This window comes from Pinus tabuliformis, chromosome 5_2, assembly GCF_031772625.1.
Source record: "Pinus tabuliformis cultivar Carrire ecotype Pingquan chromosome 5_2, CPIR1, whole genome shotgun sequence".
NCBI classification, from domain to species: Eukaryota; Viridiplantae; Streptophyta; class Pinopsida; order Pinales; family Pinaceae; genus Pinus; species Pinus tabuliformis.
Window position 1 is genome coordinate 503,696,735 of NC_142306.1, and position 129,152 is coordinate 503,825,886.

Below are 129,152 nucleotides of genomic sequence, written 5' to 3' on the forward strand. Positions count from 1 at the left end.
CCAACCGCCTAAAGGACAGCACAACAGTTGTACAGATCAGATTTGCACAGTGAAGCAAGCAACCTCGTTCAGAGACTCCATCAGGCAGTTAAATGAAGTTGGTGGTCAATTATGACCCCTCCATACCTAAACGACCAGGTGTCATTGCGATGCAAATTTATAAATATCCAGAAGAGAGATGTAATCAGGGTTGGCATTTGATGTAAGTTTCAACTTCTGGAGACTGTAGACATTTTTTCACTTGCAGCATCTCATCTTCATTTTCAGTAAATACAACCTTCTTTTGCTATGAACTACTCACTGCCCATTTTCCTCTGTTCTAAGCTTGTACCTGATATGTTGTGTTCGTGATCTCTTGATGTTTAGCACTAGATAACTGTCATCTTATCTCTATGTTAAAATCTTGAATACATCACTGAATAGGTTGCTCAAGTTTCTTTCTATCTAATGCAGGAGAGCTGTCATCCTGTCTTTGCATTAATATATTCGATTTGCAGGTTTCTGTACTAGTTGCAGCCGGCCATCACATGGTCTTGTGTATCTACTGGTGTGGTTATTATTCTCCATATTCACCTCATATCTAACACTGTGAGCATTGGTGGTCTAAAGCCTTGTAGTCTGAGGGTGTTCATGCATGTTTGGAGTGAAACAAAGTAGAAGTGGTTATCTAGCTTGAACCAAACCATCATTCCTTCCATTAAACCTTGCTACAATCGTTGAATTTATATGTTACCAGGCATCTCTAAGCTACAACCTAGGAGAGTTTCTTGGAATCCTAACAGGCCCTTCTCTACAGCCTCCACCGCTAAACAAAGGTACTATGTTATTTTTATTGATGATTTTTCTCATGGATGTTGGATCTAATTTATGAAAAAGAAGGATTAGACCTTCTTGAGGTTTTGTGAGTTTAAAGCCTTGGTAGAGAAAGAATCTAGAAAGAAAATAAAGGCCTTGCGTAGCGACAATGGTGAAGAGTATGTCTCCCAACTGTTTAAAGACTTATGCGTTGTAGAAGGTATTAAACGGAAATTGAAGGAACCCCATAACCCACAGCAGAATGGGGTGGCCGAAAGGAAGAACATATCGATTGTGGGAGCAGCTCGAGCAATGTTTCATGACCAAAGACTACAACTGCATTTGTGGGCTGAGGCATGCAATACAGTAGTATACTTGCAGAACATAAGCCCGCGCCGTATATTGGAAATGAAGACACTTATTGAGGCATATTCTAAGAAGCGACGTGATGTAAGTCACTTCCGAATCTTTGGATCATCAGTTTACTGTCATGTGACCAAAGATGCCAGGAAGAAGCTAGACCCAACAGCTGAGTTGCGAATACTTGTGGGTTACACGGATACACCCCACAACTATCGGATTTCCCTGCCTTCCACTCAGAGGATAGTGGTACACAGGGATCTAAAGTTTGATGAATAGAAAGCCATGCACTTTTCACTTGAGAGGGAGCTCGAGTTGCATGCAAATGAGGAACTTTCAGTTCCTAAGGAGGAGGAACTTTAGATTGATGAGGAGCGGCCGCATGTAAAGGATTTGGGAGTGGAGACATCCACTCATGCTGATACTTCCAGAGATGGGCGGAAACACTCAAGGGAAGCTGACAGGTTGATGCTGGATACGTGGGAGAATGTGGGACAACCATCTTCTTAGCGCAAACAGAGGAGGTCACCCGAGCGGTACACTGCGTACATGGCCCTGGTTGGGGAGTGTGTAGATACCGAACCTTATTCATTCAAGGAGGCAATGCAGCAACCAGTCTGGGTTGATGCAATGGTAGAGGATTACGACTCTATCATTTAGAACAGTGTGTGGGATGTTGTCCCAAGGCCTCAGGGAAAGTCAGTGGTGAGTTCCAGATGGCTTTACAAGATAAAGCAAGCAGCTGATGGCAGTGTTGAGAAACATAAGGCAAGGTTTGTTGCCCGGGGTTTCTCACAGGTCGAGGGGATCGACTACGATGAGAATTTTGCTCCTGTAGCAAGGTACTCATCGATGGGGTGGAAGATCCACCAGATGGATGTGAAGACAACATTCCTTAATGGGAAGATTGAGGAGGAGGTGTACATTGAGCAACCAGAAGGTTTTGAAACCTTTGATCGTGAGTCACATGTGTGTAGACTCAAGAGGGCTCTGTATGGGTTGAAGCAAGCACCCCGTGCTTAGTACAGCAGGATCGACGGCTATTTCACCAGTTTGAGCTTCACCAAGAGTGAAGCAGATGCGAACCTTTACCACATCATGGTAGAAGATAAACCATTGATCATTGTTCTTAATGTCAATGATCTGATTTTGACAGGTGATGATCAACTGATACAATCTTGCAAGGAGGACCTTGCAAGAGAGTTCAAGATGAAGGACATGGGCCTTATGCACTACTTTCTAGGCATGGAGGTGTGGCAGAAAGATGGGGAAGTATTTGTGTCTCAAGGCAAGTATGCCATTGAGATACTCAGGTGCTTTCACATGCAGAAGTGCAAGCCCATGCAGACTCCTCTAGCTGGGAACTGGAGGAATGAGGATGCTACTTCAGTTGAGGTAGTAGCTGCTATTGTTTATCGGCAGCTAGTGGGTTCACTTATGTATCTGGTGAACACACGACCCGACTTATGCTTTGCGGTAAACCAGCTAAGTCAAGCTATGGTTCAACCTACCAAGCTGTTTTGGAAGGCAGCGAAGCATGCGCTGAGATACCTCAGAGGCACATCTCAGTTTGGATTGTGGTACAGACGGACAGAGGGAGTGAAGCTTCAAGACTTCATAGATGCGGATTGGGCATGGAGTCCATCAGACCGGAAGAGCACTTCTGGAGGAATCTTCAACCTTGGTTCAGTTGCAGTTTCCTGGTACAGCAGGAAACAGAGATCAGTTGCACTTAGCTCAACAAAGGTTGAATACATGGCTGCTATTCAGGCTGCATGTGAGGCCATTTGGATGCGGAAGATTCTAGTGGGATTGTTTGGTCAGACGGTGTGTCCTACAGTGATCTACTGCGATAACCAGAGTTGTATCAAACTCTCTGAGAATCCAGTTTTTCATGACAGGTCCAAGCACATTGATATCCGGTATCACCATCTTCAAGACTGTGTGGTCAAGAGGATCATGTTGTTGCTGTATGCTTCGACTGACGAACAAGATGCAGATATTTTGATGAAGGCATTGTCAAAATCCAAGTTCGAGTTCCACAGAGACAAGATTGGCGTTACTGATAATCCCTTTCTTGTTGAGAGGGAGTGTCGAAAATAGCAACAAGAAATGCTAAAAATAGAATTTCTAAAAATAGCACTACTGTAAATAGCAGTTCAGCCAATGTTGATCTTAGCAACAATGGATGGAAAAATGGAAGTGCTAAAAATAACATTCTATAAATATAATTTCGGGATACCTTCCTATTTTAGTCAGTCCCTAAACTAAAATAGTGAAGTAAAATTCGAATTTGATCTTAGGAATTGTTTGTAAAATAATTAATTAATTCATCTTGAGTTAATTAGTTAAGGAAAATCAAACATGAAGTCTATGTGGGGACATGCAACAACTTCTCCATTAATTGAGGAATTTATCCATCAGTTAAAGAGATAAGGATGAGTTGTAATATTGAGTTGTAATTAGTTGGCTTAGTTAACTGAGTCAAGTCCAGTTGGATTAATTCAAACAGTTTGTTGAATTAATGTAAGTTCAATTAGTTAATGCTTTCATGCATGTAACTACTGAACTTCAGATAACTGAGTATTCTCTCATAAATAACTCATGCATGTCAGTTCAAACAGAGACCCAGTTGAGATCATATGGAGGGGCAGTGTACTATCTGTTGCTAGAATATTCCATTGTGAATATTCCTTGCATGCAGAATGAATTCTTTCCTTGAGGATTGCGTGGTTACTTCTTTGGGTTTAGTGAGTGTGATGAGGCCAATTCACACATGTGACATCATTGGACCCCAAGAAAAACTACACAAGGAAATATGAGGGTTGGAATGCTTGAGGAGGACATATACTATGTCTATTCAGTCTGTGAGTTGTATTGTTTTTTATTGCAGAGAGAGCAAGATAGCCTGAGAGCTGATTCTTTTTGTAACTTGAACAAGATTTCCACTTGTATGATAATACAGAGATTGGGGTTTTAGGCTAAGGCTTTCCATTCTTGGTTATATGTGTTCTCTTGATCTTGCTCAATTCGATTAAGCTTCTGCAAAGTGTTGTAGAAGTAGATCTTGTATTGTGTTTTAGTATATTGCATAATCTATTGATCTATAGTGGGAATTTCTACACATACAAGCAAGGAGAAATATGTGAAAGCAACATCAAGCGAACCAACGACCATCGAAGACTTCTCACACTTTGCCATGCAGAGGTGAAGCCGTGACACACCATGAGGACATCCATCACCCAGCAGCACTGTAGCTCGACATGCATACCACCAGCATCACAAATGTACCATCACTGTCATGTCGATTCATGTCATGGGTCATGTCATCCACATCTCTATTGTGGGCCATACTATCAATCAATGTAATGTAACATGGAAGTCCAAGAGACCCACTTGTTGTATGAAGAGTTATGTAAAGTCGAAAAGTCATGGAAATCAAACAGTCATGAGGGTAGTCGAATAGCCACAAGGGTCAGTTTCACCCTTGGTTATAAATACCCCCTCATTTGTACATGGAAAGGAATTTTTCACCTCTACTCCTCCCACATAGCCTTGAGAGTTTGTAATCTTTTCTTTGAGGAGAAAGTAGTGGCTCCAACGCCCCGCCCATGGGGTTAGTGATGTATGGTGTATTGATGTGTCTTGGAACTTTCTCTTAGTTCAGAAGCTTGTTAACAGTCTAGCACGTTTTCCCACATGTATTGTAACTATTGTAAGACTAATCTTGAACACTTGTAATGCATGTTGCTTTAACCTGTGTTTAACATTTGAACTCATTCACTTGTTGTAATACATATATATTAATGAAAATGTGTTGTATATGTTGTTAACGTTGTCTCGCTCGTGTTGGTTACCCTCCATGGACATCAGACAGACCTTTCACATAAAACTTGCTATAAAAACTATTGCACTCGCGCGGACTCATCCGCTGAGTGTTGTACATGTTATCTTCCCTTGTGTGTTGTGATTGTTGTGTTATAAAAATATTTAAGACAGAGAAATGCAAATCATATAATATGTGGAAAAACACAAACACATAAAACCAGAGAGACACAGATATACGTGGTTCACCCAGTTTGGGCTACGTCCACCTCGAACAGCCAGTCCTTCCTTTCTATTATCCAACAAAATAAAGAGACACAACCTACAGCAGATCCACTCTAATATCCTCTGTTTTCTCTCATAGTCTCACCTCTCTGTTTCGCGCTCAGAGAATAGACATCTATTACACAGCCTCAATACAATGCCCTCATACAAAGAGAGGGGTTGCCTTCTAGGGAAAAAAACCCTAAACTAAACATAAGTTCTACCATTAGATCATCCGCCTAATAAACGGCCGAGATTGACTAGAAATTACTATACTTTTACAAGGCAATTTTACATCTATTTTTAGCTTCGGGGGCGTTGCCCCTGAAACCCCCGACGAGGGACCACTAGCCCCCGGACCCCCCAGGCGAGGGGCATGGGCCCCCTCGAACCCCTTGGGGGGGCAAGTCCACCCCGCACCACCCCTGGGGGGTTGTACAATCTTCCTGGGGTATACATCCGGCTGAAACAAAGACTTCTAAATAAGGATGATAATCATGCTCCACACCCAACAATCTTGCACTTGGAGAATGATTGTAGCAACTCCACCGCTGCTTCATTTGTTGGACAATGACTCTTCTTTGGACCTGGTTGTTTCTCATCTTCATCGTCATCCTTGAAGACCAATTGAAACTAAGCATATTCTCAGTTTCTCCCTGGTTACAACTTTTGTTAAGATATCTGCAGGATTCTGGCTAGTGTGTATCTTTTCCAGCTTCAACTCTCCATCTTCCAACACTGATCGTATGAAATGGTACTTGAGCTGTATGTGTTTAGTCCTGGAATGAAATGTTGAGTTCTTTGCAAGATGAATGACACTTTGGCTATCACTGTATAACGTGCCCATATCATGCTTCTTACCCAATTCATCCATAAACCTTTGTAACCAAATCATTTCTTTACTAGCCTCTATAGCAACAACATACTCTGCTTCTGTTGTTGAAAGTGAAACAACACTTTGGATTTTTGAAACCCAACTGACAGTTGTTCCACCTACACTGAATACATATCCTATTGTGCTCCTCCTGTTATCTTTGTCACCTGCCATATCTGCATCAACATATCCCTGTAGAGAAATGTTTGAACCACCAAAGCATAATACTTGATTTGTGGTACCTATCAAATATCTGAAAATCCATTTCACTGCCATCCAATGTTCTATTCCTGGATTGTTCATGTACCTGCTTACAACTCCCACTGCATGTGCGATATCAGGCCTTGTGCAGACCATTGCATACATTAAGCTTTCAACTACTTATCCATATGGAACTTTAGACATATAATTCATGTCTTCTTGGGTCTTCGGGCACATCTTCTTACTAAGTTTGAAATGGCTAGCAAAAGGTGTACTAACTGGTTTTGCATTGTGCATATTAAATCTTTTCAACACCTTTTGTATGTACTCATTCTGAGACAATGTTAATTTGTGATTTTTCCTATCTCTAGTTATTCTCATACCAAGGATTTGTTTTGCAGCTCCCAAATCCTTCATTGCAAATGAATTTGCCAATTTTCCTTTGAGCACATTTATTTCCTGCATGTTAGACCCTGCAACAAGCATATCATCTACATATAATAACAATACAGTATAGCTACCATCATTTTGCTTTTTCATATAAACACAATGATCAGAGTGACATCTAGTATAACCTTGTTCAGACATAAACTTGTCAAATTTTAGATACCACTGCCTTGGAGCCTGTTTTAATCCATACAAGCTCTTCTTCAACCTGCACACTAGTTTCTCCTTCCCTTTTACCTCATATCCTTGTCGTTGCTGCATATATATCTCTTCCTCCAAATCCCCGTGAAGAAAGGTTGTCTTTACATCTAACTGCTCAAGATGCAAATTTTCAACTGCTACTAGACTTAAAATAGTTCTGATTGAAGTCATTTTAACAACAAGAGATAATATTTCATCAAAATCGATACCTTTCTTCTGTGCAAACCCCTTCACCGCAAGTCTAGCTTTGTACCTCTGTTTTCGTCCATCTTCTTCCTTCAGCCTGTAAACCCATTTATTCTGCAATGTAGTTTTACCTGCAGGCAACCTGACTAGGTCCCATGTCTGATTATGCACTAAGGAGTCCATCTCTTCTTCCATGGCTAGCTCCCACTTCTTCCTCCTTTCAACCTGCATTGCTTCTTCATAACATTCTGGTTCACCAGAATCAGTCAACAATAAATAATATAATGAAGGAGAGTATCGTTCAGGGGGTATACTTATCCTGGTAGATCTTTTAACACCACTTTCAGGTGTTTGGGGTGCCTATTGTTGTTGTGGTGGTTGTTGTTGTTGTGGTTGTCGATTATTATTATTGCAGGCACCTTTACTTTTTCAGTGATCTCATCAAGAACTGTGTATTCCTTGTTTTCTTTTTCATGTTTCTTTTCCTACAACTGATTCTTATACAAGACCTTTTCATTGAATATTACATCTCTGCTCCTAATGATTTTGTGATTTTCATAATCATATAAGCGATAACCAAAATCATTAACACCATATCCAATAAAGGTACATTTCTTTGATTTTGCCTCAAGCTTTGTTCTATTTTCTTTATTAATATGGACAAAGGCCTCACAAACAAAAGGCTTTAAAAAAGAGTAGTTTACCTTTTTACCTGTCCATGCTTCCTCTGGAACACCACCATCCAATGAACTTGAAGGCCCTTTGTTTATTAGATAAACAGCAGTATCTACATCATCTGCCCAAAATTGTATAGGCAATCCTGCGTGCAATCTCATGCACATTGCACACTCCATGATTGTTCTGTTCATCCTTTCTGACACGCCATTTTCTTGTGGTGTTCTTGGAACTGTCTTCTCTTTGCGAATTCCATGCTCTAAACAGTACCTATCAAACTCTTTGTTGCAATATTCACCTCCATTGTCTGATCTGAGACACTTCAATTTCTTTCCTGTCTCAATCTCAACCAAAGCTTTCCATTTCTTGAAAGTATCAAATACATCAGATTTATTCTAAATACAATAAATCCAACTTTTTCTAGTTGCATCATCAATAAAAGTAACATAATAATGAGAGCCACCAAGAGATGATACCTGAGCAGGTCCCCATACATCTGTATGCACAAGCTCTAATTTTTTGCTCTTCTTTTCTTTCCCAACTCAGAGAAATCTGACTCTCTTCTGTTTTCCATAAATGCAATTCTCACAGAAGTCCAAATCAATATTCTTCAAACCCGACAACAAATTCCTTGAGTGAAGAATCTTCATCCCCTTCTCACTCATGTGTCTGAGCCTATGATGCCATAATGTTGCATCTGCTCCTTTGGAAGTTAAAGCATTAACAGAGTTAGAAATACCATTGCATAAATACAATGTACAAACCTTTTTGCCTTTTGCTATTACCAGGGCTCCTTTGCTGACCTTCCAAGCTTTATCTGTGAAAGTTGTCACCCAACCTTCACCGCCTAATTGCCCTGTTGAAATCAATTTTTTCTTCAGATTTGGAACACGCCTTACCTCCTTTAGTAGCCATTGGTTTCCATTCTGCTGTTTTACAAGAACCTTACCCATTCCAACAATTTTATAGGGTTTATCATCACCCAAATGGACTTGTCCAAAATCTTCTTGAACATAGTCATGAAAATATTTCTTATCAGGTGTGGCATGGAATGAGGCCCGTGAATCTACCACCCAAGAATCAGTAATATTTTCGAAAGAAAGAATCAAAGAATCTTGTAACACCTCACCTGTCACATTTGCTTCATGATTGTTTTCTTGTTGTGCATTTTCTTCTTTTCCCTTCCGAGATCTATAGTCTTTCTTTAGGTGTCATTTCTTTCCACATTTCCAACACACTATCCTTGATCTGGACTTGGATCTGCCTTTCCTTGATTTACTGCGATATCCTGAGCTCTTTCCTCTTTCCATTCTTCTTTCCCTAGACTTTGCACTCAGAGCATTACCCAATGTCTCACCGGATCTTTTCCGTCGCATTTCCTCACTATGGATAGCACTAACAACATCATCAAACTTTAAAGTACTAGATCCAGAAACAGAGTTACTAATGGCCATTACTAAACCATTCCAACTTTCTGGCAATGAGCACAAGAATAACAAAGCTCTAACTTCATCATCAAAGTTTACCCCTACAAAACTTAACTAACTTGTAACTGTATTAAAATCATTTAAATGGTCTACAACAGATCCACCTTCAGGCATCTTCATATTAAATAATCGTTTCATAAGAAATACCTTGTTTGAGGCCGAGGGTTTTTCATATAGTTTCGCCAACGCCTGAATCAAACCCTCTGTCATTGTTTCCTTCGAAATGTTAAAGGCGACTGACATTGCGAGGCATAACCGTACTATTCCGAGTGCCTTTCTATCGAGAATGTTCCATTCTACATCTGTCATAGCCGTCGGTTTCTTTTCTTTTCCGCTCAATGGTAGGTAAAGATATTTCTGATACAGATAATCTTCCATCTGCATCTTCCACAACGGGAAGTTTTGGCCGTTAAATTTCTCGACCCTGAACTTACCATCTTCCGCCATTTCTCCCACTCGAACGAGGAACCCTACTTTCCTATGAATTTATAAGCCAAATAGACCTTTAACTCTGATACCAGGTGTTAGAAAAATATTTATGACAGAGAAATGCAAGACATATAATATGCAGAAAATCAAAAACACATAAAACCAGAGAGACACAGATATATGTGGTTCGCCCAGTTTGGGATACGTCCACCTCGAACAGCCAGTCCTTCCTCTCTATTATCCAACAAAATGAAGAGACACAACCTACAACATATCCATTGTAATATCTGTTGAAAATGCAATAAGATGATGGAGCTTAGTGAAAAGAAGTTGCCTTCACTAAGTGGGCCCGCAGGCTATTTTTGGCGCAAAGTCTATTTTTAGACATATGGATCATGGTCTATCAGTTGCAGGATGCTATTTATGGATGATTGGCCATGTTGGTAAAAATAGATAGACCTCTATTTTTAGGCATATGGGCGGAGTCTATTTTTAGACTGCCAGTCAAAAAATAGAACAGTCGAATATTATTAGCTCTTAATAATATTTGGACTATAAACATTATCTTATCCTCTTGCAGCACTTCAGTTCGAGCTACGAATGTGGCACATGCAACTGCCAGAAGGAAATACACTTTTCCTATGGGTTAGTTGAGCTATTGCATGATGGACTTCAGTTAGAACTCAAGTGATTGAGTTTGGTGGAGCTGATTGAAGAGTTGATGGAGTTGTGTTCAGTTTGACTTAGTTGAACTAGTTGTATTTAGTCTAACTGCCAAATACACTAGTGATGAGTGATGTGAATTAATTATTAATTAATTCACTAATTATTAACTAATTCACTAATTATTAACTCATAAATCAACTAAAGAATACATCAGTTAACTCAGTTCATGGACAGTTTAGTGGAGACAAGTGTTAGAGGTGGGTGAAAGGGTGAGACTACTATCAGTTGTGACTATAGCTGTGCATGAGATTTGCACAATCATTTATTGAGATTGCCAATGAGGATTGCGCAGTACAAGCCAAGGAAATTTGAACTTGGATCTGATCTATTCTCAACTTGGATTGCGCGGTAGAGGCAGGCAAACAGTGGAGGAGATTTGAACCCATGACTTGTTCAGATCTGAGCTAGTTTGTGTGTAGCATGTGGAGATAGTACTGAGTACTTGTGAGGATTATTGTACTATGTATTGTTACATGTTCTCTATCATTATAATATACAGATAGTTTGGGGTTTTTAGCTGTATGCTTTCCCCATTACATACTATGTTAATATGTGTGATTGATGTTTCAATGTGCGCATGCGATTGTTTTTTTTAATTCCGCAAATTGATGTTCAATGGTAGTGGAGGTTATGTGTTATGCATGCATTCCGCAAATAGTGTATAATCAGGATAATCTATGTGAATAAGTGTTATATTATTCAAATTCCTACAATATCCTCTGTTTTCTCTCACTGTCTCACCTCTCTGTTTCTCGCTCGGAGAATACACATCTATTACACAGCCTCAATACAATGCCCTCATACAAAGAGAGGGGTTGCCTTCTAGGGAAAAAAACCCTAAACTAAACATAAGTTCTACTGTCAGATCATCCGCCTAATGAACGTCCCAGATTGACTAGAAATTACTATACTTTTACGAGGCAATTTTACATATGTTTTTAGCTTCATGGGCGCTACCCCCGAAATCCCCGCCGGGGAACCGCTGGCCCCTAGATCCCCCAACCGGGGGGGATGGGCCCTCCTAAACCCCCGCGGGGGGGACAAGTCCACCCCGCACCCCCCCCCCCCCCCCCCCCCCCCGCGTGGAGAGGTGTACAATCTTCCTGGGGTATACATCCAGCTGGAAAAAAAGACCTCTAAATAAGGATGATAATCATGCTTCACACCCAATAATCTCCCACTTGGAGAATGAATGTAGCAACTCCACCACTGCTTCATTTGCTGGACAATGACTTCTCTTTGGACCTGGCTATTTCTCATCTTCATCGTCATCCTTGAAGACCAATTGAAACTGAGCATATTGTCAATTTCTCCCTGGTTACAATTTTTGTTAGCATATTTGTAGGATTCTACCTTGTGTGTATCTTTTCCAGCTTCAACTCTCCATCTTCCAACACTGATTGTATGAAATGGTACTTGAGCTGTATGTGTTTAGTCCTAGAATGAAATGTTGAGTTCTTTGCAAGATGAATGGCACTTTGGCTATCACTGTATAACGTGCCCATATCATGCTTCTTACCCAATTCATCCATAAGCCTTTGTAACCAAATCATTTCTTTACTAGCCTCTGTAGCAACAACATACTCTACTTCTGTTGTTGAAATTGCAACAAAATTTTGGATTTTTGAAACCCAACTTGCAGCTGTTTCACCTATAGTAAATACATATCCTGAAGTGCTCCCCCTATTATCTCTGTCACCTGCCATATCTGCATCAACATATCCCTGTAGAGAAATGTTTGAACCACCAAAGCATAATGCTTGATTTGTGTTACCTCTCAAATATCTGAGAATCCATTTTACTGCCATCTAATGTTCTATTCCTAGATTGTTCATGTACCTGCTTACAACTCCCACTACATGTGCAATATCAGGCCTTATGCAGACCATTACATACATTAAGCTTCCAACTGTTGATGCATATGGAACATTAGACATATAATCCATGTCTTCTTGGATCTTTGGGCACATCTCCTTACTAAGTTTGAAATGGTTAGCAAAAGGTGTACTAACTGGTTTTGCATTGTGCATATTAAATCTATTTAACACCTTTTGTATGTACTCATTCTGAGACAATGTTAATTTGTGATTTTACCTGTCTCTAGTTATTCTCATACCAAGGATTTGTTTTGTAACTCCCAAATCCTTCATTGAAAATGAATTTGCCAACTTTCTTTTGAGCACATTTATTTCCTGCATGTTAGACCCTGCAACAAGCATGCCATCTACACATAATAACAATATAATATAATTTCCATCTTTTTTCTTTTTCAGATAAACACAATGATCAGAGCGACATCGAGTATAACCTTGTTCAGACATAAACTTGTCAAATTTTAGATACCACTACCTTGGAGCCTATTTTAAGCCATACAAGCTCTTCTTCAACCTGCACACTAGTTTCTCCTTCCCTTTTACCTCATATCCTTGTGGTTGCTGCATATATATCTCTTCCTCCAAATCCCCATGGAGAAAGGTTGTCTTTACATCTAATTGCTCAAGATGTAAATCTTTAATTGCTACTAGATTTAAAATAGTTCTGATTGAAGTCATTTTAACAACAGGAGAAAATATTTCATCAAAATCGATGCCTTTCTTCTATGCAAAACCCTTCACCACAAGTCTAGCTTTGTACCTCTATTTTCCTCCATCTTCTTCCTTCATCCTGTAAACCCATTTATTCTGCAATGTAGTTTTACTTGCAGGCAACCTGACTAAGTCCCAAGTCTAGTTATGCATTAAGGAGTCCATCTCTTCTTCCGTGGATAACTCCCACTTCTTCATGCTTTCAACCTGCATTGCTTCTTCATAACATTCGGATTCACCAGAATCAGTCAACAATAAATAATATAATGAAGAAGAGTATCGTTTAGAGGGTATACTTATCTTGGTAGATCTTCTTACACTACTTTTAGGTGTTTGGGGTGCCTGTTGCTGTTTTGGTGGTTGCTGTTGTTGTGGTTGTTTATTATTATTATTTTCAGGCACCTTTACTTTTTCGGTGATCTCATCAAGAATTGTGTATTCCTTGTTTTCTTTTTCATGTTTCTTTTCCTGCAACTGATTCTTATACAAGACCTTTTCATTGAATATTACATCTCTGCTCCTAATGATTTTGTGATTTTCATAATCATATAAGCGATAACCAAAATCATTAACACCATATCCAATAAAGGTACATTTCTTTGATTTTGCCTCAAGTTTTGTTCTATTTTCTTTATTAATATGGACAAAGGCCTCACAACCAAAAGGCTCTAAAAAAGAGTAGTTTACCTTTTTACCTGTCCATGCTTCCTCTGGAACACCACCATCCAAGGAACTTGAAGGCCCTCTGTTTATTAGATAAACAACAATATCTACAGCATCTACCCAAAATTGTAAAGGCAATTTTGCATGCAATATCATGCACCTTGCACGCTCCATGATTGTTCTATTCATCCTTTCTGACACACCAATTTCTTGTGGTGTTCTTGGAACTGTCTTCTCTCTACGAATTCCATGCTCTGAACAGTGCCTATCAAACTCTTTGCTGCAATATTCACCTCCATTGTCTAATCTAAGACACTTCAATTTCTTTCCTGTCTCAATCTCAACCAAAGCTTTCCATTTCTTGAAAGTATCAAATACATCAGATTTATTCTAAATACAATAAATCCAACTTTTTCTAGTTGCATCATCAATAAAAGTAACATAATAACAAGAGCCATCGAGAGATGATACCTGAGCAGGTCCCCATACATCTGTATGCACAAGCTCTAATTTATCGCTCTTCTTTTCTTTCCCAACTCTGAGAAATCTGACTGTCTTTTGTTTTCCATAAATGCAATTCTCACAGAAATCTAAATCAACATTCTTCAAACCTGGCAACAAATTCCTTGAGTGAAGAATCTTCATCCCCTTCTCACTCATGTGTCCGAGCCTATGATGCCATAATGTTGCATCTGCTCCTTTGGAAGTTAAAGCATTAACAGAGTTAGAAATACCATTGCATAAATACAATGTACCAACCCTTTCGCCTTTTGCTATTACCAGGGCTCCTTTGCTGACCTTCCAAGCTTTATTTGTGAAAGTTGTCACATAACCTTCACCGCCTAATTGCCCTGTTGAAATCAGATTTTTCTTCAGATCTAGAACATGCCTTACCTCCTTTAGTAGCTATTGGTTTCCATTCTACTGTTTTACAAGAACCTTACCCATTCCAACAATTTTATAGGGTTTATCATCACCCAAACAGACTTGTCCAAAATCTCCTTGAACATAGTCATGAAAATATTTCTTATCAGGTGTGGCATGGAATGAGGCCCCGGAATCTACCACCCAGGAATCAGTGACATTTTCGAAAGAAAGAATCAAAGCATCTTGTAACACCTCACCTGTCACATTTGCTTCATGATTGTTTTCTTGTTGTGCATCTCCTTCTTTTCCCTTCTGAGATCTACAGTCTTTCTCTAGGCGTCCTTTCTTTCCACATTTCTAGCACACTATCCCCGATCTGGACTTGGATCTGCCTTTCCTTGATTTACTGCGATATCCTGAGATCTTTCCTCTTTCCATTCTTCTTCCCCTAGACTATGCACTCAAAGCATTATCTGATTTCTCACCAGATCTTTTTCGTCGCATTTTCTCGCTAAGGATAGCATCGACAACATCATCAAACTTTAAAGTACTAGATCCAGAAATAGAGTTACTAATGGTCATTACTAAACCATTCCAACTTTCTGGCAATGAGCACAAGAATAACAGAGCTCTAACTTCATTATCAAAGTTTACCCCTACAGAACTTAACTAACTTGTAACTGTATTAAAATCATTCAAGTGGTCTGCAACAGATCCACCTTCTGACATCTTCATATTAAATAATCGTTTCATAAGAAATACCTTGTTTGAGGCCGAGGGTTTTTCATATAGTTTAGCCAACGCCTGAATCAAACCCTCTGTAGTTGTTTTCTTCGAAATGTTGAAGGTGACTAACACTGCAAGGCACAACCATACTGTTCTGAGTGCCTTTCTATCAAGAATGTTCCACTCTGCATCTATCATAGCTATCGGCTTCTTTTCTTTTTCGCTCAATGGTAGGTATAGATATTTCTAATACAGATAATCTTCCATCTGCATCTTCCACAGCATGAAGTTTTGGTCGTTAAATTTCTCGACCCTAAACTTACCATCTTCCTCCATTTCTCCCATTTGAACGAGGAACCCTTCTTTCCTGCGAGTTTATCAGCCAAATAGACCTTTGGCTCTAATACCAGTTGTTAGAAAAATATTTATGACAGAGAAATGCAAAACATATAATATGCGGAAAAACACAAACACATAAAACCAGAGAGACACAGATATATGTGGTTCACTCAGTTTGAGCTACATCCACCTCGAACAGCCAATCCTTCCTCTCTATTATCCAACAAAATGAAGAGACACAACCTACAGTAGATTTGCTGTAATATCCTCTGTTTTCTCTCACAGTCTCACCTCTCTGTTTCTCACTCGGAGAATACACATCTATTACACAGCCTCAATACAATGCCCTCATACAGAGAGAGGGGTTGCCTTCTAGGGCAAAAAACCCTAAACTAAACATAAGTTTTACCGTCAGATCATTCGCTTAATGAACAGCCCAGATTGACTAGAAATTACTATACTTTTACAAGGCAATTTTACATCTGTTTTTAGCTTCGTGGTCGCTGCCCCCGAAACCCCCACCAGGGGACCGCTGGTCCCCGGATCCCCCAGCCAGGGGGGATGGGCCCCCCCGAACCCCCCTAGGGGGGACAAGTCCACCCCGCACCACCCCTAGGGGGTTGTACAATCTTCCTGGGTTATACATCCGGCTAAAACAAAGACTTCTAAATAAGGATGATAATCATGCTCCACACCCAACAATCTCCCACTTGGAGAATGATTGTAGCAACTCCACCGCTGCTTCATTTGCTGGACAATGACTCCTCTTTGGACCTGGCTGTTTATCATCTTCATCATCATCCTTGAAGACCAATTGAAACTGAGCATCTTCTTAGTTTCTCCATAGTTACAACTTTTGTTAGCATATCTGCAATATTCTGGCTAGTGTGTAGCTTTTCCAGCTTCAACTCTCCATCTTCCAACACTGATCGTATGAAATGGTACTTGAGCTGTATGTGTTTAGTCCTGGAATGAAATGCTGAGTTCTTTGCAAGATGAATGGCACTTTGGCTATTACTGTATAACGTGCCCATATCATGCTTCTTACCCAATTCATCCATAAGCCTTTGTAACCAAATCATTTCTTTACTAGCCTCTATTGCAGCAACATACTTTGCTTCTATTGTTGAAAGTGCAACAACACTTTGGATTTTTGAAACCCAACTTGCATTTGTTCCACCTAAAGTAAATACATATCATGTAGTGCTCCTCCTGTTATCTCTGTCACCTGCCATATCTGCATCAACATATCCCTGTAGAGAAATGTTTGAACCACCAAAGCTTGATGCTTGATTTTTGGTACCTCTCAAATATCTGAGAATTCATTTCGCTGCCATCCAATGTTCTATTCATCGATTGTTCATGTACCTACTTACAACTCCCACTACATGTGTGATATCAGGCCTTGTGCAGACCATTGCATACATTAAGCTTCCAACTGTTGATACATATGGATCTTTAGACATATAATCCATTTCTTCTTGGGTTTTTGGGCACATATCCTTACTAAGTTTGAAATGGCTAGCAAAAGGTGTACTAACTGGTTTTGCATTGTGCATATTAAATCTTTTCAACACCTTTTGTATATACTCATTCTGAGACAATGTTAATTTGCGATTTTTCCTGTCTCTAATTATTCTCATACCAAGGATTTGTTTTAAAGCTCCCAAATCCTTCATTACAAATGAATTTGCCAAATTTTTTTTTGAGCATATTTATTTCTTGCATGTTAGACCCTGCAACAAGCATGTCATCTACAAACAATAAAAATATAATATAGCTGCCATCATTTTTATTTTTCATATAAACACAATGATCAGAGTGACATCTAGTATAAACTTGTTCAGACATAAACTTGTCAAATTTTAGATACCACTGCCTTGGAGCCTGTTTTAAGCCATACAAGCTCTTCTTCAACCTGCACACTAGTTTATCCTTCCCTTTTACCTCATATCCTTGTGGTTGCTGCATATATATCTCTTCCTCCAAATCCCCATGGAGAAAGGTTGTCTTTACATCTAACTGCTCAAGATGCAAATCTTCAACTGCTACTAGACTTAAAATAGTTCTGATTGAAGTCATTTTAACAATAGGAGAAAATATTTCATCAAAATCGATACCTTTCTTCTGTGCAAACCTCTTCACCACAAGTCTAGCTTTGTACCTCTATTTTCGTCCATCTTCTTCCTTCAGCCTGTAAACCCATTTATTCTGCAATGTATTTTTACCTATAGGAAACCTAACTAAGTCCCAAGTCTGGTTATTCATTAAGGAGTCCATCTCTTCTTCCATGGCTAGCTCCCACTTCTTCCTGCTTTCAACCTGCATTGCTTCTTCATAACATTCGAGTTCACCAGAATCAGTCAACAATAAATAATATAATGAAGGAGAGTATTGTTCAGGGGGTATACTTATCCTGGTAGATCTTCTAACACCACTTTCAGGTGTTTGGGCTGCATGTTGCTGTTGTGGTGGTTGTTGTTGATTATTATTATTATTTTCAGGCACCTTTACTTTTTAAGTGATCTCATCAAGAACTGTGTATTCCTTGTTTTCTTTTTCCTATTTCTTTTCCTGCAACTGGTCCTTATACAAGACCTTTTCATTGAATATTACATCTCTGCTCCTAATGATTTTGTGATTTTCATAATCATATAAGCGATAACCAAAATCATTAACACCATATCCAATAAAGGTACATTTCTTTGATTTTGCCTCAAGCTTTGTTCTATTTTCTTTATTAATATGGACAAAGGCCTCACAACCAAAAGGCTCTAAAAAAGAGTAGTTTACCTTTTTACCTGTCCATGCTTCCTCTGGAACACCACCATCCAAGGAACTTGAAGGCCCTCTGTTTATTAGATAAACAACAGTATCTACAGCATCTGCCCAAAATTGTAAAGGCAATCCTGCATGCAATATCATGCACGTTGCACGCTCCATGATTGTTCTGTTCATCCTTTCTGACACACCATTTTCTTGTGGTGTTCTTGGAACTATCTTCTCTTTGCGAATTCCATGCTCTGAACAGTACCTATCAAACTCTTTGCTGCAATATTCACCTCCATTATTTGATCTGAGACACTTCAATTTCTTTCCGGTCTCAATCTCAACCAAAGCTTTCCATTTCTTGAAAGTGTCAAATACATCATATTTATTCTGCATACAATAAATCCAAGTTTTTCTAGTTGCATCATCAATAATAGTAACATAATAACGAGAGCCACCAAGAGATGATACCTGAGTAGGTCCCCATACATCTGTATGCACAAGCTCTAATTTATCGCTCTTCTTTTCTTTCCCAACTCTGAGAATTCTGACTCTCTTCTGTTTTCCATAAATGCAATTCTCACAGAAGTCCAAATCAACATTCTTCAAACCCGGCAAAAAATTCCTTGAGTGAAGAATCTTCATCCCCTTCTCACTCATGTATCCAAGCCTATGATGCCATAATGCTACATCTGCTCCTTTGGAAGTGAAAGCATTAACAGAGTTATAAATACCATTGCATAAATACAATGTACCAACCTTTTCGCCTTTTGCTATTACCAGGGCTCCTTTGCTGACCTTCCAAGCTTTATTTGTGAAAGTTGTCACACAACCTTCGCTGCCTAACTGCCCTGTTGAAATCAGATTTTTCTTCAAATCTAGAACATGCCTTACCTCCTTTAGTAGCCATTGGTTTCCATTCTGTTGTTGTACAAGAACCTTACCCATTCCAACAATTTTACAGGGTTTATCATCACCCAAACGGACTTGTCCAAAATCTCCTTGAACATAGTCATGAAAATATTTCTTATCAGGTGTGGCATGGAATGAGGCCCCTGAATTTACCACCCGGGAATCAATAATATTTTTGAAAAAGAGAATCAAAGCATCTTGTAACACCTCACCTGTCACATTTGCTTCATGATTGTTTTCTTGCTATGCATCTCCTTCTTTTCCCTTCCGAGATCTACAGTCTTTCATTAGGTGTCCTTTCTTTCCACATTTCCAGCACACTATCCCCGATCTGGACTTGGATCTGCCTTTCCTTGATTTACTGCGATATCCTGAGCTCTTTCCTCTTTCCATTCTTCTTTCCCTAGACTCTGCACTCAGAGCATTACCCAATGTCTCACCAGAGCTTTTCCGTCGCATTTCCTCACTAAGGATAGCACCGACAACATCATCAAACTTTAAAGTACTAGATCCAGAAACAGAGTTAGTAATGGCCATTACTAAACCATTCCAACTTTCTGGCAATGAGCACAAGAATAAAAGAGCTCTAACTTCATCATCAAAGTTTACCCCTACAGAACTTAACTAACTTGTAACTGTATTAAAATCATTTAAAAGGTCTGCAACAGATCCACCTTCCGGCATCTTCATATTAAATAAGCGTTTCATAAGAAATGCCTTGTTTGAGGCCGAGGGTTCTTCATATAGTTTCGTCAATGCCTTAATCAAACCCTCTGTCATTGTTTCCTTCGAAATGTTAAAGGCGACCGAGGCTGTGTGGCACAACCGTACTGTTTCGAGTGCCTTTCTATCAAGAATGTTCATTCTGCATCTGTCATAGCCGTTGGCTTCTTTTCTTTTCCGCTCAATGGTACGTACATATCTTTCTGATACAGACAATCTTCCATCTACATCTTCCACAGCGGGAAGTTTTGGCCGTTAAATTTCATGACCCTGAACTTACCATCTTCTGCCATTTCTCCCACTCGAACAAGGAACCCTTCTTTCCTGCGAGTTTACCAGCCAAATAGACCTTCGGCTCTGATACCAGTTGTTAGAAAAATATTTATGATAGAGAAACGCAAGACATATAATATGCGGAAAAACACAAACACATAAAACCAGAGAGACACAGATATACGTGGTTCATCTAGTTTGGGCTACGTCCACCTCGAACAGCAGTCCTTCCTTTCTATTATCCAACAAAATGAAGAGACCCAACCTACAGCAGATCCGTTGTAATAATCTATGTTTTCTCTCACAGTCTCACCTCTCTGTTTCTCGCTCGAAGAATACAGATCTATTACACATCCTTAATACAATGCCCTCGTACAAAGAGAGGGGTTTCCTTCTAGGGGACAGTTGGCCCCGGGACCCCCTAGTTGGGGGGGATGGGCCCCCTCGAACCCCATGGGTGGGACAAGTCCACCCCACACCCCCCCGCGTGGAGGGGTGTACAATCTTCCTGGGGTATACATCTGGTTGAAAAGACCTCTAAATAAGGATGATAATCATGCTCCACACCCAACATGCCGCATCCATGTGGATTGTTCTTTCGGAAGTTGTGCACGTCCTGTTGTGTTGTGTGTTCCTAACAGAGTTGGGGCTTCCTCCCGACTGACTTGGGACTCACTCTCACCCTCTCCCTCTACATTGAAAGAACCATTTACACAAGTAACACTAGCAATCACGAGGCACGCGAACCTCACTTCTCGAAGACAAAGCGGACCACTCTCCTATGCTGACAAGCAAGAGTTGAGGCAAATATTTAAGATAATTGCAACCGGGCGATCATACCAGATGGGACTCCCACACCAAACGGTGTGAGGTCTAGTTGGGACTTCATACCAGGGTGATCCCCTGAATGTTGGCAGGTCCAACACTGTCAACATATATATATATATATATATATATATATATATATATATATATATGAGTTCTAGTTTTAGATTTAATGTCTCACTGATGTAGGAGCATTAAAGATCCCCAAAGCCATTGAGATTTTTGAAGAAAAGCTCAAATATGGGTTTTAACATTGCAAAAGAATCTTAATTCCTTATTTGTAAATATTCTTAGTTTCTTTTAATCATTATATAATAGTTTTACAAAAGCTATGGATAGGAAAAAAATTATCCACGAGGCAAAAGAAAATCTTCTTTAAAAACATGGGAGCTTTAGGAAATAAATCAATGGAGTGATTTATGGTCTAGGAAAATCTACTTTTCTTCTGAAGTTATATTTAATTATTGTAAGCCTAAGGACAAAGATAATGATCAAATGAATGTGAAATGAGGCCATAGTTACAAAGAAGAAGAGAAATTTTTGTACAGAGTTTTCATGAATGAAACTAAATGGAAGCACCCCTATGCTTATAATTGTGTTTGTGTGTACATGTGAATAAATAATTCCAGCATATTTTTGTAAACTGGAATTAAGGAGAGTTTCAGTTATGTGTGAACATTGAAGCTAATGATAGATTTATGTGTAAATTTTTCATACGAATGATATTATTCCTATGTTAAGGGGAAGATATAATATCAAATACAATGATCTAAGAAGAATTTTGTGAAAGTATAATTAATCTTTGTTGTGTGAGAGGAGGAGAACGAAAGGGGTGTGATTTCGTTAAGGAAAAATTGGGTAGAATATATGAATATCTGATTCTTCATATTTTATTTGCAAAAATCATAAGGGACTTAGAAGTCTCCAGAAATTTGTGTAGACTTAGAGTGAATATGTGAAGTCACTATCTGACGAGAAGACAAAGGGTTGAAACCTTCGTGGATCTATGTAAAGATCATAGTTGTATGAGTATCTTAAGAAAAGAACCACCAATCAATTTAAGTGTTTGATGTCAATTTAAGCATCAAACGTTGGCGTTCATCCTTGGAGTTCTGGAAACCATTTTGTAAAATTTATGTAGATGGGATAGAATGTAGAGACTTATGTAACCACAACTGAGCAATGAAGTAGTAGCATTATGCAATAGATTAAATAAAGGTGAAGACACGGGAAAATTTCATTTGGATTTTCCTGCATAAAGTGTTATTAGAGCTACAAAGCTCTTTGGTGGGAAGATCAGAGGATAGAAACTCTTTGTAGAAATAAAAGCATGATAATTCTTTTGGAAGAGTTCAAACAGAGCAAATAATGGCAAAGCTTGGAAAACTTGTAGAGGATTAGATTTAGTGAAATCTGACAGGTGAAGCTTTAATGTTTTAATCAACTTTAGCAGGTGATGATATTTGCAGGTTAAGCTCTTGGAGAAGAAGAAGAAGAACACTGATGTTCTTTAAAATTTTAAAGAGAAAGGAAATTTTCTACTTTGGGAGTAGAAACTTGTGAAAGATAGTAAATTTTGCAACAGGAAATTTGTAGACAAACAAGAAACAGTGATCACAATGAAGTTGGAAAAACTGTAAGAATTGTATATCAAATATAGTCTCATAATGGAATATTTACGTGTTTTTAAATTGACATTGCTAATTTTAATTTGCAGGTAGCAACAAGTAAGAGGATATTTGTGGCATAAGAACCTTACAATAGAGAGTTGTAATAATTCTCGTTGAGGTTGGAAAGAGAAAGAACGAGAAAATTTCTCAAGAGAAGTGTAGAATCATATAGCAGAGGAAGCTCAGAGAGAGGACCTTAAAGTTTCCAAAATTCCAGGTTCAAAGGAGGAAACTTGGTGAGGTACTTGTAGCAGGGTGAAATAGACTTTCTATTGTAGAGGCTTAGTGGACAAGGAGAAGTTCATAGAAGACAAGAGAAAGAGAAGATGACTATCAAAGGTCATAATGAAGGTTCAAGTGAAAGCCACAACAGAAGGAAAGAAGATGTAAAGTTTAAAGACTTCAAGAGAAAGACAAGTGATAAAGAGTTTAATAAGAAACTCATTGAGATGAAGGCATGGTTGAATGTGCTCATGGATTTGCTACAACAAGATGTTGAAGACTAGAGATGTGGATGGGTGATACGGAAAAAGGTGAAGTGGCACAAGTTGCAGGTAAAGTTGAAACATAGGTGGAGTATTCAACAGAGGAGTGATGAGCTCAAGACAACTGAGATGAATGTGTGCATTTGTTGTTAATTTTCCATTATTCAATTCTTAGTTCAATCACTTAGCCCAATTATTTCTTCAATTAGAACTTTTAAACAAAATTAGTCTTCCAATGACAAATAACAACTATAGATATAAGAATACTTCAAATGAAATAGAAGACAACGAAGAACATGAAATAGGAGAGACACAAGATTTGGTCAAAGACAAGGGAAAAATCCCACAAGGGGGAAACCCTTTCCAATTTTTTTTCTATTAGATTGTCATCAAATGTTTAACAAGATATAACAATCCAATCCAATCATGAGTCAAAGGGAAATAACTTTGACCAACCAATTCAACTGACCAATATCCAATGAGATATGAGCCCCACAGTCAAATCTCATCCAAAGTCAAAGTCTGCAATTTTTTTTTATCAAAGTCAACAACACTCAATAGCAATCAAAGTTTCCCTAACTATTGATTTGGGATAGAGTCAGATGCACTCTAGCCACAAAAATTGGTGGAGAGGCTAAATCACATGAGATCTCCAATACCCAGAAATGGTTTGGGCAGATTCTAAACAGTTTGGGAGATATTAAAGTAATTAATATTTTTAATGGAGTCCCCAAGTCTAAACTTAGGGAAAATAAAATATTAATGTGAATTAATATAAAATTGTGTTAGAAGAGTCCAAAATTCATGGATCAAGCTAGAGTCAATCTTATCCATTGATTAGGGACTTAATCTCAGCCGTTGAATTGTCAACGAGAAAAGTATAAGAGGAGGCTTGAGGGTCACTTGGAGAACACACTAAGTTGATTAAGAATTCGATTTTCTACGGTAGGTCTTGCTAATGAAATCGAAGGAGTGATCTGAGTTGCAGTTGAGGGGCATTGAATACAGAAGTAGAGAGGCAGAGAGGGTATCGGGAGCATCATCGCAAAATCCGGGAAAGGGTTGATGCAGAGCCAGCTAGAGGCCACGCAGAGACAACTAGGAGCTACGCAATGCCAGAAAGAGCCAACGTGGGAGACACAAAGGTTCCAGAGGTTGACAAAAAACCTCCAAAGGCTAACGCTAGGCTAGTTGGGCTAATGCTAGGCAAACGTTGGGCCAGAGAGACTGACGCAGACCCTAAAGGTTGACGCTGTGAGATTTCGTGGGGCAGATTAGGGTTGATATCTGTCTCCGACTGAGAGGTACTACTACCGAGGAAATTCTCTGTTGGGTGAGCCATTTCTGGCACCCAGATTGTACTCTGAAACTGCTTAATAATAAAACCCTCAAATAGCTACACTAGTTTTCCCGTGTTGGGTTTTTCTGGGGACATTAGACCAAAAATAACTGTGTCACTTGTGTGCTTATTTTTCCTTCAGTTGATGATCTGTATGTGTTGAGACTGTACTTGTATTTATTTGCAGTATTTACAGAGTAAATAACTTGTTAATTAGCAGAACAAGTAGGAAGAAATAAATCAGAAAGTATAGGAAGCATTTCTAACGGTTAGACTTAGAAATTCCAACACTGACCAGTCAATGTTCAACAGCCAAATCAGCTCCAAGTTAGCTCAGTCAAAGGCCAAAATATTCAGCCTTTTTTGCTGGTCAAACTTCAGTCAAAACAGTGCTAAAAAGTATCTATCAAAGGAGAGAGAAAGTTGTGGTTAAAATTTATATTCCTACTGTCAAACTTTAGTCAACCCTAGTCAAGTTGCCTAGAAAAGTTTGGTATCTCCACATAAAAATTTGGCCTCCAAAAAACAAAATTTTACAAGTCAAAGTGAGTGAAAATGCCAAGTCAAACTTGGTCAACAACTGGTAAAACTCTCCAAGTAGAAAAGCCAACATAGAAATTTCAAATTACCTCCTTCCCTTTGCATGTGAGAGCTCAGCTACCTTGATTGTAGACATGTACGAACCAATCGCAATAGGATAGAGAAGAGAAGATGTGTTAATGTATGACCAAATGTGGTTGCCTTGACGTGTATCTATATGCTTCTTTGGAGACTCGATTATGACTTTAGGCAAACCTGTACTTTTTGTACTTGTGGGTTTTCCATTAAAAATAATATTTTTCCTTGACCAAACTAAATTATTCCAAGGGAAAAGATGGTCTTCTTTAGATGAGGAAGGTTGTCCAATGGATGGAATTTGTCCCCAAGCTGCCAAACTAACATTTATGAACCAAAACAAGGGCCATTATTTGGTGAGGATGAGGATGATGTTGAGAAGAGACCTGTTGAAAGTCTCACAAATTGTTTGGAAGATCAACATAAAGATTTGAAGGCAGAAACATCTATTGAGTCTAAAGAGCATATTGATTTTAAATCCGATAATTGTTGTGTGGATGTAGGATTTGTTGCATATGATGGGCAAAACACTAACTCTGTTCCATGTAGGGATGAAGAACAACATTTAGATGTCATGCTCGAGAAAGGTGAAGAACATTCATTGGGCGCTGCCATAAAGTTGGAAGAAGAATCGAATCTAAATTTTGTTGAGAGAGCAAGGAAGATAAAATTATCTTGTAAAGGCAATCAAAGTGGACATTATGCACAATGGGAAAAATGTAGCCATGGAAGAACCATTTGAAAACCCTGTTGTTGTTATGGACGAGTACATGTTGGCTTCTGAAGACAACCATGAAGAAGATTAAAGAGATGAGAAGCAACATTCAGACATAATGTTGATGAAGTACGAGGAAGAAATCAAGTTGTTGTAAGAGATGCTAAGAGAACCTGAGAATGGAATTTTATTCCATTCAACACAAAAGGGTGAGGAGGATTGCTATCCAAGTCAAGATTGTTTTGTTGATTTGGATGAAGAGATGGCTTATTTGGAAAAAAGGTTATTGGATTCTAAGGAGCATACTTGACGTGCACAACTAAAACCAATATGGGTGATGTTGCAAGGTATGATCACCAAGAGGTATTTGAAGAGGAAATTAATAAGAATTTTGATATTCTCATTCACAGGAGTATAAAACAAAGGAAGGTCAACAACATAAATTTTCAACAACCAAGAATAAGTTGGATGATGAAATTGATAGGTTGTGGATGTTGATGAAGAGGATATCCAAGAAAAGGTACAACAAAAAGAAAAGGACAACCAACAACAGAGAACAACTAACTATAAGGATTTGCATCAGTAAAGCAAATGGACAATGACATCATAAAATTTAGAAACTTAGAGAATTGAAGGTACTATCATCAGCAGGAAGGCAACACAAAGAGATGAATGGACAACTAAAAAACAAGGTTTGGGAACATGGAGGATTCGAGAATTAATGACACGGGACTAGGAGGTCATGAACTTTTTCTACTTTGGGAGTCTGATGTGGGAGCATTGAAGATTCCCAAATCCATCGAGCTTTTTGAAGAAAATCTCAAAATTGGGTTTCAATATTGAAAAAGGAATTCTAATTCCTTATCTTTAAACATTCCTAGTTTCTTTTAATTATCATAGAATTTTTTTGTAAAAGTTATGGATAGGAAATATTTTATCTATAAGGCAAAAGCAAATTTGCCTTGAAAAATAGGAGAGCTTTAGGGAATAAATCATGAGAGATTTAGGGGATAAGTCAGGGAGTGATTTATGGATCTAGGAAAACATACTTTTATTCTAAAGTTATATTTGATCAATGTAAGCCTAGGGACAAATCTAATGACCAAATGAATGTGAAATGAGGCCATAGTTACAAAGAAGAAAAGAAATTTCTGTATAGAGTTTTGATGAATGAAACTAAATGGAAACATCCCTATGCTTATAATTGTATTTGTATGTATGTGTTAATAAACAATTTCACCATCTATGTGTAATATGGAATTAAACAGGGTTTCAATTATGTGTGAATATTAAATATAATGATAGATTTATGTGTAAATTGGTCACACAAATGATATTATTCTTGTGTTAAGGGCAAGATATAATATCAAATACAATGATATGAGAAGAACTTTGTGCAGGTATAATTAATCTTTTTTGTGTGAGAGAAGGAGAATGAAAGGGATGATATTTCGTTAAAGAAAAATTGGGCAAAATCTATGAATATTTGACTCTTCATATTTCAGTTGCAGAACTCGGATGGGAATTAGAGGAAGTATGCATAAATATGGGTAGACTTAGAGTGAATATGTAAATTTACTATATGACAAGAAGACGAAGGGTTGAAATCTTCATGGAATCTATGTAAATGTCGTAGCCATATGAGAATCTCGAGGAACGAACCACTAGTCAATTTAAGTGTTTGATTTCAAGTTAAGCATCAAATTCAACCTTGGAGTTCTGGTAACCATTGTGTAAAAGTTATGCAGATGGGATACAATGTAAAGACTCATGTAACCATAACTAACCAATGAAGCAGCAACATTCCAAAATAGATTAAATAAAGGTGAAGATGTAGGAAATTTTTGGATTCTCTTGCACATAGTGGTAACAAAAATAGAAAGCTCTTTAGTGGGAAGATCATAGGATATAAAGTTACTTGGAGAAATAAAAGCAAGATAATTGTTTTAGAAGAGTTCAAACAAAGCATCACACAAATTGACACTCTTTTCTCAGGAAACCCAATAGGGAAAACATGTTGTCTTGATGTGGCTGTTTTATTGATTGTCCTTGGACACTTGGATCTATTATAAAGCAATTTGTCTCTCTTGAGAAAGCATTCCGCTTCTCACACAAATCTCAACTGATAAAATTGATCTTGGTTGGCCTAGATCTTGCTTGATCTCAGTCCTCTAGCACACAATTGTTCCTTTGTTTCCTCCTTGACTTGCTTTGCAAAACCCACTTTATTTTGCTTGATCTTGCACACTTGTGACTTCCTAATCCTTAGGACACAAGCTTTGTGCATAATAAATATCCTATTTCCTAATGCTCTTGTTTCTCCTATTTCTTAGGACACAATTCCTGCGCTCTCCACAATCAAGTCTCCTCTCACAAGCTTGTGAGTTGTCTTGTCACAATCCTCCGTGCACAAAACAATTGAATAACTTGTGCCTTTCACCCTTCCTTTATAGATTTTGTCCGCGCTATAATGGGCAAGTTCAAATATAAAATTCGAGCTCTGATAACAAGTTAATTGAGAGTGTTACTCACTCTCCTTCCAATCATCACTAGAGTTGTTAACTCGTGCTCTCTCTAATCAACATTGGAGATCTATCTCGCTCTTCCTTCAATGATGACTAAATACCCAACTCTTTCTAATTGAACTCGATTTGCCAACCAATCCTGTAGTCAAATTGATGAATACTTCCACTTAACTGAAGCTCCAACTCTATGCATGAACTCGTGATGATTATTCCCATAACTAGAAATTAACTCACCACAACTAAAGTCTATCTCCTGAGGATAACTCGAGGTCTTCATTGGCTAAGGCACAATCTAGAAGACCTTGCTCACTACATTTTCAGCAGATTTAAAACAATATCTAAATAGGACTATAAATTAGACCTCAACAACTCTTTCTTCTCATACTTCAATCTAGAAGTTCAGTTACTACAATAGTTCCCAAAGAGAAAGCTAGAAAAACCCAATGACTAACATTGGGTGACTAATGTCCTTATGATCTCAATCAAACAAGTAGATCGTTGAATTTAATTAATGATGAAATTAAATTTCAGATGATAGCATCAATGAGACAATCTAGAAATTAAATTGTAGGAGCATGAAAAATAGTTTTTTACCTACATAGTAATTACTCCTTCAAATCAACGTTTCATTCCTCTGAAAAAACTTACATAGAAAATTCAGCATGCTACTCAAGAAAACAACCCTACACAATTACCAAAAACATCTTGAACTGAACTTCTATGGTTTGCTTGAGAAAGTACAATCTGTTGGAAATATTAGAAAAATAGAAAATTGATGTACAACCTGTTGGATAGCTTGCATGGCCTCTTTGTACAACTGAAGGGATCCATACATACAAATATATGGATTACTATAGGTTTGTTTGTATGGCTTTACGGACTTCCATACAATTGTATGGAACTGTATTCGATTTTGTCTCGAATTGCATGTTGCCCGAGAACATCTTTTACCTGGTTGCCTTCTCTCTCTCTCCCTCACACACACACACACATAACCACTCAACTGCTCAATTTCTCAAATGAATGTTAAAAGCATCTACTTTGCCCTGTCTTTATACATTTAACGAAGAGTCTTTTTTTAAGATTACTCGAATTCTAAGTCATGCATGAGATACAATTTTATACTCAACTGCTAAATATAAGACTTTCACCTATTTTACTAAAGTGAATTACAAAATATAATTACTTTTCAAAAATATTTGTTTCTTGCATGTTCATATTAGACATGTATATAAGTTCTTATCCGAGCTATATTTCTCAACAAAAAATCCAACCGTAGACCCATTGAGATTCCATTACTACACTAGTGCTGGACTTGTAATAATCAATGTTGCAAAAATTGGCACCTGGATAATATTGGCGAGAGTCCGAAAAATGAAAAGATTGTAAAAATAGGAAAAATACAAAAAGTAAAAATATTCATGTTTTCCACTTTTTGAGCATCTAAAGCATCTACAACATCAAATAAATGCATTAAAACAGAAATATGAAAAGAAAACTAATATATAAGATGTATGAGATGTCTAGTGCTACATAACACATAATAATGAATCATGTCCTCAATATTGAGTCCTAACTTAGCCTCAAACATGAGAGAGAGAGACAGAACATGTGGTTGATGATGTGACAACCATGAGGGACAAAAGAACTCTTGATGCATTATGAAACTTCAACCTTCTAAAGTTCTTTAGGACTCAAAGTATGAAGGTGCAACTTATGCTATTGGTAAGGATCATCGAATGATGGGATCCTATGAAAGAATGTATTGAAGTGTAGAATCTAGTGGTGAACATAGATGTAGAGGACATTTGCTTCCTCCCGTGATTTTAGAGGCTCAGGGCCCTGAGAGTGGTATTAGGAGGAAGATTGGTTAGAGACAGATCGACAAATAATTTTATGGTCGAGCCATGTGTTCCTACTGAATGAGAAAACTAGTAGGAAGATCCCTATCAAGGATATAGTTGATCTACCTCTTTGCATTATCTTGTTCATGATGACTCGAGTGGTAGATTGCATTAGTCCATGCTTGGCTTCCAAAAGCAAAGTTGATGTCATAGTGTGGTGCATGGCCCCTATAGTGTTCAACTAGTGTGAGGGTCTCTTAACAAAGCTAGAGGAAAAACTAACCAAAATGTTGAACAATTAAGCATAAATAGTTTGGATGTGGAAACATCATTGTGTCATTCTGAGTGAGTGCTAGTACTATGACCACAAATCGCATAAATTGTTGAGAAATCAATAGGGAATCCATTAGGGTGATTTATCTTTACTTGATAATTGCTTGTGAAGATATGTTCTTTTCATAAAACAATTACCAAAACCATAAACCATGAAGATCACAAAAAGACAATGAACATAAGATGTAGGCTCCAAGCCAAGGCAAAACCCCTTCCAAAGGTAAAACCCAATATGCATTGCACCCTAACAGTGGAGCTTTCAATATGGTCCAGTTCAGGCCAGTTCTAGATGGTTTTTTAGGTGGAACTTTTGGGGAATAATGTAATCAATTGACTATGATCTTTTAGGGTATGAAACAACACTTTTAGGGGTTAAAGAGCCCTAGTTTATCCCTAGTGGTTCACCGAGCATAGTTTCCATAAGGTTCAAGCTCACTAAAAAATAAACTCGCATCCACCACCGAGCATAGTTTCTGCAAGGTTCAAGCTCACTAAAAAACAAACTCGCACCCACTGAGCATAGTTTTCGCAAGGTTCAAGCTCGTTAAAAAATGAACCCGCACCCACACAGAGCATATGTTCCCCCAGAGTTCAAGCTTGTTAAAAAAATTGAACCTACCTTCAGAGCATATGTTCCCCCAGAGTTCAAGCTTGGTAAAAAATGAACCTACCTTCAGAGCATATGTTCCCCCAGAGTTCAAGCTCATTAAAAAATGAACCTACCTCCGAGCATAGTTTCCACAAGGTTCAAGCTCGCTAAAAAATAAACCGCATCCACCATTGAGCAAAGTTTTCGTAAGGTTCAAGCTCATTAAAAAATGAACCCGCACCCACAAAGAGCATATGTTCCCCCAGAGTTCAAGCTCGTTAAAAAATGAACCTACCCTTGGTAAATAACCTTTGTGATTGCCATTACATCAACCTTTTGAGCCTTGGTTGTGTTCCTACCATCACCTCCATTCTTTTGGCCGATCATACGCTTCCACTTGATTGTTTACCTTTTTGAGGAACAGCTGCGATGAGTGGTCCTATTAGCCACCCTCTTCACATCACCATGTTTTGAGAAGTTCCAAGCTTACCCGGAACCAGTTGCTACCCTAGACACCACTCATTCCTCAAAAATGAGTCCTCTTTAAACCCTTTTCAGACTCGGTAAATATGAAAAGATTGTCGAGCTATTGGCCTTTCCAGCTCGCTAAAGTAATTGAAAGTGTCATCCCTTATGTAGATTTTAATTTTTTTGGACCTGAGGGATTATCTCACGAAAAAATTTCGAGCGTTTATCTTTTTCGGCTCGCTAAAGTGATCAAAAAGTCATCCCTCATGTAGATTTTAATATTTTTCGGACTTGAGGGATTATCTCACAAAAAAGTTCGAGCGTTTGTCTTTTTCGGCTCGCTAAAGTGATAAAAAATTCATCCATTTTGTATTATTTTAATCTTTTTCGGACCGAAGGGATTATGCTACGAAAAAGAACTACTGGAGTTTCCTTTTCATCCCTTTTTCAGACTCTCTAAACATGAAAAGGACCGAGTTGTCTTTGTCGTTAAACTCGTTAAAACAATAGCGACAAACTTGTCCACCCAGACAAGAACGAGTTTCACTGTCGTTAGACTCGCTTTCAATGATCATTTTGTAAACTTGTGCTATGATCCGGAAAGGTACATAAGAAGGAAGGCGGGATCTCGCTAGTCGATTCCAATCAAAGGAAGTGATTAGACTGCTCGGAGGGGGTATCGAATAAATGGTTGAATTAACCCCTTGAGTGGCGGGAACTGGGGGATTCTCTTCATGTTGTGAAGGAACAGGAAGATTGCCCCCAAGTTCATTGGACTCTGAAGTAACAAAAAGAATTTGAACAGTATCATTCTCACTCTCTTCGGGAAGGATATGATCTTCTGAAGGTAAAACTAAGTCGACTGCCATCTCGACCTGTTGACTTTGGTCAAGTATGGACTCAGAAGATTCGCTTTCAGTGATAGGTGTTTCGACCGACGGTTGAGTTATGTCAGTCAGATTTTCAACTAGTAAAGGACTTGGGGAGAGTTTCTTTTATTTAGATGGAAGTCGCTGCAGTGAAGTAGGATGGTTATGCAAGACCCTTTTGGCTTCACCCAAAAAAGGACAACAGTGAAGGGTATTGTTCCCTTCACATAACCTACATGGAACTTTGACCTTTCCTTTCTGTCCATAAACTTCATTATCACTAGTTGATGGTGTGCTGTCAACATTATCACCAGAGGTTGATGACACTAGTTGGTGCGAACGGGGGGGACCATTCTCTCAAGATTCGAAGAATGCACGGACAATCTCAATGAAAATGCAGATTATGCATGGAAATCTGGGTTTAGGAGCTTTAATGTGCAGGTTTTCACCAGCTGATGCATCCAAATCTATGGTTGCTTGATTGTCCCCTTGCTGAATTAGCTTCTTATTCTTCTCCTTACCTCTCTTCTTCTTCTTAGCCACTTATTTATTAGCATCACTACTTTCACCAAGCGAAGAGGAAGAAGGGGAGGGAGAAACAAACGAAGAAGAAGGCGAAGGGTCAACTTTAGTATCAACTAGATGTTGATTCATTGTTGAGGAATCATGTTATTTTGAACCACAGAGGTTGAGAATAGCCATACTGGCAGGCCAATAGTAAGTCCTGGAAGGGACAATGTGGCCATATGAGGAGGACCAATATTTCCCTAAGAAGTAAAAGGACTAGGATTCCCCTCCAAAGGGATTCCTTGATTGGTGGACTCCATTATCTCAACCTAAGATCAACGAAGGAAACATGGATGTTATTCTGAATTTAATAAATTTTAATGACGCTTTGACACAACTTTTCTTTTTTAATTTTTAAGAGTTGAGAAAAAGCTAAAGATGACTCTAGTCCCCTTCAATTTTAATGAGCCTGAAGTGACAAGTGCTCAGATGGACCTTTTCTTTTAAAGAGTCGAAAAGGAACGAAAGTGACTACTCTAGAAATCTAGACAAAGTGATTACCAAACCAATCGCAAAACTGCAAAATACACCTTGGTGATAAACTAAAGAGAAATTACCAAGGACTTATGTACGGTAGTCAATCTTCCCGAATGTTGTGTTCAGTGCATTGCGATCGATAGGGTGGCACTTCAAATAAACTCGCACCCACACAGAGCATATGTTCCCCCAGAGTTCAAGCTCATTAAAAAATGAACCTACCACTGAGCATATGTTCCCCCAGAATTCAAGCTCATTAAAAAATGAACCTACCTCTGAGCATATGTTCCCCCAGATTTCAAGCTCAATAAAAAATAAACCTACCCCCAGCATAGTTTCCGCAAGGTTCAAGCTCACTAAAAAATAAACCCGCACCCAAACTGAGCATATGTTATCGCATGGTTCAAGCTCGTTAAAAAATAAACCTACCACAGAGCATATGTTCCCCCAGAGTTCAAGCTCGTTAAAAAATGAACCTACCTTCGGTAAATAACCTTTGTGATTGCCATTACATTAGCCTTTTGAGCCATGGTTGTGTTCCTGCCATCACCTCCATTCTTTTCGCTGATCATACGCTCCCACTTGATTGTTTACCTTTTTGAGGAACAGCTGCGATGAGTGGTCCTATTAGCCACCCTCTTCACATCACCATGTTTTGAGAAGTTCCAAGCTTACCCGGAACCAGTTGCTACCCTAGACACCACTCGTTCCTCAAAAACGAGTCCTCTTTAAACCCTTTTCAGACTCGTTAAATATGAAAAGATTATCGAGCTATTGGCCTTTCCAGCTCGCTCAAGTAATTGAAAGTGCCATCTCTCATGTAGATTTTAATATTTTTCGGACTTGAGGGATTATCTCACGAAAAAGTTTGAGCGTTTGTCTTTTTCGGCTCGCTAAAGTGATCGAAAAGTCATCCCTTTTGTATTATTTTAATCTTTTTCAGACCTAAGGGATTATGCTACGAAAAAGAACTTCTGGAGTTTCCTTTTCGTCCCTTTTCAAACTCTCTAAACATGAAAAGGACCGAGTTATCTTTGTCGTTAAACTCGTTAAAACAATAGCAACAAACTGGTCCACCCAGACAAGAACGAGTTTCACTGTCGTTAGACTCGCTAAAACATAGCAACAGGTTTGCCCGGAGGGCAAATTATAGAACAAGTATATGTTATCCCCTCAAGCTTGACAAAAATAAAGAGGTAATGGTCAGCAATGACTAGGGAAAAAGGGAAGAAAACTTGAAGAATTTTATGGTAGTAGGTCGCTCTTGAACATGATACTTTCACTCCATCACCATGATTGAGTCGGGTTGGCTTATTTCATTCATTGGTCATTTCACCATTGGTCTTTCACACCATCCATTTTTGGGGTTAATGCTACCAATCCATCCCAGTGTTGTTGATATGTTCAAGAGAAGTCATTCAGTCGAGAATTCACCATCCAGTTAATGTCTCATCCACTGTAATACTTTCAACCTCCATTTTTCATGACCACCACTCCTGAACCTTATATCGTCGATCGTTTTCACCTCCAGAAAATCATTTGCTTGGTTTCATTTCGTAGATGTAGGATACATTAAGGCCCTCCTACAACGGGTCACTTCTTGTCGACATCAGCTCATTATCCAAGAAGTTGACTTAGAAATAACACTTTCAGTAATTTGAAGCTTGCATGCCTTAATGGCAAGTTTCTCACTTCTGCCAACAGGATGGCATCAATGGCCTTCGACCGAAAGATTTTGCGTGGTGTTCGACATCAGATCATATATTCACACCACGTGAATTGTAATGTAGTACCTTGGGGGTCATTATCATTATCGGTGATTCCTCTCATGTCTGTTAACAACTCACATCATTGGCTGGTAATCAGGCGATGTCTTTCCATGTTTGACTTTAGAACATCTTTTCAAATGGATCGACTTGTACATCGGGCGAAGATTGAATGAGTTTGAAGACCCTGGACCTAGTTTCATCCATCCGGGCTGTGATATATTCAGGGATATAAATACATCAAATGTACACAGAAGTTGCAGATGGTCATCCAAGCCAAGGAGGATGACTCTACATATGAAGAATCACCAGTCTGCAACTGTAGATGATTATTTGTTCTATGTACATGAAATGAATTTATAAAGCTGATCATGGGAATGTCCGCCTCAGCTAGATCATGAAAAATATATGATGATGATGTATTGTATTGTATCTTATACAGTTCACCTTCTAGTGTCGAAACCTCGGATCCTCATGTTAAAGCATTTCACCCGACATCAAAGATTTACGACTTCATGCTTTAGGGGGCAACTGTTATAGACATATTTGGGCACTTCAACCCCAATCTTATATGTCGATAAACTAGGGCTCTTTAACCCCTAAAAGTGTTGTTTCATACCCTAAAAGATCATGGTCAATTGATTACATCATTCCCCAAAAGTTCCACCTGAAAAACCATCCAGAACTGGCCTAAACTGGACCATACTGAAAGCTCCACTATCAGGGTGCAATGCATACTGACTTCTACACTAGCCAGGTGCAATGCATACTGAAGAGGCCTTTTGTGGGGTGCGATGAGCGAGAATGGACAAATGTCCGAGACAGTTTGCTAAGTGGATGCTCATGGAATCTTCTAGAAACTTCTCCTATGACACTTGCCTCTCTGAATTCGCCGAGGGATGAGTAAGAGATCCAAGAAATCTCCAAGTGGAACCAAAAACAACAAGTGGAATGACACTAATAAAAAACCCATAGATGACTCAAACCATTGCATACATCTATAAATGGATCCCTCATCTGAGAGATATAGAGACTGGAATTTTGTAATTTGTAAGGAAGTGTTGATAGTTTGTATCTGAGAAAGAGTATTGGGTGATCTTGCTTTTTCATGAGGTGAAGAGGGCTTTGATGCTGGTTCAGACAGCTGGGCTGTAATTCTTCCTTCTATTTTAATAAAGTTCTTTGAGTTTCCTCCATACAATTGTGTATTTGTGAATGTTGTTATTTGTGAATGTTATTGTATGTTCATTGTATTTCTGATTCTGCAATTCGTATGATATAATAGATCAAGATGCTTTGATGGTGTTTTGTTACTTTGTTTCTACAGGTATTCTCTAAGCGGGATAAGTAGGAGAAGAGGTGCAAGCTCTGTCAAGGGGGAGAGAGATCAAGCAAGGAGTTAAGCGGAAGATCCAGGTTGGTTACTTTGCCTCTCTCTTATCTATCATACATAGAGGAAACTTGCCATTGAGGCATGCAAGCTTCAAAGTACTGAAACGGTTATTTCTAAGTCAACTTCTTGGATAATGAGCTGATGTCGACAAGAAGTGACCTGTCGTAGGAGGGCCTTAATGTATCCCACATCTACGACACGAAAAGAAGCAAATGATTTTCTGGAGACAAAAATGATCGACGACACAAGGTTTAGGAATGGCAGTCATGAAAAATGGAGGTTGAAGGTATTGTGGTGGATGAGACATTAACTGGATGGTGAATTCTCGACTGAATGACTTCTCTTGAATTCTTGACTTTCCTTTTTAAAATTAGATCAATGTGAGAAATCTAGGACCCAAACACAAAGATAAAGACCTCCCACAAGATCCAAGTCAACCCTCCTTCTAAGATCTTCTGACAAGTTAAAGTCAACTGAAGTCAAAGCCTTCCAAATTTGGTCAAATATATGATTTTTGGCCCTTGCAACAAAATTTCGGTCCTTGCAACTAGGTTTGCAACTTTGGTCCTGTTGAAGGCTCGAAAATCGTTGTCTCAACAAGGGGGATAACCACCTGGTTTGGACCTTATGACAACTCCTTTTCCATTTGGAATAGTGGCTCCGACTGGGGATGATGGGACCAGTTTCCCCATCTATTTTTATGCTTGTGCTAACAGGATGATGTTTATGAGTTTTTTTGGAGTAATACTTAACCTCAAACTAATCTAATCTAACTAATAATCACGTGCAATTTGTCTTAATCAAAAATATTTATCTAACTATAACTATCATGGGAGTAACATTATATATGCGATCTAAAATGATATCTGAAAGTAATTGATAATAAAGATCATTAAATTACGATAATAAGTGAATCTGTTTAACAATGATTGTTTCATATAAAAAGTTATTCGAAACGATATGAGAGATATATAGCATAAAAATCATTCATTTATTTAGTATAAACTATAAAATCATCATCATACAATAGTGCAATAATGGCAATCTAAAATTCAAACTTTCATACATAAATAACTTGAAGATTATGTATTACTTGACGCATAAGTAAAAGGAATTAAGAGATAAAAGTATCATTTATAATACATTCTACTCATGTGCTCCAACAATATTGATCTACTTTCAAATCATCCAACATCGTCTAAGAGTACAGAAGTGCAATTTTAGTAGAAGATGTCAAATTCAAGTAGAAAATAAATCTTGTTCCATTAATTTCACCAGAACTTCCTCAAAGGGAGCAGAAGTGCATGTTCTGAAGAATGTTTTTGATAAAATTTCTGGACCCCTCTCTAAATGCATGAGAGGGGTTTAAATACTAACTTATGAAACTAAAAATAGATTATTACAAAAAACACTAAGGAGGTTTAAACGACCTACCTCAATTTAAGCAAAAAAAAAAAAAAATAGAAATGTGCATAATGACTAAACCTACATTCGATCTTTCAAATCACAAATATCTAGCATGGTCTTGTGGAGTGTAGGTTGGTCGGCTGCAGCTTTCAATTCTCTTGTAAACATGACATTGATGAGCCCTGGCACCATTTTCTTGGTAGAAACAATTAGGCATTTCAGGGTCATACATTCGCTGTGCGGTTTTACAAAATATTGCCAATATGTCTCCCAGTTTAACCTGATCACTTGCCTAATTGCTTATGTTCTTTCTTCTGCTACTTGTTTCCACTGTAATTCAAGTTGTTTTTGCATTTGGAAGGAAACCAGGAGTGGTTTCTGCCACAATATTAGCACTATGCAAATTTTCATTTACACTTTCAATGATGCTTTTTATCGCTGCTGCCGCATCCTCTGTTGCCTGTTCTACCTCTTTGAGCCGAGAACCCCAACTTGCGAATAAGATCTCCTCATGTGATTCATCCGGTTTGGGCATGTCGGCTCTTCTCCCATTCTCAAAATTTTGCCAAGTTATGAAATCTGAAACCTTTTTAAGAATTTCATCATATTCTAGTCGTAATTCCACAACTTGGCTCGTTAACTTGTTGCTTATTTCACAGTGAGAGTTCCACTGCGATATTTTTTGGCATAGCAATTATTTTTGTTGTATGAGCTGGGATTGAGGCTGAGTGCTTCTGTGACAAACTGATCGATCTTTGGGTCGTCCTTATGTAGATCTGTTATGATTTGTATCTGTGCCTCCTTACTTGCCAAGCTGCTTTGATGTTCTATTTGCATTTGTTGGAACTCCTGTTGTAACTTAGCCAATTGTATTTCTGCTTGTTGGTTGGTTTTGGCTTGCTGTAACTGTTGTTCTAGTGACAAAATTTTGTTTTCTTTTTCTTTAAGCAACAGTTGTACTTATGTTGCTTTGTCAATAGTTGTCGTAGCGTATGCACCTGCGAACTGCGAGAGCTTGGTGAGGTTGGCCGATGGGTCGGTGGATGAGTCTTTCCAGAGGACATCCATCGGCTCATTGTCTAGAGTGGTAGTAGTTGTGGATTCCAATTTTCTTTTCTTTCTCTGTCTCTTAACAACGACCTTGTGCTGTGGGCTGTAAAATACATCAAGAGGGGGAATTTCTTCTATTCTTAAAACAATCTCAGAGGTGGGGGTAACAGGAATGTGTTCTATTTCTTGAGTATTCACAGTTCCCCCTGTTATAATTTTTGGAGTTGTTTCTTGATGTGTCATTTGTGTCTCCGGTGCTTGTTCCTATGTGTTGAGTTTTTTGTTGAAATTATCCCACTCCTCTTCCAAATCAATTACCAGAGGCTTTATTAGCTATATAGGGGGAGTATGGGTTTCAGTCTGCTTGATGGTCGAAGTCTGTTCATCTATCTTTGCTATAGAGTGGGTTGTATCCTGGATTGATTCCCTACTCCTGCTTTTCTTATTTTCTGAAGACTTCTCGGATGCCTTTCCAAAATTGGTTTTAGATTTTTTCTTAGAGTCACCATCTATGCTTATGCTGGGAGTGGGCTCCCTTACTAGTTCAATTAACAATTGGTCCAATGGGGCCTTTGATACTCTTTTCTATATAGCTATAAAATGTTTCAAGACCCTCTCGATCAAAAAGTATCTACGCCATATACTTCACTTCTCTGAAGGCAATCTTCTGTAAGAAAACATCATCAAATGGGTCCTTCTCATGGCTGAATATTTTTACTTTGACCATAGTGGTAAAATCCTTAACAATACCGAATGGGTCATATTGTCTTCCGGGGAGCTTAGGTAATCGTAGAGACAAAATATTATCTACTTCCCTGAACGCATGTCCAAGGTCATGTAATGCAAACACTCCACATGACACAGGAAATTGAGGCCAAATGGCCTTCTTTGACTCCTTCAATGCTTTGCTCATCCCTCCTTCACTACATGTCTGATAGGCTATCTCTCTAGCCATTAATTTATCCAAGACATAAAAAGGGAGAACATGGGGAGAGGCGATGCTGCCAAACACTCTGATATATGTAAATGTCTCTTCCTCAAACCATCGGGCTATTGGGAGGATGTCTATCTCGGCTTCTTGGGAGAATCTGGGGGCATCTCGGTTATAAATTCGTTTATGGATGAGAAGCATAACCCCGTGACAAATCTTGAAAAAATGTGGTTCAAAATTGGATTCCCACATGTTTTTGTGGTAGATGTGAATAGGAAGTGGGTCTTGAATAGTCCACTTCCATCCCATAAGAGGGAATTTAGAACCAAAACAAATAGCGTCCATAACATAAGCACACATGAAAAATGGAGGGTAAACCCTCGAAGCAATACTCCTTTCCCTTCTATATTCTATAATTTCTTTAGCTAAATTATCAGACAGGATTTGTGCCCAATCTATTATTGTTGCATTAACGGCTGCATCTATTAAGGGCAGCCATTATGAGGAGAATTTGTTACTGTCAGGTTTGCCAAATAGTCTACAGAGCATAGTCACAGCAAAACAGAAAGGGGAACAATAGATGCGATGGCGTACATACCGTTTTTGTCTTTCTTGATTCTTTCTTCATTATTTGACCAATTCTTTGTGCAATCCACCGGGTCTTCATTTTCTTTGACAAATTTCTCAACAAATTGCCTGTTGTAGGTAACTTGTGGCTCTAGCAGGTGGTACATAAGCCTTAGGTTATTTGGAGTGAAAGATCCTATAACTTCCTGGCCTCCTGTTTTGAATTCTCTGTCAGATATATCAGCGTCGTCAATGATCCACTTAACCATGTCAGTATAGGGGATTATTTTCAATCGCGCGGCTATTCGGTGCAAAAATGAGCACGCAAGTTCATTTATGGAAGCATCAAAGGAATCACGCCCATCAACTATAATCGTTGTCTCAAGAATCCTTGGTTGTTCTTCCTCCAGTAACTGATACATAGCCTCCCATGTAGACGTCCCTGCTTCCTTATTACATGTGGTATCCGTGAACAGAGGAGTCATTTCCGACCTCTCAGAGGCGACTGCTTTCCCTTTCTTCACCATTGCTTTTGGCTCTCTGTTCCACGGCTTTTCCCTTAAAGTTTCAAGAGGAGCAGTTTATCGGATAAAAATGATACTGAACGCAGGAATGAATCGATGAAGAAAACCAGTAAAGGTGATAAAGGTGTTTTATTTGAAATCACGTAAGAAGATATCAAATCACTCTAAATGGACTTTCACACATAAATGCAATTAATTCTTCATAAATGCCTAGTAATGATCTGTTATCTTTTAACTTGAATGTCCATAATATTCACATCGTAAATCGGGAAACAATCTCCTAGGGTGGTGAGCCTTTAAACTGCGATAATATCAATTTTGCGATTTGCAAAGCAATATCGTAGATCGTTATATCGCATAATTTGTTTTCGTTTAACTTACCACTTTTTTTAGTTTGTGCGAGATGCGAGAAACAAACATCATTACTTATCAGGCCTCTTTTTAACGAATAATGGACCTCCACATGTGTTGATGGAAAGATTGAGAGGTGGGTCCAAGGCGAGATCACATTTCGCAATATCGGCATATAATAGGTTGAGGCTTGTGTCGTATGATTGAAATGTGATACAAGAAGGCTATTATACCATCGAAATCTCGCAAATGGCAATACTTCAGGGTAACCTCTTAAGAGAAGTATTTTATAAACAACGATGTTGCGATGCGAGACTTTAGCTTTTTAAAGAAGCTTTAAGGACTTTCTAACATTACGACTACTTTTTTATTATAGATTTACTTTTTTTATTGTTTCATTGTAGATCGTGGTGGGTTAGCAAGGTATCGTTTGTGATGCATTTCATGCTAAATAAGAAAAAGTAGCATTTAGATGGTTTTATAGGTTTTGTTTGATATCTTGATTTATTCTAAAAATAAAAGAAATATCTACATGCTAGGATTGATTTTTTGGGTATATGCATTTTTTGAAAGGGTCCCCATTTATTAAAGTAATATTTTACTACTAGCTTTAGTAAATGGGGGGTTGTTGACAAGCACAACACGTCCATGCAACTTTACACGTGTGAGAGATTTAGGGCAAAAAACCAATCTTTTAGACCCCACCCCCCCCCCCCCCCCCCCACCCTTCTCTTGTCTTCCTTAGACCTTTGCTCTTCTTTCTAGGCTTCTTTTTTGGTATTTTTCTTTCTTCTTGGCACAAGAATCAAACTTGCTTGCTTGTCTCTAAATGAGGTTAAAATTTCCTCTATTTATACACATCTAGGAGGTTGAATGGGTCCCTTCCAGGGCTGACTTGTCCAGGTAGGGTCGACTTGGTCCCGTGGGGACAAAATCAAAATTTTGACTCAAAGAAAATTCTTTTTCCACTTTCTTTTCAAAGTCCAAATGAGACTTGACTCTAGTACAATAATTTGACTCATGACAAATATTATTTTGACTCAAAGAACCCTAGAAGCATGAAGAACATGCTTGACCTAATTAACAAATTGACTTGAGCATGAAACCCATGCTTGAAAAATAATATTTATTTTTCTTCTTTTGCTTTTTACATGAAATACATAATGATACAAATGATTAAGCCCGAACCTAGTTACATTTTCCAATATTAACCACATCCCGGGAGGTACAAGCCATGGATGAATTTGGACTGGCCAGATGGTGAGGTTGGGAGGTGGAGCTCAAACCCAAGCCTATGAATTAGACTACTTCAATTGGTTCAATGAGCAACTGATTGTGATAAATGATTTTTGCTATGATCCCAAGCTAGTCTTGCCCCCCAACGAGCAAATGCTAATTTTTGTGAGTGTATGATGTTGTAATTTATGTTTTTATGTTTGTTGATTTTTATGTATTTTTAAAATTTTAGATGTTTTTGGTGGTACAATGTAATAATCATGAACTTGTTTCTTGTCACAAATGTTATGCCTCAGATATTAGAAGGAGAGTCTCCTTATGTTCATCAGGGAGCTACTAGAGATGTGGAGCCTGCAACAGAGTGTTAGGAGGAGGATTTAGGTGAGGAGGATGACCATATTGAGCTCAGGCAGGTGCAACGAAACCTTGAGAAACTCACTATGAGTGTCCCATTTACTAGATTAGAGGAGGTTCTGAGGTACATGCAACATCACACAATATGTATGTCTCGTCTTCTTCATTGTATGACCATGTTTTATCAGGCTCATTAAGACTCATTTGAGGATTAGTCTTTAGCCTTCTAGTGTTAGTGTACTCCTTTTGGGGAATTTTTTGGACATTAGTGTTTAGTTATGGGCCTTTGTGCCCAATTTTGACACCATATCATATTTATGTGTTTATCTTGATGTATGCAGACTTATATTTTCTATATATATACATATGTGTTTCCACTGTTACTTATGGTTGTTTACAATGATGATGCAAACATGTCCATGCATTTATGTACATGCATGTTTGCTTCCTTGTGTTTATAAATGTGATAGATGCCATTTTAACACATAGTTAGCTAAAGTATTAGAACTCCTAGGGATATGTTCATATATATTGTATTGAAATGAACGCTCAAGAAGATGTACCCAGAGATAGTGATAAAATAACACATGATGCTTAACATGGTAAACACGATTCAATTCAGATACCATGAGTTGCGAGTCTAGATTAACCATCAACTAACATATGCCTAGAGCTATGTCCTTGGTTAAGAGTTCAATGATTGAATTGTACTCCAACATTATTGGTAGTAGGGTCTAAAAAGATGCCCCTTGAACTTGTGAGTTCGTCAATAGGTGAAATTATCACCCAAGCAGTGTAAGCAACATTTTGGGAACCATAATTGGTGCCATTGGCATATTAATGTAGATAGAAGAGGGTACAAACATTTACAAACCAAGTACCAAACATGATACGTAGCGAACCGAAATGTATCACACATGCTGAAAATAAAACAACATCACGCACTATATACATATGAATAAAGCACAATGCCCAGGGATCTAGGTATAATAATTTTGCAAATAGAGCCCATTATGGGGCTAAGAGAGAGGATTGCCATCATAGTCTGCCAACACATATAGCCCCTTCTTCAACACATGTTTAACGATGTGGAGGCTAGATGTGAAGATTAGATATCTATCCTTTTTGCTTTCAAAAACAAAAATATAAAATCCTTTTCTATAGTACAAAATAACAATTGGCTCATGATATACCTAATTTTTAGAAATCCAATCTAGAAGAGAGTTAGGATTGGGCCAAAGGCTTGTAAACTTACCAGCTAAACCTCTTTCCTCAAGGATATTGATGTTCTTTTTTGCCACAAAGGGCTCCAAGTCAAGATTAGGGATCATTTCCTCCCTTTTTTGAAATCTACATTTCTCATGGCAATTCTGACCAACTAAACAAGAACCTTTGGACAGAGAAGCACTATCTACTTCATCAGGATTAGGAGAACCACCCATTGAGAAGTTGACGAATATAAATCACCAAAGAAAGCTAAGAAACCAACCAATCTTCATGTGAGAATAAAGATTCCTATAACTAAATACATATCTCTTCACATAAAAGGCACCCAACATCAAACTTGCAAAAGGAACAACATGTGGGTGGGTTGAGGAGATCAACTTTCCATAGATCTCGACTTCTACAGAAAGTGGCGACGCAACGGGTTCTTTTCATATCTCGAATTAATGTTGTTTATGTTATGAATTGAAATGGTTTCCAATTTGTTTAATTATGTTATATGTAACTTGCATCTATAAATATGATGATATTTCCATTGATTGGTTAATTGTGCTTACAAAATTAGGCATTGCCATGTTTGCATGCATTAATTAGTTAATAGTAGGACAATGAAGAAAGCTATTATAGGAAGAAGAGTGGTAATTGGTGGTTTTAAGAAGTACCTAGTACCCTCAACAAAATACAAAGGGTGTTGAGTATGTTACATTAGGCATATGTGGTTGAGCTGTTGTGGTTTAGTGAATTATAAATAAATAATTAGATTATCGAAGTCTTCATCACATATAGTTGATTGAGAAATAATCCAACTCTCCACCATGTATATCTTTTGTTATTTTTAAGTTTATTATTATTATATTATGATCTTGTCATTATGTGCAATATCAGACAATTAGATGGAGATAGACCGAGGAAATAAATAACCATATCCATAAAAAATTATAGTAAGTTAATTTTTTCTCCCAAGGAAAAATCTTAGTTTTATTAATGAAAACAAAATTACATGTTCTAGATGCTCATCTCAGCATTCAGCGAAACCATTCGAAACTCGTGTTCACAAGACAGTACATAAAAAACTACTCCAAAAAGGAAGAAATTTGGTTACCCTTTTCTCCCTTTCTTCTTTTCTACCTTCCACCATCCTCCATGATTTGGAGTGGTCATACAACTGCTAGTTGTTTCTCTTCAATTATCCTTGTATATTCCTTATCAGAATCTGAACTTTCAGAAACGTGGTGTCGTTTGAAATGGGATAGTTAGAAATGATTTGCCGCTTCATGATTTGCATCCCCATTTGTCCCATTTTCTTGTGGATTCTGGGTTACATCATTGGTAGGAGGGATATTTTCCTCCTCATCCTCTTCGTCTTCAGACTGCTGTTCTGGAAATTGCCATCCCTTGGGTTTCTTCCTTGGTTTCTTTTTTCCTTCTTGGCTCTTTCTTGGCCACAGGACATGTATTCTGAAGATGTCCTGTTTGTCTACATATACGACACCTGAAAGCCGTGTTTTCAAAATCTAAAAATTGAGTCCAACACTGTTTGTTATGTGTCAAGAGGATGCGGTCCGACAAACCTTTGCTGAGATCCACCTCCACACAAATTCTGGGAAACATGTAGATTCACTCTTCGACTCTTTGTGTATCTGTCTTTATGTAATGCCCAATGAGATTCCTGATTCCTTCTAGCACTTTATGATGCCAGAAATGAAGTGGTAGATTGTGCAATCTAACCCAAACCAACATTCTTGATACCACCATTGTATTGGCATCAAAATCTGGAAACCATGGGGTGACAAAATGTCCCACATTTCCCCAGAACTAGGGGCCCTCTTGTAAAATATACTCTCGTGTCTTCGATGATTCAAACTTTACTATAAAGAAACCCCTGGAACATAGGTGAATCTCACAATTTGTTGTCCAAGTTGTGAAAATCCACTGAAATAGATCCATTGGTTTGGGCCAGAAGCCATTGAATCTGCATATGACTGCCTGGGATTCAAAAGTTGTGCATAGATCATTTGTTTCTGAGATATCTACAGCCAAAGTTGGGACTTGATTTAGCTGCTCCACAATATAGGGGTTGGGCATATTGAGAGGTTGTTCTGTTTTGGTTGATGCAACGAATTTCCCTTGGAGGACGTCTTTGAATGATGTACCTTCATTTACTAGTCCTTTATTCGACTCTGATCCTTTGGAACTAGATTCGGGCAGTCTCCCTGTTATGAAACCAGCTCAAGAAAAGATAGAAAAGATAGATCAACGTCTTAGAATTCAGCCTCTTCGAGGGGGAAACCTCATTTACATTACATAAATGAACAATTCTTGGATGATACAAATGAAAAGACCTCCTTTCTATATATAGGAGTCTAAGGGGTTATAACATAATCAAAGCCGGCATAACAATAATAATGTAAGGGCACAATAATAACAATAGTGGGCTTCTATGGGGCACAATAGTAACAATATGGGCACTACATGGGTACATCAATATAATAAGTGGGTTATACTAATAACAATAAGGGGTTACACTAGTAGTATAGGGGCCTAACATGCCCCTCTCCTTCAAAAAGCGTTGTCCTCAATGCTTGAGTAGTTCTTGATGCTTCTGTATAAAATTCTTGTCCTCCCATGTGGAATATTCAGCGGGTAAGTTCTTCCACTTGATGAGATACTTTGAAATTGATCGATTTCGTAGCTGTCGGGTTCTTGTTTTCGTGACTGCTTTAGGTTCCAATATGATTTTTCCTTCCTCTTCAATTTCTGGCAATATTGCTTGAATTGGGATCTTTTGCAACTTTTGAATAAGTGGCCATACTTCTTTGTCCTTGTTCCATTCATCCCTTGCTTTGTTTATCCAATCTGGTTGGATAATATAAATAGCACAAAACAATGCTTCCACATCCTCATCCTTGAAGAGTCTTCCCATTCGGTAAGGTCGCCATTTTTTAAGTGCATGTAGTATTGCCAACGTTTCCTTCTCATAAATAGCTTGCTTGAGATGTAGCAGGAAAAATACCCAATCACCTACATCAAAACATTTTTCACTATGGTGCTGATCTACCTATTGTTTCCTTTTATTTTGCACCGAAGTGGCGTTATCCTTTAAAAGTTGGAGAACTTGCTGTTGATGCTCGATGTGATCTTTCTCTGCTTGAACCTTTTTCTTCTTGATATGTCCTTCTATCTTTTGAGGAGTGGTAATTTCTTCCAGTCCTTTACAAGATATGGTCGGATTCATTTCTTGATGCCCGATGTGATCTTTCACTTCTTGAACATTTTTCTTCTTGATATGTCCTTCTATCTTGAGAGTTTGAGGAGTGGTAATTCTTGCCAATGCTTTACAAGATATGGTTTGATTCATTTCTTCTTTCTCTGGGGTGGTGTCCTGGCGTATATCCTCTTCTTTTGATGTTTCTTGATCCTTTTCTTTCTCCTCTTCATATTCTATGTAAAATAATTTCTTCTCAACACACCTATGACCTTTAGTGCATTTGTTATCACAATTGTAACAAAGCCCTTTTTCTCTTTTTTCTTCCAATTGTTGTGGTGTAACCCTTGTAAGTTGTGGAAGGCTGGGAGAAACAACACTTCCATCTTTATAGTTGTGAGGGGTATGCTTCCTGGTTTCCATAATTTTGCTTTCCATTATGTCACAAAGCCCTTTTACTCTTTCCAATTGTTGTGGTGTTGCTATAAAGAAGGTGTTTCTCTTTGTATCCTCATAATGTGCTACCATTTCCTCCGTGAAAATTGACCATGTAACAAGTTTTTTACGAGAACAAAGCCCTTCATACCATAAAAATTGATCTGGTTCTAAATATGAAGATGCAATACATACCTTTTGTAACAGTTGTACACCATGTAGATCAAAATATTGCTCCATCTGAAGTATCCAATTTACCGGATCCTTGCCATCAAACTTCCTCATCTTGCTTTTTCTTGATTTTAGGAGCTCGACCTTGAAACGACTGTAACTCTGTATTTTCAGATCTTTAAGTTCTGAAATTGTGAACTATAGTAGCCCTCTGTGTCCTCTTTCCAATGCCACCAATCTGATCCAAATTGGATTCTCTAAGAAATAGTTATGCACAATCTCCCAAGATGACCTGATTATAGACCTTTCCAGAAGAGCGAAATTGTATGAAGTGTCACGTGTCCTTGTTTCAACCTTTGGATCTAAAAAATGCACACAAGAAACTACAGTCCATCCTCTTTCTGTACCTTCTTACGAAATTTAAATCCGATCCCCAAAGAGAAAGTTATGACGATTTTCCCCAGGTCACCTGTTTTGAATGTAATTCAGGAGTTTGCAAAAAGACCAACTTCCTCAGATCATATCCCGCAAATGTCGCGTGAAAAGCTATGAAATTCGGACCCAAGGTTCAGCGCGATTTCTTCTCAAATGGGTTTTTTTTGCGACTTCTGAAACATCACAGGAAAAAAGTTATAGCGAAAATGCCACGATGACCTTTTTGGAGCAGCGAAACCCTAGAATCCAAAGCTCTGATACCAAATGTTATGAAACCAGCTCAAGAAAAGATAGAAAAGATAGATCAACGCCTTAGAATTCAGCCTCTTCAAGGAGGCAACCTCCTTTACATTACATAAATGAACAATTCTTGGATGATACAAATGAAAAGACCTCCTTTCTATATATAGGAGTCTAAGGGGTTATAACATAATCAAAGCCAACATAACAATAATAATGTAAGGGCACAATAATAACAATAGTGGGCTTCTATGGGGCACAATAGTAACAATATGGGCACTACATGGGTACATGAATATAATAAGTGGGTTATACTAATAACAATAAGGGGTTACACTAGTAGTATAGGGGCCTAACATCCCCCCTCAACCTTAGATTGATAGAAATTGAGGAATTTCGATCTATGCCTTGACTTAGGAGCAATTTTCCTTTTGAGGAGATCTACTTGCACAAATGAGACTTTGCATTTCCAGCGTGATATTTGTTCTTTTATAGATCTCTCATTTCAGATCCATTACCAAGAAATCCTTTCGAACCCCGATAAGAAGAGTTCTTCCATCTGGAATCTTTGCACAAATTTGATAGGAGTCCTCTGCTTCCAGATCTAGTATATGATTATTATTTGAACACCTCGCTGTCAGATCTGAGCTTATATGAGGTAGATCTGCATTTATTGGAGCTTCAGCAGTTCGACGCATATCCTGACCTGTGTATAATAAAGGTGCTATCCATGCAGGGATTAGGTTGAGGTCTCCAATTCTAATAACATTTGAGAACCATTGTTTCAAATATAGATCTACAAGCCAATATACTTGTCTGTGAACCCCATGTTCCTGATCTGGAGCAATTGGGTCAGATCTCCAGAGATTAGCCACACCATGTTCTCGATATGGAGGAATTAGGCCAGACTTCCAAAGATTAGCCACCGCATGAGGGAGGAGATCTGGTTTGATAATGTAGCAACCTGTCTCTCGGAGCTTATCTCTCCTGTCAGGCAGCGTTGCAAGCCTATATCTATTGACAATGGTCCTAATAGAATCCACGCCACCGGTTATGCTCGTCCAATACCTCGTTTCAAGAGATCCCCTAGATCCCACCAACTCCCTCCCAAAGCCAATCCTTCCTTTAACACCCGTTGAGTCGCCCGATCCATAAGACACTCTGCTCGCTTGAGGTAAGCACACATGCCATCACAAACGAGATTTGAAACCCTATTGATTGTTCCGGCCATCACTTCGCTCTCCGATATATCTTGTATTTTCATATGAATGAAAATATTATTTATAATAAATTAATCTTATAGCAAAGAGATCCTCTTTCCCATTAAAAAAAATTAAGAAAAATTCTAAAAATTTGAGATATAAATAAAGTTTTATTGCGATCCAAAAACCATATACGAAGGCTAAATTTTTTTGCCCAATTATAAATCAACCTAAATTATAAAAGTTTTAATAAAAAATAACTATATATCTCTAAATTTAAAAAATCATATATAACATTAAAAAAAATAATAATTGAATCCCTATCACAAATTTACCTTGCTTTAATTAAATTTCCACCCTATTTTTGAAATTATATCTTATTTAATAATTAAATATAATAAAATATTTGTTCCCTCAAAATGTATGTTCCCATATAATCTCTGAAAACTTTTCAAAACCTATATATATATGTGTAATTTGATTCAAACGTCTCATCTATATATATATCACACCTATTTTCCGGTGATTTTATTTTATTCTACTAATTGAGAAGACCAAGCAAATATATTGCTGACAAGGCCGAGACCCGCAGAAAACCAGTCCCAACCCTTCCCTTCGTCAGCTGGCCATGGCGTCCGACTATGACGGCCTTCGGGATTTTAAAGGATTCAGACATTCTCCCAAGCCTAATGGACCGACACTGCAACTGAAACCACTAACAATATTTGATAATTTCGCGGACTCTATGTCGGGCTTTATGGATTCTGTTGTTCACAATTTCTTAGCTCCTTTTACAGAATTTCCAAGCAAAATGGGGCAGGATGGGCAGGGCCTCACCGGGACGTATGGGGTTCAATCACCGCTGCCGTTCAGTAGCATGTTGGTTTCCAACTTTTGGTGGCCACTGCTGCGTTCATCACTGTCACCGGGCGATGGTATTAATAATATTAATATTGATAATAAGGATAATAATAATAATATAGAGCGAGGCAAGCCGTTCAGGAGGAGGAATTCAGTAGCACCAAGGCTTCCCTCAGATGGAATTGAGTGGGGAAGTGAGAGAGGACCGGCATTTCTAGGTCAAGTTTTTAGCGTGGTTAATCCCTCCGGCACGGGTCTTCTGCCTGTTAACCGTGCTGTCGATCCACCATTCCTGCGGAGGTACACTAATGTTTGCAGTTCTTGGTTTAATGTAATAAATTTTCTATATACGTTTAGTCCGTTTTTCATTTTCTCCTATTGATGAATTTTACTTATGGTACAAAAACCAAGCCCTTAATTTCACCTTTCAATACTTTTTGCTAGCCAATTTCTACTGACTTATCAAATTCACCGAAACTAGATCACCATTTGGTCATATCTTATGTTGTTATCGATAATGTCGCAGCGAGACTTTTAGAATTTACATTGATATCCTCACAGGGTTTTAGATATCTTAGGAAAACTGACTTCGTGAATACAACGACAGAAATGCATAAACATAAAATACCCTGTGGACCCGTTGATTTGATGGCCGCGGCGGATTGCTTACACCTCCCTGATTACCACTCGTCCTGTGACTGAGAGAGGCTTACAAACCAATCCGACCGTAGTGGTGCCCTTCCAACTCGATAATCAGTAACACTCTCAGTTGACCTATGTCCTCACATTTCTTAAATATAAAACTTTCTACACCACTGACATATCCCTTGAAAAATTTCAAGTAATTGTTTTGGAGAGGTAGAAACAATGGTCAAGGGTTCTCATTACTAAGCATTTCGTGTCAGCATTGATCTAAGCAGATGTTTTATGTATCACGAATCATGTTCTAGGATAACCGAGCAGCCCATTCTCTGATACCACATTCACATTCTTAACACTAGGCCAGTGTTACCAGAATTAAGAAACGCAAAGCGAACATGAAAATTTACAGGTTTCACAAAAGTAAAGTTTTCTGGGTATTTTTTTGTAATATATATGTTAAATATTATTTTTTTTGAAAATTTTACAAACCATTCAATTTATATAGAGAAGGAGTTATCATATTTATATTCATCCACAAAGATTAAGAAAACTCTAGCCATTTTGCTTATACGGGACATATTCATATTTATAACTAATTGACCAGATAGACGTACAAATTTACAATAGAACCGTGCCCAAGTGGTCATTGATGTCCGACAAGCACAAACTGAGTCAAACTGAGACTAATTTTTAATTGGACAAATCGAGCTTTCAACTTTGGCCCTTCAGAATTCAAGGGCCTGTTCCTATTTCATGAGTTGTTGAACCGTTCGCCCAAAATTTCTTATTAAACTGTACAAGCGATTGTTTCATTGACCAATGCCCAAAGCGAGTTTTGACTAAACTATATGGTGCTGGGCATTGCTAGATTGAAGGAAATGAATGTCGATGAGACCGGATGGACTTGTTCCAATAGGATCACAGATGCCAAGTCTAGTAAGACACATAATTCTAGTAGAGTTCATTCTCTCCCCTGAACAACCAGATAATGACTCTGACCCACAAGACCAATCCCTCCAGAGTCCACCTGTAGTAACTAGTAACCCTTGCTCTCCCTTGCTGCAACGGCTTTATTGGGTAGTCTTGATACCTTCACGGTTTATGCCTATATTAAAAAACAAAACTATTTGTTCTGGTTGATCCTAGAAGTACACTCTACATTCTTGATAAGAAACATGTTAAATGATTGGGCTTCCTTCATGATGCTTCTGAATGTTTCAGTATCAGCTTCTCAGGCCACAAACATATTCGTTGTGAAGGTGTGGTGCACAATATGGAGTTTATAGCGGATGATCATACTTAAGGATGACTTATGTCACAAACATTGGAGGGTTGGATGTTGTTTTGGGTATTCAGTGGCCTAAAACCAGGGACCCACTTCCATCACCATTTCGAGAACCCACTTCAATCACCATTTCGAGAAGTTCCTTCCCTTTCACCAAGATGGTTGTGAATACATTATTGAAGGTCTTACACCTAAAGTATCCTAACTATTGACCCCTAAAACATATCCAAACTCTTGGAGGGTCATTTTGGCTTCATGGATCTCTTGTACTGTATGGAGGCAGTTGCTTGTTAACAAACCCATTTTCCAGGCCTATCTACGATTCTACCCCTCTCCAGATATGTAAAGTGGGTTTTCAGCGGATGTCCATAGAACTTCCACATGATAGTGTAGAAATTTTTTGACCTAAAGCAATTAATGCAACTTCAGAAATTTCACCTCTTTCCTAGAGGTTTCTTGGATCTTGACCCTGTGAGTTTTCAGCCTTAGGGCTGTTATGAAATATGAAAAAACAAAAGCAACAGAAGACAATATTTCACCTCTTAACAGCCCCAATCAATGAGTTTCAGCTCTGTAGGGCAATCTTATCATGCAAAAATAAGATTTGAAAATCACCTTATAACAGCAATAATTACAGAAGTACATCTGCTCCGTCTTCTTCAAATTAATGTTAAATCACTTATCAATTTCAGCCTTAATTTATGTCAAATCAGCAAGACGTACTCATGCTGGAAATTACCAAACCATGAATAAATAGATAGCTGAAAATCAAATATTCAGTAAGACAATTGTTGGAGAGTTGAAAACTTCATATGTATATTTAAAGATGAAATTCATGTAGCCTCGTACCAAGACTAGTACAATCCTCTAGCTCTCCAAAACCCTAGATAGGGAAAACCAAGAAAAACCCTAGCCAACACCAAAGATTCTCCACAAACTAGCATCAACACTAGCGAGCCTCCTCAGCAAGAGGTCTTGTTTTCTTCTCCACTTGAACAAGTACAATCTAGGGTTTATCCCAAGCCTCAACTTCTTGCCTCATTAGGGTAGAAACCCTAACCCTAGAAATCTCCAAGAAACCCTAGTTCCTTAAACAAGAGAGGTAAAATACAAATGAAGATGAACAAGAGAGAGTGAGATACTAGTGCTCCTCTGATTACATATCTAACACGATAGTGCCCAAGAATGATAATAAGTTATGAAAGGACTCTCTTCTTCCTCTATATATATGAGAGGTAAGTGAGGCCAACAATACATATGTGGGCCTAAACCCTTGCAAGCAACCTACAAAGTCACAAGTAGGTTCACGCATTTGGAGTGCTACACTCCAAGGTATGCAAGTTTGTTATTTTTCAAATGCCAGTTTTAGATTAAATGTCTCATGTAGTTATTTTAACTTCAGAAATTATTTTACTCAGTAAATAATTTTTTCCTCAGTAAAACTACAAACATAAAATTCTCTAACACTTTAACTCAGCAAACAATGGTAAAAAATATTGTAGAAAATAACCTAGAAAAATCAGACAAGAAGAACAATTATTTTAACTCTCCAGTCTCTCTTCATTAATTTTTCTCAGAGAAATTATAGGCTCCCTTACCAGGGAAAATGACCCTTTGAAAATTCATAGAAGATACAGCTAATGGAACCTGGCAAAATTGGCCCCCAAAAATTCATCCCGCACTTGTGTGGCTTCAACCCTCTCGGCCTCTCCAAGTTTTCCGCACACCTTGGCCTCACTCTCAATCAAATCTCAGCTCTCCTCTTGTGTGGCTTCAACCCTCTCGGCCCCTCCTAGTTTGCCGCACACCTCGGCCTCACTCTCAATCAAATCTCAGCCCTCCTCTTGTCTGCTCCACTTGCAAAATTGTGCTGACTCAAACCCCTAGCTGTACACTTTTCTGATTTCTTCAACCTGTGAATTTCGCTTACCAAATCTGCACTGTGACTCATGCAAATATTTTAGAAAATCTCTATCTGAATTTTTCTCGTGTGTCTCCATCCTCTCCCATAGGTTCTCTTTATAATTTTTCCATAGGACAAATTCCTAATCTCCAAAGTGATAAGGGCTAGGATTAAATCTTAGCCTTTGTAGATTAATGATGGAGATTAGATCTAAGTCACTTAAATAATTTAATATTTATCCCTAGGTAAACATTACCCCAAAGTCAACATTAATAAAATAATTAATCAATGTACTTTTCGTAAGTTAAAAACTTAGGAAGGAGATTCCAGGCTCGACCCAAGGTGTGGACGAGGGAAGGGAGAGGCTAACCCTATGTGGACCCTGTTACCCATCACTTTGTGGGTGATATCCCCAGGAGAATTTTTTTCTCTATGATGAGCCTCAACTGGCAGAAAGCAACCCCTTGATGCCTCCTACTAGCTCGTTGTGCCATTTCTCTGCCACCTGAGCCAACGATGTGGTCCTTCACCCACCTGTATTGATCGTATGTTTGAAGGTGGGCCTTCTGAAGCTAAAGGTATGTCTTGTCATTTCGTAATTGAGTATTGGGTTTAATTATCATGGATACGTATGGGTATGGATTGATGGGGGGAATTGGTGGAAAGAGTGGGCTTAGTTTGTACTCTTGTCTCTTGATCTCTTTTGGTTGTTACCCTTGGATGTTAGCCCCGTGGGATCTCCTTTATTGACCATTTGGTTTTAGGGTGGTACTACTTGGGAAACTTGACTTTGGGTTCGTTGTCGCACAAAGTGTCTAGGCACTGCGACAACTCTCAGAGTAAGCGCTGTCACTCTTAATCCTTATACTCCGTTTAGACTCTCTCCTAGACAAGTCAAGGGGGTAGTCCCCAAGGTAAATGGGTAAGGATAGCCTGTGAAACACAGACTCTAGGAGATTTTAATGATGGACAACTTGATGAATCTATAGCAAGTCTCGGTCAATTAAGATAGATAAATCAAAATAAGACACAATCACAAGATATAAATGACTATAGACTAGTGCCTTTTATATTTGAATTAACCATCCACTAAATAAAACAAGTTATCCAAAACAATTTTCCAATATGTGACGAATAATGACAATCATGAATAATCAATATAAACGCCCAAAACTGTATCATGCAAGAGATTACAGAAGAATGATTTTCGTTAGGAATCCAGATCTAGAACAATTAACTTTCTCCAATAGTCAATATAATTTAAAACATTTATCGCACCTTGACCATAGAAAAATTACTTACCATGAAAAGAAACCAAGGAACTTTAGATAAACAATTTAATTATTCCTTAGACGAATTGCTTTAATGTGAAAAATAAAGAAGTAAAACAAATCAACGGGTTAATAAATCGAATTTTTAATGGGCCGAAGGCCACATTATTATTTTTTAATGTTTAAGCACAAATCCCTTAATTTATTTTATTCTTTAGTCACCATAATTTTTTTTTTTAGGTTTTTTTTTTAAATATTTTTTTTAATGTTTTAGATTTTTTAATGAAAATCATAATACAATCAAAACCATAAATAAAAAAAAAGAAAAAAAAGAAAATCAAAATCAAATAAAAAAAATTAAGAAAATCAAAATCAATTCAAAATGTTAAAAAATAAAAGTCAAAACAGCAAATCGAAAATAAAACAAAATGAAAAAATAAAATCGAATTTAAAAAATAAAAGGGGCCTAACCTAAGTCGAAAATCAAATGAAACTAAAAAAAATGTGCATACACTAACCCTAACTATATACAAACGAAATAATAATAATAAAAAAATTGAATGAAAAATAAATCGGGTAAAAAGAAACTAACCCTGAGTATCATAAAATACAACTGAAGCTCAAATAAAAAAAAACGAATGTGTGCTTGCTGTTGGTGTAGGATGACGACATGAGATCAACTTGACAGTGGAGGAGAAGAGGCGCAGGTTTTGCAGATGAAGGAAAGGTTGTGGAGAGTTGTAGCCGCAGCAAGAGGATGTGGGTGAGGAGTTCAATGAGCAGGGACAAAGCAGCGAGGGGATATGAAGGTAGAGGTAGCGTTGAGGGCGAGGGAAGAATGGAAGCCATCGGATGGATGAAACAGCGAGACCTTTGTTGAAGAACGTGAAGGGTATGTGAGTGAATTCAACAAGAGGAAGCCGAGAGGGATGGCGCGGATGTTTGTGTGCGTTTGGACAATGGAAAGGAGGAAAGGAGCCGGGCAGGGACGATGGGAAAGGGAATACGAACACCAAGGGAGGAAATCGTAATGCAAGATGGTGGCTGTGAGGGATGGACGCAAGGTATGCAAACAACTGCAGGTCAATGGCAAGGAGAGGGTTGCTAAAGGAGAACTGTAAAATGCGTGGAAGGAGCAGCAGACAGAATGAGGGACGACGTAGGGAGAGTGAGAGCCACGAATGCAGGAGAAAACACAGGTCAAGTTGGACACATGTTTGAGGAGTATGGCAGCAGATTTCGTTTTTCTTGCAGGCTTCAGATAGACGAACGCTGGACGAATAGCATTGACAACGAGGGCTGTAATTTTTTTCGAAATTTGCACAATAAACCCTAAAACCAGGCAGCAAATCAATCTGCAAAAATTGTGGCCCAGAACTTCTTTAAATCCACCAAAACCTCTTTAAAAAATTTCCAGAAATCTTAATTTAAAATTTTGAATCTACCTGCTTCAGATTTAACCCTGAAACCCTCACAAAATTTCTAGATCAAAAATAAAAAATTTAAATTTAAATCCTTGGACTGCAAAAATCTGGATAGAATCCCTGCAAAAATGATGTTGATGAACCCTAGAGATCCAGATCTTACCCTCTAGGGCCTAGATCTGGACTCTCCACAGTTTTCTTCTTCAGATCTGTAGCTGCAAGACAACAAGAAACACCCAAACGATATATAAGATGATAAAACTAAAACCCAGCAAAACCCAAGTCAGAAAACCAAAAATAATTACAGATCTATGCATAGGAGTGGCAGATCTATCAGATCTGGGGAGTGTGAGTCCAACGCCGCTCCCAGATCTGACAATCTAAAGCCCTCAACAACCAGATTCATCAAAATCGCACGTAAAAAATTTAAAATTTTAAAGCTTAAAGGAGGTAATGAGCTCAAAACCCTTCATGCATCACCAGTAACAATCTTATGATAAGCCTGGGATCAAATTAATCTGGGCTCTTTAGAAAACACAGATCGGGAGTTGGCTGGTCCCACTGAAAACTTCCTCGAACGCCCAATGATCTAAAAATCAAGACTTTCCTGCAAAACTCAATTCAGCCATCAAAACAGAGCGAGAAAATGATAATAAAATTCAGAGAAATAGAGATACCTGCTATTACATTCAAATTCAAATTATCACTTAAACCCCAGAGACTGGTCAAGATACCTGTACTCAAATCATTCTTCAGAAGCTATTATCAATGGCTAAAAAAGGTTTACACATGAAAAATGACACATCTTACAGTGTTTCCCTGAAAAGTAATACTGACGAAAATTAACCCCAAAGTCTTTCTTTATTATCCGAATAAAAATTATATGAGCTTTTTGCTTAGCACACGACTCAAAGGTCGGATGAATTGACTGAAAAATGACATCCTATTTAAAGATAAATCCTCCAACGGCTTGTTCGAGTGATCCTCAATCTCGACCGTTGATGAGGATCAAAACTTCTTTTAATCTCATCCGTTGAAATTTTAAATTCTCGAGGAAATTCGATTTTTTCAATTAAATGCATTTTAATTAATTCAAAAATTAAATTTTGAATTAATTTCTTCAAAATTTTGATTTTGACTTAACCCCAACGACCAAAGGCTTAAAATTTAGCAAAATAATCAATTTACCTTAGTCCTGGGACCTCTTAAAATTTAATTTTTAAGGACTATCACCACGTGGGCAAAAGCCATTGCATGAGCCCTACCCCATCCATGGCCATCACCTTGGTTCCATAGGCACTAGATGAGCCTCCTTTACCATTCAGGAACCCATGATTGTCCCAACCCTTAGAGGGCAATGAACCGACCTACCTTAAAGGGGTAACCACCGCTATATCTTACACATTATGCTCTTGTCCTTTGAGGCTCGAGCAGTTAATCAAAGAAAATTCATAAAAGTTAAAAAGGTAGATAAAGAAGGGTGGAAAAATCAAGGACGGGGCATTTCATGTACCACAACTGTTCCCTCCTATACATTACATATCCAGGTTTGGGCTTCCCTTTATCTAGCTACCCCTATGTACCACTATGTGGCTCAAGTCTGCCCCTCTCATTCCCTATTTTATCTCACTTATTTTTCATTTGCCACCCCCTTTAGAGGGGCTTACCTTGGACATACTATCCCCTCTAAGCACTGAAACCACCTAATAAGATACTTGGCTAAACCCCTTAGGAGCTGGGAGACACTAGCACATGCCAAAGCACACTATGGAAGGGCATGCCATTATGAAGTGCCCACTTTGTTATCCATGAGTTGTAAGCTCTTTTACCTGATTCTTCTAATGACTGGTTGTACTGGAAGCCTAGGGGATGCATTGGATCTTATGTAGGATCACTGGTGGTTTCCATTTGGGTTTGGTTTCCCTATATGGGATCCTAACCTCGAAAGGTCTACATTGGCGCATATAGGGCGTGTATTGAGAGCCATGGGCCTCCACAGCAGCAGACAACACTCCACGGATCTTCATGGATGCTCAAAGACTACTAGCGATCCACTTTTGGGATGATGGTGATATGCTTGGTACACTATGTTGATGGAAATGTAACTAGGTTCGATCTTCATAAAAGTACTTTTGATATTTGTATTTATTCAAGAAGAGAAATATTATTTTATTATATATGTCAATGAGTTTCTTTCTCGTTGAGGTAGGTCTAGCACATGTCAAAGCTCTATAGGTGAGTCAAAGAGTCAAAAGAATTATATCGAAGACCTTAAGGGTCTGTTACATTATGTATATTTATGTATAAAAGTCAAAGAAGACACCTCCAAGCAAAGTCAAGTCTCCTCCTAGCAAAGACACCATCAAAATAAGCAATGACACCATTAAAAGCCCCTATCGCAATAAAGAAAGTCAAGTCGGCCTCAAAACTGCAAGTCGGCCTACAAGTCGGCCTAAAGGAGGAACAATCCTCTATATATAGAGGTTGTCCACTCCTCTAAAGATAGCGAAGATCATCTCTGAAATTAACGAGGGTAGGAAGCCAAGTAAGGGTTAATAAGAAGACAAGAATAGGGTCTTCAAGGCAACGAAGAAAGAAGGAAGCAAACCGAAGTGTTAAAGGGCCAGTTATAGCCATATGTGCGAAGAAAGAAGAGCTGTCTCTGTGGCTATGACAACAGTAACCTACAGTCAACCGAATCTCATTGATTAAGGTTGAAACTAGGCCTACTAGGCCTCTCACTCAAGCGTGGAAGAAGGCTATACAAGCAAAGGTAGAAGGAGAGGTTTGACATAGTTTTTGAGGAGATTCCCTCTCACGTGCGAGGAACTAGGTCTTCATTACTACTGCTCCAAGTATGCAATATTTGTAAAAGAGAGGAAGGCTCGGTTGGGAGACAACAAGGTCATCTCCTTAAGTTAGAAAGGCTCCATCACAAGCGAAGGAAGAAAAGCTCAAGGAACATTCTAGATTGTACAATACAAGGTCTCTACAGTTGTCGGAAGAAGTGCCGAAGGAAGAAAGACCTAGTGCTAGAAGGAGGAGGACGAAGTGCTGCAAGAAGAAGTAATCTTGAAAGGGCTTGACTTGTGCTTGGAGAATATTCTAGTCAAGGGTCTAGGGTTTGGCATTTATCAAGAAAGAAGCTTCAATAAGAGAAAACTTACTGAAGGGTTTTCCTCTCAAGAGAAGAGAGGTTTTGGCCCTGACAGAGAGCCAACATCTTGTGTTCTTGTTTTATGTTTTGATAGCAGTATGATGAAGCACACACACATGCATTAATAAGCAAAGAAGAGGATTAAGCTAACAAAGACAAATTGTAAAAATACTTCACAAATTGTTATCTTGTCACGAAGAATCACTCTACACCTAATTGCCCTAGATTCTTCAACACACTATGCCCAACAGGCCCCCACAGGAGCCCCACACTCTTGGTAGGTGTTCCAACACTTGTATGATGTCATGGAAACATTCATTCCACCACTTGGACCCTTGCAGAGGATCTACAAGCATCTCCGATTCATCTAGTGACCCATGGGGTCATTTATGTGCCCTCATACCCACTGGGAGCACCACAGGTCTACTACTTGGAGAACAAGGGGCCACCCCCTTGTCCATCATATTCCGAGGAATTTATTCCTCAATATGGCACTTCAGGATATTATTGAGCCTTTGGAGGGCCCTACGACATACACATATTATTATTTGGCCCCTTGTGAGGCTTATTTTTACATTTGTAAGCTAGTTTGGTGGGCTTGTCACCAATAGGGATCTTATTTGCACATTATTTTATCATTAGGGGCTAATGTAGGCCCATAGGCTAATTCAAACTCCTTGGGAGGCTATATATTGATGTTAGATACACTCATTTGTATTATGACTTGACTTGGGATCCCTCTAATCATAGTGAATTTCACACTTTTTCCTTGGTGGATATTTTTGGAGATGGATGAATTTTGATGTATGAACTTGGGCTATTTCTCTTGTCTTGGAGATTTATTAAGCAAATGAAATGCTGGTTGGATATACTGTATAACGTTATAAGTAAATTTTGATGCTATTATTCTTGTTGCTGCATACTGCTAAAATTAGGGCTAGTTGCTGCATTATCGAAATGTGGAATTGAGCATGTTTTAGCTAATTTAATGTATGGGCCAATGTTATATGAATGAAATGTCCTAGAGATTTATTTATCTCGAGAAGCTTGCATCATTTTCTTTGAAGTATAAATGCTTGAAGGTCACTTTTCTTTTCTTTCTCTCAACATTGGACGAAGTTGACTTTCCGAGCCTCCTTGATCAAGAAACCAAGTTCTTACTCATCATTATCCTTGACTCCATATCCCCAAGTGAACTAGGCACCGATCCCTCAAAAAGGGTGATCATTTCAACCCTCTTTTAACCATTTTCCCGAAGTCTAGCCCCATTAGGTCACCTAGGGCATCAATTTCCAGGGAATGGACCCACGGAAAAAAATTGATCTCCTATAGGCTACTGCGCTAGTGGGTCGCCTCCCTCTCCTTCAAATTTGAGACAATTCTAATGGTGGAATGTCCGGGAATCTCAAGCCATAGCTCTAGGATCGAATTGTGCCTAGGCATCCCCAAGGCTAGACCTCAATAGGATCAATTCAACCTTTTGAAGAAAGTATTCTTGTTTGGTCCTTTCCCCTCACCTTGTCCATGATACGAGCATCATTGGTTGCTACATTCCATCCCCAAACTTGGGCTGGGTCCACTTGGCCCCCGTGTGGTCCCACTTCTCAATAAAGACTATATGTTAAGGACCATTTGGGAATCCAAGTTTCCCAAGGATTATAGGGATTTAGAAACTTGTTCATAAGCATATCCTTTCTCCCTCAACCCTCGAATCCCCACACCCTATCCCCGGTGGACCAAGTCCCTTGCTTAAAGAGAAAACAAGCTCCATTCTTCACTCCATCTTTGGGAAAGGGTTTTCAGGGTCACTTCTCACCTATCCATTGACATATTCTTTACAAGTCAATCCATACACTACCGAGACTCCTCCCATCAGTGAAAGTCCGTAAAGAGCAAGGAGACTTAGTTGTGGTGACAATGAGCTAAACCTCCACAGTTGCCCTTAACTTAGCAGTTGCCTTCTTAGGAACCCCTTTAGGTCCCCTGCTGGTTTGAGTGGCAACAAACCCAATGGACACATGTGGACCTGAATGGGAAAAGAGATGAATGGGGCTAAAATGAGTGGAAAAGAGTGATGTATATGATGTCGGGAAGCGGGACCATGCAAACAAAATTGAGATTTCCCATGTAGTTCCAACCCTAAAACTAATGGCCAATAAAGGAAATCCCACGGGATTAGGATACAAGGCTAACCACGAAATTGGGTAGTGGAGACAAGAGTACAAACCTAGCCCATTCTTTCCCCTGAATCCGCCCACCATTGCATGCCCAAAAGTGCCCATGACAAGTAAGGAAAAATACTCAACTATACGATTGAAAAGCCATACCTTCGAGGTCGGGAGGCTCACCTTCAAACATAGAATCATAACAAGTGGTCGAGGGACCGCATGGCTGGCTCATGTGGTAGAGATAATGGCACATCGAGCTATCTGGTGGCTGCAAGGGGCTGCTGGCTGAGGACCATTTAGGAGAATTTTTTCCTATATACACTACCCACAGGTGGTGGGTAACAAAAGCTAGTCCCTGGTTTGGACCCTTCGCTTTGCAACTCGCACTAGATAACTCATACTTCCTCCGACACTTGTCTCCGGCAACTGGAAGTTGATTTGCTGCCCAGATTTGCATTCTGGCTAATTCGCATAGATTGTTCTGGCAATCTCGTACAACCATCTGTAGAAAGTTGCAAAATATGCGAAACTCAAACACTAGGAAATAAACAAGAATCTCCTCCATTTCCTGCTCGACTGCTAGCTCTGCTATTCACACTCCTTGGGGTGAGAAAATTTGCTTGTTGCTACTTCCTTTTGCAACAGGAAATTTGAATTTCTGAAGCTAGAAACCCTCTAAGAGAAATTCCCTTTGTGTGCGCAATTTCTCTTCCACTTGACACTGATTCTGGTATAGAAAACTGTTGCAAAACCCTTCTGCGCCCAAACAAGAAATGTGCTCAACGAAAATACTGCGCTGCTGCTTCCTCTGCCTGTTGGAATTGCTTTTTTAGACAAATAAAATTTTCCTACAACTGTAACTGGAAAATTGAACCCTTGCCCAGCAATTCGCATTCCCAAAAGCTTTATTGAATGAGGTGAAGATTTTTTTTCTCTAAACTCTCTCCATAGTACCACTTTACTTTGCCTGGAGGTTGTCATTTCATCCCAATCAGCCAAAGGTCATGCTGTCCCTGTCTTGTAGTTCTAGACCTCTTTTATGGAACTATGTCCTCTGCTAACTCTACTTGAGCATCTGGTGTTAAGTTCTCTATTGAAGGTAGGACATGCTCCATTTTTTGAGATTTTCCACATTCGCTATTGAGCAAATGTGCATGTATGAGGGTATACCGACTACCCAATCTATAGGTATTATCTCCCACGTTTTCCAATATATCAAATGGACCATACCACAGAGCCTTGATCTTCTTACTATAGGACCTTATAGTCTTTTCTTGTTCAATGGTAACCAAACCGTGTCTCCCACTTTGGATGGCTTATTTATTTTGTGTTGATAATGTCTGGCCTTGTATTTTTCTTGTGATTTCTTCAACATGTCCTATACTTGCAAATGGATTTGCCTATTCTTCTCAACAATTTTTTTTGCTCATATTGCATCTCCTATGAGGTCCTCCCTCATTCCTTGTTGTTCGTATACAAGATCCAAGCGCGAAGGTGGAAAATATTGAAAGCAAGTTTCAAAAGGTGACTTGTTAGTGCTATATATAGATAAGATTTTCATCCCAAATCTTCGGATGCTTCTAATTGTAACCCCTCAAACGCTGCATCAAAGTCTTGTTGACTACTTATGTTTTCCCATTTGTATGTGGATGGAATGTTATAATGTTAAAATTGGCAACTAGGGCCAAACTCCATGTGGGTCTTCTTATTCATGGCAGCTAATATTTTTCTTGGATTCCTCTCGTTGAGAGGTGTAGGATTGATCTAAAGATCATCTGATTCCGACAAGTATTCATGGAGATATGAATTTATTTGTGTTATGTGACAATTCGTCAAGGTCGGCCAGCAACCAAATAACCCCCACTTGTCCTTCTCGTTTTAGTATAAATAGAGGTGCCTTGAAAGTCATATGTGACTCACCTCTTGTGATATCTTCTCTCCACTGTTTTGAGTTTTAGTGGAAGGGAAAAATCCTCAAGAGGATACATTGTCCTAAGAAGAGGTCTGCCATGTCCTAAACCGCAATTCTACTAGAACGCAGTCAAACAAGGGTTTATATGCTGGTTGCAATAGCCCTAAACGCTGATATGAAGAAGCCCTACTTACAGCTAAGTAAAAGCCCTAACGCTGTCCTAATATGGTAGAAGCATAACATGGAGGACAACTCTTATGGTGGATCTACACAAGGTTCTACGCTGTCCTAAATGGGACCTTTCTACATAGCAATAAGAGATCCTAAGACACTGCCTAAATTCCCTATGGAGATGACCTTAAGGCCTAACGTAGTCATGAAGGAGGACAACCCTAACACAGTTAAAGAGAGGTCTACACGCTGGTCTAAAAGAGACCTCACAACAATTGTGTGTATGCCCTAGTCACAGTCCGAATGCACTCTACATGCTGGCCATATTTGAATAGGATTCCTATAAGTTGGAAAGAGGACAACCATATGATGCCTAATCTGGCTGCTGTTTTGGACAGTGTCCAGCTTCAAGCATATGACGTGAAGTAGAGTGCTGAAAGATGTGTGTTTGGCAAGGCGTGATTGGACAACATATGATTAGGACTGTTGACATAAAAGCATAGTGCACAGTGACGTAAATGGTGTAGCATGGTGCAACACAGTGATTGGACATGGTGATGGTGCAGCACAGTGATTGGACATGTTGATGGTGCAACATGGTGCAACACAATGATGGACATGGTGATGGTGCAACATGGTGCAGCATAATGATTGGACATGGTGATGGTGCAGCATGGTGCAACACAGTGATGGACATGGTGATGGTGCAACACAGTGATTGGACATGGTGATGGTGCAACATGGTGCAACACAATGATTGGACATGGTGATGATGCAACATGGTGCAGCACAGTGATGATGGACATGGTGATGGTGCAACACAGTGATAGGTACAACATGGTGATGGAATCACTTGAGTTCAGATCTGCGACCTCATGTGTCATCTTCTTAGAGAAGATCTCTGCTCTTATTTTGACAAGTCATAGTGTTGACTTCTGACATATATGTACTACCTCTCTCTCTGTTGAACTATTGAAGAACATAAGAAGAATTGATCAAGGGTTTCCCCACATTGGGGTTTGTCCTTGGTTGACGCCACATCTTGTGTTCTCTTGTCTTGGCTTGTTTTCTGCAATTTACGTTTATGTTTTGTCTGCATTTTACTACCATGCTAAATGTGATTGCTAATCTGGAATTGATATTGAGCTAATATGGAAAATTGAAGTAAATTTGCTATCAGCATAGAACATACGTAAAATTAACATGGTATCAGAGTTGAGGTGAAGACAAAGCCCAATCAAGAGTGAAAGAGCAATCACCGAAGACAGTTGGAAAGGACAAAAGGCTCAATGGGTTCCTCATCCCTCTTCAAATTTAACAAGGGTGAAGTTGAAGCAGAGAATAATATCCGAGTGGTGCAGCGGAAGCATCTGATGGCCTACCTAAAGATCACTTCAATGATAAGCACAGATCTAAGGGTGGAAGGAAAGGCAAATGCCTTGCTTGCAATAAGTTTTGCCATTATGCGAAGGAGTGTCCAAATGGTAGGGACACATCACTTGATGATGATAACAATCATTCTAAGGACATCTTCAATGATTAGATGAATGACAGGTAATGCAGGTCATCAAGGAAATGGCCGACTCTTCAGAGAAAGCAAGGAACTCCAGACTCTTTGGGAATCTGGCTTATTGATAGTAGTGCTTCAAGGCACTTCATCGGATAGAAGGAATCTCTCCCTAATTTGATAGAGAAGGAGACAATCGTGGAGATTATTCTTGGAGACGATGCCACCCATCCCGGAAAGGGTGTAGGGAATGTTACCCCTCAATTGAATGAGGGTAACACGATTCATTTAAAAGAAGTTCTTTATGTACCCAATCTCAAGAAGAACCTGGTGTCCATTTTGGCAATGGAAGTCAAAGGTTTCAAGGTGGCATTCATTGATGGAAAGGTATGTGTTTGAAAATAGAATTTTCAAGATGCTTTTACTCATGGGTTCAGGGATTGGAAATTTGTATCAAGTTGCAAGAAGTCCATTGGGGACCATGTTGTGTGACACATCTCTTCAATGGCACTAGAGGGCTGCTCATCTTCATTGTAAGACCTTACCCGATGTGAGTCAGATGGTGACAGAGATGCTTGAATTCAAGAAGAGCATGAAGGTACATGTCCGAGATGTACCGAAGGAAATCTTACAAGGGGACCATTCCCCTCATGTAGCAAGACCTCAGATGTCGAACAAACTGAGGGGTTTGAGATTCATGATTGGGAATCTCAAGTATGCAGGTGGAAGAAAGCTCTCTATGTCTTAGAACAAACACCCCGGGCTTGATATGAGAGGATTGATAGCTGTCTGATGAAGCTGAGATTCTCTAGGAGTGAAGCCGATCCAAAACCATTGCTTGAAGGTTGTGGATGATAGACCTCTCATACTGGCACCTTGTGAGGACGACCTTTCTCTGACAGGTACAAACACTCTCATTTGAAAAAGTAAGAGGGAGTTGGATTTCGGATTTGGAATGGTGAACTGCAAGCCTATGACTACCTCGATGGAGCTTAACGTTTAGAAGTTATGTGGTAGTGATGCCAGAACCTGATTTGGGAAATGCCTCTGAGTTTCATAAACTCATACTAGCATTGATGTTCTGGGTGAACTCCTGTCCGGATATATGTTTTGCAGTTAGCATGTTGAGCTCATATATGGTTGAGCCTCACTGGATTGGTGCCAAGAATCTTCTGAGATATCTTTGGGGCACAATCTCTCATGGATTGAGATTACACTGTCGGAAATGTGAAGCTGCATGATTATTCGAATTCTGACTGGGCAGGCATTGTGGAGGATCGCAAGAGCACTTTTGGGTGCTGGTTCTTTTTGGATTCTGCTTCGATATCTTGGATGAGCAGGAAGCAAAAGTCGGTTGCTTTGAGCACTGCTGAGACTGAATACATAGCTACGAGTATGACCTTGTGTGAAGCTGTCTGGTTGTGGAAGCTCTTCAGTGAGTTGTTTGGAACTTTGGACACATGCTGGATACCATCGTGATTTTCTGTGACAACCAGAGGGGGATTCGATTGTTGAGGAATCCGGTTTTCTATGATCTCTCCAAGCATATCGACATCATGTACCACTTTATTTGGGTTATGGTACATCGAGGAGCAAGAAGGCTCCACCACATTGTGACTGATGTGCAGGCGTTAATATTCTGTCGAAGCCCCTAGGAAAGGTCAAATTCTTGACTTTCTGAGAACAACTAGGAGTCGTGGAGAGACTCTCCTAAGGGTCTTGTATGATATGGACATTGAGCTCTGGGAGCTCCGGGGGGCTTGGGGGTACATCTTGGAGCGATGAGCAACCATAGGGTGAGTGGTTTAGCGTTTCCCTAGTGGTCTGTTATGTAGGCAGGATGAGTGGTTCATCCTTCCCCTGCCGAGACACAGTCATAAGGTGAGTGGTTCAGCCTTCTCCTAGTGATATGTTGTGTACAGGGTGAGTGGTTCAGCGTTCCCCTGGGGTACCCCTGGCGACATGTAGGCAGGATGAGTGGTTCATCCTTCTCCTGTTGAGAGTCAGTGTTGTGAAAATTGCGCTAATATCGTTTTATCGCGATTTTTTCCCGAAGCCGATATTATCGCGAATAATAATTGCGGATTTTTTTTTATACTCGATAATTTTGAAAAAATCGCGATAATTTGAAAAAATCCCGATTTTTTTCCCAATTTATCGCCGAGGGTTGGGGCAGCGTGGTTTTATAAGGGATGCTAAATGTTCGAAATGCAATTTTTTTTGAAAGAAACAAATAATTTTTGAGTGGGGCAGCTTAATGATCAAGTCTAGGCCCTAGTATTGATATGCTATTCATGGTAATGTTAAATTCTTAAAGTAAAAGGATGAAAATGAAGATTAAGGAGAATGTCACTTTTAATTAAATTTTTAACATTACCATGAAATGACTCAGGATGTTTGAGAGTGGTTCCGGCCTCATTGGATTTCATATGGAGAAAATAGAATTTTAGATGTCATTCAAAATCCAGCAGAGTTATCAGTTTTTCAGGATTTCAGGATTGGGAGATTGTAATGTTTCCAGGTGACACCACCTTCTCGGGCTACCCCTGCCACCAGTAGAGGACGTGGTCTACCTCCTATAGCTCCTACTTCTAGTTCTTCAGCTTCTAGAGCACAGCAAACCCCACTGCCAACTCCACCAGCACCAACATCTACATCTAGAGGGGAAGGGAAAGTTGTGGCATTTTCTCGCAAGAGGGGCAGAGGAAATCAATAGGATTAGACTTTAGTTATTTTTTTCATTTTATTGTATATGACATTATGATATGATGAGATACATTATTATATTTTTTGTTGATATTTTGAGGCTGAGTTGGGACTCAGAGTCAGGACTTATTATTCAGGACATGATTCAATGTTATGTGTGATTTTAGCACTAGAAATGATATTAAACATCTTATATATTAGTTCTTTTATCATATTTATGTGTCAATGTATTTATTTTATGTTGTAGATAGTTTAGATATTAAAAAAATTGAAAAAAAATGAAAAAAAAATGAATATTTTTGTACCAAATGATTTTTTCCCGATAATTACGATTGTTTCCAATTTTTTCCTCGTGCCGATATTATCCCGATAACGATTAATGCAACATTGGTTGAGACTTCCTACCCATGCAGTCTGGGACTCATGGGAAGTACCTCTCATCTAGCCAATGAGTAGGGAAATGAGGATAGGGACCATAGTAGTACCAATGGACGTATCGTGTTACTACCTTACTCGCTATGCTAGGATGATATTGATTTGGGATCAATTGGAACTGACTTTGGGTCAGTAAGAGTGGTATGGTACACTCTCTTTATTTGGAATTGATTTCGGATTAGTAAGAGTGGTATGAGACACTCTCTTTTACATGGGACTGACTTTGGGTTAGTAGAGGATGGTATGATACATTCTCGATCACTTCTTCTTCTTCATAATTAAACAGAGTAGTGCAGGGCACTGATGGCGGAGATAGTAAAGTCTGGCAGATGGATTAGCAGATGGAGTTCTCCCTAGTTGAGAGGGAGTGTTAAAATTGGCAACTAGGGCCAAACTCCATGTGGGTCTTCTTATTCATGGCAGCTGATATTTTTTTTGGATTCCTCTCGTCGAGAGGTGTAGGATTGACCTAAAGATCATTCGATTCTGACAAGTATTCATGGAGATATGAATTTATTTTTGTTATGTAACAATTCGTCAAGGTTGGCCATCAACCAAATAACCCCCACTTGTCCTCCACGTTTTAGTATAAATAGAGGTGCCTTGAAAGTCATTTGTGACTCACCTCTTATGATATTTCTCTCCACTGTTTTGGGTTTTAGTGGAAGGGAAAAATCCTCAAGAGGATACGCTATCCTAAGAAGAGGTTTTCCATGTCCTAAACTGCGATTCTACAAGCGTTTAGGGTCAATAGTTCTGTGTATGCCCTAGTCACAGTTCGAATGCACTCTAAATGCAGGCCGTATTTGAAGAGGATTCCTATAAGCTGGAAAGAGGACAGCCATATGATGCCTAATCTGACCGCTGTTTTGGACAGTGTCCAACTTCAAGCATATGATGTGAAGTAGAGTGTTGGAAGATGTGTGTTCAGCAAGGCATGATTGGACAACATATGATTAGGACTGTTGACATAAAAGCATAGTGCACAGTGATGTAAATGGTGCAACACAATGATGGAGATGGTGATGGTGCTGCATGGTGCAGCACAGTGTTTGGACATGGTGATAGTGCAACATGGTGCAGCGCAGTGATTGGACACGGTGATGGTGCAGCACAGTGATGGACATGGTGATGGTGCAACATAGTGATTGGACATGGTGACGGTGTAGCATGGTGCAACATAGTGATTGGACATGGTGATGGTGCAACGTGGTGCAGCACAGTGATGGACATGGTGATGGAGCAACACAATGATTGGACATGGTGATGGTGCTGCACAGTGATTGGACATGGTGATGGTGCAGCATGGTGCAACACAATGATTGGACATGGTGATGGTGCGGCATGGTGCAACACAATGATGGACATGGTGATGGTGCTGCACAGTGATTGGACATGGTGATGGTGCAGCATGGTGCAACACAGTGATTGGACATGGTGATGATGTAGCATGGTGCAACACAGTGATGATGGGCATGGTGATGGTGCAACACAATGATAGGTACAGCATGGTGATGGAATCACCTGAGTTCAGATCTGCTACCTCATGTGTCATCTTCTTAGAGAAGATCTCTACTCTTATTTTGATGAGTCAAAGTGTTGACTTCTGATGTATATGTACTATCTCTCTCTCTGTCGAACTATTGAAGAACATAAGAAGAGTTGATCAAGGGTTTCCCCACATTGGGGTTTGTCCCCGGCTGGCGCCACATCTTGTGTCCTCTTGTCTTGGCTTGTTTTTTGCAATTTATGTTTATGTTCTATCTGCGTTTTACTATCATGCTAAATGTGATCGCTAATCTGGAATTGATATTGAGCTAATATGGAAAATTGAAGTAAATTTGCTATTAGCATAGAACATACCTAACATTAACATATAAATCGCTTCAACTTAGTGTCTATCTTCTCTTACAGTGTAGTCCAGAATGCACTGAGAAATTTGGTATCCTTCTCTTAGATAATGCATCTTGGTATCCCAAAGTACACCCAGACTTGTTCAAAGAACATGTTTGTTGCTTCTTGTCCTTTGATGGTCCTTTTGTAAGGCATGAGAATGCACATCTTTCTGAGTGTGTCAACTACCACAAATGGATAATCATGCGCCTTGTTGGTTGTTGGTAAGCATCCCACAAAATCCATGGAAATGCTTTGCCAAGGTCTAGTGGGTATCGATAAGGGATGGTATAGACCTTACTTTTTGTTACTGGGCTTGCTAGTACAACAAGTTATACATTCTCTAATGTATCATGCTACATCTTCTAGCATTGTGGGCCAATACATATACCTTCGTAAGTTGGCGACTATTTCCCCAACACCAAAATGTCCTATAACCTTGGAGGTGTGAGCCTCTCTGATAAGTTGAAATCGTTCACCTTTTAAAACATAGAGCTTGTCGAGCTTGTAGAGTAACACATTTTGGAAATGATAGTCAGCCTTGTTGGTACCTTCTTTTATAGGAATTTGGCCCTGTAGTTGTTGAAACACCTCCTTGATGTCCTCATCTCCTGTGTATGTCTCTTTGTATGCATCATGGGTAAAAGGCTCCATGTGCATTAGTGTTTCCAAAAGCTGTAATCTTGGATGTGGGTGGCCCTGAAAGCATGTTTGCCAACTTGTTTGTGCCACCCTTCTTATACTAATGACTAGATGAAATTGCTGTAAAATCCCTATCCACTTGTAATGTTTGGTTTGCTATAGCTTGCTCCACGTCTGCACATACTGTAACGGTTGGTGTGGATGATGGTTTCCTTGCCCATTAGATAGTGCTTCCACCTATTGACATGTTGAACTAAGGCATGGAGTTCATTGTAGGGTAGTTGAGAACCACCCCATGTAACATTTTAGAATGATAAGATATATGCCTTCTTCCTTGTATCAAGAATGTTCCCTTGGCATATCCATTTTTATTTGTCTCCACTTTGAGAGGCTTTTGCAAGTTTGGCAATGCTAGAACTGGTGCTTGACTGATCTTTCTTTTTAGCTCATTAAAATCCTTTTGCCGATTATTCTCCCACTAGAAAACTCTTACTGCTCAGTGTTATGGCATGCAGTGGTGCAACTACTTTTGAAAATGAGCTATAAACTTCCGTAAGTTATTGTATTTCCCCAACAAAGCTCTTAAATTTAGTGAAATTTGCAAGAATTGGCCATTCCATCATAGCCTCCATCTTTGCGGGATATATCTTCAGTTCTCCTCCATCGATCACATACTCCAAATACACCAAAGATTGTTGAGCAAACTCAAATTGATTGAGGTTAGACATCAGTTGGTGCTTCTTCAGAGTCTCTAACACTTGCATGAGACGTGAAATATGCTTCTCCCATATAACACTATAAACTAGTATATCATCTAGATAGACTATAACAAATGAATATAGATATGGGCATAACACATCATTCATTAATCTCGTAAATCTAGCTTTTGCATTACATAAACCAAATGGCGTGACCAACCATTCGTACAAGCCTTGTCTTGAAGGTAGTCTTCTAGGTGTCTTCTTCCTTGGTGTGTACTTGGTGGTATTCAGATTTGAGATCCAACTTGGTGAAGTATTTTGCATGCTCCAACTGATTTAGGAAATCAACCATCTTGGGTAGAGGGTACCGATTCTTGAGTGTAATGTTGTTCATCGCTCTATAGTAGATACACATTCACCATGTCCTATCCTTCATTGGCACAAATATGATAGGTGGCCCACAAGTGAGGTGCTTGGTTGAATAACACCTACTCCAGCAATTGCTGCAACTACTTCTTCACTTCATTTGCTTCCAGAATGGATTGTCTATGTAGCCCAATATTTGGCAATCGAGAGTTTGGCAATAATTGTATTTTGTGCTCCACTTCTCTCTTGGATGGTAACACTTTAGGCTCCTGGAACACTTCTCTATAAGTTTGTAACAACTCTAGCTAATATTTTTGAATTTTAGTATACTTCTCCAAGATTGCCTTTACTCTTACCAATTCATCATTACACTGATTTTTTATTAAGAAAAGTAAAACACATTTTTTATTGGAACTAATCAACTTTTTGGCTTGGTTGGCACTTACCAGTGAGATCTTTGACTTGCCTTTATGCATGTTGATGATATAGGAATTCCCATCCTTGATTAGGCGGTATTGGTTGGTTCTCCACATGAACACTACATCCTTCATATACATGTAGGGGCTTCCAAACACTACTACACATACGTTAAGGTGTACTATGTCCATTTCCATTTCAATAAATTAAGCACTTACAAAGTTACAACAAATTTATTTTGACATTGTTTGATTGCCTTCATCTTTGCATCCCAATGGATATGGGATAGGATGATTGCGAATCTCCAATACAAGTTTGCTGGCCAAATTCACTGTTATGAGATTAGCTTGTGAATTAGGATCGAACAAAGTGTTTATCTTGGTCTTCTTGATTAGATCTTGATGTGGAAGAGTTTGGTCATCTTCTTGTCTTTGTAGTGGTGAAGGCTACTCAGATTCACCTCCTTCTGCATTGATGTGCAAACAATCTTCTCATCCAGAACAAAGTTGCTTTCGACTTTATTGCTAGAGTCTATGACTATTTTTTTTGGCGTCCTTTTGTTTCTTCTGGTCCAACTCTGGATGTAGTTTCCAACACTTTTCCTCCTTGTGACCGTCAATATTGCAATGGTTACGATGGTTGCCCGGATCCTTGCAATCATGTGGAGTGGTTTTTCGTCGTCTTATCCTTGCTCCCTTTCCACTTCTTCCCCTCTTTGGAAGCTTCCTGGTGCTCTTTTAGCTTGGATCCGCTTGGATGCCTTTTCTTGTGGCCTATGTTTTGTAGATACTGTGCCTGTGTACATGCCTCATCGATTTTCCTTGCCTTGAAAAACATAAACTTTCATAGATGACTATGTAGACCCCCTCAAATACTTGAGGAGTATGCTTGTGTTATTCGGAGAGATACCCAACATGATGGCCATCTTTTTGGATTTGGTGATGCACTCCTGTACACTTTGCTCTTATCTTTGAAGTAGTTCCTATTTAAAAATGTAACTATTGTTGGTCTTCATAATTGTATTTGAAGTCATGATGTAATGTATTTGTCAAAAGAAAGAAAAATAAATTGTATTGTAAAAGAAATTGGCATATTAAAGCATGAGTTTCATGCTTGGGTCAATGGTTAATAGGTCAAAGGCTCCATTACAGAATTCTAGGGTTTGTGTTAAGAGTCCTTGTCCTTGTCATTATGTAACAAACCCTTCTTGGGATTTATTAGTCAAGAAAGAAATTTATTTTTATGTAAATTAGGTCTTCTAGGTCTCCTCCACCAAGTCGGCCTTCAAGAAGGACAAGTCGGCCTCATCAAGTGAATTTTGTTGATTTGGGATAGTATCGGATGAGCTCTAGCCACGAAAATTGGTGGAGAGGTCAGCCAAGCTGACACTAGGATTGGGAGAAGTGCTGGAGAATTTTCCTCTCTGTTCGGTAAGCCAGTTTGGCACCCAATTGTACTGAAGAATTGCTGAATAATAAAATCCTCCCTTGCTGCACCGGTTTTCCCACATTGGGTTTTTCCGGGGATTGTTGTCCAAAATATCTGTGTCGATGTGTTGATTCTTGTGCATGTGTTTGTTTCTGTATTATGGTGTGATATCTGTAGTAGGATTTATTTTAATGTTTATTGAAGGAATTTCATAAATAACTTATTGAAAATAAGTAGGCAAAGTAAATCAGATGTTGCGGTGATAGAATTGTAACATAGTATTAGAGCGAGTAATCAAAGACAGGAAGGGAAAATAAGTTATGGGTCGAGACCATGATGCAAAGGCATCCATGTCAGGGGACTCGCACAGATTTTTAGAAAATTGCACAAGAGATTTCGATTTCTCCATGTTGGCTTCCAGGATGGAAGAATAAGTGGCTTGTATGACTAGTTCTGCATCATCAGAAGTATGGTATATAGACAATGGAGCCTCTTGGCATATGACGGGAATCAAGGAATGCTTTTCAGAGTATCGAGAAGGGAAGATGAACTTTCAGATCACCATGGGGAACAAGGCAAAGTGTACTCCAGTAGGGAAGGGTTCCATAGTTTTTCAAACAGAATCGGGAGAACGGTTCCGCGCTACAAATGCGCTGCATGTACCAGGATTGGGGATGAACTTACTTTCCGTGTCACAACTTCAAGGCAAGGCCTATGACATCTACTTCATCAAGGAGAAGGTATACGTCAAACACCCGAGCTGGAAAAAGAAAGTGCAGATCGGGATCAAAAGTAACAAGTTGTACATATTACAACGAGAATCACCTTTGGCACTAATAGGCAATCATGGAGACAAGGACTTGAACGAACTATGGCACAAAAGAATGGGACATTTGCACCATGAGGCTCTGAGAATTCTCAGGAGCACTGTGACAAGAGTTTCGGATCTTAGAACGAAACGAGATTATGTATGCAGAGGATGTGCTCTAGCAAAGTATGCCAAGGCAACATTTCCTAGGAGTAAACATAGGGCCAAGAGTGTACTAGGATTGATACACTCAGATATCTGCGGACCTATGTCCACCAAAGCTCTTAGTGGTGTCGAGTATTTCCTTACCTTCATTGATGACCACTCAAGGAAAACTTGGATTTATTTTCTGAAAACCAAGGACGAGGTTTTCTGTCGATTCAAAGAGTTCAAGGCTCTAGTGGAGAATCTGGCTGGGAAGAAAATAAAAATTTTGCGCTCAGATAATGGAGCAGAGTATGTTGATAAGGACTTCATTGATTTTTGCGCTAAGGAGGGCATCAAAAGAGAGTGGATAGCTTCGTACAATTCAGAGCAGAATGGAGTAGCAGAAAGGAAGAACAGGACTATTGTAGAAGCAGCTAGGGCCATGATGTATGATCAAAATATGCCAAAATTCCTGTGGGCAGAAGCATGCAGTACAACACTCTATGTTCAAAACAAGACTCCTCATCAGGCGTTGGGCAAGATTACTTGAGAAAGTTTTCACAGGGAAGACGCCTGAAGTCAGTGATTTCAAGATATTTGGAAGTTTAGCATATTGCCACATACCCGAGGAAAAGAGGAAAAAGTTGGATCAAACTGTGGAAAATGGGTATCTAGTGGGATATAGCGAGAACGCTAAGGCATACAAAATCTGTCTTCCAGGGAGCAGGAAGTTGGTGGTTCGACGAGATGTAAAGTTCATGGAGGAAAGGGCTTTCAAAAAATCTCGTGAGATGCCTTCTGAGGAGCAGTCAAAAGAAGTGCCGTTGGTTAAACTTCTTCAACCGACAGAACTAAAGAATTCTTCCTCGGATCAGGGAGATTCACAGGTCAAGGAGGAGCTAACAGAGGCACCTGCTGGCAGAAGAACTAGCAGGGAATTTCGTCAGATTCTGCGAGATGTAGAGGACTTCATCGCGATGCGCGAAGAAACAATAAGAGGGAGCGAAAACAACCAGATAGATATCAGGCATTAGTAGCTCAGGATGGGGAGCCTGCCAGTTTCCACGAGGCAACTCAACATCAGGTGTGGCTAGATGTGATGGTAGAGGAGTACAACTACATAATGGTGAACGATGTCTGGGAGGTAGTGCCAAGGCCTCAAGACAAATCAGTAGTAGGTTCGAGATGGATCTACAAGATCAAATATGCTGCAGACGGTAGTGTTGAGAAATACAAGGCCCAAGTTTGTGGCTAAGGGGTATGCTCAAAAGGAAGGAATTGACTACGAGGAGACCTTCGCCTTGGTAGCCAGGTATACATCTATTAGGACCTTGATATCTCTTGCAACTCAGATGGGGCGGGAGATTCATCAGATGGATGTCAAAACGACTTTTCTGAATGGGGTAATAGAAGAAGAGGTATACATTGAACAACTAGAGGGCTTTGAGACACATGAGAAGAAGTCTCATGTATGCAGATTGAAGAAAGCCTTGTACAGGCTGAAACAGGCACCTAGAGCATGGTATGGTCGAATTGATGGCTACTTGCAGAAGATGGGATTTGTCAAGAGTGACGCGGATCCGAATCTCTACTATCTGGTTATAGAGAATGAGCTGCTAATCTTAGTATTGTATGTGGATGATCTCTTTCTAACAGGATCATCCAGGCTCATTGGGGACTGTAAGAAGAATCTAGCCACATAATTCGATATGAAGGATTTGGGACTAATGCATTACTTCCTAGGGTTGGAAGTTTGGCAGCAGAAGGGAGAGATCTTCCTTGGGCAAGGGAGGTATGCTACAAAAATCTTGAAAAGATTCAGGATGGAGGACTGTAGACCCATGGCTACTCCAATGATCACCAACTGGAAGAAGATTGATGCATCAGAAGACAAGGATGTTGATCCCACCCTATACGGACAACTCGTAGGGTCCCTGATGTATCTGGTCAATACTAGGCCAGACATTTGCTACGTTGTCAACATCCTCAGTCAGTTCATGGTGGAACCAAAGAGGGCGCACTGGGCAGCAGCCAAACACATTCTCGGTATTTACAGGGAACAATCGAGTATGGACTCTTGTACACCAGGGGTAAGGATATCAGATTGAGTGGATTTACTAATGCAGATTGGGCAGGAAGTTCAGTGGATCAGAAAAGTACCTCTAGGTACTGTTTCAGTATTGGATCAGGAATGACTTCCTGGTGCATTAGGAAACAGAAGTCCGTGGCTCTGAACTCATCTGAGGTAGAATATATGGCGGCGAGCACAACTTCGTGTGAGGCCATATGGCTTAGGAAACTGTTTGTGAACCTATTCAGAAGGAAAATGGAGGCGACCAGGATCATGTGTGATAATCAAAGTTGCATCAAGCTCTCTGAGAATCCAGTGTTTCATGATCGGTCAAAGCATATTGATATCCGGTGTCACTTTGTCAGAGACTGTGTCCAATGAGGAGCTGTACAGTTGAGCTACACTCCTACAGGAGAACAGGTGGCGGACATCCTCACCAAGGCCCTTGGAAGGACAAAGTTTGATTACTTCAGGGAAAAGATGGGGATGATAAAGAACCCGTTTCAGTAGTAGAAATGGGGGTGATAGCAGCACGGATGCAGAGGGAGTTGCAGTGCAGATGCAATGTTGGGAGAAAAGGACCAACAACAACACGGATGCAGAGGGAGCTGTCGTACAAATGCAGCAGTGGCAGTAGCAGAACCATGGGCAGTAGTACAAGATGCAGCGGTGCAGAGGATGTTAGGCAGGGAGGCTTAGCATCAACACAGAGACCGATGCCGGATGATCAGGGTGATACTCATTGAGGAGTATTACTAGAGCGTGGTCCTCGCTAAGAGGGAGTGTTGATTTGGGGTAGCATCGGATGTACTCTAGCCACAAAAATTGCTGGAGAGGCTAAAGCACATGAGATCTCCAAGACCCAGAAATGGTTTGGGCAGAATCTAACCAGTTTGGAAGATATTAAAATAATTAATATTTTTAATGGAGTCCCTAAGTCTAAACTTAGGGAAAATAAAATATTAATGTGAATTAATATAAAACTGAGTTAGAATGGTCCAAAAGTCATGGATCAAGCCAGATCTAATCTTAGCCGTTGATTAGGGACTTAATCTCGGCCATTGATGGACCAACGAGAAAAGTATAAGAAGAGGCTTGAGGGTCAGTTGGAGAACACACCGAGGGAGACCAGTTAGTTCGATTTCTGGAGTGGGGTTAGCTGAGAAATTCGAACTAGTGGTCTGGAGAGCAACAGGAGGCAACAAGTATGGAGCAGAGAGTCAGGATCAGCAACGGAAAACCAGCGCAGAGGCAGGAGAGGCAGACGCAGGGCCTTTCAGGCAAGATGCCAAGGCAGCTGGAGACTGTGCAGTCACTAGAGGGCCTGCGTGGGTGATGCAGAGAGGCCCAGGCCTAACACAGACAAGCAGGGGCTGACATAGAGTGTCTGGGAGCTACGCAGAGGTCAGCTAGGCTGACGCTAGGACTGGGAGAAGTGCCGGAGAATTTTTCTCTTTGTTGGGTAAGCCTGTTTGGCACTTGGTTGTATTGAAGAATTGCTGAATAATAAAATCCTCCCTTGCTGCACCGGTTTTCCCACATTGGGTTTTTCTGGGGACTATTGTCCAAAATATCTGTGTCGATGTGTTGATTCTTGTGCGTGTGTTTGTTTCTGTATTATGGTGTGATATCTGCAACAGAATTTATTTTAATGTTTATTGAAGGAATTTCATAAATAACTTATTGAAAATAAGTAGGCAAAGTAAATTAGATGTTGCAGTGATAGAATTTTCACAAATTTGACCTCACAAATTCACTATATAGAGGCGGCAACTCGACCTCATTTGGAGCACACTCACACAAGTTCGATCTACAATAGCTGGAAGTAGAAAAAGGGTGCGAAATCCAAGGGAGGAGGAAAACCTAGCGAAGGAGAAGGAATTCTTTGTCAAGCAAAAGAAGTCAGATTTTCTCTCTCTTTGTCTCACACATGCAAAGAATTTGAAGCTATAGAAGGGCTGAAATTGCAGAATTGAAGCTGTGTCGAAATTTCGGAGTAGCTAGGCCGAAATTTTGGAGTGTTGTTGGGCTGTAGCTGTTGGACAAGAAGAGACTACTGATGTTTGTTGAATCACATTGGAAGTTTGACTTGGTGGAGGAGGAAGGTCTTTTGGTCAGGTCTAAAGTCTTGGTCTATCTCATTTTGATTAGTGGAAGAGTTTGATTGGGTTTTCCCCTAGAGAAGGGTTTTTGCCCTGGATGAGTGCCTACGTCTGGTGTCGTTGATCTTCATGTTTTGATTTGATGATTGCTTGATGAAACAAAGATAAAAGAAGAACATAAAGAGAAGATAATAAGACTATAAATATATCGCAAGTAATTATCAATATAAGAGAGTCTTTCTGCCTTTCTGATGTTCCAACATGGTATGAGAAATAGGGTGAAGGAGGAAAGAAAAAGGCAGCTTGAAGATCTATTGAAAGAGCCAAAGGATAAGGATCATATAAGAAGAGGAAGGTCTACTATATCAAGAAAAGAAGACATGACAATGAAGTCTGAAAACAAGCTAGAAGGAGCCTCCAACTACAGGGCATGGAAGAAGATGATAGATCTTATTCTTGCTAAGTATAAAGCTTTGGATCTTGTTCAAGGAAAAGTTAAGAAAACTACAGATGATGCAGGAAAGGAGAAATCAAGAGAAATCGACATCTTGGCCATGAATCGAATAGTAGATGGAGTGAAGCACAATCTAATGTGAAAATTTCTGAATCTAACACATCAGAAACCCCTACTGCATTTTCTGGTTTACTATCTCCTACTTGTTCTTTGCATTAACAGGTTATTTAAATGCACAAATATCGAAGTAAACACGAATGCAACCTTCACAAATATACAAATCAACAACTGAAATAAACTGAGACAACACAAGGGACACTGTTAGTTTTGGACAATCGTCCCCAGAAAAACCCAATGCGGGAAATTCGGTGCAGCGTATATGAGGGTTTTATTATTAAGCAGATTTTGAATACAACTAGGGCGCTAGAAATGGCTCACCCTTAAGAGAATATCCTTGGCAGCAATACCTCTATTTGGAGACAGATATTCCGACTAATCAACAACCGGATGAACAATCCCACAGTGACTCTCGCTGTTCCTTGTGCTGGACAGCGAAATCTACTCCACACACTCCTCTGGAATTGCATCACCCTCTTTGGAACTGCGTCACCCTCTCTGGCTCTACGTCAGCCAATCAGCTCTCAGTCTGTCCCACTGGATTACCTTAGCGCAACCTCTGAAGCCCTCTACGTCAACTGCGTCAGCCTCTACGGCCTCTGCGTCAGCTCCTTTGGCCCTCTGCATCCTCTGCGCTGGCCTCCTTAGCCTCTGCGTCAACCCTTGCTGCCTCTGCGTCAGCCTTCCTAGGCTTTGCGCTACCTCTTCCAGCACTCTGCTGCCTCTCTGATATGTATTCCTCGGCCTCCTGCCTCATTGTCCCTCACTGCAACTGATCACTTGTTCGATTTCCTCAGCAAACCTCGCCCCAGGAAATCGAACTGATTGATCTCTCTTGGTGTGTTGGTGTGTCTCCAACTGACCTTCAAGCCTCCTCTTACACTTTTCCTGTTGACGATACGGCCGAGATTAAGTCCCTAATCAACGACTAAGATTAGATCTGGCTTGATCCTCGTTATTTAGAACTTTCTCACCCATATTATATTAATACACATTAATATTTTAATTTTCCTAAGTTTAGACTTAGGGTCTCATTAAAAATATTAATTATTTTAATATCTCTCCATCCGGGTGGAATTTCCTCAAACGATTTTTGGGTTTTGGAGATCTCATGTGCCTTTGCCTCTCCTCCAAATTTCAAGGCTAGAGCACATCCGATGCTACCAAAAATCAACACTCCCTCTTAGCGAGGAATGTGCTCTAGCAATGCTTCACCATAGAAACATCACACTGATCTTCCGCATTAGTACCTGTGCTGATGCTTGGCCTGCTGCCTCACATCCCCTACACTACTGCTTCCTGTACTGCTGCCTATGACACTGCCAGTGCCACTCCTACATCTATACTGCAACTCCCTCTCAACATGCTGCATCATGATGCCCATAGCACTGCCACTGATAATTGCTGCACTGCAACTCAGTTACCGAGAAGTAAGTAACTGACTTCACCCAAACACTGACATCCCGATCAGTCTAGAAGCCTCGTGATGCTGAAGCTACCTCTGCTACAAACACCTTCATGCCTCTCGCACTGCTGCAACCTTTGCTGCACTGCTACAGACTTCTGCACTCTAGCCCTGCCTTGTCGCTCCACCACACTTTGCTCCACCCGACACCTGTCATCATGCTACTGTCGTTAAGGGCTCCCGTAGTCGGATGTGATCCAAGAGTTTGGGTACCTCAAGGATCCTACCCATAGCATATAGTCCCCCTAAATACAACTCGATGTCACCCCACCTCTTCTCTAGAGGTGCATGAGCACTCATGGCACAATCGTCATCAGTCTTGACCTCCTTCTCCGCGTTTGCTGGAGTTTCCTTTGAGTCAAAAGCTTCTCCCTTGCCTTTCTTCCTGGGGCACTGAGATGCATAATGTCCCAGTTCCCCATAGTTGAAGCACTTGACCTTGGAGATGTCCTTCTTCTTCCTCTTCCCTTGCTGTCTCGCAGATGCTAGAGCTGCATCCTCCTCCTCCTCTTTCTTGACTCGAACTCCCTTACCACTACTCCTCGCCTTGGTCATCCTCCTGATCTCTTCCTGTCGAAGAGCTGCCCACATCTCCTCCCAATTGGGGAGAGTTGCTCTGCCCAAGATGCTTTGGACAAATGTCTCCCAGTCCTCGGAGACTACATTCAGAGCAGTCCTGACCATAAACTCTGGATCCGGTGTAGACCCCACGGAAGTAAGTTGGTCCCGAATTTCTTGCAACCTGAGGAGGAAGGGATCTATCTCCTCTCCCTTCTACATCTAATATGACCTCAACTGATTCTCTAATAGCATCTTTCGCTGCACGGAAGAGCCTTGGTATAAGGTGGTCAGGGTGTCCCACATCTCCTTTGCTATGTTCTTCTCAACAATATGTGCTATGACATGATCTTTGACCTCATCTAGGATCATGCACTTCACCCTCGCCTGGGCCTCCTCATACTTCTCATTCTCAGCTGGGTCAACTGGGATAGCTACTACTTTCAAGGCATAGTCCTTGATGCGATGTCTATCCAACACTGCTAGGATCCTGGCCTTCCAGATGACAAAATTGGAAGCTCCGTCCAACCTGTACTGATCCCTTAGTTCGTTCACTGCCATCTCTGCTCCTCTTCTGGACTCCCTTTGAGTCTTGATTTCCCTCGTGGAAATCCTCTGGCCAACTGTCGAACCGCTCCTCTCCAATCTTCCTTTGCAACTGCAACTCGAATCTGGATTTCTTGGCTAGAAATCCATCGAGGTAGTGATTCCCTTTGCCTTGGTTCCATCTCCTTAGACACTATTCTGCATTGACAGAAACAACGTCCCACTAGCTCCTCAAATCACAATTTGAACAACTCCCTTAGCCTTGCGAACTGAAGAATCTGAGCCCTTCAGGCTCTGCACAATCTCGACAAAGGCTGAATTTGCTCCTCCGGCCAATTGTGTCAATCCTACCTGGTTGAGAAGGATGACGTGGCTCTGCGTGAGCCTCTTCTGCCTCTCTTTGCCTCTGTGCTGGCCCTTCCCTTGGCTCGAAATGCTGATGCAGGCTCTGCGTGAGCCTCTGCGTCACCCTCTAAGCACTGCGTCACCTCTTCTCTTGTCGCTTCAGCTCTAGAACAATGCCGTTTCTTGGGATAGCTGCTTCTGCTGCAAATTTTCAGATTTCTTCTGCTGGTGTCTTCAGACCTCCTATGATTTGCAATCGCTCTGATACCATGTGAAAACTTTTGAATCTAACACATCAGAAACCCCTACTGCATTTTCTGGTTTACTATCTTCTACTTGTTCTTTGCATTAACAAGTTATTTAAATGCATAAATATCGAAGTAAACACAAATGTAGCCTTCACAAATATACAGATCAACAACTGAAATAAACTGAGACAACACAAGGGACACCGTTACTTTTGGCCAATCGTCCCCGGAAAAACCCAATGCGGGAAAAGTGATGCAGCATATATGAGGGTTTTATTATTAAGCAGATTCTGAATACAACTAGGGTGCCAGAAATGGCTCACCCTTCAGAGAATATCCTTGCCAACAATACCTCTTTCTGGAGACAAATATTCTGGCTGATCAGCGACTGGATGATTAATCCCACATTGACTCCAGCTGTTCCTTGTGTTGGACAGCGAAAGCTGCTTCACACACTCCTCTGGAACTATGTCACCCTCTTTGGAACTGCGTCACCCTCTCTGGTTCTGCGTTAGCCAATCAGCTCTCAGTCTGTCCCACTAGATCACTTCAGTGCAACCTCTGAAGCCCTCTGCGTCAACTGTGTCAACCTCTACGGCCTCTGCGTCAGCTCCTTTGGCCCTCTGTGTCCTCTGCGCTGGCCTCCTTAGCCTCTGCGTCAACCCCTGCTGCCTCTGCATCAACTTTCCTAGGCTTTGCGCTGCCTCCTTGCCGAGCTGCTCCTCATTGCGATTGATCACTTGTTCGATTTCCTCAACAAACCTCGCCCCAGAAAATCGAATTGATTGATCTCTCATGGTGTCTTGGTGTGTCTCCAACTGACCCTCAAGCCTCCTCTTATACTTTTCCTGTTGACGATTCAATGACCAAGTTTAAGTCCCTACCAACGACTAAGATTAGATCTAACTTGATCGTTGTTATTTAGTACTTTCTCACCCATATTATATTAATACACATTAATATTTTAATTTTCCCAAGTTTAGACTTAAGGTCTCATTAAAAATATTAATTATTTTAATATCTCTCCATCCGGGTGGAATTTCCCCAAACGATTTCTGGGTCTTGGAGATCTCATGTGCCTTAGCCTCTCCTCCAAATTTCAAGGCTAGAGCACATCCGATGCTACCAAAAATAAACATCTAATCCCATACATATCCAATATAGATTCCGCTTAAGAAATATATGAAGCCCTCTCCAAGTTATTTACCATCAAGAACATTGGTGAAATAGCTAGTCTCGAGAATGAATTAAGAACAATAAAGATGACAAAAGATGACATTGTTTCATCATATTTTGTAAGGATCTCTAGAATAAGAGATGAACTCCAAGCTATAGAGGAAGTTGTACCAGAGAAATTACTGCACTACTAAGTCTACCAAAATTTTGGAGTTCTTTTGCATCAGGAATTAGCAGTTGGAAAGATACTCCAACCTTTGAACAAATGTGGAACGCATGTAGTCAAGAAGAAGCCCGCATCTCGTTAGTAAGTGACAAAAAGGAGGATGAAGAAAACAACACTTCTAATGCCTACTCTCCTCATAACAAGAAGAAGAGAATATACAAGAAGTTCAAAGGACCAAAGAAGAAGGTTGATCTATCAAAAGATTGAGTGCTACAATTGTCACAAGATGGGACACTACAAAAGTCAATGTTCTGAGAATCCAAGGAATAAGAAGAGAGAAAAATAACATGCAAATGTTACCGATGAAGTTCCACCTAAGAAGAACAAGACTAAAGAATTTGAAGTCAAAGACTTATACTATTAAGTCTCCTCTCACATATCCTTTTTAGTCTACTATTTTAAGTTTTGTAATGTTTTCTTTTATGTTTTGATTTCTAGAGTTTGTAGATCTAATATATCTTGTTAGAACATCTTTGGATTGTTTAAGTTGTAGGTTTCACTTTGATGTTTAGTTTCCTCCTGACATCAAGATCTATCTGTATTATATACTCATAACCTTTTTATATTTTCTTTGGTAAGAAAGCTTGTATAATACACAAAGGTTATGGAGGAAACTTCAAAGGATAAACTTGAGTCATGAAAGAAACTCTGTTGCAAAGGAATCCTTTCAAGAGTTGATGTACTACACGGTTTGTTAAAGAACAACTAAAGGTATGTCATTTACTACAAGATTTTACAAGGTTTTCTTGATACAAAAGTTATGTCATATACTACAAGATTTTTTACAAGGTTTTCTTGATACAAAAGGTATGTCATATACTACAAGATTTTTTACAAGGTTTTCTTGATACAAAAGGTATGATCATTCTTCTTTTGAAATTTGCTTTACATTACTTACATCTTTATGTCTAGGGTTTTTGAATGATAAAGATTCTTGTTAGGGTGATTAATCATTAGATTGAATCTACCCTTGTTATACTATCGGTTGTCATTCTTTTGAAACCCTAACCTTTAGGGTTCACTATGAAACCCTAGCCTCTTAATGCTAAGGGTATGCCAATGCTGATTATGAAACCCTAGTCTTCTTAGGGTTTGTTGATAAAGTCTAGAACATATGATGAAGTCCTCTTCTTTTGAAGTTTAGAGTTTTGATAATATTATGGTAAAAGTCCTAGTCCTTCAGGGTTTGCTGTTAATGTCTAGGTTATCTAATGAAACCCTAGACTTTTAGGGTTTGGTGAATTAGGATTTATGAACAAAACCCTTGCAATAGTTATAGTAAAATCTTAGGAAAGAAATCCTAGTTGTATATTCTTTCGTATGATTGAAACCCTAGTCTAGTTAAAATTGTTGTATATCTAATTTTGATGTGCTGATGTTCGTATCTAAGGGTTACCTTATAGATATTGATATGAGATGCTAATGAAACCCTAGATATGTATATGCAAATATGCTATCTTGATAAAATCTAGGGTAGAGATTGATATTCTAGGGCATGATGATATTGTTTTTGATTATTGATATGATGATGAAATCTAGGTTTGCAACAAACCCTAGTAGAGTTTGACATGTAATTGTCGAATCCCTAGATGTGTATGATCGGATTGATTAAGTTGTTGTGTCAAATATGGAGTCTAGGGTTTGTGACAAAACCATAGCAAGTTATTGAAGTCTAGAATATAAAAGATATGACCCTTGTTGATTATGGACCTAACCAGGTTTAGGTATTTGATGTCTAAAGTTGATTATTTTGATGCTTCCATTGTAATAACATGATTTCAGTTGATTTCATGCTTCAGTATATTTGTATTTGGTTGTACTTGCTATTAAAGTTTTGCAGGTACATAATCTTCAAGATGTTGAAGATGTTCATAATTGAAGATGATAATAATGATGAGCATGATAAAGGAAGCTATAAGAATGGTGATGATCAAGATGACCTTGATGCCATGAGAAAGAAATGAAGCCTTGAAAGGATAAAATTACTCCAATATTATAAAAGAGGACTCTGTTAATCTCCCTAAGTTTTTTTTTTTAACAACGTGGTGAATCGGTAACTGCGAGACCTAATCTAAGGAAGACCCAGGATCAATTCTTGTAGCTGCCACTATAACACCAAGAGTACATCCAACAACCTACAAGCCAAATATACTAATTTCTTATGATTTTGGCAAGAGCTGAGACTCATAGAAGAAGAGGTATATCTTCCTAGTTGAGAGGGAGGGCATATATTATAATAGCCATAGTGAATACCCTGAAGAAAGAATGAAACCGGAGAATGAATTTGCAAACAAAAGACTTAAAGAGTACTGAGGCTGTATATGGTGGTACTGAAGAAATAAAAGAAGAAGAAAGATTTCGACAAGTTGTATAAGTAGCATCAAAATAATTGAAGACCTCGAAGGTTTGTGTTTATTTGTATATATATTTGAAGGTTTATCACTGATTGGGGTTGTGATTGTGTAGGATCTCTTCGTAAAAAGGTTGAACATTTGAAGCATGCTTGGATTGGTGGATATATATTTGATTAAGCGAGATAAAGCATCTTGTGGCAACAAGATGCTTGGGAGGACATCTGGTCGGTCCATGTGTTGATGTCTAGGTCCCGAAGTAGGAAGGGTGGCGTTGGTCATGGAGCTCCAACCTTGGATACGCACCTGGATCCCTGGGTTGGTGTTAGAGCTTAAAAGGCCTGATGGTACCTAGAGTGGCTAAATCTTGAGTACACCTTAGTCCCATTTGATTAGAGTACCCTGGTCAAGTATCTAATCTGTAGCGCTGCGTGGGCTCTTCATAAAGTATACCATTTTGAGATCTTCCATGTACCATTGTATATGTAATTATGAATACCTCCCTAGTTAAGAGGGAGTGTTGAAAAATGCAGCTAGTGTCGGTCTTCATACTTGTATTTGAAGTCATGGTGTGATGTATTTGTCAAAAGAAAGAAAAATAAAATTATTGTAAAAGAAAATGACTTATTAAAGCATGGGTTTCATGCTTGGGTCAATGGTTAATAGGGCAAAGCCTCCATTGCAGGCTTCTAGGGTTTCTGTTAAGAGTCCTTGTCCCTGTCATTATGTAACAGAACCTTCTTGGGTTTTATTAGTCAAGAAAGAAATTTATTTTTATGTAACTTAGGTCTTCGAGGCCGCCTCCACCAAGTTGGCCTCATCAAGGGAATTTGACCTCACAAATTCACTATATAAAGGTCGGAGCACACTCACACAAGTTCGATCTGCAGTAACTGGAAGCAGAAAAAGGGTGCGAAATCCAAGGAAGAGGGAGGAAAACCTAGCGAAGGAGAAGGAAGTCTTTGTCAAGCAAAAGAAGTCGAATTTTCTCTCTCTTTATCTCACACGTGCCAAAAAGTTGAAGCTGCAGAAGGGCTGAAATTTTGGAGTGTTGCTGGGCTGTAGCCGTTGGACAAGAAGAGATTATTGAAGTTTGCTGCATCCAGGGATGCGGGGGAGCGGCTTCCCCCCCTCAAACCCGCTCCCAAATCGCACTTCCTTATTTTCGCTCCCTAGCCTTTTTTGAAGTAACATTCCAAATGCAATTTTTTTTCAAAGAAACAAATAATTTTTGAGTGGGGTAGCCTAATGATCAAACCTATGGCCCTAGTATTGATATGCGATTCATGGTAATGTTAAATTCTTAAAGTAAAATCATTTTCATCCTTTTACTTAAATTTTAACATTACCATGAAATGACTCAGGATGTTTGAGAGTGGTTCCGACCTCATTGGATTTCATATGGAGAAAGTAGAATTTTAGATCTCATTCAAAATCTAGCAGACCTATTAGTTTTTTAGGATTTCAGGATTGGGGATTGCAATGTTTCCATTGGATTTTGTCATGTATTAGGGTATGGAACTCGTTTTTAATCAAGAGCACCAATCCCTCTATGTACCTTGATATTAGTGACACTGGTTGTCGAACTCCTCTATCATGACCCTACTAAAAGTGTACCCATCACTCAAACAAACTCTTGACTTGACATGCTATGTTTTTTCTATCTAATGTTAATGCTTAGAGGGTGATATTAATGAAAAAGATCTTGATTTTCCGACAAGAATAAAAAATTAGACATTTCTCGTGGCGGCAAGAGGCCCAAGCATTAGCAATAGATAATAGATTTACTTGTCTTTTATAGTTTCTAGTAGTTTTTATAACTGTTGACTCTTTCATATTTATTATGATATTTTTTATAAACAATATATGACGATTTAAGTTTGAAGTTTGAAGTTGGCAATTATAACTCATTGGTAATGAATTATGAATATGATGCTTCGTGAAAGTTGAAAGTTGTGTCATTTCATTTCATTTTATAACATTTCATTCCATGTTAGATATTCTTTGTTGTAATGGTTACATTTAGCTTACAAGTACAAATTTTGTGATCAATGATGATAAATGTTATATATTAAATTTTGAAATCTTGAAACTTTAAGATTGATGAATCATGAGACTCAATATGTTGTATGTTACTAACTTGTGGACGTGGTTGATGAAGATTATAAATTCTAGATGATTGATGTTATATGGTCCAATCTATGTTTTTATGCCTTTTATATCTAATTCATGATTCTACATGCTTATGTTGACATATATGCATCAAAATATAAAAAAATATATATTATATAAAAATTCGCTCTCCGATATGCTCCCAAACTGGGAGCTTCTGAAAATGTCGCTCCCGCTCCTGCTTCTGCTCTCGTTCCCCGTTTTCGCTCCCACGCCCAAGTAACCTTGGCTGAATCATATTGGAAGGCTGATTTGGTGGAGGAGGAAGGTCTTTTGGTCAGGTCTAAGGTCTTGGTCTATCTCAATTTGATTAGTGGAAGAGTTTGACTGGGTTTTACCCTAGAGAGGGGTTTTAGCCCTAACTGAGTGCCTACATCTGGTGTCGTTGATCTTCATGTTTTGATTTGATGATTGCTCGATGAAACAAAGATAAAAGAATAACATAAAGATAAGATAATAAGACTACAAGTATATCACAAGTAATTATCAATATAATAGAATCTTTCTGCCTTCTGATTTTCTAACAGTTCCATTGGATTATTCACGACAAATATTGAAAATAACACAACTGCAATTTCACAAATAAATAATCACAAGAACTGATAAAATAACACACATAAAATTTGACACTGGTATTTTTGGACAAATTGTCCCTGGAAAAACCTCGAAGGGAAAACCAGTTCTGTAGATGAGGGATTTTTATTATTTGTCAGCAAATCAAGGATTATATCAACTGCTTCCCTGACACTGGCAAAGCTCTGACAAATTTATATCTTCACTACTGCTGGTCAAGTCAAACCTTAAGAAGCAAATCGACCCACTGGAAAACTTGTCGGCCCAACTTTGGCAACTCGCACTGCCTCAAGGCTCAAACTGTTTGCTCACTATGCTTGAACCAACTCGTACCTCCTAGAAATGAGCACTGCCTTCCGAGAATTATTTCGACAAGATAAATTGCCTCCAACAACTTGCTTAACCAACTCGCATTGCCTCTGAGAATTAGTGGCAACTAAAACGATCCTTTGTCACTGCGCACTAGATAATCTGGCTACTCGCTTTGGAATTTTGACCTCCCTCTGTAGAATAAAATCGACCTCCTTGTGGAACTCAGAAATTGGAAGCAATTTTTGAAGATTCTCTCTGGAAATTCTCTCCCCAATCTCTCCTGCTGAAAACCCTTGCTGCTGGTGACACCCACTGTAAGGCCTTCGTGAGTGAAGTGCGACGGGCACTGGCGACTCGTGCACGAGAGCGGGCGCGCGGAGGAAATGTGCGACGGGAACGCGACAAACGCATGCGACGAAATGTGACAAAATGAAGAACACTTATGCGACTAAGTGTTGAGCGTGAGCTTTTATATGCGATGTGAAAAACATATGAAAGCCGACTTGTAACATGGTGCATATGGGCATACGATGATGGTTGTGGGGTCGGCCATGGGGCTGCACACCCCATGTAAACCCACGTTGATAATGGTATATATTAGTGGAGCTTGAGCTCATTTGTTCATCATCGAATCATCACTTCTACGCATAAGAGGGGTAAAACCTGCGCAAGGGAGAGATAGAACTGCGCATATCTCATGCGCTCTATCAAGGTGCAGTTTTGGTGTATTCTTGTGCCGGTTGAGGTGAAGGCAAGTGTGCCGGGGTTCAGTTTGGATGCAGATTTGTGCAGGACTTGGTAGAGAGGAATAAGTGGCTCGGGTGAGCACTTCTCTTTGTGCAAGGGTGCACATGATTGTAAAAGCAGGTTGCTTATCTTTGTAAATTTGTCTAAGTGTGAGGCTTGATTCGGCCAAGACACACTTGTGTTGTAAATCTGATATTCTTAATAAAATTGTCGCGCAGACTCACATTACGGGGAATTGCCCCTCCCCTTTATACTTGTTGCAATTGTTGTTGTTCTCGGTATAATTGCATGATGATAATGAATGAGTATGGGCTTCATTAAGTATAAGGGATAATTGCTTTTACTTAGTTGCGAAACACAAGCTAAGTATGTTAATGTGGAAGTAGGCGTAGTCCACGAATGTTAGTATTGGTGAAAAGAATGCGTTCGGTGGTGCCGCACCTTGCTACAAGCGGTTGGAAGACTACCGCAGGTGTAGGGGCGTGACAGGTGGTATCAGAGCAGCTGATCCGGGTATTGAAGGTTGTAGCTGCTACACACCTTCACCGAAGTGAAGGTGGTATCAGAGCAGGTCTGAAGAATTGGAGAAGTCTTGCAGGAAGCTGGTGTTGAAGCTGTTGAGCAAGGGTTGCTTGTGACAGGTACTTGCAGGTGAAGGAAACCATTTCACACGAAGTGGAACAAGGGTCGGTTCAGGTTGCAGGTGACTTGGTAAAGATGTCTATCTGGCAGAGATTGGGTTTTGCAACCTTCGAAGAGTTTGAAGGAAGTCTACTTGAAGAGTCAGAGGAAGTAAGACAAGGATTTGCGGGATATGGCAAAAGATTGTTCGAAACAAGAAGTGCTCTTCATGCTTTGGCTAAGAAAGGGGTTTCTAACCAGAATGAGGAGGAAGCCTCTCAACTTGCAAAGGAAATGGACTTGCTTGAAGCAGAATTCAAGGAACTAGAGATAAGACATGAATTGAATCAGAAGAAGTGGGATTGCCTAACCCTTGAGGTAAGGCATCTCAAGGCCTTGAAGAAGAAGGTTGAGTCTGATGAAAAGAATGATGATGCTTCTGTGGAGATGATGCAGATACTTGGTGCTTCTGCTACTACGGAAGTGGCCTCTAGAAGGGATCCTGAAAGGAACAAGTTGGAGTATGTTCAAATGAAGGTTGGAGGTGCTGATGTGCTCACTATGGTGGATAGTGGGGCTTCTCACAACTTCATGGGTGAAGATACTGCGAGAAGAATTGGGCTGAAGTTTGTACCGACAAAGGCACAAATGAAGACAGTGAATTCTCCTCCTATTGAGATTCTTGGTATAGCTGAGAGGGTGGACACTACACTTGGTGAATGGACTGGGAAGGTGGACTTCACTATAGTGCGGATTGATGACTATGAGGCTGTATTGGGGATGGAGTTCATGAAACAATTTGATGCTATGATCGTTCCACATTTGAAGAAGCTCTACATTTATGATGGAAGGGAAGATGTACCCATTGGTGTGCCAACCATTGGTGTGACTAGGCCTGATTGTAAATTGGGAGTGATGCAAATGGAGGATAAGGAGAAGATGAACAAGCGGTTGTCTAGTGTTGATACAAAGCTTGTGGAGCAGTCATTGGTCATCAAGACACTTTCAGATAGCATCTTGGATTTGACAAGAAGGCTAGAGTTGGTGGAGGATGATGATGATCAGGTATATGTGAGACCGGATGTCCAGAGGGAAGACCGGGTTGCTTATCTACAATGGATGGAGATTGAGGATCCTGATAGGTGGATCGAATTGATTAGTGAGGGAGAGCCTTCAGGCTCTACTCCCTCTACATCTTCTTAGATGGATGAAGAAGATGGGGCTCATTGTTAGCTGCTCATGGCAGTGAGTCCTTAAACATGTTTGAGCAGGTATGATTGATGGTGCAGGGATGGCTTGGCATCAAGCATCATGACATGTTGCAGATGAGATGGATGGAGTTTCCATGGACCTGAGCATGGATTATGGAGATGGATTCTTGAGGAGTCAAGGGTGTGACAGATGTTTGAGGAACAGCTGGTGATGGCATGAGGATGTTCACTCTCATGGATTGAGCGTGATGGTTGGATTAGCTACCCAACTAGTTCAGACATGAGGTCCGGATGTGTGCAGAGATATGTTGGCATCGTGCTGGAGTATCATGGCAGAGGTTCACATGGAGACACATGATGAGGTCGACACGAGATTTTGCAGTGGAGATTGTGGCAGAGGGGTCGATGATCATGGATCGAGATGATATCTGATGGAGAGCATAACGTTGAGGTGCATACCTTGGTATGGTGAACTTGGTGGCAGTTGGTCACTAAGTCAAGGCATGATGGAGATGAAGCTCTACATATGTTGCAGGGATGTTTGCTTTGTGTGGAGGAGTCAACATCATGGATGATGATGATCTTGGTGGATGGCTACCGAGATGGTATGTTGTCGAGGACGACAACGATTTTAGGTGGAGGAGGATGTAAGGCCTTCGTGAGTGAAGTGCGACGGGCACCGGCGACTCGTGCACGAGAGCGGGCGCGCGGGCGGGCGCACGGGCGCGCGGAGGAAATGTGCGACGGGAACGCGACAAACGCATGTGACGAAATGTGACAAAATGAAGAACACTTATGCGACTAAGTGTTGAGCGTGAGCTTTTATATGCGATGTGAAAAACATGTGAAAGCCGACTTGTAACATGGTGCATATGGGCATACGATGATGGTTGTGGGGTCGGCCATGGGGCTGCACACCCCATGTAAACCCACGTAGACATGGTATAAGTAAAAGGAGCTTGAGCTCATTTGTTCATCATCGAATCATCACTTCTACGCACAAGTGAGGGGTAAAACCTGCGCAAGGGAGAGATAGAACTGCGCATATTTCATGCGCTCTATCAAGGTGCAGTTTTGGTGTATTCTTGTGCCGGTTGAGGTGTAGGCAAGTGTGCCGGGGTTCAGTTTGGATGCAGATTTGTGCAGGACTTGGTAGAGAGGAATAAGTGGCTCGGGTGAGCACTTCTCTTTGTGCAAGGGTGCACATGATTGTAAAAGCAGGTTGCTTATCGTTGTAAATTTGTCTAAGTGTGAGGCTTGGTTCGGCCAAGACACACTTGTGTTGTAAATCTGATATTCTTAATAAAATTGTCGGGCAGACTCACATTACGGGGAGTTGCCCCTCCCCTTTATACTTGTTGCAATTGTTGTTGTTCTCGGTATAATTGCATGATGATAATGAATGAGTATGGGCTTCATTAAGTATAAAGGATAATTGCTTTTACTTAGTTGCGAAACACAAGCTAAGTATGTTAATGTGGAAGTAGGCGTAGTCCACGAATGTTAGTATTGGTGAAAAGAACGCGTTTGGTGGTGCCGCACCTTGCTACAAGCAGTTGGAAGACTACCGCAGGTGTAGGGGCGTGACACCCATGCTGTCAATGTGCCCTTGCTATCACTGCAAATCTATCTCACGAATGTGTTTTCCAAAGGCCCATCGATCTCTTATAATCTCTCATTAACGAGTCAACAACCACAATCTAATTCCAATCGATGGCTAAGATCATATTGACTTCTAAAAATCACTTTTTCTAGAAGTATCTAGAGCAAAATCAATTTGTCTCCCATTTCCCTAAGTTAGACCTGGGAAAATAATTAAAACTGACATATTAATTTAATTAAGACAATTTATTTAGGAAAATTTCAATGTGTATTGAAGATAATTAATCCTCTTGTGTACCTTAGTCTCATAGACACCATTTGAGGCTAGAACACCTGTCCGAGCTACAAAAAACTAACATTGAAGTCCTCCAACTTAGTTCCTGGCAGATCACATTCTAGCCCAAGCGTTTTTGTATGGCTTTTCCACCAGATTAAAGTGTGGTCCACTAACTTCAGTCTAGCAAATGATACCTTTTGTTTTTCATCTATATGGTGAACGTTTAAATAAACTTATAGTTGTTGCAACCAAAGATTCAATTTCAATGCATTGATCTCACTTTGGTGTGGCTTTAGGTCCACTTTCACTTCCATCTTGAATAGGATTGTGAAGGGTTAACAACAGTGGAACTCAATTGCGCTTTCTTGGGTTCTTGACTCCGTTTTTGTGTCTTCATTATCTCCTGGTTTCCCCTTTGATCTGATATCTGACTTAGAACATTCGACCTCTCCCACCAGTCCAAAATTGCTTGCTAGAGTTGCCATGAGGAGGTTCATATTGCGATTGATATTGACAACTTTTGCTTCCAATCTTGCAAATCTCTCTTCTGCTGGGTCTTGAGGGTTATTATGAATAGACTTGTCAACTATGACTATGGTTCTGTGACTTTCTTCTTAAACTGGTTCCTGTATCCTTGCAACTTCCCAAAAAATGGCCCAAAGCAAACTATTCTGATACCAATATCATTTGTAAACTGTTGTGGATATTCCATTGGAACATTTCATCACAACAAATCTCATAAAATAGTAAAATCTTTACTGTGAAGGTTAATTTTCCTTAGACCTCAGATTCCTTAATTACTAGTTTAGTGCTTAATTGTATGAAATGGTTGAAATGCACAAGTGAGCAATTGCATCCTAAAGATGGGCAAAAACTCATGACCAACAAAACCGTCCTCCTTATTATAGCCGACACTCAAGGAACAAATTACTGACACACCTAGTGAAAGATAGTGCTAGTAAGACGTCAGCTGGGCTGACCAAAAAGAGCGTAGGGTAGGCTTAGGATTTTGACGGAACCTGCCCTTGCACACTCCGGACTAAGGAAACATCTTTTCATAGAAAGGCACCACACTTGGAATGTAGCACCCGGTCACAAGGCACCACCTCTTGAATATGGCACCTGGACCTAGACACAAAGGAACACCAGCTGTCAGTTTCACTGACCAACGTTGGGCTGATTGAGCCCTCATACCTCTGCCATACCCAAGGATGAAGACTCACAGGAAGACAGCGCACTGTCACTCCTCCACTCCATCCACCCCTCAACACGCGGGCACCACGAGGACACAGCCGTGAGCACTGGAGGAGAGGGACAGGCTAAAGGGACATCTAATTTTAACGGTAGAGAGCCAAATCATCCTTCGAAGTGCTAGCAACCTGTACAAGACATGACCAGACACGGACACAACCGGACAAGACATAGTGGTGTTTAAGCACTTTTTAAAGGTGTGACGTACTATTTTTTGCACCCAATGGCTTACGGCTTAGTGTTGCTTCAAGCTCAATATTACCAGCACGGGGTGAGGCGCATACGCGTATAGTCAATTTCATTCCTGAGATGGCGGCCCAACCCAGGAACACCATGCCTTGTGAGAGACCCAGCTGGACATAGCAGGACTCAAACCCTGCGACCCGATAAAGGCTCTAACCCTGAGCTATATGCCCCGATCTCAGACTCACTCTCAGACTCTGACTCACGACTCACTCTCTCACTCACTCTCAGACTCTGACTCACTCTCAGACTCAGACTCCGACTCCGACTTGCAGGATTCTAAAAGGTTATCATATCCTTCTCTGATTTTTTACTCTAAAGGGTGCACCTAATTACCTATGACTTTTTTACAATAGAGAACATAAAACACTCACTCGCCATCCATAAATAAACACAAGATTTACCTTCCTGTAATCAGGGAAGGGTTTTCTTCAATTACCTAAGACAAAGGACCCGGAGGGCGCTTTCCTGTAATCAGGGAAGGATTCTCTTATTTTGAGAGAATATTTCCAATCCTTACCGCCCGATGGATCCGGGGTAAGTGACCGCTCCAATAGAAGCACAAGAGCCTTTCCTCAGGATAGAAGCACAAAGAGAATAGTAAGTCTTTCCATCCAGCTATCCTGGCTTAGATGCTGGGCTTGGCTTATTAGCTGGTCTAGATATGCTAGCTGCTTTCACGACTGCTTCTTCTATGCCTACGCCTGGATCTATCTATGCTTCTCCTGTCCTAGCCTATGCTCTAGCTACCTCGGCCTCTGCACCTGCCCTTGTCACCTATGCTACTGGTACCGGTGCTTAAACTACTGTCATTAGTGCTACTTCTCTAGCTACTGGTGTTACTGGTGGATAAGCTCAGTAAACTGGATCATCTTCTGGTGGATCTGCGGGGTCATCATTTCGGTCAACCGCCTATGCTGCTGGTGAGACTATTCGCTTTGGAACTGCAACTGATGGATCATCTGCTGGTGATGCTATTATATACGTATCTATTTATGTAACTAATGGTTCTGTATCCGCTAAAGGAATTGTATTTGCACCTGGAACAGCTAGCTCTCGTGCTGCACCTTTCACTGCTCGTGCATCTTGGTCAGCGGTTTCATCTATTGAACCATTGCTAGTGGCATCCCTTTCTGTCCCAGCTTCCTAGCCACCACCTCGTCCATGACTAGGTTACGATAAAGGACCCATTGCGTCACAAGCGCCATCCATAAATAAACACAAGATTTACCTTGGGAAACTCATATCTGAGAAAACCCAACTAGAAGGTGATGTTGCTCTGCTCTCTTTTCTCTATTATGGAAATATGCAAATACAAAGAAAGAGTCACTCTTTGTGGAGTTACTTGAAACCTGTGGCCTATAAGGATGCCATAGTTTCTTATCCCCCTCAGTTCTGTTCTCTAACTTCCCGCTCCTAGTTCCTCTGCTCAACTATAAAGCAAATACATTGACATAAATTGGAACACCCCACTTTTAGTGGCACTGTATTTAACATTGCTCAATAGCCATAAATGTCACAGGGTTCACCGAATTCAAACCTTGAGGTTCAAAATTCGGCAAATCTCATTAAATTTTTTCAAGTTTGTTGCAGTTTGGCATTAAAATTCTCCAGGTAATGATACAACCTGCCAGCCAATCATACAGTCTGATTTCTGAAGAACGAATGCCCCTGTTTTTCTGGACTATTGAAAAAGTTGACGAGAGAAAGAATAAAATGCCCAGTGTAGTAAATAAGAGATTCAGCTCATCAATCTCGTTTGACATTCCATTACAGAAACTAACTGATCCTTCAAATAGAACCAGTATGTGACGAAGGGGATGCAGTCTGCACGTGATTGCAACTGTGATGACGGATATTCTTTAATTGTGAAACTGTGTCAATTAATTTTAGTGTCTGTGCTTTGAACCTTTGCAGTCTGATTCATTTCCGTGAGTCTTTTAATTTTTTTGCAACAGTCTTTTAAATTTTAGCGACAGTGCTTTAAATATGCTATATATGTCAGATATTAACCATTTAGAATGTTATTTATATATTTATTTATCTATTTATTTTTATTTTATGTTAGTTTTGTACTATTGTATTATATATATATATATATATGAAATTTTATTTATTATATATAAAATATCTTATAAAATATTTATATTTTGAAAAAATGTATATGGACAAACCTAATGGCGAACCTTATGAAAAATTTGAATTCGAACTGAACTTCATCCTTGTCGAATTTGAACTCGAACCGGAACCATGTGACATTGAGAGCCATCTAGGGGTAAGGTTTTGACTTCTTCAACCCTTAGAGTTATTGTTTTGGACCTTCTGGAATCTTCTTCAAAGCCCACACCTAGCTTGTCGCATATGCGTGAGTAACTGGGGTTGACATGGCATCCTTTCCTACCATGGTGGTCAGCATGGTAAGTCAATGTGTGGGGGCATAACTTTTGCATACAAGCTCTTATTGACATGATTTTTGTGTTATTGAATAGGTCTTTGAGTGTAGATCGATGTTAAGGGATCTGAGTTAAAGTTGAGAAAGTTTTGACCCCAAAAAATGCTGTTTGATGCCTCAAAATGGCTTCTGGAGGTTTCAAACCCCAATTTTCCAAGTTGGGACCTCCTGTCAAAATGACTTTGCAAGATGATTCCTCCAATCTTTTCTACTCTAAAAGCATTGAGATAGATGGCTAATAATATAATGGTCCAATCCAGATCATTTGGTTCTTGGAAAAGAGCAAACAACTAAAAATAACAGTTTCTCAGAATCTAGTAGAACTGATTCTGAAACATGCTCTAGTCACTGTGAAGACATGGATGCATCTGAAATGGAACCAACATGATGGAGTCTGGTTCGATCATAGCTTTCCAGTTACCCAATCAAATCTCATGGTTAACATTGCTTAAGCTAGCCTACTGAGTTAAACATGTTTAATTAATATTTAGATGTCCATTATATTATTTATCATTACTATTTAGTACATTTTGGCATATTAATCGCATGCTATACTCATTCCTTTTTACTCTGCAAGGATCTTGCTAGATTTTTTGTCGGTTCCCCAATATTTTGAGGGATACATACATTGGGTTTCCTTTAGAGTCTTACATGATTCCTCTTCTACTGGCCCTTCCTGGATTCCCTATGGATGCTCTGTCAAAGTTCAGTTTAGACTCAGGAAGGTCCGGGGATCTACAAAATTCCTTGGCCCAGTTTCTTTTTCTGATGCAGTTATATTCATTTATCTATCGCAGGGGAAACCAGTAACTAGAACATACAATCATTGCTGCCACCAAGGATCACATAGTGCTGCTGCAAAGAAAACCTCCCCTGGCTCAATATGATAGCCGGCTAACCATACTGAGCAAGGCTAGCCAGGATACAAACCCAGCTGGCGGCATTATCACTATGAGTTTCAATTGCTCACACTACCCCTGTCGGGCACTAATTTTTCTGATGCAGTTATTTTCACTTGACTCCCCAGGATTTTATTTATCCTTCCTCTGATATGGATGGTCTGAGGTCTTCTTCTCTCTACTCTCTTGCTTTAATAATTTCTGGCAACATTTCAGGTTCTGGATATTGATTCCCCAGGATTTATTTTTTCTTCCTCTGATATGGATGGACTCAGGTCCTCTTCTCTCTACTTCCCTGCTTCAATCTTTTCGCAACATTTCTAGTGATCTTCTGACATAGATGAAAGTGAAAAGGATAGGGAATATATTTCATATTTTGTTTGATTTCTTTTTAAGATAGATTGTCTAGTAATTTTTTTTCTATGTGGTTCATGGATCCCGGAGATCAGTGACCACTACGTCCACGGAATAGTTGTACCAGGCAGATCCAGCCGAAGGGATCACTTCTTGCCAGCTCAACCACGTAGCCTGACCTTGAGAGTGTCGAAAGAATTGAACCCGTGACCTCACAATAGCAAAGGTGCTTTAACGATGGGGACTCGACCAATTGAGCTAACCCTTAGGGCTAGATAGATTGTCTAGTATAAAATAAATTGTATAATTTGTAATTATTATGGCTTTTAGTTACAGTGTATTAAATAGATTAGTTGAGGTTTACAATAAAACTGTTTCTTATTAGTTGAGGTGGTGGCATTATCACCGTGACTAGCAACTACTCAGGCTACCCCTGATGGGCATTAATTTTTCTGACGCAGTTATTTTTACTTGACTCCCCAGGATTTTATTTATCCTTCCTCTGATATGGATGGTCTGAGGTCTTCTCTCCACTCTCTTGCTTTAATAAGTTCTGCAACATTTCAGGTTCTGGATATTGATTTTCCAGTATTTTATTTTTTCTTCCTCTGATATGGATGGACTCAGGTCGTCTTCTCTCTACTCTCCTGCTTCATTGTTTTTGGCAGCATTTCTTGTGATCTTCTGACATAGCTGAAAGCGAAAAAGATACGGAACATATTTGATAGTTTGTTTGATTTCTTTTTAAGATAGATTGTCTAGTATAAAATAAAGTTTGTATAATTTGTATTGATTATGGCTTTTAGTTACAGTGGATTAATAGATTAGTTGAGGTTTACAATAAAACCACTGTCTTGCCTGAACTTTCTTTCTTTGCCTAGAGTACTTACTGGCATTGTTTAGTGCTAAACCCATTCCATTTCTTTCTCGCATCTATTATATGCATTTTTAACCTAAGACAATTCTTGTTGTGAAGTTCTTGATCGTGCATGGTTGTCTTGAATATCTTCTTCTATGTTCTTTTGCTTTTATTGTGGTCGGAGCCCGTCTTTGGAACTTTCTATCACAAGCGATAGCATTGGTGTTTTTGGCCATTATTTGTCCCATGTTTGTATGTTCTTTCAGATACTATCACTGTTACTTTTCATGTTCTATGTCTTTATTGGAGGTTGCATTTGCTTTGTTCCTGCAGGGCGCCCAAGTGGATAAAGAAAATATTTGCGTTAGTCACGAACAATGACTTGAAGGGCCCTGTTTTTCCATTTTTCTTGGACATTGGTGATGCAGGTATTGAACATGTGTGATCTGAAGTCAAACTATGAGCCTTGTAGGCAAGTATGAATGTAGACAGATGTTTGTAGATGTGCTTTTGTCTAGATATAATACAGTTCCTGGCTGGAGACAAATGACATTGTAGTCGAAATTATTTCTTATTTTTCATACAGCAATTCTTCCTGTTAGGATGTATGTATAAAGAAATTGAACATGGCTTAGTGAGGAAATCAAAATTGCAACTGTGGATTGCAGAATGGCTTAAGCATTTCTGCTTCCTGCATTATTTGTTATTCATTTTTTCTGATAAAACGTCTTATATAATCTCTTTGGCTAAGCATCTGCTCTATGAGGGGGTGTTTCTATGCCATAAAGTCACCAAGGATTTGTACTTGGCCCCATCCGCACCCACTCGGGGTGTTTTGAACCTGGGTCTCCAGGTTTACATAAGCCCGATCTCGTCACTGCCCGATCTGAGACTTGTGATAGTCTGATGAGAATTCTGTTCTATTGTTGAATTAAGGCTTCTGTGATCCATGTCAAGTTTTTTGAGGAGAGTCTTCGGCGGAAATCACATAATAATACATTTGTCGACGCGTTTCGAACGAACGAGTGTGGTTGATCGTCAGGACAAGTTGAGGAACCAAATCATGGCAGCAGTTTGAATAGGGAGAGCAGATCAACCAATAGCTATAATAACGGCTATATTTGACTAGGAAACGGCTATATTTGACCCACTGTACCAGGAAACAACTATATTTGATCGGGAAACTGTACTGGACCGAGGGATAGGGATAGGGCCATTCAAAAAAAGTTTGTTATATTAACTTTATTACTAAATAGGAATAAATTTAACTGTTTATATTAAATGAGTATATACTAATAATAGATTCATTATTATTATAAAAATAATATAAATCAAATATAAATTAATATTAGATATCATTTTGGGATTCAACTGCGTTAAGTAAGTCATTCACGTATGACCATTTCCATGACAGGTAGTTTTAACTGACTAATTTCTCATGATTTTTGAATAGTTCACTTAGCACTCATTGAAGAAGTGGGATTGAAATGAATTAATATTATTTAGTTAGTTAGATATTAAATCAAAGGACCTTTATTAGTTAAATTCATTTTTAATTTCTTATTCATTTATATTAAAGATATAATGGGGTAATTAGCACCAATCATTAAATTTCTTTATTAAAGTGAAACTAATTATATTAATTATTACACCATCTTAATAATTAACTAACGTTTAATTTGATAGATTTATTATTCTTACTAAAGCTATACAAAATACAAACAAAATAATATTATTAATACAGAATGAAATAATGAGAATTTTTTAGAATTATTTATTAAGGGGTCAACTTACCCCGTTAGTTAGATCATGGCAATATCTTGATTCTTATCATTAATAATAACAAAGTTTTTTATAAAAGTTTATTCAAGTAGATTAACCAATTGACCTCATGCTAAATTAAATAAATCTAACAGTGTGGAATTAAAATATTAAATTAAAGAACTAAAGATAAAGAATATAGCTATTCCTAGTAGGCTAGTTAATTCATTCATGACTATACCCAAAGGTTGGTAAGATCAATCGTTCATAACTTTAAAATTCTATCAACAATTCTATATCATTTGTTTATATCATAATGATAATGGAAAGGATTATTATTACTAACTAATCTAGAGGGAGGGACAGGTCAGAAGATGAGGGGGAAAAAAGAGCAGAGAAGACCTCTCAAAAAGGAACAATGTATGTGGTGGGGGGAGGATGCGGGGGGGGAGGCGGCTAGGAAGAAAAGGCGGGGACCCAACAATTGCTAATATTCTAGCCGTCATCTCTATTGAGATTGCTCGGCCTTTTCTCAATTTCTATAGCTTCCCTAAATTTCCAGTGATGGAAATGCGCAACATTGGCAATCACACGGTCCTCTTCAATACATACATGATGTTTAATACCTAGGGAAAAATAACTTCGTTTCTCCATTCCCTGACAATGGTGCCAAAAGATGTTGTAGCCTTGACGATAGTTCTTGGCTGCAGGGAACCAGTGCTCGGTGTTGACCACTACGTGTCAACGACCCATAGCAGTACACCCCCTTTTTTCGCAAAAGGAATAGCGCCTGACTGATGTGTTCGTGCCGTACAACTATGATCATCAGTTTCACTTCCAAGATGTTATGTAAACCCTTTCTGCATATGTATAATGTAAATAATCTCAGCAGATCCGTGTCGTGTATGTAATTGCCTAGGTAAACCTACTTTTCTGGTGACGATCTACATTCTGGAAGGTTTTTTGTCTCACCGATCCATTCTCGGATGGTCGACAGAGTTTTCCTTTAGTCTTACCCCAAAGCCAAAATGGATTTTGTCACTGGGATCTTAGGAGAGTCCTAGTGTTCTAAATCGAGTCTATGTAAAAGTGATTTGGGAATAATCCTAACTATTTGGTTAGGTTATTTTATTACAAATTGTTTGGTCTGCTAGATTATATTTGTGTTGCAGAAATAGGTAGTCTGTGAGGGTCTATTACAAATGGGTTTTCCCCCTTATGATGTAAAAAATATGAAAATCATGATGTAAAGTGTCTTGAGGGTTGGAAGAATAATTTACCCCCTCATAGGATAATTGATTAAATTTTCAGGCCAAAAATTAATTAAAACACTAAGCCAGAAATTTAATTAATTCTAGGTCCTAGGTAAATTTAAATTCTCCAAAGGCAAAATTCGTCGGTCCTTAAAAAGTAAATTTTAAGATGGTCCAGGGACTAAAGTAAATTAATTATTTTGATAAATTTTAAGCCTTTGATCCCTGAGGTTAAGTCAAAGTCAAAATTTTGGGGAAATTAATTCAAAATTTTAATTTTTGAATTAATTAAAATGCATTTAATTGAAAATTTCGAATTTCCCCAAATATTTAAATATTTCGACGGATGAGATTAAAAGAAATTTTAATTTTCATCAACGGTCGAGATTGCTTTGAGTCGTGTGCTTAGCAAGAAGCTCTTGTGTAATTTTTTTTGAATAATAAAGAAAGACTTTGGGGTTAAGTTTTGCTGGTGTTACTCTTCATGGGAATACTGTAAGATGTTTTGTTTTCATGCATAATTTTTCTAAAGCCATTGATGATAGCTTCTAAAGAGTGGTTTTGAGTACAAGTATCTTGCTCAGTCGCTGGGGTTTGAATAAAAATCTTAATTCTGAACGTAATAGCAGGTATATCTATTTGTCTGAGTTTTATTATTATTTTTCTCGCTCTATTTTTAATGGCTGGATCGAGTTTTGCAGGGAAGTCTTGATGTTAGATCCTCAGGTGTTAGGGGAAGTTTTCAGTTGGACCAGCCAATTCCTAATCCGTGTTTTCTGAAGAGCCCAGTAAAATTAATCCCGGGCTTATCATAAGATTTTTTGTTGGTGATATACGAAGGGTTTTGAACTAGCACCTCCTTAAAATTTAAAAATTTAATTGTGTGTGGGAAATTGATAGATATGGCTGTTGAGAGCCTTAGATCATCAGATCTGGGCGCTTAGTTGGACTCATACTCCTTAGATCTGATAGATCTACCATTCTTGTGCATAGAATTGTAAATTATTTTTGATTTTCTGACTTGGTTTTTTTTGGGTTTTAGTTTTTGTGTTATGAAACCAGCTCAAGAAAAGATAGAAAATATAGATCAACGCCTTAGAATTCAGCCTCTTCGAGGGGGCAACCTCCTTTACATTACATAAATGAACAATTCTTGGATGATACAAATGACAAAACCTCCTTTCTATATATAGGAGTCTAAGGAGTCACAATATAATCCAGCCGACCTAACAATAATAATATAAAGCAGTGTTGCACGAAGCGCCCCCCCCCCCCCCCCCCGGATCGAAGCTCCGAAGCGCGCCCCGTACGGAAGCGCCTAGGAAGCGCCGTACGAAGCGCGCTTCGGAATTTTGGAAGCGCGCTTCGTGAAATTTTTAGCGCTTCCTGGAATTTCCGAAGCGCCGGCTCCGAAGCGCGCTTCGTACGGCGCTTCGGGCCGCCGAAGCGTGGCGCTTCGGAGCAGGAAGCGTGCGCTTCACGCACGCTTCCGTACGCTTCGGCGGAAAGGGGCGCGCCCAAGGGAGAAAAACACATTTTTTTTTAATTTTTTTTTAAGTTATGTTCACTCAACCTTAAGGGGGTGGGTTAGGGTGAGGTTAGAGTGAGGTTAAGGTGAGGAATGAAAAGAATAAAGCCCCCATTCATTCCTCATTTTCTCACTTTGAGTTTATGAGAGTTGGAGAAGAGAAGAGAGGAGAGGAGAAGAGAAGAGAGGAAAGGAGAGGAGAAGAGAGGAGAGCTTGGAGGAGTGAAGAAGGAGGAGCTAGGAGAAGGAGGAGGAGCTTGGAGCAAGAGCTTGGAGGACTTCATCTACAAGAGCTAAAGAGGTAAGTTCAAACCCCAAACTCCTTTGTTTTTTTGAAATTTTTTTTGTATTTTTCTCCTCCCTCTCCTACTCTTTCCCATTGTTTCTACTTGCTCCTTTATTTATAGGTTGCCGTTGTCCACCACCTATATCCATATTCCAAGATGGTGTTCTTTTGGCTTCTATGTATCATTCCACTCTTGGTTTTAATGATGGCAAGGGTGAGGAATAGAAGGGAAGAAACAGAAGAGGACATTGGTGATGGTCCTAATAGTAGTGACCCAATGTATGATGAGGAGGAAGGGTTTGAAGAGGAAGGGGATGAACTTGAAGGGGACACTGAAACACAAGATGGGAAAGCTACATCAACACCCTTGTGGAACTATGTGACCAAACTTGATGGGGGAAAGGGTGGTGGATCTTACAAATTTGTGTGCCCTCATGGTTGTCATGGAGGAAACCCATATTGTGGTTCATATACCCGTCTGAGGAGGCATCTTTGTGGGGTGCTGGACAGTGATGAAAAAAAGGGTTCTGTAGGGGTACAAATTTGCCCAAACATTTCAACTGAAGAAAGAAGAAAATACATCCAAATAGAGATCGCTGCACAACAAAAAAACAAGAAACAAAAAACTCATTCTGAATCAAGTGCAACCTCTAAATTTGGTAGTTGCTCATCTCCTCATGGTACTTCTGCAAGCTCTGGAGGTAGAAGAACAATAGGGGATTTCCTTAATGTTGCTGGGAGGGATGATGTGGATGGAAAGATAGTCCGTTTTCTTTGTGCTTGCGGTGTACCATTCAATGTGCTTCGCTCTCCCTATTGGCATGAAATGGTAAAGGCCATCAATGAAGCCCCAAAAGGATACAAGGCCCCCAACTATGAGAAAGCTAGAACAGTGTTATTAGAAAGAGAAAAAGCTAAGGTTCAAAGAGCTTTGACACGTTTTACAAATGAGTGGGTAGATTCTGGGGTATCCATTGTATCAGATGGGTGGACAAATATTAGAAACCAACATTTGATAAATGTTCTTGGTGTTTCTTCTAGTGGTGCAGTATTTATTGCATGTCATGACTCCTCCTCCATCACTGCATCTGCACAAAACATTGCAGATCTCCTATTGAAATCAATCAAAGATGTTGGTCTGAATAATGTGGTTCAAGTGATCACAGATAATGCAGCAAATTGTAAGGCAGCAGGAAAAATTATTGAGCGTACTCATCCACACATCTTTTGGTCTGGGTGCCTGGTTCACACATTGAACCTTTTGATGCATGATATTGTGAAACACAAAGAATGTGGGTGGATTGCTGAGGTTTACAGGAGAGGGAAGCAGCTCATTAAATTCATCACAGGGCATACAAGGGTAAACTACTTCTATGGCACTTACTCCAAGTTGCAATTGCTTAAAATTGCAAAGACAAGATTTGCTAGTTATTACCTCACCTTTAGGCGGCTAGTGAAGGTGAGACAAGCTTTAACTAATCTGGTGTGTGCTGAAACATGGGATGAAATTAACACTGACATAGATGGTGCTAATGCAGTCAAGGACACTGTTCTTGACAGTTACTTTTGGGGACAGGTTAAATATGTTTTGCAATTCACCAAACCAATTTATTACATGATCAAGTTTGCAGATTCAGATCGACCAGTAATTGGGGAGGTGTATGAGCAAATGGATAGCATGTTGGGGCAGATTAAAGACATTGTTGAGCCTAAAGATATCAACTTGTACAATTATATTCGTGTAGAGGTGCAAAACCGATGGGAAATGCTAAATGTTCCATTGCATGCATTAGCATATGTTTTGACACCTAAATACTATCATCCATCATGGCTTTCAACACCAGCACCTGGGGAGGGAAGCAGGAGAAAACCACACCAAGATCAAGAGGTTCACCAAAAATATATGGCTGCATTGAGTAAATTAATCCCTGATGAGGAGGAGGCTGCATTGGTATGGAGACAGGTGAGCAACTATACGCTCAACACTGGTCCATTTGGGAGCATGCATGCAATTAAAGATCGAGAGACTTTTTCTGCTCTTGAGTGGTGGAACATGCATGGAGGGGGTACTCCACTTCTACAGAGTTTGGCATTGCGGGTGCTATCACAGGTGGTAAACACTTCTTCTGCAGAGAGGTGTTGGAGCTCTTATTCTTTCATCCACAGTGTTAAAAGGAATAGGTTGAATTTAGACCGGGCAGAGAGCTTGGTTTATGTTCATTACAACTTGCGATTGTTGTCCCATTACTGTGAAGATGCAAAGTCTAATAAAGACTTGTTGATTTGGGACAAGAATCCAGAGGAGCCCAATTTGGAGGATGGAGTGTTGCGACTAGAGCAATTATAGGATGCTCTTATCCAGGTATGTCCATTGTGGTATGAATTTTCCAATTTTCCCTTATAAAGCATTTCTCTAATTCATGTTTTTAATTTTTTTGTTAACTAGTGTTTTTTTTTGCATGAATTTTTTGAGCGATTCTAGGATGATGATGACCGTGTTGATATGCCCCCACCCCCACCCCCATCTGGTCCCTTGGTTCCTAGGTTCCATGGTTCAACACCAACAACAGGGGGTTCTTCTTCATCAGTGTCAGTGCCACAACTTCCACAGGCACCATCTTCTTCATTGCCAACACGTGGAGGCCCGCCACCACGTGGAGGCCCGCCACCACATGGAGGCCCGCCACCACGTTCTATTCGTGGTGGAAGGAGGAGAGATTAGTAGATATATTCACAATCTACTACTTTTTGTCATAGATTACTCATTAGACTTGTAGACTTGTGAATTTGAATTTTGAACCTTTTTGGCTTGGCGGTGATGACCAAGTGACATATTTTGTAAACATTATTATTTGAATTTTGGACATGACAAATGTTGACAGTTGCTCACTTGCTAGATAAATCATAATATGCTCTATGTTTTATGTTTTATAATATGCTTAAATGTTTTATGTTTTATAATATGCTTAAAAATTTGATGTATGTTTGTAATAGCTAGAATATAGATGATTGTTGTACATACTAGTAACTAGAATGGAATCATGGATGCCATATCTATCTTGATTTATGCAAAAATATGCATGTTTTCATGTCTTCTACAATTAATTTGGTATTTGGGATGTTTGTTTTGAGTATAAATGCAAAAAAATATAATATATATATATATATATATATATATATATATATATAGCAGACGCTTCCGCGGACGCTTCGCTTCCTAGATTTTTGGAAAATGACGCTTCGGCGTCCCCGCTTCCAAAAAACGCTTCCGCTTCGCTCCTGCTTCGTGCAACATTGATATAAAGCCACAAAAATAACAATAGAGGGATTCTATGGGGCACAGAAATAACAATATGGGGGTAATAGGGGCACAACAATATAAATAAGGGGTATAACTACAATAGTAATGGGGTAATCACTAGTATTATAGGGACCCAACATGCCCCTCTCCTTCAAAAAAGTGTTGTCCTCAACGCTTGAGTAGTTCTGGATACTTCTGCATAAAATTCTCATCCTCCCATGTGGAATCTTCAGCGGATAAGTTCTTCCACTTGATAAGATACTCTGAAATTGATCGATTTTGTAGCTGTCGAGTTCTTGTTTCTGTGACTGCTTCCGGTTCCAATATAATTTTTCCTTCCTCATCAAGTTCTGGCAATATTGTTTGAATTGGGAGCTTGTCACCTATAACCTTCTTTAAACATGAAACATGGAAAACTGGGTGCAATCGAGAAGCTGCAGGAAGCTCCAATTTGTATGCCATAGTACCAATCTTTTGCAACACCTTGTACGGACCATAATACTTTGGTGATAATTTATTATCCTTCTTAGCTTGCTTTAGGGACATTTTCTTATATGGTTGTAGCCGTAGGAATACCCAATCGCCTTCATCAAAACTTCTTTCACTGTGATGTTGATCTGCCTGTTGTTTCATTCTATTTTGTGCCAACACGAGGTTATCCTTTAAGAGTTGGAGGACTTGTTGTTGATGTTCGATGTGATGTTCCACTGCCTGAACCTTAGAATTTTCTCTTAAATATGATGTGATGGATGGTGGTTGATACCAATAAAGTGCCATAAATGGGGTCATTTTTGTTGCTGTATGGAAGGAAGTGTTATACCACCATTCAGCCAGAGGCAACCATTTGACCCATTGTGTCTGTTTATCAGATACAAAGCAACGAAGATATCCTTCTAAACATTTGTTTACTATCTCAGTTTGCCCATCAGATTGAGGATGATAAGATGAGCTATGAGCTAACTGAGTACCAAGACAAGAAAATAATTTTGTCCAAAAATTTCCAGTGAAAATGGGATCTCTGTCACTTACAATAATCTTTGGGTTTCCATGTAACTTTTGAACTGTTTCCATAAATGCAGTAGAAATTGTACTGGCTTTAAATGGATGTGATAATGCACAAAAGTGTGCATACTTGGTAAGTCTGTCAACTACCACCATGATGACACTCTTTCCCTCAGACTTGGGTAAACCTGTGATAAAATCCATTGAAACCTCCTCCCAACGTTTGCTTGGAATGGATAAAGGTTGTAATAGACCCAGTGTCTTAATTGTTTCAACTTTATTTTGCTGGCAAACCAAACATTCCGCCACAAACTTTTGAATATCTGATTTAAGGCCATCCCAAAAAAATTCCTTCTTAACCCTGTGGTAAGTTTTTAAAAATCCTGAGTGCCCTCCTAAGGGAGAAGTGTGCAATTCCATAAGAATCTTTTGTTTTAGCTGGGAATTCTTACAGAGGTATAAGCGATCTTTGTACCATAACGAATCATTTTGCCAGCTAAATGTATCAGAAGTACTGGAATCTTGTTGTAGCTTTCGAATAAGTGCCCACACTTCTTCGTCATTCTTCCATTCCTCCCTTGCTTCGTTTATCCAATTTGGTTGGATAATAGCAATGGCACACAACAATGCTTCCACATCCTCATTCTTTCTTGAGAGTGCATCCGCCACCACATTTTGCTTCCCTTTTTTGTAGATGATTTCAAAGTCATAACCCAACATCTTTGTGACCCACTTTTGTTGCTCTTCAGAGGATAATCTTTGTTCTAAAAAGTATTTAAGGCTATCATGATCCGTTTTTACCTTGAAGTGTCTTCCCATTAGGTAGGGTTTCCATTTCTTAAGTGCATGGAGTATTGCCAACATTTCCTTCTCATAAATAGCTTTGCTTAAAAACTTTCCCTTGATTGGACGACTTTCAAAAGCAATGGGTCTTTCATCTTGCATTAGAACAACACCAATTCCATTTCCTGAAGCATCACATTCCACAATAAAGGTTTTTGTGAAGTCCGGTGTAGCTAAGACCGGTGCTTGGCACATTGCCTCTTTAAGATGTTCAAAGGCCTTTGTTGCTTCCGGAGTCCATGAAAATGAATCTTTCTTCAATAATGTTGTTAGAGGTGCTGCTATTCTCCCATAATTCTTAACAAACTTGCGATAATACCCTGTCAACCCAAGAAATCCTCGCAAATGCTTTATGGATGTGGGATTTTCCATTCCTTAATGGCTTTAATTTTGCTAGGATCTACCTTAACTCCTTCATGAGATACAATATGACCCAAATATTCCACCTCCTGGACTCCAAAGAAACATTTGGATCTTTTTGCATATAATTGTTTCTCCTCCAATAGTTGTAGCACCCTGTCAACATGTTCAACATGATCCTTCCAAGACTTGCTATAGATTAGTATATCATCAAAAAATACTAACACAAATTTTCTAAGGAATGGTTTGAAAATTGAATTCATCATACCTTGAAATGTTGAAGGTGCATTGGTAAGGCCAAAAGGCATGACCAAAAATTCATAATGACCCTCATGAGTTTTAAATGCTGTTTTCGGAATGTCTTCAATCTTCATTATGATTTGATGATATCCCGAACGAAGATCCAACTTGGTGAAGTAAATTGATCCATGCAATTCATCCAGTAATTCATCAATAACAGGAATGGGGAACTTATCTTTAATAGTGAGCTTGTTGAGCTCCCTATAATCCGGACACATGCGCCATGATCCATCCTTCTTGTGCACCAATACTACTGGAGCTGAGAAAGAACTTTGACTCGGTTGAATTATACCAGCCTCTAGCATTTCTGCAACCATACATTCAATTTCACTTTTTTGGACATAGGGATATCTGTACGGCCTGATGTTTGGAGGAACACTTCCTGGAATAAGAGGAATAGCATGATCATGATCACGCATAGGTGGGAGACCTTTTGGAGTCTCAAATACCTTGGCATGATTGTCCAGGACTTTTTGGAGATCTAGAGAAGTAGATGATTCCAATATGGAAACATCTAGCGAACATAATTGTGCAATTACACCTCTTTGCTCCTTTTTTAGAAGCTTTGTCATGCCATTAGAGCTGATTATCTTTCCTGGTTTCCCTGCAATACCCCTTAATTCAACTTCCTTTCCTTCCGTAGAAAATTTGATGAAAAGTTCTTGAAAATTAAAAGCTATTGTACCCAAGGATTGTAGCCATTGGACTCCTAGTACAACAGCAACACCTCCCATCGGAATGGAAAACATTGGGCTAGTCAATACATATTCTCCCATGGATAGCTTCATATTATGGCACTTTCCAGAGCAATTTATTGTTCCTCCATTTGCAATCATCACTTGACACACTGGTGCTGGATATAGGAAGCAATTCAATTCTTTTGCTACCCTACAATGAATAAAATTGTGGGTGCTTCCTGAATCAATCAACACTATTACCTTTTTCTTCTTGATTTGTCCTTCTATCTTGATGGTTTGAGGAGTGGTAATTCCCGCCATTGCATTACAAGATATGGTCGGATTTATTTGTTCTTCATCTAGGCTTTGTTCCTGGAGTATATCTTCTTCTTTTGACCTTTCTTGCTCCTTTTCTTCTTCCTCTTCACAATCTATGTAGAATAATTTCTTCTCAGCACACTTATGACCTTTAGTGTATTTGCTATCACAACTGTAACAAAGCCCTTTTGCTCTTTTTTCTTCCAATTGTTTTGGTGTCAACCTTATAGGTTGTGGAAGACTAGGGGCAACAACACTTCCGTCTTTATAGTTGTGAGTGGTATGCTTCTTGGTTGCCATTATTTTGCTTTCCATTTTTCTTGCTAACCTAAATGCCTTCTCTAATGAATCAGGTTCCCAAAGGCGAACATCATGTTGGATATTATCCTTTAAAGACCCTATGAACACATCAATCCTATGCTCCTCTGGAATATCTTTTACCCTTATGTTCAATTTTTGGAACTCCTCAATGTGTTCCATTACTGAACCCTTTTGTTTGAGACTTATCAATTGGCTAAAAAAAGTGTTGCTTTTTGTATCTTCATAATGTGCTATCAATTCTTCCGTAAAAATTGCCCAAGTGATAAATTGTTTACGAGAGCAAAGCCATTGATACCATACAAACTGATTTGGTTCCAAATATACAGTTGCCATACGTACCTTTTGTGCGTTTTGCACATTATTGAGATCGAAGAATTGCTCCATCTGTAATATCCATGTGGCGGGATCCTTGCCATCAAACTTCCTCATATCGATTTTTGGAATATGGTGATTCTTCGATCCAACATTAGCGTCTATGGAATCATGATTAACATTTCTTTTGTTCTCATCATGAGTTTCCTTTACTACCTTTTCACCATTAGTGACCCTTTCTTGTAGCAACTTCTTCAATTCTTCCATGTCTGTCTTCAAATCTATCTTCAAATCTGCCATTTATCTCTTCAAATCTGTTTTCGAATCATCCATCTTAGCTTCCATGCCCTTTATCTTAGATTCCACGCCATTTATCTTAGATTCCACGCCACTTATCTTAGCTTCTGTTAGCTTTTGTGAGCGTGACATTTGTTGCACTTGTTCTTGTAATTTTGATATATCATGTAGCATTTCTTCCTCTTCTTCACGAGTCATGCTAGAGCTTTCAGGTTCCTTACTAGGTGTTTGCATTTTCTTGCCTCGGGGCACCAGTTAGCGATAATAATGCTTTACTATGCCCTTTGAATTCCGTTAAACAAAGCTTACACAAAAATTAAAAAAAAAACTACACACCTTTTTTCACTTTATAGAAGCCTGATATTGAATCTGATGTATCTCTGTAATTTTGGATCATCCAGTTCTGAAATTGCTACCTGTAGTAGCCTTCTGCGTCCTCTTTCCAATGCCACAAGTCTGAGCCAAATTCGATTCTCCAAGGAAGATTTATGTGAAATCTCCCACAGCGACTTGCTTTTAGACTGGTTCAGTAGAGCGAACTTGTACGACGTGCCACGAGTCACTGTTTCAACCTTTGAATTTGAAACACACACACAAGAAACTACAGTCCGTCCTCTTTCTGTACCTTCTTACGAAATTTCAATTTGATCCCCAGAGAGAAAGTTATGACGATTTTCCCCAGGTCACCTGTTTTGAATGTAATTCAGGAGTCTGCAAAAAGACCAAAGCTCTGAAATTCGTACCCAAGGTTCAGTGCGATTTCTTCTCAAATGGGTTTTTTTTGCGACTTCTGAAACATCACAGAAAAGAAGTTATAGCGAAAATTCCACGATGACCTGTTTGGAGCAGCGAAACCCTAGAATCCAAAGCTCTGATACCAAATGTTATGAAACCAGCTCAAGAAAAGATAGAAAATATAGATCAACGCCTTAGAATTCAGTCTCTTCGAGGGTGCAACCTCCTTTACATTACATAAATGAACAATTCTTGGATGATACAAATGACAAAACCGCCTTTCTATATATAGGAGTCTAAGGAGTCACAATATAATCCAGCCGACCTAACAATAATAATATAAAGCCACAAAAAATAACAATAGAGGGATTCTATGGGGCACAGAAATAACAATATGGGGGTAATAGGGGCACAACAATATAAATAAGGGGTATAACTACAATAGTAATGGGGTAATCACTAGTATTATAGGGACCCAACATTTTGTCATTGTATATATCGTTTAGGTGTTTTCTTGTTGTCGTGCAACTACAGATCCGAGGAAGAAACCCGTGTAGAGTCTAGATTTAAGCCTTGGAGTGTAAGATTTGGATCTCTAGGGGTTTATTTGCATAATTTTGCAGTACAAGGTTTTCAAAAAGTTTTAAATCTGGAAAATTTTGTAAGGGTTTCAAATAAATCTGAAGCAAAAGGATTTAACATTTTAATCAGAATATTTGGGGTTTTCTGGCTACCATTTGTCTTAGTTTTTCAATCTGCGGGTTGGGCCTTCATTTCGCTGCAAAATTTTGAAATTTTTTAGGAAACCATTTTCTTCTCCTTTGCTGTTGCCATTGCTCCTCCATTCCTGCATTTTTCCTTCCCCTGTTGTTCGAGCTCCTTGCCAAACCCTTCATGTCCCTTACCCTTCTCTTCTACGCTGCTTGTAGCCTTTTCCACCTGCAAGAAATGCCCACAGCTCCATTCGACTGCTATCCCAGACTCCAAATCCGTTGCCTTATTCCTCCACGCAACTCCTCCAACGTGCAGTCTTCTTCCTGCCACCATCATTCCTTACCTCCGTGGCTCCTTCAACTTGTGTCTCCCTTTCCCATACGCTGCCCCCTGCGTGCTGCCATCACTCCATTCGCTGCCTGCATTAAACCCTTCACGCTGTCCTTATCGCTGCCATCCTCCCTAACTTGTCCGCAACTCCAGCTCTCCACGACCTTTCCTCTTTACCTTCGTTTCTCACCCCATCCGCCCCTGCAATTTTCTCATCAAATCCGTGCACTCCACACTGCTCTGCCTGTAAACTCCTCTCCTTTGCCGCAACTCCCTCTTGCTCTTTCCCTTCGCTGGCTTACTTTGAGCTCTTTCATTGTCCGCCGTCAATGCCTGCACAAACCCAACACGCTTCAATTTTTATTATTTTTTATTTTCACTTATATGCACGAGTTATGTAAGTTTTTTTTTTAATTCTTTATGTTAGCTTAGGGTTAGGCTTCATATAAAATCGGTCTTTGGGTTAGACTTATTTTAAAATTTCGATTTCTTTTTTGGGTTCGTTGCTTTTCGATTTTTTATGTTTATTTTTTGATTTGATTTTGTTTTACATTTTTTAATTTTTTTATTTTACTTGTGATTTTGATTTTGATTTTTATTTACATTCAAAGCTAAGTTGCACAAAACGGGTAAACAGGTACGAGTTTTCGAAACGGGAAGTGATACGAAACGCGACCTCCCCAAATTTTGGAAACGGGGAAACGCGAATATATATATATATATATGTGTGTGTGTGTGTGTGCAATGATAAAGCATAAATGATACATTATAATTTATTACACTTAAACGTTAAGATTTAATTTACATCACATTTACTCATGAATGATCACATAATGAAAATAAAAATATCGGAATATCCAAAAGCAACCTTTATTATATATCCAAATCTCAAAATTAACCTTTATTTATATTAATATATGAGGCTGCAAGTACAATAAAGACTATAAGGCTGCAAGAGAGAGATCCAAATCGGGATTTTCTACATCCACATCCCATTCTTTAGAAGGACCACTGTTGTATTGGGAATCTCCTCCTACATAGTCGAACGACCTTAGTGCTCTTGATTAAATACACGTTTCATATCCTAGTACCCTACATGATTTTGATTATTGGGAGTTTCCCCTGCATAGAGGGCTTGGTTCTCTTGATTAAATACAAGTTCCATACCCTAGTACATGATAAAATCCAATGGAAACATTGCAATCCCTCCAATCCTGAAATCCTGAAAAACAAATAAATCTGCGGGATTTTGAGTGAGATCTAAAATTCTACTTTCTCCATATGAAATCCAATGAGGGCGAAAGTTGAAACCACTCTCAAACATCCCGAGTCATTTCATGGTAATGTTAAAAATTTAAGTAAAAGGATGAAAATGAAAAATAAAGGAGAATATCACTTTTACTTTAAGAATTTAACATTACCATGAACTGCATATCCCTCAAACTTCCTGATGAACTGCATATCAACACTAGGGCAAGAATTCACTTTTATAACTTTAGACACGCATTTAGAAGCAACAAGAAGTCACTAACATACCCTAAAAGTAAATTAAAAAACAAATTAAAAAAAAATTAAAAAAAACACAAGTTAATGAGAAAACGTGGGTTGTACGGCCCTAAAATGTGTTTCCGGTCGTACTGGCCACATTTCCCAAAATGGAAACGTGGCAGTACGGCCAGAAACGCCTTTCACGGCCATACCAAACGCGTTTCCACGTTTCGTACCCGTTTTCGTACGGAAACGGACCTCTATACCACGTTTCCTGCAACATAGATTCAAAGTACATAAAAAATTCTAAAACATTAAAAAGCCTAAAAAATTTAAAAAATTTAAAAATCTAAAACATTAAAAAATCTAAAAAATAAAAAATCTAAAACATCTAAAGTTTAAAAAATCTTCATTTTTGTGACTTGAGATTAGCAAAGAATTAAATTAAAATAGGATTTGCGCTAATATATTAAAAATTTTAATGTGGCCCATGGCCCATTAAAATTTCTATTTGTTAACCCTTTTAATTTACTTTTGTCACATTAAAATTTTGATCTCTTCATTTTACCACATTAAATTAATTTCCCAAGGAATAATTAAATTGTTCATCTAAAGTTTATTGGTGTCTTTTTATGGTAAATGATTTCTCTATTGGCAAGTGCGATTAATGTTTTAAGAAATTATATTGCCTAATGATAAATTATTCTAGATCTAGGTTATTAATGAAAATCATTTTAAATCTGGAATCATTGCTTCGCATTTAAATTTCATAATTTAATTGCTAGATAAAGTTTTGGGCATTGATCATTCATGATCGTCACTATTTGTCACATTTATAAATTGCTTTTATTTAGTCTATGGTTAATAAAGAATAAATGCACTGGTCTATAGTCATTTCTATGTTGTGGTTGTGTTAGTGTTTGATCTATTAATCTGAGTTAATCAAGACTCATTTACATTCGTGAAATTGCCCGTCTCTAAGTCTCCTAGAGCATGTGTTCAACAAGGTTTTCTCATTCATTCACCTTAGGGACTACCCCCCTTGAGTTGTCTAGGAGAGGGTCTAAACAGAGTGAGTAAGGATTGGAGTGATAACCCTTACTTTGAGCATTGTCGCGGTGCCTAGACACTTTGTGCGACAACATATTTAGGCGCCGTTGCCGGGGATAGAGTTTTTTTGTCCTTGGTCCTCGCGACATTTTTTTAATCATCACATCTTTTCTGCTATTCATTAACCCGTCAAGCGGCACAACATTTTTTGGTGCCGTTGCCGGGAATATTTTGCTCGGCGTTTCATTGACATTTCCTCATCATTCTTCTCATTTCTCATCTCTCATTCCAGCCGGCAAAGCCAACACTTTTGGCATTGCCACCAAGGACCAATTTATTGGACTTTGGCTTTACGACATTTCATTTCATTTTTCTGACGTCATTTTGTCTCTCCATCATAACTCTCGTCATCTCTCATCTAATCCTTTCATCTTCACTTTCTGCACCTGGACATTCTGGTTGGTTTCCTGTTTGGGTGGCGACCATACTTATTCATTCATTTAATCCCAAATAAGGAGCCCTCCCTAGATATCCATCTGCCTCCATCCACTAAGTTTTTCGGTTTCACCTTTAGTCTCTTTGTGAGAGATTCATGCTCAAGTGGTGACTCCACTTCTTCCATTTCTTACAAGAATTTTTGCTAGAAGCTCGCTTCTTGTAGATGTTTTGATTTTTTGAGCAGGGATCTCTCTCTCTGATATCCATTTTACCCATATTTTCCCTGTCATCATGGAATATGACTTGTTTGCTCCTTGTGATTTTACTAATATTCAGGGAGCTCCGCATGGATGTCCTTCCTTTTTTGGTGAAGCCATCGATGAATTTCCTCCTTTTCAAGGTAACAATGCTTTTACTGCCGAAGATCACCTTCAGAATGTCAGCCTCTTTGTAAACAAGTGTCTCCCATATTCTAAATATGAAGATGTGAAGATGAAGATTTTCATTCTTACCTTATCTGGAGATGCTTTTGATTGGTATGTTAATTTCCCTAATAACACTTGATTCTCTACAATTAATCATTGATGCCTTTGAAGATAAATATGGAGATAAAGACAAAGTCAAAGAAAAAGCTGAAGTAAAGAAAACTATAGAAGTTGAAAATGATTTCAAGGAGTTAATTCAAATGGTTAAAAACATACAGTTAAATCAGGCTCAAGTAAGCAAGAATGCAGAAGTTAATCAGGCTCAACTTATTAAAAATATGGAACTTAATCAAGCAACATTGACAGCTGATCACACCAGGGAAATTAATTCTATGCAAAGCAAGTTAATAGCCCTAGAGGAAAAGATGACAATCATGGAATTTAATCATTCAAATCAAGTCACTGCCATGGAAGCAAGTTATCAAGAAGAAATAAGTTCGATTCAGAACAGATTGTCAACTATGGATGAAGAAATGACCATCATGATATTCGATTATAATAATCAGTTAGCTACCATGCAAGCAAATCATAAGAAAGAGATAAACTATATGCAAAACTGCTTCATGGGCATGAAAGCAAAGAATGATAAAATTATAAAGGACATGGAAGCTAGTCAGATATGTCTTCAGAATAGGTTATTGACCATGGAGGAAAACCATGCCAAGGAAATCAATGCTATGAAGGTTGAACGCTCTAACCAGATGGATGCCATAACAATACAGGTACAAAAATTTCAACATTGGTCAGAGGATGAAAGAAACAAGGAAACATTAAGAGATCATAATCCTCCTTGTTTGCTGCAGCAAGCTCCATCTTATTATGAGGAGGTCATTTGTTCCACTGAAAAGTGGCTAATTGATGGTGAGCCAGATAAAATGGAAATTGATAAAAATCAGGTTGATGCTTACATGTTTGATCCACCGGTCATAACAGATCAGGTTCATAAAGAAGCGCAAGTCACAAAAGTCTTGAACATTCCAAATTTTCCATACGAGTGTTTTTTAGATCAACAAGGAAGTTATATGCCGACCGCATCATCAACATCACAACCTGCCATAAAGAAAAAACGCAAGAGAAAGAGAATGAGAAAGTGGTTTGATTCATCTGATGGCCATGAGCAGCTTGATTTTCGGATAGGAAAAAGTCTTACCGTGTGCAGGATTGGACATGGCACATCTGAGAAACAACAAACAGATTTGCCTAAAAGCAAGCAAATGCTCAACATACACTAATTGAACACATCTTGATGCCATGGGGTATCCTTTGTATTGTATTCCTATCCCTACACCCTTTTTATTTTTAGTATTTTATTGTTTTTAGGTAGATGCTTTTCGTGTTATTAGGATAGTTCATAAACGAAGAGCTTATATCTTTCCTGTGCTTAACGTTATATGATGATTTTTGGATGGATGCTACCTATGTTATTTTGTGTGTTGTGTGGATGCAGATTCTGGATTCTCACATTCCTCTGGTGCAACAAAGTGCCCCCAAGTAGAGCCAGACGTTGACCACTACGTGTCAACGACCCATAGCAGTATACCCCCTTTTTTCGCAAAAGGGATAGCGCTTGACTGATGTGTTCGTTCCGTACAACTATGATCATCAGTTTCACTTCCAAGATGTTATGCAAACCCTTTCTGCATGTTTATAATGTAAATAATCTCAGCAGATCCGTGTTGTGTATGTAATTGCCTAGGTAAACCTACTTTTCTGGTGACGATCTACATTCCGAGAGGTTTTTTGTCTCACCGATATATTCTCGAATGGTTGTCGGAGTTTTCCTTTAGTCTTACCCCAAAGTCGGAATGGATTTTGTTATTGGGATCTTAGGTGAGTCCTAGTGTTCTAGATCGAGTCTATGTAAAAGTGATTTGGGAATAATCCTAACTATTTGGTTAGGTTATTTTATTAGAAATTGCTTGGTTTGCTAGATTATATTTGTGTCGCAGAATTGGGTAGTTTGTGAGGGTCTATTACAAATGGGTTTTCCCCTTTATGATCTAAAAAATATGAAAATCATGATGTAAAGTGTCTTGAGGGTTGGAAGAATAATTTATCCCCTCCTTGGTTAATTAATTAAATTTTCTGGCCGACAATTAATTAAAATTCTAAGCCAAAAATTTAATTAATTCTCGGTCCTAGGCAAATTTAAATTCTCCAAAGGCAAAATTCGTCGATCCTTAAAAATAAAATTTTAAGATGGTCCAGGGACTAAGGGAAATTAATTATTTTGATAAATTTTGGGGAAATTAATTCAACAATTTAATTTTTGAATTAATTAAAATGCATTTAATTGAAAATTTCGAATTTCCCCAAATATTTAAATATTTCGATGGATGAGATTAAAAGAAATTTTAATCCTCATCAACAGTCGAGATTGCTTTGACGAGGATCACTCGAACTAGCCGTTGGAGGATTTATCTTTAAATAAGAAGTCATTTGTTAGTCAATGGATCTGACTTTTGAGTCATGTGCTTAGCAAGAAGCTCTTGTGTAATCTTTTTTCGGATAATAAAGAAAGACTTTGGGGTTAAGTTTTGCTGGTGTTACTCTCCATGGGAATACTGTAAGATGTATTGTTTTCATGCATAATTTTTTCTAAAGCCATTGATGATAGCTTCTAAAGAGTGATTTGAGTACATGTATCTTGCTCAGTTGCTAGGGTTTGAATAATAATCTAAATTCTGATTGTAATAGCATGTATCTCTATTTGTTTGAGTTTTCTTATTATTTTCTCGCTCTATTTTTAATGGTTGGATCGAGTTTTGCAGGGAAGTCTTGATGTTAGATCCTCGGGCGTTAGGGGAAGTTTTCAGTTGGACCAGCCAACTCTTGATCCGTGTTTTCTGAAGAGTCTAGTAAAATTAATCTCAGGCTTATCATAAGATTTTTTGTTGGTGATGCATGAAGGGTTTCGAGCTAGCACCTCCTTAAAATTTAAAAATTTATTTGTGTGAGAAATTGATAGATTTGGCTATTGAGAGCTTTAGATCATCAGATCTGGGGGCGGAGTTGGACTCATACTCCTTAGATCTGATAGATCTACCATTCTTGTGCATAGATCTATAAATTATTTTTGGTTTTCTGACTTTGGTTTTTCTGGGTTTTAGTTTTAATCATTGTCTATATCGTTTGGGTGTTTTCTTGTTGTTGTGCAGCTACAGATCTGAGGAAGAAACCTATGTAGAGTCCAAATCTAGGCCCTGGAGGGTAAGATCTGGATCTTTGGGGGTTTATTTGCATAATTTTGCAGGGATATTATTCAAAAGATTTTGCAGTCCAAGGTTTTCAAAAGGTTTTAAATTTGGAAAATTTTATAAGGGTTTCAAATAAATTTGAAGCAAAAGGATTTAACATTTTAATCAGAATTTCTGGGGTTTTCTGGCTACCATTTGTCTGAGTTTTTCGATCTGCTGGTTGGGTTTTCGTTTCGCTGCAAAATTTCGAAATTTTTTAGGATACCCTTTTCTTCTCCCTTGCTACTGCCATTGCTCTTCCATTCCTGCGTTTTTCCTTCCCCTACTATTCGAGCTCCTTTCCAAACCCTTCAAGTCCCTTATCCTTCTCTTCTGCGCTACCTACAACCTTTTCCACATGCAAAAAATGCCCATAGCTCCATTCGACTGCTGTCCCAGACTTCAAATCTGCTGCCTTATTCCCCCACGCAGCTTCTCCAACGTGCAGTCTTCTTCCTGCCGCCATCATTCCTTACCTCTGTGGCTCCTTCAACCTGTGTGTCTTCCTTTCCCATACGCTGCCTCCTTTCCCATACGCTGCTCCTTGCGTGCTGCCATTGCTCCATTCGTTGCCTGCATTAAATCCTTCACGCTATCCTTCTTGTTGCTGCCATCCTCCCTAACCTATCCGCAGCTCCAACTCTCCATGACCTTTCCTTGTTACCTGCGTTTCTCACCCCATCCGTCCTTTCGATTTTCTCATCAAATCCACACACTCCACACTGCTCTGCCTGCAAACTCCTCTCCTTTGCCTGCAAACTCCTCTTGCTCTTTCCCCTCACTGGCTTACTTCGAGCTATTTCACTGTCCACCGTCAATGCTTGCATAAACCCAACACGCTTCGATTTTTTATTTTATTTTTATTTTCACTTATATGCACAAGTTAGGTTAGTTTTTGTTTTAATTTAGTTTTTATTGTTTATGTTAGCTTAGGGTTAGGCTTCATATAAAATCGATCTTTGGGTTAGACTCATTTTAAAATTTTGATTTTTTTTGGGTTCGTTGCTTTTTGACTTTTTATGTTTAATTTTTGAGCTTTTCGATTTTTTATGTTTATTTCTTGATTTGATTTTGTTTTACATTTTTTATTTTTTATTTTATTTTACTTGTGATTTGATTTTGATTTTGATTTACATTCAAAAACATAAAAGATTCTAAAACATTAAAAAACCTAAAAAAAAATAAATTTAAAAATCTAAAACATTAAAAAATCTAAAAAAATAAAAAATCTAAAAAATCTAAAGTTTAAACAATCTTCATTTTTGTGACTTGAGATTACCAAAGAATTAAATTAAAAGAGGATTTGCGCTAATATATTAAAAATTTTAATGTGGCCCATGGCCCATTAAAATTTCGAGTTATTAACCCTTTTAATTTACTTTTGTCACATTAAAATTTTGATCTCTTCATTTTACCACATTAAATTAATTTCCTAAGGAATAATTAAATTGTTAATCTAAAGTTCCTTGGTTTCCTTTCGCGGTAAGTGATTTCTCTATTGGCAAGTGCGATTAATGTTTTAAAAAATTATATTTCCTATTGATAAATTATTCTAGATCTGGGTTATTAAGGAAACTCATTTTAAATTTGGAATCATTGCTTAGCATTTAAATTTTATAATTTAATTGCTAGATAAAGTTTTGGGCATTGATCATTCATGATCGTCACTATTTGTCACATTTATAAATTGCTTTTATTTAGTCTATGGTTAATTAAGAATAAAAGCACTGGTCTATAATCATTTCTATCTTGTGGTTGTGTCTTGGTCGTGTTAGTGTTTGATCTATTCATCTGAGTTAATCAAGACTCATTTACATTCGTAAAGTTGTCCATCTTTAAGTCTCCTAGAGGCTGTGTTCCACAGGCTTTTCTCATTCATTCACCTTAGGGACTACCCCTCTTGACTTGTCTATGAGAGAATCTAAATGGAGTGAGTAAGGATTAGAGTGACAATGCTTACTTTGAGCATTGTCGCGGTGCCTAGACACTTTGTGTGACAACACTCTGGACATCCATAAAACTGATCAAGATTTTTAAAATGGGTGGCCGAAGGGATTGACCATGAAAACAACAATGAATGGTCCAATTCAAAACCCTAGCCTTCAAAACTAGAATGGCCAGGAACATTGAGGGTTGTAGGGTCTTTGAACTAAAGAAGTGGTTTGGTAGAAAAATAAGGAAGGCAACGTTTAAACCCAGGCAATCAAGCATCTAAATTCAAACCTCTACGAAAAGAATAGCGAAAGATTGAGATGTATGGAGGAATTCCCAGCATGGTGGAGTTCCCATTAAGATTCTTCAAATCAGAAAAGTGAGTACCATTCAGAGTAAATTCACAATCATAAATTGAAGAAATCCACTGCTACATTACACTCATACTAGTAGAGGAAAACATTGACAGAATGGTGATATCAAATTGAAAGAAACAAAACCTACAACTGTACCCAATGCTGGAATCAAAACTGATTTCTCTCACTAGCTTCTTGAGAGATTTCATTACATAGCTTCATGGCTGATCAGACTCTGAACCCCCTCAATGTACTGATTTTTGATTTTTATTTCTGCCCCCTAGACCCAACTGTTTCAATCAGTTTCTAAAATTGGTTCTTGACACAATTACAAAAACTGTTTCCTTTTTAAAGGCTTTGAAATAATTGAATGACAAACGTATCATTTTAATATATATATATATATTAAATACAATCCCTATTTGAAAACAAAACTTCGATACTTTTAGGATTTTACAATACAAACATTAAAAATAGTGGGCTCTTAAATCAATACAAGGTGAGTGCCGACCCCATGGAAAACCACTTTCTGCTATTGGGACCACCTCTGTTGGCTTCTTGAAAACACTAACAGTGGTGTCAGAGCAAATATAGACCATTGATTTCTTCAATGGGCAGTTTGTTGAATCCGCCTCGGACCACTTTTAATCTTATCTTTCGCGCATTTTCACCTCCCGGAGTCCTGTTGATTTCAGCAAGAGAAAATGCAAGATGTTGATTTGTTTTGCAATAGTTGCAAGGGATATGATTTTCTCCTTATCGTTGATTTGACTTTTTGTAGCATCTGCGTTGCTTTGTAGCTTGTCTTAAAAATAGTGGGTGATGAACTGAGCTTTTTCATCATCTTTATTGGCTTTGATTCTTTGAGTTTGATATGCATTCTAGGAACAACAACAGGAAATTTCAGTGCTATTTCAACATCGACCTATTTAACATGTTGGGCGAGCTATCTGTTTTGATTCGACTCATTATTGCCTTGAATATCAAATTTTAAATTGCGTTGAGTTTTGTTTGTTGAGCACTCTCCATATCTTCGAGCATAACTATGCATGCTCTTCGTTGTATAGCCTTCTCCATGAGCCAAGGAATCTCCTTGCAATGATCTTCTCTATACTCTACATAGATATCAAACATAAAAGCATCCCAGAGGGTTTTTACTGCAAATGGAGGGGAATTGCTTTAGACAAAACCCTCGTCAAAAATATAAGGCAACACAACCTTTTGTAATATACAAATTTCATCTCAAATCGTTATCTGTTACTGATTAAGTTGTCCTGGAACTACACTCCATCTTGCCTCTGGCTGAGGGAACTCGTCCTCTTATATCAACACTGTCACTCTCAACATCTGAGCTGGCATATTCAGGTTGAGTAATCGGTGAAAGATGATGTATCGTTGCAACAACTTACTTGAATGGGAATATGAGTCCAAGTTGGATCCTGATAACCTTCGTCTATGACGTGAAAAGACAAAAGCTTCCATAGATTGTATACCTTTCATGTATGTGCTTGCTGAGCTACCATAGTATGGGAGGTTTGAAAGACATGCCTCCTTGTCTTTGACGCTAGTTTCAAATGAATAGATAACTCTCCCTAGCTCGTCTTTCATCAAGATGTTCCTTAAGAATATGATCAAAGGTATGACAAAGCTCTAAAATATTATATAATTGAGCGTCTTTATCAACAACAATTGGACTGCTAAGTCGTTTCATCTCTTCATAATCTGTTGCCTCAAGCCATCAACACGAACAAGGAACAAATTTAAGTACTCATTAGGATTTGAGAACCTACAATGCAGAGACTGCTCAAAACGGTAGAGAGCCCTTCCTCTAAAGCATTAAAGCATTCCAAAGCAAGCATATATTTAGCCCAAAGTGCTACAACAATTTCGTGTTCCACATTATCACTGGATCAAATTTCATTTTGGTGTCTTTTCTGCCTATGGAATAAAATAAGCGATATATCAAACTCGGTAATAATTGGTGTCACTTACAACGTTATCACATCAGCATATAACTGTTTTCTCCTTTATGCATTTCGTTGCAATTTGTTCAGGAAAAGTCAATGGTAACCCAAAGAATCTTAAGTGGCGCTATGGAGACTATCTAAAGGATTGAGATAGGATACCCATTTGAAAGCCGATTAATGGAACATAATAGGCTTCATTTTGACGTTGTCATTATAGTTGGGGACTTTTAACATTTACCCTTTGCATGATCTTATAAAAATATGAATAATTTTATTTATTTACACATTCTAATCTACCGAAACAAATTTCTATTCCTCAAATGTCTAGAAAAGGCCTTGCCCATCAATTTTCATAAGATATAAAACCTCTATTTGCCATCACTGTTGTTTCAGTTGTTCGGAGTTGATGTAAGTGGATTTCGCTCCTTTTTTGTTTTGTTTGAAGCAACGGCTACTACTGACATGCGAACTTTTGACTCGACTTTGTAAGATAAAAGTCCCCAACTTGAAAATGCACTCAACAATATGCGTTTTGGTTCGATATTCTTGCCAATGCCACATATCACTTTTAAGTACTCGGACCCGTGCGAAATCAATATTTTAAGTACTCGGATCCGTGCGAAATCAATTTGACATTTGTTGCTATTGAATATAATGAACAATTGATAAACCATTTTCAAAGCCAATCTCCCACATTGGCTAGGGAAAGCGTATCATCAGTGTATATATACACCGATGCTCTCAAATTTCTCTGATGCGTTGAGCACAATATAAAATACTTCTAACTTGGCCGTGGGCTCCCCTTCAACTTGGTAACCTTCTGAGTGTGCTGGGTTTGGTGGAGTATTACTGCTATATTGGTGTTTAGTGAGATCTCGTCGCAACTATACATGTTTTGGGGGTTGGGCCTAAATAAACGCAATAGATATTTTTTAAAATAAAGAAGATAACATCCCTGTATAAAGGCCGAGAGTAGGAAAGTGTTCATGAAGGCCAAATTCGCCTAAAAGCACTTCCTTTGCCCAAGTTTGCCTCCAAAAATTTTAAATTTTTTGACTGTGTGCATTTTAGCCACAACAAGCGCCACGAAGAAACTGAAGTATTGTTGCATTTCTTAAGGTTGGCAAGTGCAAATGGGATAAAAGCTATGTTCATTTGGATGGTGATCCCATATATATCACAAACATTGAGTGAAATCAGATTGCTGAGTTTTGGCCTCATGAACAATTGAGCTATCCCATAGAGTATGAGCAACCATATCAATTCATATAGGAGCAAGCATATATATAGGTGTAGAAAGGGCATTTCCACATTCAACATACAACAAAAACCCTTCAACAATGGATGTTTTTGATATATAGTTCACATGTGTACAAAGATCCTTTTGATAAGAGTGATGTGCATTGTGAACCTGCCGTTGTGTGGGGGGAAAGATGCAACATGTTCATTTCCAGACATGCTTCACGAATTCTCAGTCTTCCTGGTCAATGTAGCTAGCAGTGAGTTGTGGGTTTTGATGTATTTTCAACTTTCACGAATTTTCTCATTATATTGTTGGAAATAATACTGAGAGGGGGGGTGAATCAGTATTATCAAATCAGATACTTTTCAATTTCATACTCAGATTCATATACGCGGCTTCAGTTCAGTATATCAGCGTATATACGCGACTGTGTTGAATGCAACTAGCGTACATGCAGTAATCTTATGATTCAGTTAGCTTATTTTCAGTAAATTCATCAGAACATTATTAACCATAATAACAGTAATCAAGTGCAGTAAAACATAACAGATCATCACACATAAGAAGCACACATGAACACCAAGATATAAGGTGGAAACCCAATGTGGGTGAAAACCACCTGCTGCAATTCGTCTCTTTCTTCCTTTAATAAGAAACTTCTTTTACAATGTACTGGTGCAGTCCTTTACCAGCACGCAGGCTTCAACCTGCAGAGGGCTACAACCCTCTCTCGTTTTCTAGCTACTTCTGGAAGGGAGCTACAACCCCCTCAGCTCTTGTACTAGCTAATATACTAGTACGTAGGTGCTGACCTACAGAAGGCTACAACCTTCTTTTCTTCAGGGACCACGTTTCATAAATTTTCAGACTGGATCCATGAGTACAAAACAATCACTGCTGCAATACAATCATCAACTTATACTTGCATCATAAATCTCTAAATCACCCAATACTGAATCACTGAAACCCTGTCATCAAAAACACAGAACACAAACCAGAGCCCAGAACTCTGCAACAACCACTAGAATCAACAGCAACCTGAAACACCAAATCTCATAATGCATACGCTACTTGACTATATCAAAACCGCGTGTATACACGCTTTCACCAGAGACAACCCGCGTACAGATCTAAAGATAATTACTTATACCTTCGCTGTCATATCCAACCCTAGCCAAGCATCACAAACAGATAACCAGCAATACTAGATCTTCCCACTTCGTCAGACATCCATTCCTTGCTCATCCCCTTTGCCTAATGATCTTCTCCTTATATAGGTTAGGCTTCTTTCAATACCACGGTCCAAAACCATAATAAATCAATACCATGGGCCCAATACTTGGGATCAATACTTCTGACGAAACACCATGGTCCAAAACATAGGTTCAAATATCGAGGACTAAC

General features: G+C 39.1%; 1 protein-coding gene across 1 annotated transcript; it reads left to right on the plus strand.

The window, feature by feature from the left end:
* Window positions 1–50,641: 50,641 nt before the first annotated feature.
* Window positions 50,642–120,246, plus strand: LOC149159896 (uncharacterized). The gene is made up of 4 exons (XM_089434459.1): window positions 50,642–51,300; window positions 101,549–101,643; window positions 119,126–119,247; window positions 119,818–120,246. Exons 1-4 carry the CDS (start codon window positions 50,768–50,770, stop codon window positions 120,244–120,246), a joined length of 1,179 nt encoding a protein of 392 aa, XP_089290585.1. The 5' UTR covers window positions 50,642–50,767.
* The last annotated feature ends 8,906 nt before the right edge of the window (window positions 120,247–129,152 follow it).

Coding starts and splice junctions, on each gene's coding strand:
- LOC149159896 (XM_089434459.1), top strand. CDS start 50,768: ATGGCGTCCGACTATGACGGCCTTCGGGATTTTAAAGGATTCAGACAT. Junction 51,301..101,548: donor GATCCACCATTCCTGCGGAG/GTACACTAATGT, acceptor TTGTTCCTGCAG/GGCGCCCAAGTGGATAAAGA. Junction 101,644..119,125: donor CTTGGACATTGGTGATGCAG/GTATTGAACATG, acceptor ATGCCTTTGAAG/ATAAATATGGAGATAAAGAC.